The sequence below is a fragment of the Erpetoichthys calabaricus genome, chromosome 7 (assembly GCF_900747795.2).
Source record: "Erpetoichthys calabaricus chromosome 7, fErpCal1.3, whole genome shotgun sequence".
NCBI classification, from domain to species: Eukaryota; Metazoa; Chordata; class Cladistia; order Polypteriformes; family Polypteridae; genus Erpetoichthys; species Erpetoichthys calabaricus.
In genome coordinates this window covers 128,654,642-128,788,281 of record NC_041400.2, presented here as the reverse complement: position 1 = coordinate 128,788,281, position 133,640 = coordinate 128,654,642, and the positions used below count along the sequence as shown (strand labels likewise).

At 37.4% G+C, this 133,640-nt stretch overlaps 2 protein-coding genes across 7 annotated transcripts; both read right to left on the bottom strand.

Moving 5' to 3' along the window:
• Nucleotides 1-16,982: 16,982 nt before the first annotated feature.
• foxd5 (forkhead box D5) lies at nt 16,983-19,076 on the bottom strand. Its single transcript, XM_028805351.2, has one exon. The coding sequence runs from the start codon at nt 18,177-18,179 to the stop codon at nt 17,160-17,162; it is 1,020 nt and encodes a 339-aa protein (XP_028661184.1). The 5' UTR covers nt 18,180-19,076; the 3' UTR covers nt 16,983-17,159.
• A 3,453-nt stretch (nt 19,077-22,529) lies between these two features.
• On the bottom strand, nt 22,530-90,503 carry cbwd (COBW domain containing). 6 transcript variants are annotated; one of them, XM_028805348.2, is made up of 16 exons: nt 90,432-90,503; nt 89,364-89,480; nt 84,614-84,700; nt 81,407-81,503; nt 78,474-78,565; nt 69,948-70,007; nt 68,366-68,403; nt 56,196-56,242; nt 44,091-44,177; nt 43,969-44,013; nt 38,982-39,038; nt 31,761-31,806; nt 26,143-26,211; nt 25,959-26,024; nt 23,363-23,492; nt 22,530-22,953 (listed from the first exon to the last, which is right to left on the bottom strand). In XM_028805348.2, exons 2-16 carry the CDS (start codon nt 89,476-89,478, stop codon nt 22,886-22,888), a joined length of 1,104 nt encoding a protein of 367 aa, XP_028661181.1. In that variant the 5' UTR covers nt 89,479-89,480; nt 90,432-90,503; the 3' UTR covers nt 22,530-22,885. The 6 variants fall into 6 exon arrangements, with proteins under 6 accessions (XP_028661181.1, XP_028661183.1, XP_051785640.1 ...); XM_028805350.2 differs by having other exon boundaries at nt 90,415-90,480; XM_051929680.1 differs by lacking the exon at nt 90,432-90,503 and adding an exon at nt 86,231-86,341 and having other exon boundaries at nt 89,364-89,481.
• Nucleotides 90,504-133,640: the final 43,137 nt, after the last annotated feature.

Sequence of the window (133,640 nt, the reverse complement as noted above, 5' to 3'; positions counted from 1 at the left end):
TAAAGTTCATTGATTGTTTTTTAAATGAGAGCCCATTTAGTAAATGGTGATTGATTCCCATAACATTTTTAATTAAAATAGTTATTTCATTCAAAGCATTGAGGTTCTTTGTCAGAATACAGGAGTGAGAAAAGTGAAAGTGCAAGATGGCCGAGGTCTTTAATTTCACAGTTTGCCTTTCTAAGTGTTGTATGTGTTCTGAATAGCAGGTAGTTGTGTGCCACCTTCACGCCTACTGCAGTGCTTCACAATCTTTAATGTAGCAGGTGCCTACCGTGCAGCTGTAGAAGTCCATAAGAACAGATGGAAGAATGTGAGCTGCCTTCAGGCATCTGAGGAAGTACAGGTGTTCATGAGCTTCTTTAACAAGAGGCAGAATGTATTGTACACACTTCAGGTCATTGGTGGTGGTCACTCCAAGAAAATTAAAGCCACAGACCCTCTCTACACCATATAGATTGAAGTGTGGTCTGTGTTCTGCTTTCTGTAGTCAATGACCAGCTCCTTGGTTTTGCTATCTTTAAAGATGACACTCTTGTCCTGACATCACTGTGTCAGCAGGTAAACCTCTTGTCTGTAAGCCGTATTGGCATTGTTGGGATAAGGCCTATGATGGCGGTGTCTTCAGTAAATTTACTCATGTAGTTGGAGTTGTGCCTGGCCACACAGTCATAGGTGAACAAGGAATACCGACGAGGACTCAAGAGTGCCTGTGCTGAGGGTCAGTATGGAGCATGTGATTCTGCCATCTGTACGTGACTAAAGTCTGTTGGTTAGAAAGTCTGTGATCCAGTTACATAGGGTGGCTCTGTCCTAGACCAGTGTTTCCCAATCTCGGTCCTGTGGCCCCCCTGTGGCTGCAGGTTTTTGTTCTAAGTGATAACACCTGCTTATACTGAGGTCATTTAATCAGCTGGTATTATTTTTCTTTTATTCTACATTCAGAAAAGCACAGCAGCATGATTTTTACATTTATAAGACATGGTGGACCTGCCAATTCTGGTAATCTATGGCAAATGCCAATCAAGCACCATGGTGCCAGGCAGTGAGCACAGGGCCCACTAGAGGACATCTGGCCCTCCAGCCACTCTCATGAAGTCTGTTTCTGATTGTTTGGTCCGAGACATTCACATCAGTGGCCTTGATGCGCCATCCTGGAGAAGTTGGACTACCTGTGCAACCTCTGTAGGGTCCAGGTATCGCCTCATGCTACCAGTAGTGATACTGACTGTAGCCAAATGCAAAGCGAGTGAAAAAACAGTCAGAAAAGATAAGGAGGGAAAAATGTCAGAGGCCTCCACCTGTTAAAATGTTCCTGTTTTGGGGGTCGTCTCATTGTTTCCCCTCTAGTGCACCAGTTGTTTATTTCATTAACAGCAAAGTAGCTGAAACTGATTAACAATCCCCTCTGCTACTTAACTGACCAGGTCAATATCCCAGACGTTTCACTGACCTGACGCTATACTCTGATTAAAAAGTGTTCCTTTAATTTTTTTAGATGGCTACATCTGGAAAATCCAACAAATCCAAGCAATGGAGGGATGATGTTTGACATGATGATTACAAAATAATTCTCACTGGCACATGCTAATCTGTATATTTGACAATAACGTCCCTCTACACTGGAAAGAAATATACTGGAAATGTAGGCAAATAAGCATCCATTGACAGCAAAAAATGTTGCCAATATATATTTAGAAATTGTGAGAAACGAGTGTAGCAGATAACAGTGAAGAGGAACAAATTAAAAAGAAAAAGTTACGTAATTAGAGCAAGAATAAGTAAAATTTTATTTATTAATAAAAATGTATGTAAAGCCTTGTACTAGAAAATGAATAATGTTGCAACTGCATGCAAACCGACTTCTACATATTGGGTTATGTGGGCCCTCTGGAGGATTAATTCGTACTGTCCTGCTCATGTAGATGCAGGGATGTTCTTGCTCCAGATTGAGGAGCTGAGTCTGGACCTCCTGGTTTCAATGTCCCGAAGAGCAAAGTGTAAAAAAAAAAAAAAAAAGTGCACAAAATAAAAACTGCATTAAATTAGCATTAAAAAACAAGATATTACAAATTTTGTGCAAAATAAAACAAAAAATGTGAAAAATAATAATTGGAGAATTAACTAAATGCATGTAAACCTTAAAAAGCAGGTGTGTGAAGTTAACATCAAGATGTCCAGGTGCATGAGAAGGTGAATGGTTGCCCATTGGGGCTTGGCGATGGCTTAGAAGGCTGTCGTTGGAACACCTAGGCGTCTTAAGTGATATACACGAGGTAATCGGTGATGTGGCTCATCATGCCTTGGCCAACATAAAACCATCACCAGCGAGTCAGTTGAGGGCTGAGGTGCTCACACCTACACCTTGGAATACGTTGAGCAGGACCATCATGAATTAAACATTAAGCAGCAATTAAATTACAAGAGATTAAAGGGGAGTCAGTGTTACTAAGTGTCACAGGATGACGGAGAAGGCTGGAGACTGGTAGCTGTTTAGTAGATGATTAAAAAAAAAGGTGCTTTCACTCCAGCCACAATGTGATGCTCAAGGAAAATGTGAAAAAAATGGCCAGGAATGGCTTCTGGAGATCTTAAGGAGATGCCAGTGCTCCAGGACACCAACCCACTAAACTATGGCCATTGGCGAGACTGGATGAAGGCTTTTGGCAAGAAGAGTGTCCAGAACCTGGACTGAGATTTGTACGCATGAAGTTTTAAAGGTTTTGTAGATAAAATGAACAAACCATCATTCTGGACAATTAATAGAGTATGTTCAGGTTATCTTGATGTGTACTGTCACTCAGCAGCTTCAGAGCAACTATCTCCATGTATTCGTCTATGTACAAATATACAAATTTTCAAAGGAATAGGCTAATTCTATCTATCTATCTATCTAATATGGATTATACATACAGTATATATATTTCACTTTTGGTGTCTTTAGATTAAAAACAGGCAACATAAGCCTTGGTGTCATGAAACAATACTACCCTGTTGGACAGAATTACAATTCACAGAAACATTTTAAGAGTCCAAAAAATCTGATTTGTTCTTGCAGCCTGAATAGTATGATAATTACAGTGAAAAAATACAATGAAGAACCCTTAGGTATTGACTGATTGACGTTTTGTCCGCTAGATGGCACTATCCGTCCACAAAGAAAAATGAAAAAGTACGACGAATAGCCACGTTGGGATTCTTCCCCGCATATTTGAGCAACACTCTCCAGTGCCACGATAAACAAGACTGCTGGTCAACATTTAATTAATGGACAAATACCGATGAGCCCCATTTCTGTGAATCAGTTTCAACCCACTTTGTTTTGTCTGTTTAAACAATTCTGTCTATGTGTACTCATTATAGAATCTGTCAAATTTGTATTCATCTACATGTGAACTTATGACAAGGCTGTGAGCCTGTACCGAGCGAAGAGCGTTACAGAAAAATAAACTGAAATCAATTGAATGGAATTGCATACTTTCAAAACACAGAACTTTAATTTACTTAACAGAAAAACAAATCGGCACGGTGATGCAGTGGTAGCGATGCTGCCTCGCAGTAAGGAGACCTGGGAGTTTGTATGTTCTCCCCGTGTCTACGTGGGTTTCCTCCCACAGTCCAAAGACATGCAGATTAGGTGCATTGTCCCTGGTGTGTACTTGGTGTGTGTGCCCTGGTTTGTTCCTGCTTTGCACCCTGTGCTGGGTGGGATTGGCTCCAGCAGACCCCCGTGACCCTGTGTTAGGATAAATATATGGACAGACAACTTTTTTCTAATTTTGGTTCTGTACATTACCACAATGAATTTTAAATGAAACAACTCAGACGCAGTTGAAGTGCAGACTTTCAGCTTTAATTCAGTGGGGTGAACAAAACGATTGCATAAAAATGTGAGGCAACTAAAGCATATTTTTGAACACAATCCCTTCATTTCAGGGGCTCAAAAGTAATTGGACAAATTAAATAACTGGAAATAAAATGTTCATTTCTAATACTTGGTTGAAAACCCTTTGCTGGCAATGACAGCCTGAAGTCTTGAACTCATGGACATCACCAGATGCTGGGTTTCCTCCTTTTTAATGCTCTGCCAGGCCTTTACTGCAGCGGCTTTCAGTTGCTGTTTGTTTGTGGGTCTTTCTGTCCGAAGTTTAGTCTTCAACAAGTGAAATGCATGCTCAGTTGGGTTAAGATCAGGTGACTGACTTGGCCATTCAAGAATTCTCCACTTCTTTGCTTTAATAAACTCCTGGGTTGCTTTGGCTGTATGTTTTGGTTCATTGTCCTTCTGTATCATAAAACGCTGCCCAATCAGTTTGACTGCATTTAGCTGGATTTGAGCAGACAGTATGTCTCTGAACACCTCAGAATTCATTTGGCTGCTTCTGTCCTGTGTCACATCATCAATAAACACTAGTGTCCCAGTGCCACTGGCAGCCATGCACACCCAAGCCATCACACTGCCTCCACTGTGTTTTACAGATGATGTGGTATGCTTTGGATAATGTGCTGTTCCACGCCTTCTCCATACTTTTTTCTTGCCATCATTCTGGTAGAAGTTGATCTTGGTTTCATCTGTCCAAAGAATGTTTTTTCCAGAACTGTGCTGGCTTTTTTAGATGTTCTTTAGCAAAGTCCAATCTAGCCTTTCTATTCTTGGGGCTTAAGAGTGGCTTGCACCTTGCAGTGCACCCTCTGTATTTACTTTCATGCAGTCTTCTCTTTATGGTAGACTTGGATATCGATACACCTACCCCCTGGAGAGTGTTGTTCACTTGGTTGGCTGTTGTGAAGGGGTTTCTCTTCACCATGGAAATGATTCTGCGATCATCCACCACTGTTGTCTTCCGTGGACGTCCAGGCCTTTTTGCGTTGCTGAGTTCACCAGTGCTTGCTTTCTTTCTCAGGATGTACCAAACTGTAGATTTTGCCACTTGTAATATTGTAGCAATTTCCCAGATGGGTTTTTTTCTGGTTTTGCAGCTTAAGGATGGCTTCTGTCACCTGCATGGAGAGCTCCTTTGACCGCATGTTGTCTGTTCACAGCAAAATCTTCCACATGCAAGCACCACACCTCAAATCAACTCCAGGCCTTTTATCTGCTTAATTGATAATGACATAACGACGGACTTGCCCACACCTGCCCATGAAATAGCCTTTGAGTCAATTGTCCAATTACTTTTGAGCCCCTGAAATGAAGGGATTGTGTTAAAAAAAATGCTTTAGTTGCCTCACATTTTTATGCAATCGTTTTGTTCACCCCACTGAATTAAAGCTGAAAGTCTGCACTTCAACTGCATCGGAGTTGTTTCATTTAAAATTCATTGTGGTAATGTACAGAACCAAAATTAGAAAAACGTTGTCTCTGTCCAAATATTTATGGACCTAACTGTAGCGGGTTGGAGAATGACTGGCTGGCTTACCAGACGTATTCTTTATTCATATTCATATCAGACGGGTTGCATGTATTTCTTGGGCAATACAAGGCATTTTCAGAAGATGAAATATTCAAAGGGTGTGTTTGTTCCGCAGTATCAAGAACAGCAAATTTCAATACCAGTAAGAATAGAATCACAATGTGGTGATGGAAATGATACAGATTTAAAATGCAAATACAGCTTTTCAACAAAGCCTTAAAATATATTGTATTCAGCCGTTTCAGTACGAATCACACTTGGCACATCAGTTCATTGACAATTATAACGCAAAGCATTTTGATCAGGCGTCTAGCTAGTGCATCATAATTTAACAGAAAAGGCTTTCCCCAAGCTAACATTTTGAGAAATGTCTTTGGGTTTTTGTTTCTACGTGTCTTTTTTTTTTTAGTCAATTGTAAAATGCGGTCAGACTCGAGAACTGAACAGGAGACGCACCAAAATCAAGCCTGTAACGTGAGGCACCAGCACCGCACTGTCACGCAGCAGTTCTAATCCTCATCCCTGTTGCCGTCTGTGTGCACTTTGCTCGTACTCCCCGCGTCACTTTGTGGTCTTTCCTCTGTTTTAATGTAGAGAAAAGCCAAGCAAAATGACACCTTGTACATCTTGCCTGAAGAAGGGGCCTGAGTTGCCCCGAAAGCTTGCATAGTGTAATCTTTTTAGTTAGCCAATAAAAGGTGTCATTTTGCTTGGCTTTTCTCTACATTCATAATGGCTAACACGGTACAACACCCTAGTACTACTCTGTTTTAATGAAATGCGTTGTCAGGTTAACTGGCATTTCCAAATTGATCCAATATTGCGCCCTACCAAGTGTTTGAAATCTCTCCGTGTGGGGACGCTGATTTCATGCGGGATCTCCGGTTTAGTCCTACAGTACAAAGACGTGCAGGTTAAGCTGATGGGCGATATCAAAATGGCCCTAATGATGTGGTGTGTTCGCCGGGCGATGGATTGTCGCCCTGCCCAGGGATTGGTCCTGCCTTGTGTCCACTTCTTACTGGGCTAAACTACAGCTTCCCGCTACTATCGTTACGCTAATTGATTTAGACTGGAATTCCCGTGAGAAAACCCATGAAAAAATTATATTCTTGCTGTCCTGCAAATCCTGGCTACACGTACACCAGCTGAAGTATTATTATTATTATTACACGATTTTATTCAACTTACCCTCTCTGTTTGTGTCAAATTCTGCAGTTAATTTTCACCCATTTTTATCTAACCGATTTCCCTGAAATTTTGCATGTGTTGACTTCCAGTAACAATGCAATATTTTATCAGTTTTGACCAGGGATCTATCTGTACGTTAACTACGTCAAATTTAAATTTCTCATTTCCTTTAAATTCTTTTAGCGAATACACTTATGAAATATTAGCGGTGTTGCTCAAGTTGTTAGCGTGTTGGACTTGCGATCTAAACGGTTGAAGGTTCAAGGCCAATGTAGACAACTTAATTTAAAAAATCTTTTTGATTAATTGATATTGAAGATGTGTCAAATTACTTCAATACGATAGTTAGTACTGGTCAAGTGGTCAGCATGTGGGATATTCAATCAAATGGTGGAAGTTTCGAGACCAATGTACACAAACTATTTTTTTTATTTGACCAATATTTCATTATTCATATACAAATTTGGTAAATATAGTCTTTTCAGTGATTTGTTGATATTGGTTCAGTTTAGATTGAAGGTTCTATTCGCCAATAGCCAAACGCACATTTCCAGAAAAAAATAATTTGAAAATTTCTCCCATTATAACCATTTTCCTACCATACTTTAATCAACTCTTGTATGATGTTTCATTTTCTTTCCATAGTTAAGCTGGTTAGAAATTTCACTTTAACGTATCAATGTATGGGTGGCGCAGTGGTAGCGCTGCTGCCTCGCAGATGGGAGACCTGGGGACCTGGGTTCGCTTCCCGGGTCCTCCCTGCGTGGAGTTTGCATGTTGTCTGCGTGGGTTTCCTCTGGGTGCTCCGGTTTCCTCCCACAGTCCAAAGACATGCAGGTTAGGTGGCTGGGTGTGTTTGTGTGTGTCCTGCGGTGGGTTGGCACCCTGCCCGGGATTGGTTCCTGCCCTGTGTTGGCTGGGATTGGCTCCAGCAGACCCCCGTGACCCTGTGTTCGGATTCAGCGGGTTGGAAAATGGATGGATGAACCAATGTATTTTAATTGAATTTAATTAATTCTTAATGCTTTTATGGGCGCCCACGATTTTATTTTTAGTCACATATGAGCATCAAAATCTGAGTACAAGAAAACATTTAAAATCGCTTAAAATCCAGTCTTTTGCTATTTTTAATCTCTCTCTATCCAAAAAATTGTTGTTACGCCTATTTAAAAATATATATCCATAATTCAGTGTCCACATCAAAGATGCCGCATTCGAAACCTGCATCTGAAAACATACGGGGAAGCGCGAAGCCTTCTGTTTATTCCGCGGCACCACATCCGGGTCCTGGCTGTTGAGGTTGTGATGGTGTTGCTCATCCTGCTAGTTCGTCGTGTTGTGTGCGAGGCAACGCACTGTCGGCGCATATTCCCTTTAGGCCGCTATTAAGCGTAAAAGTTCACAAAAAAGTGAAAAAAATGTAACAAATTATCTAACGAATGCAGTTTAGCTTCTCACTCTGTAAGTAACCATTCTTTTAAAATTACTTAATTTTGCTACTCGTTGTGTTTTAGCACTGCACGTACTTATTCCAATTTAGAAGGAAAACATACTTGGTGTCTGAAACATTATATTATTGTGTTTACTGTTGTACTGCCACTAAATATACACACTAATGACTCCAGTGATTTCGAAAATGTATTTTTGAAATGTCTTATGAAATCCTACGATAGGTGTTTAACGTTGGGGTATAGCGGGTTTGCGTATTTGTTTATTCAGAGGTGAACAACCGTTGGAATATGACCCCAAATTCGCTACCATACACGTTTTCAGTAACAGATCATGTTCGGGTAGTGAGGGCCAACTTCACTAAGGTGGCGAGACCCGTCACAGCCTCGAGTCGGAGAGAGAGCAGGCCGAATCTCGTTGCGGCAGAGGGTGTCAGTTTGACTGTAAGAGTAGGAGTCACAGGGGATGGCGGATTACACAAGTTTCGAACGACTTTTTCATGCCCAGTTCGCCTGGATGTTTTTTTTTCTCCAAAGTGTGGAGCAATGGCCACCTTTTTTGCTTAGGCAGATGCGAACACGCCAATCGCAGTCTGGTGGGGGAACAATGAATCAGATCGAGACCCATTATAGCTTCGACATGGTAACAAGCGAACACTGAGCATGAGGTATTAATGTAATCGAGCATATCGATCAATCTAACTACATGATATACTGCTAATGTGGATGAAATGTGTGGGTGCTGTGCTAATCATGTTAGGCCAGTGCTGCTGGCAAGAGAAGCCTCTGTTTGCAGAGCCGCCTCGTCTTGATGTGAGTTCAATTCAGTTTTCAGTTTTTCAGTTACTGATTACTGTAACGCAAATGTCAGTTTGTAGAAACCGCGTGTCATTAATCATATACAAACAGTATGCATGAATGCAACGTTTTCCAGCGTGGCTACTTAGTTAAGTTAGTGTGAACGTTACATTTCTGTCTTCCTCTTTCACTCCTGAAATTGTATTTACAAATAATTTACCAGGACAACCACGCGTGTCGAAATCATGGTTGGAGGTTGATATTAAGGTCTGGTTTAGGGGTTTTGGGGAAGGTTGCCGGTTCGAATCCCGTAAATGCCAATAGGGACTCTGCTATGTTGGGCCCTTGAGAAAGTCCCTTAACCTGCAATTCCTGAACGCTTTGAGTAGTGAGAAAAGCGCTATATAAATGCAAAGAATTATTATTAATTATTATGAACCATTACAAAATAATTGATTTTTTTCAGGATCTCATTCTGTAAGGGCTGTATATTATAATTGGAACACCACGAGATGAAACGACCGAGACACGCACCAATGAGAGTTTAGTCTAATAACGACGTAAATGACTACTTTTAGCAGAATCACCTTTCGCTGTTAAAGCCGTGGGAAACGCCCTATAAAAATGACAGTCACTGAAACTAGACAGGCTGTTCCATTCGCTTATCCTGGCCCTTTCCATCCTCCCTGTATTATCTGCGAGGCTGTATTTATAATGCTCTGGGAGTCTCCAGCTACATTCTCGAGCCTTCCTGGACTTGTAAGTTGCAACTTTTGGAAAAGTATGAGGGGTTTCTGGAACACAGAGCTCAGCAGAACTGATAACCTCCTGCCGTCAAGAACCTGTCCAGCCTTTGCCCATCTCCAGGGTGACAATGCTGGTTACTGCAATATTGACATCATATACTACAATATTTATGTCATATCCCAAGCCACATGTCATAAATTGTTCATAATACAAAGTTGCACAGTAACCCAACTTTCTCTTACAAAAATGCTTGAAATTTCAAAATTATGAAAAAATATACAAGTTCCATTAATGATATTAAAATGATAGAAAACAGCTTACTGGGTTAGACTTCAACTTCCCTGCATTCTAATTCTGAATAAGTGGATTTAAAAATGGAAGGAATAGTGGAAAGTTGGAATATTTTAAATACTCTGATTATCTTCATCAAAGAGGCATTTATGTTTATTAAATATTTTGTCACGGTTGTGTGTGTGAAGTTTGATAGAGGTTTGCTCAGACAGCTGCAGCACTGTTCAGTCACTGGCGTGTGATTTTGCGGTCATTTAAATGGCTCCTTGGGAATCTGTTTGTGGACTTGGAACAGCTATCTGACTTGTGAAAGCGGAATATACTGGATGCAAAATATACTAGATGAAGTGACCTCTTTCAAGTTAAACGTGAAACAGAAAACTAATCCGTAATTTCTGTGGTACAGAATGTTTCTGTGTTTTAGGTGACCTTAAATTATTGTATTTGTGTTTATTATTAGCATATTTTACATTAGCTGTGACCTTAAAAAACTTGTGAAGAAAACAACAACCCTTTATTCTAGGTTTATTTTAGTAATATAGTTCATCCATTTGGGGGTGGGTGGGTTTGGGCTGCCCTCCCCTTAAACTCTGCCTATAATCAAACATTTTGGAAAGTTATAATATGTAAAACTGTGCATGGATTTGAGATTGAAAATAACAGGATAAACAGCAATAAACAGGAAAATGTGCATGCCAAACATATATAAATCCTGGCATACACACATTTCTATGTGATTTACTGTCTATACAGTATATATTAGTCATTTTGTATATTTGATCATGATTGGACCTTGAACGCTATATATGGAGTGTGCTAATCAATTTCATACATATGCATCAGTGATGCTGCAGAGCTTATTTGGCTGGTAGAGCAGCCTCCCACCTAAAGCATTAAGACCCTGGCACCTGCATTCAAGATTATCTGGCTGCGCCCAGAAACTGAAAGGTCAAGATCACATGCAGCCTTAGAGCGCCTCTCTTCTGTGTTCAGGGCGTCAGGGAAAGGAATAAGGTGCCAGAGGAGTCATTAGCTGCTGTTACCTATTAAATGTAATGACATGATTGCTATTTCAATGAATAGTACAGGGCATATGAAAAACTGAGGGCTAAGCCAGTTACATTACCAACAAGCTGCTTTTGTTAGCGTAAGTAGAGACATTCCAGTAATGTACTATTCATTGTAACAGCATTCATGTTGTTACATGTGTAATTAATAGTCGCTACACACTCAGATGGTAACATCATTTATCTTTCCCCGATGCCCAGAATGCAGAGAAGAGGCACTATAATGCCACACAGGCTCTTGTGCGGTCAGTTGTGGAGTGTAGCCAGATACTCTTAAATGCAGTGACTCACATCCTCACACTCTAAAAAGGTTCAAACCAGGTTCATAGATGCCAAAATGTGTAACTCCATTAAACTTGAAGTTAATAAATTGTCTCTGTCATAAGTCTTTCCATATCTGAGTATCAATCTAAAAATGAATAAGTCTGTATGTATTATAACATATGGAAGATTTAAAAAAAAATGGAAATCCTACAGTCATTCCTACCTCCTGACAGTGGATACATCTTCAAGACATTCTTCTCACAACATAATGAAAGCAGTTCAGCAGCCCATGAAGTAGGGCTGGTAATTGTGGCTAAGTTCCCTCACAACAGCAACTTTGCCCTTCACTGTCTAAATACTCTGACACCAACAGGATACCAGAAAAATGATTGCTATCAAGAAAGAGTTTCATAGTTGACCATCGCATCAGAAACATCCTGCTACCTTAATCTGTAGCATCCCCAAAGGTCCCACTGTTAATCAGCAAGCTGCCCAAGTATACCAATATTTTTTCTTCAGGCATTCAGACATTGCCGGGGCATTGCTTCTTCCAAACAGTACAGCCCTAAACTGTCCAAAATCTACTGTCCATGGTAAGTGAACAGATTCCATGAGAAATTGTCTCAAATACTGATGGTAGGCCACTGTGGTCAGAAGCTGATTTTGGATGCCTTAATAGTCTTCCAACCTTAACCATGGCCTAGTGGTCCTATCCTTGACTCAGGAAAGTGGACCTTTTATTGTGACCACCCAGATATCTTGGTATTCCACTACAATTCACTCCTTTGCCCCCCATGTAGATCTCTACTCATGCTGTTGTCAGAATGTTGTCAGTCTTACTTGTAGCCATTTTCAGCCTGCTAGTGATGCTGGTCAGGACCTTGGAGAGCTGAACTGTTTGTTTTTAAATCTGGTGTACAGTGTCATGTGGCAAAGTCAATACTAATCTTGGTGAGTTTTGTGCCTGCAAGACGTCTGTGTTTCTTGACAAGCATGAAAATTTATTCACTTAGCAGGTGCTTTTATTCAAAATGACTTACAAAAGAGGTCAACATAATCAAGTAAACATCAGTCTGTGGGAGTGTTTTGGAACAAGTGTTACAGGACAAGGTTACAAAGTTGATCACCACGACTGAAGAGCTTTAAACCAAACATAAAACAAGTTATTTTTAATTTTTTTAACCAACTAGTTATTTTGTGCTTATTTACAAGAGCCAAACATTAAATCCTTTTATCAATTAAGACAGATATTCACAGAACAACAGCAAATGCCCCTTAAACACAGTGAGGGAGTCAACGGCTCATACAGTATGGAGGTGGTTAGCTCATTCCACAAGGTAGGAGCTACACATGAAGAGTCTAGATTAAGATTTGATGCCCTGCAGATATGGCATCACCAGATGCAATTCACTAGCAGACCTGAGTGTGCAAGAAGGATGATAGTACCTCAAAAGTGTATCCATATACAGTACATAGGTGTTGCCTACAGAGTAGTCAGTGGGTCAAGCATCAAAGATTTGCACTTAATGTGTGTTGCCACAGGGATCCTGTGTAACCTGAAAACAGACATGGGATGCGCCTATTTCAGCTTGTTGAATACATTTGCCATTGTGTTTTGAATCATTTGCAGTGGCTTGATAGCGCATGCAGGTACTCCTGCCACTGAAGAGTTGCAGTAGTCCAGATGTGATAAGCTGCACACTCTTGTCAGGTAGGGTCTGATCTAGCAGATATTATACAGAAGGAACCTACATTAATGAGAGACAGTTGTGGTCAGCAAAGGATAGCTGGTCGTTAATCACCACCCCAAGCTTGCTTACTGGTGTTAGTGATAATGAGCTAAGCTGAACAGATATGGGGTGCTGGCAAAATGGCCTGGATGGGATAACAAGGAGGTCTGTCTTTCTTAGTTTGAGCTGGAGATGGTGCTTCTTTATCCAGCTTGAGATATCAGTGAAGGAAGGTTGGGAGCGTGTGCCAATAGCGCGTTGCCACACCCACCACATCACGAACCACCTGGATTGGACCCGAGTGCAATGGGCGACACCTTAGCACCACACTGGAACAGTGTGACATGCCAAGATTCTAGTTGATATCATGCCATGCTCTGGAGGGAATGAAAGGTACAGCTGTGTATCATTGGCATATCACTATTATGAGAAGTTCTTGAGGCTTGAGGAGGTGAGGTGAGGTGAAGTGGAGTACAAGGAGAAGAAAGGACTCCGCACCCCTGTGCTTGCCTGATGCGACTTTGACATCTCTCCTGTCCAAGACACATGGAAGGATCTGGCAATGAGACAGGAGTCAAACCATTTGAGAGTGGTCCCAATGATGTTTAGGTCAGAAACGGTAGCAGGAAGGCTCAGAACAGAAATCAGAGATTGAATTTCAAAGACTATATACATAAGTACACAAGCCCACAGATTCTTGCTACCTGTGCTGTCCAGAGATGCAGCCTGTCTTGGAAGACTGGGCCAAGTAGGAAATAAATCAAGACAGGAATGTAGTCCATCAGAGAATACGGCAACATGAACAGATGTGGCCAATCAATGTGTATTACCTTAGAAAATGATTTAAAAAACACTGACACACAGTACATAGATAAAGTCTATGCAAACTGTTTCCCTTCACAATCAAGAATGTTCCTCCTTTTTGTATGGAATGTCTATTACAAATATTTAATTGTAAAATGTTCAAAGAATTACCTTTCTTTTTAAGTTTCTTTTACTCTAAAAATAGTTTCCATGTTGATAATCCAAATATTTTAAACCTTTTCAAAAGGCTAAACTGTATTTGGCCTCTCTGTACTGAATGGTGCCTCATTAATTCAATGTAAACAGTTACATGTTTGGAGGAACAAATGGAAGGAACTGTTTTGTAATGATGGATAAAATCAGGAATGCATTGCAGGTTTATTGGGTCATTATTATCACCTGTACAGAGTAAGATGAAATTCTTACTTGCTTGCATTAATAAACATGCAACGCACATCATTCTCCAGTACCATGATTATTCAGCGTAACAATCTTACCTCATGTTTGGAGTACTGTTCAACCAAAAAGAGCATTTTTAATATTCAATCCTCAGAAAGTTCACAGGTATTTTTAACTTTTTTGGTTTTACTGCCCATGTTCTGTGACTTACTGTATATTAGAATTTCCACAAAAAACATATCTAGTACTTCAAGAAAGAACAGAGATGGATGGAACAATGGAAGAACTATTTTAAAGAACATTTTAAACCTCTTATAGGCTATGATGTAAAGCAGTACAGCTAATTGACTAGCAGTAAATCAATTTCTCCAGAAAAAATCAACATCTGATCACATCTGTAGTGTAGCAAATTTGGAGCAATCTGAAGTATTGCTAAATAATTTTAATCCATCAGGCTATAATACAGTTCAAATGTACCTTTGGGCTATTTCCATAGGTATGTATGTGCAATCCTATTACAGCATGTGGTGGATAATACTTTTGACATATATGAATTGACAGAAACTTGCAACATTTTATATATTTTTATAAAGGTCACATAGGGCATAATGTAATACATTTCAACTACATTTTTGGCTTAGTATAAATTTTATTTTTCGTAGTAATAATTTACCACCCTTACAGAGGACCATGAATATATTTTACTATGGCAATTTTTGTATGACAAAAGAGCTATTTTATGGGTGAAAACACTCCTTTAAAATGACTAGTGTGATCACATGACCATCATTTTTCAACCCTGTCATAACTGGCAATTGTTAAGTGCTGTCTTCAAGTACTGTCCTAGATGACCTCTTCCATGAATCTGCAGTTGTGCGCTTTTCCATCTGTGCACCTGTACTGCAAACGAAAAGCTCATTTTAAAATAACACTTGCAATCCATTTTATTAACAGCCTTCCTTGTGGTTAATTCCTTCAGGCCTTGAAATCATTATAGTAGTTTTTCTCGGGATTTTATAAAACACTGCTATACCTACTGTAATACTGCAGCCACTGGTGCATACAGTTTCCTGATGTGGCCCAATGAAACGTAAATTTATATAATAAATAAATATATATTCATATATTTTTAATATATTAATATTATTTAATAAATGTGTATAATTAATAAATAAAAACAACACACACGTCATATATGCACTTTCTCTCTCTCTCTCTCATATATATCATACAGACACACAAAACTGAATTGAAACATTGGGTAAAATTAAAATACAAAAAACTTGTTTAGCTAAAACTCATGTGAGATGTAACTGTACTAACTAAAAATCTTATTATGCCAGAATGGCTTGATGGATAGATAGAAAATACTATTTACCCCCATGGAGACTTTAAATTTTACAGAAGATGAAAAAAATATAGAACAGTTATAACTATCTTTGGGCGGCACGGTGGCGCAGTGGGTAGTTGGGAGATCTAGAGACCTGGGTTCGCTTCCCGGGTCCTCCTTGGGTGGAGTTTGCATGTTCTCCCCGTGTCTGCGTGGGTTTCCTCCGGGCGCTCCGGTTTCCTCCCACAGTCCAAAGACATGCAGGTTAGGTGGATTGACGATTCTAAATTGGCCCTAGTGTGTGTTTGTGTGTGTCCTGCGGTGGGTTGGCACCCTGCCCGGGATTGGTTTCTGCCTTGTGCCCTGCTGTGTTGGCTGGGATTGGCTCCAGCAGACCCCCGTGACCCTGTGTTCGGATTCAGCGGGTTGGAAAATGGATGGATAACTATCTTTTTTTGCCTAAAACTCCAGACACAAGTCTGAGAACAAGACAACCACGAAGAAAAGGAAAAATAGCAAATAAGGCTTTAATTCCTTATTTAAATGCCCTAAAATAAGGCATCAGTCCTTTTTCCCTGTTTTTGTTTATTTCGCTCTATGTAAATATCGGCTGTGCCCGCGTGCATCTGCAAATGATAACGTTAAGGCTATTCCCGCGCTGAAAAGAAAAGAAGGTAAAGGATACAGCGATTCCAAAGGCTACACTGTCGAAACATTTTCAAAACTTGCTTTCGGCGTGGATGACCTTAAATTTTTGTTTCTATACATGGTTATGTTTCGAATTACTATAAATGAAACATAAAATGCAAAACAATAGTTTTTGTACTTTTCTGTTAAAAACAGGTTTCTCCATAAATCAGTGTAAACATAAGTCTATCTTCTTATCCATTGAATTAGCTTAATGTGTTTGAAGCTGACCTGAGCCTATCTGTGCAGCATCGCGTGTAAAGTAGGAAAGAACACTGGACTGTGGAGCCACTCCATCGAAGAGCACATTGTTACACTCACTCGTGGAACAATTGGTGGAACATTTAAATTAATTAAGATTACGACGAATTAGTAAAGTCTATTGTAACCATGTCGTTCGTAATAAATACACATTTAGACTTTGCAGGGTCTGTATTTGTTCATTAAACATCATCCGCGTTTTAAGTCTAAATCCCACCTAAACGATCTATTTTGACACGTGCCCCATACTCGTGAGTATCCCATTCCTAACCATATTAATAAACACCCGTGTCTATCTCATTACCAACTTAACCTTAACGACTTCAGAAGCAGAGTCATCAAAACCAGGAGACACGTCCCAGGATAAAGTTTTTCCAAGTCATTTATTGGGCTTTCATAACCAAATAATGAAGACGTCAACAAAGCAGTTGTCCATGAAATATATTCTGTCCAATTCGGAATGCAACATTCAGTTAATAAATATTTTAATATAAATATAATATGTACATTTAGTGATAATTCATAATTATCTCTACACGAATACAGCAAGCAAGCACTCTGGTTTCAATCGATGAAGTCTCTTCTTTATAAGAAATAAATTCCGAATAATCAGCAGAGGTGTTTTGACATTTTAGGTATTGCCTCCCCATTTTATACGGTTTTGCTTGGTGAGTACACATTCATTTTCAAATAAGTTTGCACGAGTCTCTTAGACGTTCGCAGTCAGTTTAGCAGTGGGGATAAGGCAGTTGTAAATGATTTCTGGATTGGCCAGCGAGGGGGCTGAACGCAGTAGACGGTGCAGCGGATAAAACTGTAGGAAGCAAACAGCTGGGCGATCTCTGTAAAATGTGTGGATAATCCAAAGAAGTGTTCAAGTGAGCATTCTGCCCGGACGAGTTGTGCGAGCTGCCTATGATGCTCTCGATTGTGAAGGAGCATTTGGTCGGCGCGTCGGCCGGTTTCAGCCCTGGGGTGGGCATTATGTGAAGTCCTTTGTGGTCGGGGACCTTTCTGTTAAGCTCCTGATAACTCAAATGCTGAGCCAAATGAGGAAACATCACTTGATCTTGCACTGGCATATAACGTAGCACGTTATGCTGAACCGTTGCTTGCGGCGCCTGTTGCCCACATGACCGGCCGAAAGAGCGGTAACAAGTTAAATTTGGGTAAAATGTCAGGCCTTCTTTGACGAACTCGGGCTGATGTCGCTTGAATCGTTTCCTCCGCCGTAAAAAGCTTCCATTGTCAAACATATCTTCCGACGCAGGGTCGAGGGACCAGTAGTTACCTTTGCCCGGGTTCCCAGGTTCCCTCGGGATCTTCACAAAACAGTCGTTCAGCGAGAGATTGTGTCTGATCGAGTTTTGCCAGGCCGGAAACTTTTCCTTGTAGTAAGGAAATTTACTGCTTATGAAGTCACAAATGCCACTCAGGGTGAGTTTCTTTTGCGGGCTCTGTAAGATGGCCATAGTAATTAAAGCAATGTATGAATAGGGCGGCTTCACCAGGTTGTTAACAGGTCTGCAGCCAGTCTTTGCTTCGGGAGTGAAGCCACCCTCACTTTCCCCAGAAGAGTCGGCCTCGGATATTTCCAAAGATGTGCCTTCCTCGCCAGTGACTTTGAGAGCAGAGTAGGGATCTCCTCCAAGGGAACACTCATCCTCTCCCACGATATCGATTTCCTCTTCTTCTAAAGCAACGCATAGCTGTTGTTTAGGAACTATGCAGTTCTTTGAGAGAGTCATAGCGAAGTCGATATTTATAAAGACCGGCAGACCTCAAACTATCGCACCTCGTGAGTGATTATATATCAAGTCCTTCAGTTCTGCAAAACGCATCGGTCAATCTATTGTGTGACTGACACAGGCACATTATACCGATTGTCCAGATACTCTCTGGTTTTTATCCAGGGGTGGGTCTTTAGTTCCTGCCTCCTGAAAAGATGTCCCGACCTATCAGATTATCCAATCGAAATGAATGGTCAATGAGTGCTATCAGTGGTGTCTACAAGCGGCGGACACCAAGTGGCAAAGAAGCGTCAACTTTTCAAGTGCATAAAATCAGTAATTTTAAACTCAACACAACAAAATAGTCAAGCTTAAAACCCAGAATTTTTGCCCGTTTATAATAAAACATGCTTTAAAATTAGTCCATTTTTGAATTGCCACTGTTATGGGACAAACACGCCCCTTTCTGAATCTTTTTTTTTTTTAAACATTTATTCAATCATCAATTCGCTGGAAGTGCATCAGCTGTAAGGGGTTCGTTCAGTCGTCTACCCTTAAAACTCACACACCGAGAAAAATGCGGGTCAGCACTCAACATGTGCGATGTATATAAAAGCACGCGGAGAAAAGCCCACGTTTGCAATGGGATAATGCAGACTACATTGACCATGCCATGCCTGGACTATGATATCAATCCAGGAATATTTCACAATTATGTAAACGATGTTTGGTACTGTAGTTCAAGACTTTTTCAGTATTAATTTTCACAGCGTAAAAGAGCGACACGTCAGGAAATGTATACGTTACAAAAATACTCACCTTTAAATAATTTACTATGCATTATTCCTATACTTTTGCTTAAAAAGTGTAAAAAAAACTAATGCAGACTTTGAAATTCATAATATTAAAAGGGAGGAATGTTATTAACGATACAGACCTTACCAATAAAGCCATTACGGTATTTACTGTTTTCTAACAATATTATTCTTAGGATATTCTGCATCACTTTACCAAAAAATACATGCTACTTCAAAAAAAAACCAAAAAAAAAACAGAACACACATTTTCAGGGTGTCTGTTGTGTGGTCAACAGAATCAGATTTAGTAAATCACGGTTTCATACTTCCATTCATTTATTATCAACCTGCTTAATCCAGTTCAGGGACACACGTGCTGAAGCCACGGTAGCACTGGGAGCAAGGCAAGAATAAACCCTGGGCCTGATGAAGTCATTTCTCTATTTTTATGTTTTTTTAATATCATCATCATTAATCATTATCGTTATCGTATATTATAAATGGTATGTAAAATTAAAATGTTCTGTTTGGACTAATTAGTAAATATTCTGCATTTTCTGTTAATCAGTGAATGCCAGCAAAGATCTGGCATCCCGTTCAGGGTGTGTTCCTGCCTGTTAGTGGGATAGGCTCTGGCTCAGCAGGACCGGGGATGTAACAAATGACTTATGAAAATCGACTGATGGTCGAATGATCTTTAATTTGTAGCGTGTAATAAGTTTTAAAAACACTGAATAGTAACGAAAGGTTATTTGTAAGATCCTTTTGTATATCCACTTAAGTTGAAACCGCTAAACCCCTTTAAACTTTATTGGTACGTATTCAGTACTTTTTAGTTACAGTTTTTATTGAAATGCCAGTATTAGCTTTTGTATTATTTTTAAAATTGGCGTAAAAATGAGGTTTCTGGGCAATTAATCAATAACAGAAAAATCTAATTTTATACGAACAATGTAACATTACCGTTCAAAAAGGAACGCAATTCTCAACTAAAAGTATAATCCACTAGATCATCTCGACTGTTGAGCTTTTTCAGTGTTCTGCTTAATAAATATTCGTTAACTTCACAATGACCTGATGAACAGATCGATATCTGAGGTAGTTCAACCCCCCCCCCCCCCCAGTGAGAAACCGTAAAGGGTACTTATGTTATTAGGCGGTACACAATTGGAAACGACTGTGAATATTGCCACCACGCCCAAGATTTAAACCGCAAACTCCTGTGACTTTTGCATACCTCCTGCACTCCCAGCACCCCCAAAACAGTTCAGTTTAGTTTGTATAGTGCAGGTCACTCGCAGGTGGTTTGACCATGAAAATGGCCGTGGGGACTTGCTTTTGAAAAAGGCGTGAAGAGCCATTAAGCAAAGCAATCAACAACTGAAAGAAATAGGAAATGACACCGCAGTACCACGCATAAAGGGCTTGTTGTTGGGATATGTCCATATTATTAAAGGTACTGAAAGAAACCAGCAAATGAAATCCTTCAATCAATAGTTATGCATTAAAATGCAATATATAGTACTTTTTTTCTCAGTGCCTGCCAAACTAAATGCATATTGAAAAATGTCAATAACCGTCAAGAAACGGGTATTAACACATACAGAAAACAGCACGGAAATTAACGATTAAGTTAAAAACAAACATGAACGTCCATTGCCTAATATTACGCTCATGATTTTCTTTAATTTTTAAAACATCACAAATGCGTAAAATGTTGCTTCCAAAAGACAATTATGTTTTAGTGGGAAGAAATCATGTACATCTTGCACGTTTTAAACTATTAAATATATGTACAATATTTTTTGCTGATGCAGTGTCTATCTGTTCTGTTAAGAAGTTACGATGGCTTGTAGCGGAGAGTCACTTCTGCTGTTTCAGGTGTACAGCTAATGATTCAGCGTGAATGGCAGAAGTTTACTTTATCAAGCATAATGTGTTTAATTCGTATCAAATGCTTTGCCGTCTTTAGTTTTTTTTCAAGTTTAATCATTGAATAGAATTGTGAACCGACATAGGGTTCAGTGCTTGTACGGACTACCAAACTAAACTGCCCTCCAATTTATTTGTTACACTAAACTAATACGATAGAGGCAGGTCACAGAGATTAAGACAGCACTGAGATACCAATAAATGACTTATGATTTACCTACGTTTAGTCTAGTATGCTCGAATCGATTTACTGTGCGGCTCGTGTGTTAAAATGAAATGAGTTTTTTTAAGATAATGATAATCGTGTTAAACACCATCCTGTTTCCATTTTAATGCTGACGTTGCAGCTTTCTAAAACAATGCTTTCAATTGCATATCGGACCCCCATCGCAGGGCAATTACCTCGACACGTCCCAAGCGTTAGGACTTCCTGAAATGTTTGAATGAGAAAGGCTCCCAGAGGAGAATCCATCGAATTCAGCCAGTGCAAACAACGCACAAGTAATCTTCCCAATTTAATGGCCCTTTCCATTGTGAGAAAATAAACCGTGCGTTTGTGAAATCTTGCACTTACTAAACAGGTGTTAGTTAACATATCCAGGATGGGTTGCTTAAACAACGGCATGCTACCAAATGATTTGATTGTCAAAGTAATGGGGCATTTATCCTTTACTATCTCGGATTTATAATATAATCTACCATATTAACCATGGAAAGGGAATGATATAAAGCAAAATAGTACTTTTGTCTAAAACAATAATGTGATTATAAAGCTTCAACGAATACCATGCATGATCTTTAAAATGTCGGTTATTAGTATACAGTACATCGCAACGTTTTAAGACATTCAGTTTTAAGATAATGAAGGTTTGCTACTCTTCGCACTTGCAGTAATGTCACCCACGGCTTTGAACTGCACCTATTTAATCCGTTTGATTTTAATGGCGAAGAAGTAGCAGAGAATCCTAGTTTAAATGAACAGCATCCAGTGTAAGGCAGTATGTAAACGCGGGAATCATTTCGTCGTTGGAGAAACACCGAAAAACATCTTTGTATCGGGTCGAACCTGCACACGCATGTGTTCTAAGACTCCACGCAGACAGTAGGAAACCAGTTTGGCGCCGTGAGGTAGCGGCCTTTAACAACTGCAACGTTAGATAAAAAATAAAATTAAATTGTCCATCACTTCTTAAGACATCATGTTTCAAAAGCATTTATTCTGGTTTCACAAGATGCTCCGTATAGAAAAATGGAAATCGGCCATAATGACAGATAGATACATAGATGCGAGTTGCGTCCTGTCTAGACCTGGTTCCTGCCTTGCACCAGTATTGGAAAAGACTCATGGGATCACGTAATGAAAAAATGGAAACCGGATAGACAGGTGGAAATACAGACTTTAAAAAAACGTTGTTAGTTTCATACTCTTGTATCTGTAAAATAAATATGTGTGTATGGGTATAGTGGCTAAAATAAATTAATAGTATTATATGGAATATTTAATTTAACTGCCTTACCAGTAGCTTATTTTTAATTGCTGCCATGTTAGTTTGGCAATGACTATGCTAATTATCCTTTCATACTTCTGTGTTTCTGTATCTGAATACATTTACAATCCATTCTGAACTTAAGAATACACTTGGCTTAACAATATACTTTAATAAGCTTAGAAAAACAACCAGATGATACAATACTTAATTTATCCCCATGTCATTACCAGTAAGCGGTTTCTGTGCTCAACATGTTTTATTAAAATTTTGTTTGTTCTCACAGAATTCTTAACTAAATTAAGTTGAAGACAATACATGTTCAGTGGCAAGACAAAAAAAGGATTCAAATAAATTCATGTGCTCTATAGAATATTTGGAAAATAACTCACATTTTTGCAGTCTTTCCTAGTAACAAACTTTTCATCAAAAGTTTTCAAGCTAGTATTATTTTGTACATAAATATTGAGCAGTCATTGTAGCAAATGAAAAGAGTTTGCTTAATTTATCACATTCTTTCAGTAATAACTGTTGCACTAAACATATCTTCCAGTATTTTCTTATCCAGATTTTTACCTGTAAAATAATGAAAAATCATTCATGTCAACAATTGGCATATTTTTAAAAAGTTACAGAAATATTTAAAAACTGACATGCTTTTATTTAATAATAATAATATGATAAATATCATACATTCTCAAGCCCTTTAAATATGATTTATGGCTGCAGGGGTCCAGGCAGAAAACAACCATAGATGGGCCAGAAATCCACTATAGGGCTCAATAACACACATACCCACACTCAAACTCATGTTCAAACTGGATCAGTTTGGAACTGCTATTGGAATTAATCTAACAGCCTTATTTTTAGGAGTATGAAGGAGAAAAGCCCAATATGGAAATACGTAAATCAGTAAATCTATTGTGTCAATGAAGCTAATTGATTAATTTGATGTAATTATTATCCAAGCAGCAAGTCATCTTACCGATGAATATCAATCTGTTGATTCTTTGTTCTCCTAGCTTCCATGTTTCTGGTGTTTCCTCCAAGTCATACAGCTCATGAACACCCTGGATCATTATCTTGTGAGATTTACCATTCACAGATACTATTCCCTGTTTTAAAACACATGATTAATGCAAATGCAAACATTTAGAAAGTCTGACAGAAGAATGTTTTGGGTAAGTGAACGACTGTAAATTACTGACGTTACAAACAGTTCAATACCAAACTTATTTTACATTTGAAACCTTTTGTGTATTAATGATCTTATCTCAATAAACGTGTGTTCTTTTTTAATGTCTATATTTTAATACGTAATAACTGCAATAATTGCACATATGTAAACTTTATCAAAGAAAGTTAAGAATGTCCAAAATGTACGTAGAAGTGAGGACACAGCCATCATAATTACATAGTTTTTATAGCAAAAGATTGATAATATTCATCCATGTTAGATATGTTTAATGTATGGTGGTAATTGCTGATACTGTATAAAAAATATTTTGGTAATGCTAAGTGTGAGTCTACAATGGTTTTCTTATCTGATGTTACATCATCAGATTTTTTTCTGCTTATCTTTTTCAGTGTCATACCATTCATAGCAACATGCAACATTTTTTTGTACAATTACGAGAACATAACATTCTATGTTGAATCTGTTATGTAGTAATTAACATTTAACCAAAATTGTTTGTAAAATTATTAACATGGCGGTGTCATGCTCATTGGTGTTTTATGACTCTTAAATCTTCTAAATCTACTAAAATTTATACTTTTTATTTTTTTGTAAATGGCAAAGTAAAAAGACTTATTAATACAGAAAATCAGTATCAGGTATTTATCACAGAGTCAGTTATTTTAACCTGCTTAGGCCTGAACAGGGCTGAAGGCGGTGCTGGAGTCTATCCCAGTCAGCATACGGCACAAGGTAGGAACAAACCCTGGACAGTACACCAGTCCATGGCAGGGTAAACACACACACACACACTAGGGCCAATTTAGTATCACCAATCCATCTAAATTGCATGTCTTTGGACTGTGGGAGGAAATACACACAGATACAGGGAGAACATACAAACTCCATGCAGGCAGGGACATGGGACGTTAACCCTGGTCTCCATACTGCAAGGCAGCAGTGCTACCATTGTAACATTATCTACATGTATACTGTAACTACTACCATGAATTAAACAATTATTTTTCACAACTATTTCCTCATTTTTCAACTTAAGCATTGTTAGTTACAAGATAATGTTGCAGGTCCAGAAAATAATTAATTAAAGCTGCAATATGTGGGTGGTTGTTTTTATTTAAGTTTTCTGCTCTTACTGAACACTTTTTTTCTTTCTAAGATGCCTAATTGAATATAACAAAATATGCACACCCTTCCAAAGGTAGGTTGCAACTGTATTTAGATTTATATAACCATTCACATCCTAAATCACATAGAAATAGAACTTTTCCTTCACCTGATAGTGGCAGAAGCAATTTTGATTAAGTCAAAATGAAATTGTAGGGATCCTGTGGGTTTTCCCTGAAGGTGTTTTGTTTTCATATTGTACAGATAATTTTACACAAAACAATAACAAAAGATCTCCTGGATCTCATTTTTAAAAGGTACAGATGAGGAACGAGATATAAAAAAATTTCAGAGACATCACCTATGTCATAGACACTGAAATGTCAATCATTAAGAAGTAAAGACATTACAGCACCTCTAGTACTCCCTACAAATGATGAATGGCTGTGGAGAAAGTTAATCAGAGGAGCTACCAAAAACCCATTATCAATTCTTAAAAAGAAGCAGCAGGAATTTATAACAGTAACTGACTAGTCCTTGGACATTCTAACAGTTTTTTTGCTTTCCTCAAGACTGAACTGTGTAGTGGGGGTGGCAAACAGATGCCATTTTAACAACAGTAAAAAATATATTCAAGCTTGTATAAATTTTAGGAGAAGATATGGTTATTCTCCTAAAACCATATTATAAAATGTATTATGAAATTATGTGCCCATGGTAGAACTTTTTTTGTTTTAATTTAAACAGATATGTTTGGTGCAATGCCAGTATACTGTAGCTCATAAAGTAATTTAAATAAGAACTGTTTAAACTGGTTTACTGCTGTAATTGGAGCAAAATGTTTTACCACAAATTACTAGTTAAAGAGAGAGCACACATACACAACCAAAGTTTTTTTTTTAATTTTTTTTTTCTAAAAATAAGCATATTATTCATCTTATAGATATTGTTGATTAGTTTGTAAGAGTGTGACAAGTTTTGTAAGTATAGCAAATAAAACACTGGGCTTGACCAGAAAATGCTGAGATCTATGAGACAGTTTTGAGGTTTCTCAACTTTGTAAATTATTTTTTAGGGGGATTTACAAGATATAATGTAATATACTTTAATATAGTAATCAATGTACATATAACATTTAATATTTATGATATTAATATACTAAGTATTCTATTCACTTAATGAACATTCACTCTTATTCAAGTGATATGTACAGTATTTGAGAATAAAGTCAAAACTGAATAGAAACTGCATAATAAAATCACAGCCAATATAAAAATACCTTCAGTCTTATGATGTTCATGGGAGCACCTGTTTTGTCTTCAATGTTCTTCTCCCACAAAAGATTCTTAAGAGAAAAATACTTGGTTACCTATGTTCTGTCAGTTTTGGTTCAGGTTTTATTGTATATCATTTCTCTACAAAAGTATCATAAGCATAAAGGAAAAGATCATAAACTCCCTTACCTGAATGTAAGCATTTAGGTTTTCTTCAGAAACACTTCCTTGTACATCAAAGGTAACAGTGGTAATTGCCTGTATATACAAATATGAAAAGAGAGAATTTTTTTTTTTAAGAAATTAATCAGCTCAGCATTGGGAGAAGATACCCGTATAGCATATGGGATCCTTCCAAAAAAAAAAAAAAAAAAAAAAAGTTGACTGGAATTCTTTTCTAGCTACTGCTTTTTCCACATACACACCACATTCAATCTCCCTCTTACCTATTCCTTTATTTTGCTTCTTTTCTTTCCATTCAGAGTTGATTAGGCCCTAGACGTAAGCAAACCATTTAAGGGTTGCACTAAGCGTCTAATGACTGACCATTGTTATGGGGTCATTACTGTCACATGTACAGAGTACAGTGAAATTCTTACTTGCATGTGCTCATTAACATGCAACACATCTCCAACGAGCATAACTCATTACCTCAAAAATTCTGTTTCCCTTATCTGAATAACCCTAGAACATATTTGTCATAAATGCATATAACAAACATTTCAGGTGAATTATGAGGAGCAGAAGGGATATTAATATTGAGTGCTCCATCCTGTTGGTTTCCAGCTATCCTTACACTGGTGATTCCCATTTAAATTTTTTATTGGTGGTCTTGCAGTATGCTTACATGTTTATCTCTTCAAAAACAGCTGGTTCCCACAGCCATTGTTGTTGAGTCACAAATCTAGAGTCCGGGGTTCAAATCCCAGGCCAAACCATGTAGTTTGCATATTTTTCCAATGTCTGTGAGGATTTTGTCTGGTTACTCCATATGCCTTCCACATCACAAAGATATGCAAGTTACACTGACAAGAAACAATAAACTGATCCAGAGTGAGGTAGTGTGGGGGTACATTCATCCAAGTGTTGGTTCCTGCCATGTGCCTGATGCTACACCCCACAACCCTCTATTGGAATAACCATTTAAACGAATTTAATAATCCATTAAATTAATTGAAAAACTTTAAAAAAAAAAAAGAAAAAAAGAAACTGTGTATACACTGGTCAGTCACAACATTAAAACCACTGACAGGTAACGCTAATATCACTGATTATCTTGTTACAGTGGCACCTGTTAAGGGGTGGGACATATTAAGCAGGTGTTATGTTGGAAGCAGGAAAAACAGGCAAATGTAAGGATCTGAGCAACTTTAACAGCAGTCAAATTGTGATGGCTAGACGATTGAGTCAGAGTCTCTCCAAAACAACAGGTCTTACGAGGTGTTCCCAATATGTAATGGTTAGTACCTACCAAAATGGACCCAAGAAGGACAACAGGTGAACTGGTGACAGGGTCATGGGTACCCAAGTGTTGCAGGTGTGTGTGAGGAGCAATGGCTAGCACAACTGGTCTGATCCTACAGCAGACTACTGTAGCACAAATTGTGGAAAAACTTAACGCTGGTTATGAAGGAAAGGTGTTGGAACACACAGTGCATTGCAGCTTACTCCTTATGGGGATGTGTAACCACAGATAGCTCAGCGTGCACATACGGACCCCTGTCCAGTGCTGAAAGCACCTACAGTGGGCATGTGAGCTTCAAAACTAGACCATGTGAGCTTCAAAACTAGACCATGGGGCAATGGAAGTGGGTGGCCTGGTCTGGTGAATCAAGTGTTGTCTTAGATCATGTGGGGATACCTGGAGAAGTGATGGCAGCCAGATGCACTGTGGGAAGAAGGCAAGTATGATGCTCTGGGCAATGTTCTGCTGGGAAACTTTGGGTCCTGGCATTCATGTTGACATGTACCACCTATCTAAAGATTGTTGCAAGCCACATACACCTCTTCATGGCAACAGTATTCAGTGATGGCAGTGATCTCTTAAGCAGCATAATGTACCCTTCCACACTATAAAAATTGTTCAGGAAATGGTTTGAGAGACATGGCAAAGAGTTTGAGGTGTTGACGTGGCAAATTCCCCAGATCTCAGCCTGATCGAGCATCTGTGGGATGTGCTAGAAAAACAAGTGTGATCCATGGAGGCATCATCCCACAATTTATAGAACTTAAAGGATCTGCTGCTAACATCATGGTGCCAGAAAGTACAGGACACTTTCATAGGTCTTGTGTAATACATGCCTTGATGGGTCAGAGTTGTTTTAGTGGCACAAGTGGGACCTACACAATATGAAGCAGCTGGTTTTAGCATTGTGGCTGATCCGTGTATTTCTTTTGTATATGCATACCATTTTAATATTGAAGATTTTGAAGTTTCTGCACCTGCAAACTAGTCGACACATACTTTTCATTGTATTCCAAGATATAACAACAGTACGTTTGTCTGAACTAGATCTGTATTTCACATACTATTGATATTTTTAGATCTCCCTTTGTGGATTTCCAGCTACACATATGTAAACCGTATCACAGACTTTTGCTTCCAATATTTTACTGTACTGATACATTTTACAGTATGTTAATGTTGTTTTTCAAAAATTACAATAAATAAAGTAACACATATAAAAAAAAAACTTACACCCCACTGCTAAATGACAACAGTTATTTAAAATCTATACAAAGTATTTTACTAGTTTTAATTTGATGGCTAGTAAATAACAGCAGAAAACTTAAAAAAAAATACTAAATGTGTCATTGTAACAAGCAGGTAATATGTACAACTTATAACATCCACATTTGCTGAGGTAAGTGACATCACAGCAGTTACTACTGTATAGCATTAATGTATGCAGTGCTTGGCTCCCAATGAGGACAAAGGGCCCAGTTACACACAGAAAATGGTAAAACATTAAGCTTCACATCAGTGTTATTTGTCTTTCTCTCCTAGTGACATTTTACTTAGTATTTAAGAGCTCTTTTCAGGTACTTAGGTATTGTGTGCACAAGTGTTACAGTTAAACACTTCCTTTTCATTTAGTATAACAACAGAAACTAGAAAAGTCATTAACATGAAAAGAGCAACTATACTACAATCCCTTGCGGGGGTCTGTCGATTATTAAAAGTACCTAAAGAAAGCAAATGACAATACAAACATTTAACTCCCTCCCATAAGCATATTAAAAGGTAGCACAGTGGCAAACATCCTTTGGCTTTACCTATCACATAGAAGAGAAAAACAGCATGAAAAAAATTCTGCCAAGAAAAAATATATATTTACAAAAAACTGAAGCAATTGCCTAAATAAATTAATTAAAATAATCAACAGGTCAAAATATGGACAACCTTACATTTAACTATACCATTTTAGCTAGTTTCTCAGAAAGGGAACCTATTTCTTTCAGTTTTTTCCTGTAGTATCCTTAAAAATGTTTTCTTGATACGCTTTTCTATAATATTTGTATATTTCAACCCATACAGATATTGACGTTCCATGATTATACTGAAGATACCAGTCATGTCAATATGGAAGAGCTCACTAACACCATTAACATAATGAAAGTCTAGGTAGCAGAATTTTTTCTACAACTTACAAGAAAAAAAGAACTAGCTCTACCTGATTTGCCAGTGCAAATCAAGATTATGGATTCTCCCAGTGACTCAGTATTACCTGTTTTGACAGTCATTCTAGGCAGAGTCTTGAATTGTGATTATCACATCTCAGCTGCAGTTATAAGTTTGTCCCATTACTGACCAAATATTTTCAAAATCTACCTCTGCTTTTTTGCCTTTAACTGTAAATTCAGTTGCACTGACCTCATGATATCTCCTTTGGACTAGAGTATTTTTTTTTTACAGAATGGACAATCTCCAAAATATGTTAATAGATTAGGAGTAGCTCAACATGTTGTTGCTGAGGACCTGACCTACATTGGATTCCAAAATCAAAACAATTTCCCAACTGGCTAAGCTATGTTGATTTATTAAACAAAGTTATTCTCACATCAAAATTATATGACAACACTTTTCTACCAAAGGTAGATTATGATTTTCCCACATTTCCTTAAATTATAGACAAAAGTAGATTCATCTTTAATGCACTCTCTCTAAACAATTATTTCACTGTGACCAACTATAGAGGTCTTTTCATCTAAACATTCAGTTCTATATAGAACCTCAACCCTTTTTTCATACTTTCAAAACCTGACATTCTTATTCAGTTATTTTTATCCTTTATTTTTTATTGAAAATTTCACTGTTCATATGAATGTCTATATCATATGTTATACATTATAGTTTACTGCACTTTTAACTCACATTGTTAATTTCTTTGCATGGTCCTCAGTGATTGTGCTGCCTGAACAATGTTTCATAAAATAAAAAAAGCCATCTACAGACTATTATTTTCTTGTTTCTCAAGCTGAAATCCAAACATCCAATTGTATTTGTTCTGAGTAGAAAAGATGGTAGTTAAGTCTGACTTTTTACATTACATATGTAAAGTAATCAAATTCCAAATTTTTAAAATTTAGATTGACAGAGACCTGGCTCTGTATATACCGTACAGTATTACATTTTTAGGAGGGTAGAACAATAGAAAATAAATAATTTTTCACCTGATATTGTCAAACAGATTTCATGCTCTTGAGTAAAAAAAATAATAATCCTATTACATATGTAGAATGAAAAGAATAATGTAAGATATTATCGAAAATACAACATTGCAACAAATGTATTGCTTGAAAGCAAAAGCATCTACCTCTCTATTTTAATATGCATTTAATTATATAGCTGTTTTAAAGCTGATGATGAAATGCAAATGTAAGAACCAAATGTAAAGGAAATGCTTTGATTTTTTGAATAACAAGAATTCAAGTAATACACATATTATTTACTGTAATGATATGCTACTAACTAAAAAATGCATAATGTTTCCTCAATTCATATTCTATCTCATTTCAAAATGTAAAAAGAGAAAAAACACTAAAATAATTTTGCTCTAAAACAACTTATTTCTAGCATTTTCAAATGCAGTTAAATACTGTACTTCAACTGCATCCTTAATAATTAATTCTCATATATATGTGAATGTTTCAAGCCTGAAAAAAACAAATAAAGTGAAGTAAACTTTTAAGGTATGATTGATATTCAAATACATTCTGAACACTAAACCAATAAGCATTATAAAAACAATCTATTTAAAGAACAATGTGTTGTTCAGTCTGCTCTGTCAAAGCTAGAGAAAAAAAATCACCCTAAATCCATAAACTGATCTACTCCTGTTAGGCTGTACTTTTTTTACTTCTCTTCAAATGACAATGAAACTGTGACTTTGTGCTTTCATTTCAATGTAACTAACATTCTACAGATACTCTGACAGAACGCAACTGTAATATATTTTACCAGCCTGGTAGAAATTAAAATTATCCTAGAAAAAGCGCCTTTAGGTTTACTTGTATACATGCAATTTCCACATGCAAAGACATAGACTCCTACACAGTAAACAAAGGCAGCTGAGTATACAAAGCAAGAGTGTGATTGATCTTCAGTACTGGCCCCTACTCTACTGCCCCTGCCAAATCATCTACAGAGCAAAGAGTATCTATTGAGTAATTTTGGAACTCTATAGGGTAAGCAGAGGTTTTTACTCCAGGATTATATCTGTAACTGAATTCTCCATATTTGTGTCTTGTACAAAATTATTGAAGAACAATTGGATATGCAAAGCATTACTAATATATATGTTTACCTTGTCTAGATGTGTTTCTCCAGAACTATTAAAATGTTCAAAAAGCCTGTAAAATATATAATACAATAATGGAAGAATTCTATTTTAGCTTTGCAATTCTTAGCAAACACAGTAAATCTTTAAGGCACTTAAAATAAAACTAATAATCCACAAAGATAAACAGAAGTCAACAAAACTTTACAAAAGTTTAAAAAATGTACACATTACAGAAAAAACCAATACATGATAAAAGAAATCAAATAATGCTGTCTATTGACTGTCTAATGTGAAAAACAGCATTTATGTTTATTTACAATGTTCAGCTTTTAATTAACATGTTTCAAACACATTACACAAATTGCTTTCATCTCTCAACATTAAGCTCTAAAATGTTAGTTAACATCTAAGAAGTGCAGATTATGCCTTAGAATTTAATGAAGTATTTAAGATAAATAGCTAAATATAAATTTTCACTTTATGAATATAAAATGTAAAGGAAATACTATGCTACAAAAACACTAATTATATTTAATTCACATCCTAGCATGCTGTACATAAAAATGCTATTACCATATTCCTCACATGGGGAAAAAAGAAAATCATTCAGATCTTTTTTGACCAATATTCAATAATTACTAAATAATTCATGAACTTGTTTGTTTACCTGTTGTGCCTTTTTGGCCACAGGATATAAATAGGTACAATATAACCTATGCATCAAACATCAAATGAAAGAAAAAGAACTTCCGAAACGTATGCTTATAATAACAGGATTCAATATAGAACACTTTTTATAATATGTTACCCCTATTACAAACAGTTTTGATCATGTATTGGCTTATCTACTGCCTTAGAAAGTTTAACTTCTATAGCTTAATCTATAGGCAAAACTAATAAAAGATGAGGAGCCCCACAATTATGTGCAAGTCAGCTCTTGTGTTCTGACATGCTGAGAGATGACATGCAGGCAAACATTGTTCAACAGATTATAGCATTTACAACTAGGTATAGAGTCAGATGCAGGGGGCAACTTCAAACAGATGGTTCTGGAAGGACTGCAAAGGGGGTAAATTAGCAACAGTAGGTTTCAAAGAATAGAGAGAAAGTATCCCCATGGACAAGGTTTTAATGACCTAACATTTTTACCTTATCTACTGCCCACCCACACTGCCCTGCCCCCGTCTCTTTACAAAAATTGTAAATTTAATCCTGCTATATGAATTGCATATCTAAAATATCCCCAGAAACACACACACATACATGTTATGTATATTATATATATAAAATATATATATTTACCAATCAGCTTAAACATTAAAAATAGTCACAGTTGAAGTGATTAACATTGATTATCTTGTTACAATGGTACCTGTCAAGAGTTGGGATATATTAGACAGTAAGCAAACAGTCAGTTCTTGAAGTTGATGTGTTGGGAGCAGGAAAAATGGGCAAGCATAAGGATATGAATGACTTTGAAAAGGGCAAAATTGAGCTGGCTAGATGACTGGTTCAAAACATCTCGAAAATGGCAGGTCTTGTTGGGTTCCGGTATGCAGACATTAGTACCTACTAAAAGTGGTCAAAGGAAAGACAACTGGCGAACCAGAGACAGAGTCGTGGGTGCCCAAGGCTCATTGATGAGAGTGGGGAGCAAAGGCAAGCTCAACTGCTCCAATCCCACAGAAGAGCTACTGTTGCACAAAAATTGCTGAAAAACTGAATGCTGGGCATGAGAGAAAGGAGTCAGAACACACATTGCAGCTTGCTGCTCAGCCACAGACTGATCCAGTGTGTCAGTGCTGACCTGTGTCCACCACCAAAGGCAACTACAATGGGAACATGAACGTTAGATCTAGACCATGGATCAATGGAAGAAGGTGACCTTGTGAATCGTGTGGACAGCCAGGTTCGTGTGTGTTGTTTACATGGGAAAGAGATGACAGCAGGATGCACTGTGGGAAGAAGGCAAGCCAGCGGAGTCAGTTCTGCTGGGAAACCTTGGGTCCCAGCATTCATGTAGACGTTACTTTGACATGTGAATAATAAATTAAAAACCTTTTATTTCAAGCAGTAATAGCCATTAGTAATGTTTTGGTTACATTTTTAAATCAGTTTAATGGTATCAATAAATAGGTATCAGTTTCAGTTTCTATAAAAAACATGAAAATTTCTGGGTGACTCCAGACTTTTCAATGTTAGAGTGTGTGTGTGCATTTTATATTATATATATTATATATTTATATAATGTAACATATAAGGTGGAATGTGTGTCAGATAAGAAAATCCAAATTTTGCACAGATTCCCCTTTTTGAACTTTATTTACTGACTGCAGCTCTGCTTTATGAGGGCTTGTTTGTGACTTGGCAGAGGAATGCATAGTTAGCCCCTACAGTGGGTCTTATCGGTGAAATTTTGGTTTGGATACACAAATTTTTCCCTGGGTAATTTATTTAATAGCTGTACCTTTACTTTATTCCATGCTGGGAACTTCTTCTACTATGTGTATCATCACCTATCATCTGTAGAGACAAGCAAATATTTTCCTGTGGGATTTGACAGCTTTCACTCTCATCCCAGCTGTGTTATTTCTAGGTGCAAACTGCTCCAAGAGAACATGGTCATCCTAAAACAGTAGAGTGAAACCCAGGTACTCTTTAAACCTCAGCTACACACAGACATCAAAAAAAATTGCACAAAGGACTTAGGGTGTATCCTCAAACACACAACTCTCATTCCGCACTTACTAAGACTGAAGGCAACCATTAATAAGTCTGCATCACTGTGCTACAAAAGCACCACTCCCAATTTGGAGTTGTTCAAATTTTTTATTTATTTTTTATTAAATAGTTTAGTAGCAATGAGTCATATTTAAAAGTAATTACGATAATAGAATTCAATTACATGTGTTAGTAAACAACATTAAATATGAGCTATTTAACAACACTTTAGAATAGAGTTTAAAACAGGGCACAAATAGGCTTGTGGTGGCTCAATAGCTTTCACACACAGCAGACTGCAATTCAAGTGATGTGAAAATGGCATTGATTGATGTGTGTTAGTGGTGGAGGGTCTGTGACTAATTGTTGTTCAATTTTCTTAAACATAACATTTTTGAATGTATACCCAATAAATAATAATAATAATAATAGAGTAGTAGCCAATAATTAACTATTGAAAAATATCTATTAATACAAAATTATCAATGTTAGCATAAAATCAGTATTAATATGAAAAGAAAAAAGGAACTAAAATAAGTTCCCCATTTAGCTGTTAATATTAGTTATAACACAGTAATTGATTAAAATTGTATAAATAACAAAGAATTTGTAAACAAAGTTATTTATTTTATAACAGGAATACAAATAATACACGAGGGGCAAGAAGATCCTGGGCTTGCCACGATTGTTTGTGTATATCTGCAGCTGAAAGATCACGGACTGGGCACCAGAGATCAGGGACTTAAGCCACTTGATGCCTTCCACCTCCCAACACCACTGTCCATTTCTAAATCGATACTGTGTTTACATCAGTTAGGGCAGCTGCACCTATCCTGTGTTATTAATTAGTTCAAACACCATTTAGTTGCAGGTTAAATGTTGATTATTTACAATAATAATATGCAGATAATATGGTTAAATCAATTCAGTATTATATGTACTTATATGATTGCTTCCCGCTTCTGTTTATTTTCAGGGACATGAGCTTTTTGTATTCTATTAACCCTTAACTACTCGCACCTTTTCTCATCTCATAAGTACTTACGTGGTGTACTTTATGCACCAGTGTTAAAATTGCAATTTATATGCACGCTGTGAGGTTGTAATATAAAATATTGCAATAATTGTAAATTGTACATGTTTTTAAAGTAATTTAATACCATATTACTGAATAGTATGACACAGTCTAGGACTATCTGAAAATAAACTTGAACCACTTCTCCAAATGTTCCAGTCTGTATTTCTAATGCTGACTCACATGCTGAAGAAAACAAACTTTTTATTTGAAGAAGACAAAATTACTTATTTGTTGGCAAGGCCACCTTTGGTAACAATTACATCTTTCAGTCTTATGGGTTAGGTGTCTACCACTTTTTACAGGTGATCTTTGCCTACATATTTTGGCAAATTTTCTCCAACTTATTCAAGTTTCTAGAACAGTGTTGGTTGACCTCTAATTTCAAATCATGCTACAGATTGGGACTGAGGCTAGGCTTTTCACTGAACTTTTAATTTTAGATTTGACTTTACATTTAGCCTACTCTAGTGTTGCTTTGAAATTGTTCCTGGAATTATCATCCTGTTTTTTTCTTTTATTTTGTATTTTGAGATCGGTTTTATTTTTCATTGCAAAAAGAGGAAGAAGGCATTATTGAAGCTATTGAAATAATGCACTATTGATGAAGAGAGAATGAGAGAGTAGATAAATCTAAAAGAAGTTGAATGATAGGAGAGCAAGGAACTGAGACAGGTAAAATGAAGGAGAAGATCAGAGCACTTGAGGCCCACAGAACTGTGGGGACATTCTCAGAATGTGTGGAGAAAAGTGCCTGGTGCATTAAGGGAACACTGGTGACAGAGTAGTTCAGGAGCTAAATTAATCAAGAAATGTTTTCTAGGATAGTGACAACTCTGTGAATAACTTCATCTCGGATGTGTTGATGATTAAAAAATTCCTCCAGAATCTACGTTTTGAAAAACTGTGTTCCAACACAATGGAGTTGACAAGGATAGGTCAATGATCACCTCTGACCTGGATAGGTGTGATAATGAAGTCATGAAGGCAGGCATACAAAAAGGAAATGCATTTGGTGGAGAGCAAAGTAGAAAAAAAGTCAAATAATGGATGGTTGGGAACAGGGGTAGAAAAATTCCACATGTCCTGAAAATATATCTAATCTGTAAATAGAAAAACAAAAGTAAGAATGGATTGTATATTTGTCCCTAAGAAACTGAGGCAAAAAAGAAAAGGGGCAAGCGTGTTTCTGTCAAACAAATCACAGAGTGTACTGATACCTCATGAACCCCAAGTTGAATAAGAGGAATCATTGTCCTGTTGAAAGAAAAATCTTTTCATAAACTTCAATTTTTAGTAGACTGAAAGTAGCTTTGTAGCTCTATTTTCCATATGTTCACTTCTGGAATCAATACCATTGCCTATTCTGTGATAATAAAAATAATTCATATTACATAATTCTGCTGCCACTAACACACTGGTAGAATTGGAGCCTGGGTTTATATTAGTGTTGAATATAATGCTTTGAATATTGGCAAGAAATTGGACTAATGTGACCTTAAAAACCTGTCCTACCCCTTATCTGATTCATGTGGCAGGCATGTAAGGTGGTGCAAGGGTTAGTGCTGGAGCATCATAGTCCCAGCCTCCTTGGTGTGACTCTGCATCTGGTTGCAGCCTCTGAAGAGATTTCATATAATTCCCATATCTGTGAGGGTTTTTATGTGTACTTTAGGTTTAATCGCACAAAGACATGCATGTGAATTTCCCATCGGGATTAATAAAGTATCTATCTATCTATCTATCTATCTATCTATCTATCTATCTATCTATCTATCTATGTTAGACTCTTCTAACTTCTTTTTAAATAAGGAAAATATTAATTTAATTATCATTAATATATTGCCATTATATACCAAGTGCCACATGGCATTACTCAACAACCTGCTTAAAATACTGTATGTTTATATGCAGCTGTTATCAGACTGCAATACAGTACTGTCTGTAGAGCAGACTTTTTCAGAGCAGAGATATTTTCATATATGTTTTGTATAGATTCATCCAACCCGCTATATCCTAACTACAGGGTCACGGGGGTCTGCTGGAGCCAATCCCAGCCAACACAGGGCGCAAGGCAGGAAACAAACCCCAGGCAGGGTGCCAGCCCACCGCAGGGTGCGCACACACACACACACCAAGCACACACTAGGGACAATTTAGAAATGCCAGTGCACCTAACCTGCATGTCTTTGGACTGTGGGAGGAAACTGGAGCACCCGGAGGAAATCCACGCAGACACGGGGAGAACATGCATGCAAACTACACGCAGGGAGGACTCGGGAAGCGAACCCTGGTCTCCTAACTGTGAGGCAGCAGCGCTACCACTGCGCCACCGTGCCGCCCCTGTATAGATTCATGTGAACCTTAATTCTGAAGATTCATAATTTTGTTTCATAATTTAATTGCTACTAAGTAAAAATACACAACTGTATTTTTCATCCATTCATCTTCAAGTCCACTTCATTTGGTTCAGAGTAAAGGTGGCCCAAGCCTATATAATCAGTATCTGGGACCAGACGGTAGCTAACCCTGGATAGGGTGCAGGCTGTAGTTTGTTCCTGTTAATTTTATTATTCATCTATTTAGTTAAAATGTGGTGCAGCTTATATATCCCCACCACATTCCATGTTTCACAGTAGCTTGTAACTTGACATTATTTAAGTGGATAGGCTATGTTGAATGAAAAAAAATATGAAATAGAGCTTTAATCAAATACAAATATGATTTAGCTAATAATATGAGAATTAAGCATCACACTGAGAATAATATTTCAATTAAGTGAATAAATAAAGAAAATGGAAAAAGAAAAGACTGACTCATAGAGCAGTTGTGAAACTTCTAATTCCTCAATTTTTGGATGTTGTTACACAAGGAACATCCAGAATTGGTACAGTTTGTTGTTTTTGTTATGCTACTTCTAAATGTACACTTTCAGTCCACATGTTTTGTATGCATTATTATTATTTAATTTTTCAAAATTCAAAAGTTTAAGTTTAGCACAAGATTTAGTGTCTTGGTTTCACCTCCAAATAATGTAACAAAAGTAATGCATCCTGTTACACATTATAAGACAAACTTAAAAAAATCAAGCAGTATTTGATTTTCTTTCTATAGCTCTGAATAGTGCAGTGCATTATAGTACTATCCTTGTTGACTTCCATCTTAAGACACAAATATTGCCTAGGACTAAAACAATTTCAGAAGCCCCCGTCCCATATTTATAGATAGGGAATCACTTTGCTTATGATAAACAATATAAAAAACTAAAACTTTTACTGTTTTACTATTGTGTACATAATAGGTAAACATTTTTGAGGGTGCATTAGATGTTAATTCAAAATGGGAAATATAGAAAAAAAGACCATGCTTATTAGCAATTAAACATGCAACTAAAAGTTAAAATACACCAATGTAACCCAACAATTTAAAGAATTGGAAAAAAATAATACCTTGTTGATGCTTTGCCGCCAAATGCATGTAAATCCAGAACATCTGATAGGTTAACCCTATAGGAAATAAATGTAATGTAAAATCAGAAAATTAATCTGTCATTATGAGGTGCTAGGACCTTGTTTTTTATTTTGTGGTTAATTTTTTTATTGTAATTAAATTACAGTATAAATAGATGAGATCCCATACAGAATTATCATATGACTATACAGTGTAATTAGGAAGTGAGGATATCAACAAATAAAATTGTAAATGTAACTCAATCTGCCATGACAACCCAAACAAAACAGAATGTTAAAAAAAGGTAAAAAGTTAAATGGTATCTATCTTTGCTTTTTGATGGGTTTTCATTGATTGTCACCTCTCAGAACATGCATTATTAAACCTGGCCAAGTTTGTTTGTAAAGCTAGGCATACCACTGCCTGATGACCATACTACCTGAGAGCAATAAAGAGTTTGGTGGCAACATTTCCCAGATATTAACATTTGGATGGTAAGGACCTTGGTTTTTGACAATTCAAGTGAAATACAGTGTACCAGTTACAAAAAACGAATACAATATATAACTAATCAGTGGATCAGGTTTTTGTAACACACCAGATACCAACATACCCTGAGCATAAACATCATAAAAACCCCAAAACTACTAACTCTAAGAAGAGCCATTGTTTCATTTTCTAACACATTTATCAGGGTCACTATGAGTTGGTAACCATCCTGGCTGCACTGAGCCCAAGGCAAAAGTCAGCCCTAGATGGAGTGTTAGGACATTGCTGAGCAAACCCACACCAAATTTAGAGTCACCAATTAATGTAAAATGCCCACAAAGAGAACATGCAGACTGGCAGGATGAAAAAAGTACAGCTATGAAACAGCAGCAGTATCCACTAAACCGTTTTGTGCAGATTTAAAATGTATTGTTTTATTTGTGGCTAGTTGTAGACTAGAAAAACAGTTAAAAGCACAAATGACCTCTTACTGGAGCCTTCTTACATTATTACAAAGGCCCTTCACTTATATTAATTATGTCACATCCTTTTTGTATGTCCTGGATGATGTAAGTAAAAATCATTATTTTTCTGTCACTGATTAGCCATGACTATTCCATTTGGGCACCACTATTTGCTGGTTAAATTAAGAGCACTAACTGTGAACTCTGCAGATAAAATAAGTATGTCAAAACCCACTAGACAGATAAGGAATCCTTTCATTTTTAATCCTAATGCTAAACTGAGTAACAATATTGCATAAGGCGATTTTGTAAGGAAACAGAATAGCAATAATAATGCACAGTATCAGAACTTGTATGACTACCTTCAGCTTTGCGTGCCTAAAATGCCTATTAGCACATTTTCTCAACTTCTTCAATTTACAATCTTATTAATATAAAAGACTGATATCACATAGATACCTAGTTGTGAACTCCCTACCAATGTTAACTATGACAGGATCAAAGGTGTCGAAATGCATAAGGTGCAAATAAACATTCTGCTGCTTCTTCTATAAACATTTGTTTGTTTGTTTGTTGCTAATCAACCACACCCATACCAATCCTTTTTACCTAGCCGAGCCAAATTTTATGTATGTGAAATTCTGCAATAAGTAATTCATAGGGTGAATGTATAAAAAAAGTTTAAATAAATAATTATTTAAAAATGCAGAAGCACTGTATACTTAGTATGTTAATGTGTATCACAGGTATGAAAAAAATGGTATACAGTAATAACTTTTAAGTATACAACAGTGATCAAGGCCAACTGATGTAAAGCAAACTGGAGCTCTGCTATGCACAGTTCAGAATCATAGCATATAGAAGACAATATACAGTGGAATCACAAAGTACTCAGACCTCTCACTTTCTGCACACTTCATTGTGTTGCAGATTTAATTTTAAATTAATAAATTTGTCATTTTTGCCAATCAATTTACACTCAATAACCCCTAAGGACAAAGTGAAAACATGTTTTTAGAAAGATCTACAAATTTAAAAAAAATCAAAAACTGAAATCTCTCATTCACATATATATTCAGACCCTTAATTCAGTACTTCAATGAAGTCCTGTTGGCAGCAATTACTGCTTCAACTTTTCTTGGGTAATTCTCTACAAGCTCTTCACACTTGGATTTGGGCGGTTTATCCCAGTCTCCCTGGAAGTTCCTCTCAAGGACAGTTAAATTGAATGGGAAGCATCTGCAAAACAGCCATCTTCAGCTTTCTCTATACATGGTCTTTGGGATTTAAGTCTGGGCTTTGGCTGGGCCACTCAAAGACAGTCAGAGATTTGCTCTGAAAACTATTTTGGCATTGTCTTGGTGTATGCTTCATGTCATAGTCATTCTGAAAGGTGAATAGTCGCCACAGATCAAGGTTGAGTGTATTCTGGAGCAGGTATCATCCTTCCCTCATTTGTGACCATCTTCCTGTTTCCACTGCTGAGAAGTATCCCCAAAGCATGATGCTGCCATCACCATGCTTAGGGATGGTATTAGGCAGGTGGGAGTGCCCGGTCTTTCCCAGACGCAGTGCTTAGAGTTGTCTCAACAGATCAGATAATCTTTTTCCTCATGCTTTCAGAGTTCTTTGTTTTCAAAAAAAGGAATAACAAAATATTGAGGCTTTTCTTATAGTTTTCAAGTGGCCAGCAGCCCATTACTACAAGCCTGAACAAAGCTGGGCAAATATCGGCACTGTACTTTCAACTAGAGAAGTACTAAGGGGTTACTATAACCTCAGCGAATGTTGAACCAATAATTATAAGACCCTGATGAATGGAATCCTTGCCTGTTACAGAACCATGTCAAGAGATACAGAAGATATACAAGTACTGTATATAAGTAGACAGGAGGCAATCAAGGCATCTTGAAATGACTGAGAGTCTCAGAAGCAGGGAATGCACATGAGAGAGGGTGCACTGGTCCAGAGAAATTCAGAAATGTGTTGATGCTGAAAGTACACATAGGGCAAGATACATCAAATATTTTTATATTTATTCTATTACCCATCTTCAACAGGTTAATGTTACTAGTGGTTTAATAATCACCAGGACCAGATAATATTTATCCTCAAGTTCTTAAGGAGGCTAGTGAGCACATATATAAACCCTTGACACATATTTTTAGGAAGTCACTGTGCATTGGAGAGATTCCGAAGAACTGGAAAATGGCAAATATCATCCCATTATATAAAAAGGGTGACAGGGCAGATCCAAGCAACTATAAGCCAGTAAGCTTAACATGCATCACAGGAAAATTAATGGAAGGAATTATTAAGGATAAGATTGAGCAACACCTGGCAAGGACAGGAGTTATTTTGAACAGTCAGCATGGGTTCAGAAGAGGGAGGTTGTGTTTTACTAACATGCTGTAATTCTATTAGGATAGGATTAGGATTAGGATTCTAAAAGGATGCGATCAAAGTGGAGCATATGATATTATTTATCTTGACTTTCAGAAAGCATTTGATTAGGTGCCACATAAGAGGTTGGGCATCAAATTAAAAGAAGTGGGAGTTCAGGGTGATGTTTTTAGATGGGTGCAGAATTGGCTCAGACACAGGAAGCAGAGGGTGATGGTGCAATTTAGAATTGGCCGATGTTAAAAGTGGTCTTCCACAGGGGTCAGTGCTAGGGCCGCTGCTATTTTTAATATATATAAATGATTTAGATAGGAATATAAGTAACAAGCTGGTTAAGTTTGCAGATGATACCAAGATAGGTGGATTAGCAGATAATTTGGAATCTGCTATATCATACAGAAGGACTTGGATAGCATACAGGCTTGGGCAGATTTGTAGCAGATGAAATTTAATGTCAGTAAATGTAAAGTATTACACATAAGAAGTAAAAATGTTAGGTTTGAATACACAATGGGAGGTCTGAAAATCGAGAGTACACCTTATGAGAAGGATTTAGGAGTCATAGTGGACTCTAAGCTATCGACTTCCCAACAGTATTCAGAAGCATTTAAGAAGGCAAACAGAATGTTCGGTTATATAGCATGATGTGTGGAGTACAAGTCCAAGGAGGTTATGCTTTACCTTTATAATGCACTGATGAGGCCTCATCTTGAGTACTGTGTGCAGTTTTGGTCTCCAGGCTACAAAAAGGACATATCAGCGCTAGAAAAGGTCCAGAGAAGAGCGACTACGCTGATACCAGGGCTACAGGGGTTGAATTATGAGGAAAGATTAAAAGAGATGAGCCTATACAGCTAAGCAAAAGAAGATTAAGAGGTGACATGACTGGAGTGTTTAAAATTATGAAGGGAATTATTACAGTGGATCAAGACTGTTATTTTAAAATGAGTTCATCAACAACACGGGGACACAGTTGGAAACTTGTTAAGGGTAAATTTTGCACAAACATTAGGAAGTTTTTCTTTACGCAAAGAAAGATAGACACTTGGAATAAGCTACCAAGCAGTGTGGTAGACAGTAAGTCGTTAGGGACTTTCAAAAGTCGACTTGATGTTTTTTTGGAAGAAATAAGTGGATAGGACTGTGGCGAGCTTTGTTGGGCTGAATGGCCTGTTCTCGTCTAGAGTGTTCTAATGTTCTAACTTAAGATACACATGATGCTAACTGCAACAATAAAAGACAGTAAAAAGAGAAAGAGAAAGCTACTTTAAATTGAAATCGGAAAGCATGTGCTAGATGTATAAATTCATATTGTTTTTTTATAAATTTGCAGAATCATGAATATTTTTCTTTTTCAAAACTAAGGGACCAGTATTTGGAAGGAAAACATTCCACTTATAATCTTAAGTACTTATCAAACCAAAGTATATACAATAAGACCTAAAATTGTCAAAACAGCGTAATGGATACATGCATAGTGAATTAAATTTATTGAACTGATATTTTCAAAAGTGTCCTTTGTGAATACTATTACTGCAGTTACGTTTTATGTAAAAGGAGTATTGCATTTCAGCTGTTTTTATACTTAACTAGATTTTTGTATTTAGTGAAATGTGTCAAAAATACATACCTTGACTTCTTTGTTTCTATAATTTGGACACATCCATTTATTGAACTGTAAAAAAAGCATCAAGTTTGATTAAAAAAAATACCTTATTATTATCACAGATTTATAAAAACCTTAGATCTTACCTCACAACTTCTTTGAGGTGATTAATTTCCTCCTGACCTACTAAGTCTGTTTTATTGATGATAATAAGATCAGCCAAGGCAGCCTGCCTGAATATAAATTAATAAAAAGTAAAAACATAAAACAGACAAAACATGCAAATCTCTCTATTCTACAAATGAGGTTTTTAACCATACTGCATATTGACTTACAATATATCTGACTCACAAATATAAAGGTTATTTTCATGTTATGGTACTGAATATAGAACTTACGCAAAAGTTACAAGACAGCATTTCACATATCACCCACAATGTTGTCAAACATTACTTATCATGCACAAGATTAACTTCTTAGTTAACCTTTTTTTTAAATTATCCATCATATCTATTGTATGGTTGGAAGTGAAAATACTAATAACAAAACATAAAATGGTGTCGGTGAATGTTAATTAACAGCTGGTTTAGATTTCTCCTGATGGTATTAATAACATGCTGGTGGCCAAGAACTTAATAATGAATACAACCAAAAAGCCTACATAACATTTCATCCTAATGTTAAACAAAAATGAATTAAGCATAATTATATTATTAATTCCCTTGTTCCCAATTGTTTTTCCAATTTATTAACTTTTTATCTAAATTAACTATAAATTGTGATTAAGAAATCTTACTAACCTTAATGCTCACTTAGATGTGGAAACTTCACCAGAAAATATGTTTACAACATTTTTTTTGCAAAATTTTATAAGACCAATGCACTCTTGAGAATTATATTTACATTTAATGCATTATTTTAACATCAATAAAGTTAAACAAAAGGCAATAAACACAGTAAAAATATATTAAATGAACCAATTCTAATTAAAAGTTAAAGATAATAGATGAGTTTTCAACCTAAATTTAAAATTGCTCACAGTTGTAGTAGGTAGATTGCTCCAAAGCCTAGGAGCAGCTGTTGCATATGCATGCTCAACCTTTAAGTTTTAGTCAAGCCCTCGACACTACTTGAGTATCTACAGTTGTGCCTGAAAGTTTGTGAACCCTTTAGAATTTTCTATATTTCTGCAAAAATATGACATTAAACATCATCAGATTTTCACTCAAGTTCTAAAAGTAGATAATGAGAAACCAGTTAAACAAATGAGGCAAAAATATTATACTTGGTCATTTATTTATTAAGGAAAATGATCGAATATTACATATTTGTGAGTGGCAAAAGTATGTGAACCTCGAGGATTAGCAGTTAGTTTGAAGGTGAAATTCGAGTCAGGTGTTTTCAATCAATGGGATGACAATCAGGTGTGAGTGGGCACCCTGTGTTATTTAAAGAACAGGGATCTATCAAAGTCTGCTCTTCACAACACATGTTTGTGGAGGTGTATCATGGCACGAACAAAGGAGATTTCTGAGGACCTCTAAAAAAGAGTTGTTGATGCTCGTCAGGCTGGAAAAGGTTACAAAACCATCTCTAAAGAGTTTGGACTCCACCAATCCACAGTCAGACAGACTGTGTACAAATGGATGAAATTCAAGACCATTGTTACCCTTCCCTGGGGCCTCATGTATAAACGGTGCGTATGCACAGAAATGTTGCGTACGAACATTCCACGCTGAAATCGCTATGTATAAAACCTAAACTTGGCGTAAAGCCACGCACATTTCCACAGTACCTCATACCCTGGCATACGCAGTTTCTCCACTAGGTTTTGCAGACTGGCGGCACCCAGCGTCAAAGCAGTGCTACTGTTCCTGTGTGGTCACCCTTTCTTTCTTAGACCCACATTCCTGACGCGGCTTTATAAATACACTGAAATTAACTGCATATTGTTTATTAGTGTAATGCATCTGATTGTAATTAACCTGTAGCAATATAATGGTCCAGGGAATAGCCATAGTATTCCAAATACCATAACTGGTTTAGCGTTGTTACGCTCACTGCATCTTCTTCTTCTTTCAGCTGCTCCCGTTAAGGGTTGCCACAGAACTATCCCAAGAACTATAAACGCACTCAATCAGTCCATCAAGTGCTCCTTGTAGAACTGTTTGTACTTATAAGTACAATTACCCCACTGTAAACTTGCACTACAGTTATAATATTGCACAACCTGCGCCACTTTATAAAGCGCGTATGATGACGATATCATTTTTAAGATGAAATGCAGCAAAATATGTTGCTTATAGTATACAGATAAAACTTTAACTTCATTTAAATAATCTGTATTGTTAATAATTAAACATGTGAGGACACGGTGCCGCAGCGCTAGCTAGTTCACGGATAGCTCCTGCCTTGCGCTGTATTATTGCTGGTGCTGACGCGACACTGGAAGGATAGACGGATAGAATAATTAAACATGTACTACGAAGATATTTCAGTGTTCCTTAAAAGTTTGAAGAATCGGTGTTCTAAGCTTACAGATGGCTTAACATCTATTACAGAGCTGATTGTGTGGCGATTGGGTATTTGGAGAAAGAAAAGTAAGGACAGGAATTGGAGGTTAGTACGTTTGAAAGAGACAGTACTTCTGTAATAAATTATTTCATCGAAGGTCGCACATGGCGCAGCAAGCCTCTTGCGTGAGATATGAACAATCACTGCGCCACCATGTTCCCATGTTTAATAACATGCTTTCCTATCATCATGAAAAAGATATCACGTATACATCTCAGTATTTTAAATTTTCAGAGAGCTGTAATATCACGAATGCAATGGATTCTGTGTCCTGTCGGAGAAAGAGAAAGAACAGAAGCACATAGTGATTCACACACATAGAGCACATAGAAGATCAAATACAGAACAAAGCATTTAACGTGCTACTTGAGAATCTAGTAAAATAAAACGATTTTAAGATGAAGTTTATGATGTTCTACTTTAATGACAAAATAAACTACGTGATTAAAGTGGAAATTTCGAGATTAGAGTTGACATTTCGTGCTTTTTTCCCCACTGTGTGCCTATTTTTTTTCTCTGTACCTAATAAGCTTTCATATGACACACAGCCGTTCCGCTATGAGTCGCCTTTTCACGCCGACTTTGATATGTGACAACTTCTTTTTTATTTCGGGCACTGTGCGACTTTGTGAACTTGAGCTTTTGAGTTTCTTCGACACTATTTCACTCGATCAACTTTCTTTTGTTGATTATACCACTGTTTAAACCAACAAATAGTAAGTTTTTCCTTTGCCTCCACTTGGTATTCACTGAAATTCTTATATTTCCCCCCGTGCTTTTCCCATTGTCTTTTCACAGAAGGCTATTTATATAGATTTGCATATTCAAAGAGGCATAATTCTGGGAGGAGTTGGGGCGGGACAGAAGGCGCATGCACATGCGTTACTTTTCACACTGATCGGGATTTATGTAGTGGAAGAACGTGAAAGTTTGCGTGTGCACAGATTCCTGCATCTAGATTTTTCTGTGCGTACACACATTCCTGCTTTTGTGCTTACGCCATGTTATAGTGTGAGTTCTACGCACGGCATTATACATGAGGCCCCAGGAGTGGTCGACCAACAAAAATCACTCAAAGAGCAAGGCATGTAATAGTCGGCGAGGTCACAAAGGACCCCAGGGTAACTTCTAAGCAACTGAAGGCCTCTCTCACATTGGCTAATGTTCATGTTCATGAGTCCACCATCAGGAGAACACTGAACAGCAATGGTGTGCATGGCAGGGTTGCAAGGAGAAAACCACTGCTCTCCAGAAAAACATTGCTGCTCGTCTGCAGTTTGCTAAAGATCATGTGGACAAACCAGAAGGCTATTGGAAGAATGTGTTGTGGACAGATGAGACCAAAATAGAACTTTTTGGTTTAAATGAAAAGCGTTATGTTTGGAGAAAGGAAAACACTGCATTCCAGCATAAGAACCTTATCCCATCTGTGAAACGTGGTGGTGGTAGTATCATGGTTTGGGCCTGTTTTGCTGCATCTGGGCCAGGACGGCTTGCCTTCATTGATGGAACAATGAATTCTGAATTATATCAGAGAATTCTAAAGGAAAATGTCAGGACATCTGTCCATGAACTGAATCTCAAGAGAAGGTGGGTCATACAGCAAGACAACAACCCTAAGCACACAAGTCGTTCTACCAAAGAATGGTTAAAGAAGAATAAAGTTAATGTTTTGGAATGAACAAGTCAAAGTCCTGACCTTAATCCAATCAAAATGTTTTGGAAGGACCTGAAGCGAGCAGTTAATGTGAGGAAACCCACCAACATCCCAGAGTTGAAGCTGTTCTGTATGGAGGAAAGGGCTAAAATTCCTCCAAGCCGGTGTGCAGGACTGATGAACAGTTACCGGAAACGTTTAGTTGCAGTTATTGCAGCAAAGGGGGGCCACACCAGATACTGAAAGCAAAGGTTCACATACTTTTGCCACTCACAAATATGTAATATTTGATCATTTTCCTTAATAAATAAATGACCAAGTATAATATTTTTGTCTCATTTGTTTAACTGGTTTCTCTTTATCTACATTTAGGACTTGAGTGAAAATCTGATGATGTTTTAGGTCATATTTATGCAGAAATATAGAAAATATTAAAGGGTTCACAAACTTTCAAGCAAAACTGTAATTAGACAACCTAAGTTAGCGAGATGGAATGTAAAGGTGTAAAAGGTAGGAAGGACAGGTAGGAAAGTGTTAATCCATTTAGGAACTTAAAAATGAAAAATAGTATCTCAAAATCAACACTGTAATGGACTGGAAGGAAATCAAGGGAGGCTGAAAGAGTGTCACGCATACGTGTGCCTGTCAAAGGTCTAGCAGCAGCATTCTGGACCGGTTGTAGTGGAGAAAGGGAAAGCTAAGGAAGTTTTCACAAGGTGATGGGGATGCATCAAGGCATGCAGAAACAACAGGATTAATAACTGTATTAATTAAACAAAACTCCTGGTTGATGACAATTATTAGTAATAACATTTGAAAAGTACTAAGTTCTAACATGTTGATAGCATTCTGATACTTTAACTAGCAACAACAACATTTGTTGTATAGCCTAAAATCACACAAGGAGGTTTTTGACGGACACCCCCCAATTGTCTCCAAAAGACGACAAGAACAAACTCCCAAAAAAAACTTTGTAGACAAAAAAAAAAAGAAGACATCTTGAGAAAGGCAATTCAGAGACAGAGAGAGAGAGAGAGAGAGAGAGAGAGAGAGAGAGAGAGACCCCCTTTCAGGTAGGCTGGACATGTCATGGGTGTCAAAAATTGCGTAAATACAATACACAAAAATGGAACACAACTAATCCTATTCACAGAGCTAGATGGCCAATCTATCATTGCTGCCTCAAAAATACAATCTTCTACAGCAGAAACTACTTTCTTCTCGCACAGCGCTCCTCACCAAGTGCAGGCAATGAAGAATAGATTATACCACTGACTAAGTACAGGACTATCACAAATATGGATACATATTTGTTCAAATACATCAAAAGCTAACTAATTAGTAAAACTAATAAACAACAATACCTGTCCATCAGCTAATTATACAACCACTGCTAGAATGTATAAATGGACTCAGACAAGCCAGATACGGTCAGAGTGCCTGAAGCTTATCTTTTTCCCACTTTTGCTCCGCTTTCCTACAAGCTTGTCTAAAGGCCTTAGTGGCATCATTTAACCATGGCTCAGATTTACATTTAGCACATCTAGCCTTCAATAGAACAAACTGTTGCAGTAAGTGCATTTAAACAAAATAATAAGGTTCTCAGCACAAAGGTGAGTGAAGGGCCTGCATAAAACATAGGCCTGAGCAGCATCTCTATAGGCAACAACGAACTGTCTAACAGTAGCAGGGTTAATAATGCAAGTGTAACGACTAGCAGAGATGAGAAATTATCCCCAAAATAATACCATTATTATGCTTTTAAACTTAAGCTGAGCTTTTGATACTATTGATCGTAGCACTCTTCAACACAATTAAGACTTGAGTTGGCTTATTAGGCATAATTTTTATTTGGTCATAAATATTTTGTGGGTACTAGAAATACTTATTGTTATTACGCTTTACTTATTTTAGTTGTTATTACTTTGATGTCTTTTCAGTGCCATTTTATTTACTGATCATTTTTGAGATCATCGCCAGTTTCTGGATGATTCTCATGGCAGCGGCCATGTGTTATGTATGACAGGTGTGGTTCATAAAATGTTTATGAGTAACTGTGAAGTGTAATGAATAAGATATGTATCAATTTTGGGGTTTAATTACTTGAAGAATTTAATTGTGACCTTTCTTTTCTTCTAGAAGGGCTCTTGAAGAAGCTGAAATTTTTTGAATTTTTTTTTGAATGAATTGTTTGAACTTGGATGTGACCTTTTTGTGCAGGTTTGTTGTAGTGGTTACTATGGCAATGCTATGGGTGATGTCCAGGGACACACTGCACATGTGTATTAGAAGTCAAGGGTATAACAGAAAGGTGCATATACTTTCTAGTATCCGAGATTGGATAATAACAGTGTTGGTGTGCGATTCTTGAAACTCAAACATTTCCTGGTTAACAAGCTTTTTATTTTTGGTATTAAAGTGAACCCGAGGAAAGCTGCTGGACCAGATGGCATACTTGGCATGGTACTTGAAGCTTGTGTCGATCAGACGACAGGAGTCCTTACTAAGTTATTTAATCTGTTACTGCCGCAGGCCACCGTTACACCCTTTCTTAAGTCAGCTACTATCATCCCTGTCCCTAAAAGGTCAGTCATCAATAACCTTAACGACTACAGACCATTTGAATTAACATCAACAATCATGAAATGTTTTAAAAGAATTATAGTTCAGCACATTAAAGCCAGCCTCCCTCCCACCTTCGACCCTTACCAGTTTGCTTATAGATCAAATAGATACACGGAGAACGGCATCAGTACAGCCCTCCATACAGTGATGAGCCATCTGGAACACTTGGGAACCTATGTAGGGATGCTATTTGTCGATTATAGATCAGCATTTAATACAATCATCCCTAGCATACTAATCGATAAGCTGCATAACCTGAACTCTTCCCACTCCATCTGTGCTTGGATATTAATTTTCTTACTGGCTGCCCACAAACTGTTAGAATTGGTCCCCATAGCTCCTCCACCCTCACACTTAGCACCAGCTCACCCCAGGGTTGTGTACTGAGCCCACTTCTCTATGCCCTGTACGCTTACAACTGTACATCTAATTAATCTAGCAACACTATCATCAAGTTCACTGATGACTCCACCGTGGAAGGTCTCATTACTGGTGACGAGATGCAGAAGCTGTGAGTGTGGTGCTCCAGAAACAATCTCTCACTCAACACCCACAAAACTAAAGAGATAGTCAATGACTTCAGGAGGCACAGAGCACAGCCAGCCCCTCTATACATTAACGGGGACCTGGTGGAGAGGATCACCTCCTTTAAGTTCATAGACATGTCCTGGACAGCAAATGCTCTGGTGGTGGTCAAAAAGTCTCAGCAGTGACTGCATTTCCTGAGACTTCTCTGGAAAGTGGAAATGAAGGAGAAGCTGCTGTTGACCTTCTACTGCTCAACCATCAAGAGTGTTTTAGCATACTGTATTTCAACACGGTATGCTGGCTGTATAACAGCAGACAGGAAAGCTCTGCAGAGGGCAATATCCACGGCAGAGAAAATCATTGGCTGCTCTCTGCCATCCCTGGAAGATACTGTATCTCCAGTGACCAATGACTCCGCAGAGGCCAGAAAAATCATTAAAGACCCTTTCCATTCTGGCCACTCACTGTTCACACTACTGCCCTTCAGTAAGCAGTACAAGAGCATTAGAAGTACAACAAAAAGATTTGCAGATAGTTTTTATCCTTGGGCCATCAGAATTTTATATTTTAAGAAATCATAGAATTGTTACCTTTTCTTTTTTCCTCCAGTACGAATGACAATCACTTTAGTGAATAATAATTTCCTGTCCCTTATTTATTTATGTATTGTATTTATTTGTCATAAGATGTGCACTTTTTATATTATTTGTTTGATGTACTTGCACCTTTTACAGTTGTAGCTTTTATAATTTCATTGTACTGGTACAATGACAATAAAGCCTTCCTGCCTGCCTGCTTGCCTGCCTTCCTTCCTTCCTTCCTTCCTTCCAACATTTTGAACTTGTCAATGCATTGATTAGACTTTTGGTAATGACTCTGGATTAAATTCTCAACTCTGTATCATCTTCTGATATTTTTTATTAAAAAATTCTTTCAGTTTCCTTCTGAGTTAGTACACCATGTTGTTTAATGTAATGACGCTATGGCCGATCACATGGGTATGGCATGTGATGATGCCACTGTTAGTCCACTATAAAAAGTGGGTGGCTGCAGTATTTGGCATCCAAGCTTTTATATAACAGATAAAACCTCAAATTTCTATGCCAAAACTTACTGTTTAATAGGGAACTTTTTCTAGTCTGCTTTTCATTCCATGTTTCTACACTCTCTAAAAAATGTTTTTCCAGATTTGAAATTCAGTAAAATAAATTCCATTTTTTGAAGCTAGAGAGTCTTGAAAGATTAGTACATAGTGATCTCAAGATGCAGGCCTGTTTAAAACTTTAAGCATAAAAAATATTTATAGAGCTCCAAAACTATCTACCAATATTAGAGAGACCCTGCTAGTCTCAGTATTTAAGTCAAGGATAAAGACTTAATATTTTAGCATAGAAAATTCTTTTCATATTGCTTACTAATGAAATGCACTAACTGTTTTGACTGGCCATTACTAATCTTTTTCCCAGTATCCAAGGCGGCAGCTGGTCTGCCTTGAAATGGATGTGTCTTCACAAATAATAATCCTACTTTCAGACATTCTATTTTCTATTGAAATGGTAATTTTTTGTCGGGAGTGATGCATTTCTAAATATAGCTGACCTAGGGCAACTCATTGAGCACACAGTACGTAAATGTGTATTTCTCTTTATATACTGGATAATGTTTCTATTTCGCTTATACTTTTATTTTGTATGTATGTTGCATATTTTATTTTTCTGTTTTGTTTATAAAATGTTATATGTTTATTTCTTTTAAGGCCTACTACATTTATAATTATTGTTTACTGCGGTGAGGTGTTAAGTGGTTGTTAGTGTAACAAAAGTAGACTAAATTAATATTAATTAATCGACTTTGTTAGAACACTATGTTTAATGATTCTTTTTTAAATGTAATGTAACATTCTTAAATTTGCTTGATTTGAATCATGGTGACTACAGCTACAGCTTATTCTAGTAGCATCGAGCACAAGGCAGGAAACAGCCTTGAATTGAGCAACATTCCTACACACAGTACTTTCACACGGGACCAGTTTAGAAACGCCAGTTAACCTAATCTGCACATCTTTAAGGTTTGAGAGGAAAACCCATGCAGACATGCATACGAATGGTGGCTGGTCAAATGCTGAATTTATGAGGTGGTAGTGCAATCCACTGAATGACGGTTCTTCCTCTGTAAGTTTTTTATTTTTAAGATATTTTAATTATTTTACAATAGTATTCTTCCCATGTACATTTCTGGTTTATTATATAGAAAAGGGAAAAATTCCTCATTTAAAACTAAAAGCACTAAGAAAATAAAATGTAAAAATGTGTGCAGGCATTCTACTGTCACTATAAACCTTAAAGATATATGAATCATTTGATGCAAACATTAAAACATTTACATATTCCCTGCTTTGTGCCCCTATAAATTCAAGTTATCACCAATATACCAACAACCCAATTGTGCTTCACTCACTCAGAATATGGAACCAATGTAGGAAGCATTTTAAGATAGAGACGCTTTTATCTGTGGCACCTCTGCACGAGAACCACCTTTTTCAACCCTCGCAAACATATGCAGTTTTTAATATCTGGAAAACATTTGGGATTAAATCACTTAGAGATCTGTACATAGACAACGTCTTTGCATCCTATGAACAATTACATTCCAAATTTAACTTTCCAGCAACACATTTCTTTCACCATCTTCAAATTAGAAACTTTGTTAAACAGAACTTGCCCGATTTTCCTCATCTCCCACTTCCCTCTATACTGGAAAAAGTATTGCTCAGTTTCGAGAACTCAGACAGCATTTCTGCAATATATAAAACCATGTTACAGTCCCTCCCTTTCAAAGATCCAAGAGGACAATGGGAAAAGGATCTCTTACTCAATATCTCAGAAAAGGAGTGGACAGTAGCAATGCAGAGAATTCACTCGAGCTCCATATGTGCAAAGCATACAATTATTCAATTCAAAATTATATATCGAGCACATCTGTCTCGTTTAAAATTGTCCAAAATGTTTCCAGGGCAAGATCCAACCTGCAAACGCTGCAATCAGGTTCCAGCCTCATTGGGCCACATGTTTTGGGCCTGCGCCAAATTAACATTATTCTGGATCAAAATCTTTAAATGCCTTTCAGACAGCCTTGGTGTCACAATCCCTCCTAACCCATTAACAGCTGTGTTTGGTGTACTTCCAGATGGGCTTAAAGTGGAGAAGGACAAACAAACTGTAATTGCCTTTACTACACTATTGGCACGTAGACTTATCTTGCTCAACTAGAAGAATCCTAACTCTTCTCTTTTAAGTCAGTGGGTAACTGATGTTTTATACTATATGAAATTGGAAAAAATCAAATTCTCACTTAGAGGATCTGTGCAGAACTTTTTCAAAACCTGGCAGGATCTAATAAATAAAATTTTAGATTATGCTCTTAAAACACTAAGGATGCAGATTCTCTCCCCATTTCTTTTTCTTCTCCATTTATCTTTATCCACTTATTAAACTCATCAATTTACTTATTTTTACTAGCTTTAAGATTTACTCTGTTGGCCATGCTCTCTTTCTCGGGGTGGGGGTTGATTTGTTTTAAATCCTATTTTTGTAAAAATTTATCTATTTGTATGGAATGGTTACAATAAATTCAATAAAATAAAATAAAAAAACATTTACAATTGAATTATATATTTTTTAATTGTTATTTAAAATAAAAGACAATATACAATTTTGTGCTATGCTATAAATAGTAACAAGCCAGATATTAAGGATGCCAAAATGCATCTGACAAGGGATAGAATTATAGTGAAATCCATTGCATTAAAACAACATTTAAACTTGAGGCACAACTAATAATAATAATAATAATAATAATAACAAACAAAATGAAACACATTGTATAAAATATATGCACTTATTATGCCTTTCCACACTTAGTAAACGCATCCACTAACCATTAATTATACCAACAATCATATACTTAAAGCCATTTTAAAAAACTGAACAGAGATAAGCAGAAACAAACAGGTTAACTGAGCAGTATATTTAAAAAAATGCATATGAAGGAGATATCATGGAATGCATATGAAGGAGATATCATGGAAGAATTTATAATAAGAAAAGGCAATAAGGAGCTGATTATGAAATAGTTTACACAAAGGTTATTAAAATGTTTCTGCGAATACACGGAAAAAGTTAGGTAAGGCACTTGGCTTGCCATGCCAATCTTTACTTCTGACTATGTGACCCTGCACATGTCACTCTGAATTCCCTGTGCTGAGCTCCAACTTTAAAAAATAAATTTAATCAACCACTCTATATGTCTTTAAATGTAAATCCTGATAGGATGGTGTTTACTACTAAAACACGCTCTCTAAAATAAAACATGTTGGCATAGTGGAAGAGTTTAATAAGAGAAGTCATATGAGAGAGAGAGGGGTGAAATTTAAATTGTGTGCTTTTAGTAAAAGGAGGGAGGCTGCTCTCACAGCTAGTAAGGAAGCATGACTTGTGAAGGTAGGCTTATTCTTTGGAGGTTGTTAATTTGTACCTAGGTTTACTTTGGTGTTTATATCTCACTGTAAACCCTCATTTGTTGTTAAATAAAGTATTTCATGTTGTAGTTGATCTATTATGCTTATGTTTCAGAGACAAAAAAACATAAAATTCTACAATTTGATTTTTGTATGCTTTGTAGAATTCTGCATGATATTGCTTAGTATATAAAAGAAACATTAATTGACAGATTACAATATCATAACTGGCTGAATAGTTCACTACTCAGACTTTTAAATAAAAACTAATTTCAGAGGACAGAACCAGCAACATAATGTTTTACAGTCCAAAAAGACAGCTACTACATTTTAACTGTGGGTAAAATATACCTTGCTGCTTCATTAACAAGTCCTTCTTCCTTTTTTTCAGTTAAATGCTATCAAAGAAAGAACAGCACATTAGAATCCATGCATCACAAAATGTAAAGTGCATAACAAAGGGTTCATTAAATGATGTATCAAAACAAAAAAGAATTTTAAATGTGTATCTCCAGCAGAGGTGGGTAGACAAAAATTATACTCAAGTAAGAGTAGCGTTACTTCAAAATAATGTTACTCAAGTAGAAGTAAAAAGTAGTCATCCAAAAAATTACTCAAGTAAGAGTAAAGAAGTATTTGGTGAAAAGACTACTCAAGTACTGAGTAACTGTTTGATCATAATAAATTATTTATTTTTTAGAAATGTTGTAATAAGACAGACAAAAATATAAAATAATGTGCAAATTCTGCTATTTCCAAATAATAAAATAAAAAATGAGTAAAAATAAATAACATCTTTACAAAATAAAGATGCACAAATAACACAAAGTTCCAAATCTCAGTTTTTCACAACAAAGCTTTTGAAGCCAATACCTACAGTAGGTAACATGTGTGTTTGAACAGTGCAAACTACTTACAGTGAAAAGGTATACTGTACATTGGCAGTATAATACTGCATATTCACTTGCCCTCCAAATAGCACAGCTGATAGAAAATAACATTAGAACAAGACAGCTTGTGAACGTACAAGAAGTCTCACTTTACCTTGACTGTCTGTGCATGTTTGGTTAAAACGTGCTAGTTCTTAACTCAGTGAAGTGACGGTTAAGCTTCAGCAGGAGTTGGCTCTCATTCTTCATGTACAGTGGAACCTTGGATTGCGAGTAACTTGGTTTGCGAGTGTTTTGCAAGACGAGCTAAAATTTTTAATAAATTTTGACTTGATAAACGAGCGAGGTCTTGCAATACGAGTAGTCAGTATACGCTTTGTCTGCTGAGCGTCATGTGATCACAACTGAGCTGATGGTTCTTCTCTCTCTCGCTGTAGGATTGTGGGCAATCATCAGTCAGTGTGCCTCACTCATATAGTCAACATCCGTACAAGCGTATACTGTTTACTACAGTATTGTGACCACGTGTGTGTGCTGCGACGTGTGAGTCCCCGTTTTGCACCCCAAAACATGAAGCTGAGTCTCAATACTTTACCGATACCATCTTTATTCAGCTTGAAACAGGAACAACGCGGTTATTTATTGTAGCAGGATCTGCCACTCTCCTATACACAGACACAGCAGTCAGGCAGGGTCATGTCCAGGTTAGTGGCCAAGTAATACTGTGCCCTGCGCATTTATAATGTTCCCTGTGCCTTGTATCACCCATCAACGGCAGGTGCTTATAGCATGACCGCGATCTTTTCGGATTCGCTTTTACGGAGAACTGCTACAGCGCTGGGTGCCTGAGGTTGCTTCAGGACGCTCTTCTGCGTGTCGTCCCGTTGGGTCAAATCCCACAAGAGTTTAGAAACTCACTCACACCAGCCATGATTCTATTCAAAGGTAAAGTGCAGGTTAATTTGTTTTATGTATTTTTACTTTAGATTTTGTATTAATCATTTTTATATGAATAGTTTTGGGTTCTGGAACGAATCATCTGAGTTTCCATCATTTCTACTGGGGAAATTCGCTTTGATATATGAGTGCTTTGGATTGCGAGCACATTTCCGGAATGAATTATGCTCGCAAACCGAGGTTCCACTTGTATTCTTTCTTTCCCTGTCCGCTGTCTGTGAGGAGTTTGTGCCGCTATGCTGCCGCAGTTTGTGTGTGGTCATGTGACTGCATGACGATGTCTGATTTGTGAAACGGAGCCATGTGATTATTGTTGCTACGTCTGATTGGTGAAACAGTCATGCAGAAGATCCACTGGCGGCTTCTCTCTGGCAAAAATATAGTGTATCTAATGGAAAAAAAGTAACGATTCGAGTGTTGCCCAATGTAGCGGAGTAAGAGTAGCGTTTCTTCTTCACAAATGTACTCAAGTAAAAGTAAAAAGTATGGTACAGTAAAACTACTCTTAGAAGAACAATTTAAAAAAAAAGTTACTCAAGTAAATGTAACAGAGTAAATGTAACTCGTTACTACCCACCTCATGTATTTTTCACCCAACTAGTAAACATATTTATTTTTTCAAAACCAGGAGAATGTTGGCCATAGAAAAACTGCACACTGGCTACATTTTCATCAATTTTACCATAAACAAATTTTTTTTGGCCCATACAACACAGATCTGATTTTCTCTTCCTGTGCAAACTGCTTTAGGATAGAGTAATGCCAGTCTGTGCTTGGCTATAAATGGTAATATGATTTTGATTCCCAAAATGTGACCTGTGTGAAGATGCTCGTATGAAGATTAACTAATATTTTCATCTTTAGTTTGGGTGCGACATAACAAATAAGCATCATAAACAACCGCTTAAATTGGAAAACAAAATTAAATGTATATCCCTGACATACAGGAAGGTGTCACTTTTAATTTCACTTCTTTTTAGGTAAAGATGGAAATAACTGTAATAAAACTGTTTTTTGAAGAAATGCTTGCACAGGTGAAGGCAGTTGCAGATTCTGACAATGATATGCCAAGTTCCACAGAGACATGTGTGAAGAATGAAATTCTGGGTTTTCAGCTGTGCGAAGTAGTTTCAATCATAGATTTTTGAGAGAAGCTGGATTACTTCTTTTGTTTTAAGTTTTTTTATGGAAACAGACTACCATCAGTAGAAAAAAATAAAGCAGTTGGTCTAAGATGGTTAAAGAATGTTAAGAATGAGATGACAGAGCAGTCTGAGTAATGAAAACCACTAATATACTCATAAATAGATGTGCTCACTTCAGCCATGCACAGGAACAAGACACACATCTGCCAACCCAATATGAACTATAATTCTTGACAAAATTTTTAAAATTGGGTGCCCCAATCTTTCTTTATGTCTTTTTCTTGAGTTTACAGAATGATATAAATTGTATAGATATATACTGTATATATGTATAAATGTTTTTATGTACACACATACTGTGCATATACAGTTAGGTTCATAAGTATTTGGACAGTTACACAATTTTCATGTTGGCTCTCTACCCCATCACAATGGATTTGAAATTAAGAAAATAATTACATGATTGAAGTATAGGTTTTGAGCATTAATTTAAAGGATTTAACAGAAATATCGTATGAGCCATTTAAGATTTACATACATTTTTATACATGAACCCCCCCCCCCCCCATTTTCAGGGGCTCAAACATATCTGGACAATTAACTGACAACCTGTTCCACAGCCAGATGTGAGCAGGTCCCTCGTTATTTCATTAACTATTAAGATGGTAGAAGGTCTAGAGCTGATTCCATGTGTTTAATTTGCTTTTGGAAGCTGTCACTGTTAACTCCCAATATAAATATAAAGTCCGAACAGCTGTCCAAACAAGTAAAAACAGGCCTTAATTAGGCAGAGAAAGCAAAACAAATCCATCCTAGAGATAGTAGGAACACCAGGAGCGCTCCTATGTACTATATATATCAAGTCATATACATCAAGTCAATGAAACTTCTGGGATATTGATCTGGTCAGTTAAGTAGTACAGAGGGTTGTTAATCAGTTTCAGCTGCTTTGGTGTTAATTAAATTAACAACAGGTGCACTAGAGGGGCAACAGTGAGATGACCCCCAAAACAGGAATGGTTTAACAGGTGGAGGCCACTGACATTTTTCCCTCTTCATCTTTTCTGACTGTTTTTTCACTAGTTTTGCATTTGGCTACAGTCAGCGTCACTATTGGTAGCATGAGGCGATACCTGGACTCTACAGAGGCTGCACCGGTAGTCCAACAACTCTATGATGGCACATCAGTACGTGCCATTGCCAGAAGGTTTGCTGAGTCTCCCAGCACAGTCTCGAGGGCATGGAGGAGATTCCAGGAGACAGGCAGTTACTCTAGGAGAGCTGGACAGACCATAGAAGGACCTAAACCCATCAGCAGGACCGCAATCTGCTACTTTGGGCAAGGAAGAACAGGATGAGCACTGCTAGCGCCCTACAAAATAACCTCCAGCAGGCCATTGGTGTGAATGTCTCTGACCAAACAATCAGAAACAGACTTCATGAGAGTGGCCTGAGGGCCCGACGTCCTCTATTGGGCCCTGTGCTCACTGTCTGGCACCGTGGAGCTCAATTAGCATTTGCCATAGAATACCAGAATTGGCAGGTCCACCACTGGCGCCCTGTGCTTTTCACAGATGAGAGCAGGTTCACCCTGAGCACATGTGACAGACGTGAAAGGGTCTGGAGAAGCCATGGAGAACATTATGCTGCCTGAAACATCGTTCAGCATGACTGGTTTGGTGGTGGGACAGTGATGGTCTGGGAAGGCATATCCATGGAGGCTAGACAACAGCACCTTGACTGCCATTGGGTATTGGGATGAAATCCTTGAACCCATTGTCAGACCCTATGCTGGTGCAGTGGGTCCTGGGTTCCTCCTGGTGCACGACAATGCCCGGCCTCATGTGGTGAGAGTATGCAGGCAGTTCCTGGAGGATGAAGGAATTGATACCATTGACTGACCCCCATGCTCACCTGACCTAAATCCAATGGAACACCTCTGGGACATTATGTTTCGGTCCATCTGATGGCACCAGGTTGCACCTCAGTCTGTCTAGGAGCTCAGTGATGCCCTAGTTCAGATCTGGGAGGAGATCCCCCAGGACACCATCCTTCATCTCATTAGGAGCAGGCCCTGACGTCAGGCATGCATACAAGCACGTCGGGGCCATACAAACTACTGAGTTCGATTTGGAGTTGCTGCAGTGAAATTTCAGCAAAATGGACTAGCCTGCCACATCATTTTTTCACTTTGATTTTCAGGGTGTCTTTGAATTTAGCCATCTTTAGGTTGATAATTTTCATTTCCATCAAACGATGTGGGATCCTTTCGTTCCTAACACATTACCCAGTCCATATCAGTATAGATATCCAGCATGATTTTTTTCCCATTGAGATCTGATGTGTTTTCAAAGTGTTCCTTTAATTTTTTGAGCAGTTTAAATATATAGATCATAAGGGGGCGACAGACAAACCCAAAATACAGACAATGCACCACACGTTAATAGAATAAAATTAAGAATAGTTATTCCTCAATGCACTTTCACATACCTCCTCCTCATAATATGCCACAATTATACAATAAGTGAGTACAATAAATCACCAATTCATCCTCTTTCTCTCCTCCACTGAGTGTTGCCTTTTATGCCGGATCCGGGAATGCTTCTGGTGCCTTTCTGTCTCCTCTAAGAAGCATTTCCAGGCCACAGACAAAGTAGGGTGGTCCTCCCACAACAGCACTCTCTACTGATCCCAAGGGACCCCTTCAGGGCTGCACTTCTGCACTCCACTTCCCAACCACCCCTCCAGGTATCCTGACTAGGTTCTCATGCGAGGATCACTGCGACCTAGTACATCAAACAGTGGATTCAGAAAGTATTTAGACTCCTTCACTTTTTTCGCATTTTCCTTTGTTGCAGACTTGTGCAAAAGTCATTTCAATAAATTTCCCCCCATGTCAAATAACATTCAATACCTCAAATGTCAAAGAAAAACTTTTAGAAATATTTGCAAATTGATTAAAATAAAAAACCTGAAATATTTTATTGACACAAGTATGCAGACCCATTGCTCAGGTGCATCCCATTCTATTAAACATCTCTGAAATGTTTCTTTGCTTTGTTTGAAGTCCACCTATGGTCAATTCAGCTGATTGCACATGATTAGGAAAGGCAGCCACCTGTCTATATAACGACCCACAGATGACAACGTGTATCACATCAAAAAAAAAAACCAAAAAAAAAAACAACAATCCATGAGGTTGAAGGAATTGCCTTAAGAACTTAGAGAGAGGACTGTGCCAAGGCGTAGATCTGGCGAAGTCTACAAAAAATTCCTGCAGCACTGCAAATTTGCAAGAGCACAGTTACCTTGGTAAATTTTAAATCGGAGAAGCTTGGAACAACCATGACAGCTGGACAAATTGAGCAATTGTGGGAGGAAGGGCCATGGTGTGAGAGTTGACCAAGAACCTGGTGCTGACACTTGCTGAGCTCCAGAGAACCTGTGTGAAAATGTGGAAAACTTTCAGAAAGACAACAACTATTGCAACACTACACTGATCTATTCTTTATGACAGTGGCCAAACAAGTGCCTCTCTTCAGCAAAATACAAATGTAAGCCTGCTTGGAGTTTGCAGAAAGGCACCTAAATAACTCTCTGACTGTGAGAAACAAGATTCTCTGGTCTGATGAAGCCATCATTACATTCATGTCTGGAGGGAACCAGCCACCGCTCATCATCAATGCAATACCATGCCAAAAGTGAAGCAAAGTGGTGGCGGCATCATGCTGTCATGCTGTGTGTAGACTAGGCAGGATTGAAAGTTTAACAAAGCAAAAACCTGTTCCAGGGAGTTCTGGACCTCAGACTGGGCTACAAGTGTACCTTCCAAAAAGGGTAATGATCCTTATCACAAAGTAAAGACAAGCCAGAGCTTATACTTTAACCCAATCAAACATGTTTATATAGAACTGAAAATAGCTGTTCACTGACAGTCTTCATCCAACCTGACAGAGCTTGAAAGAATCTACAGAGAAAAATGGCAAAAAATCCCCAAATCCAGGTGTGTGAAACCTGTCCTGTCACACCTAAGAACGCTCAAGGCTGGGGCCACTGCCAAAGGTGCTTCAACTAAACATTGTGGTAAAGGGCCTAGATACTTATGTCAATATGATATTTAATTTTTGAAATCAATTTACAAATTTGACTAAAATCCCGTTTTTGCTCCATCATTCTAGGGTATTGAGTGTTGCTTGATGTGGAGAAAAATAACTGAAATGATTTAGCAAAAGGATGTAACACAGTAAAATGTGAAAAAATATAGGGGTCTGAATACTTTCTGAATTCACTATACATTGGATATACTGTATATTTATATCGTGCAGTGAGAAAGTATTAGTCAATTTATCATTTCATTTGTTTAGAAAAGAAGGTGTCAAACATGTTTTTCAGGTGTGAAAAGTTTACTGTGAAATCACTTCATTTAAAGGGATAATTTAAGCTAGCTTTGTCTAATATAGACTAACAAATTTTGGTGTTTGTCATCAAGAGTGAAGTTTGTGACATCTAGGTTGTACAAAAATAAGATCAAAATTGTGGAAAACCTTCAGTAAAAAATATTGACAATACCTAGCAGAATTACTCCATAACTGGCAAAATGAAGAATAAGTAACAAGTATCAAAAGACTAGTAATTTTATTTTAATATGCAAGATAGAATCACACAAAGGGAAAAAGCACAGTACAAAATAGTTTGTGCTTACCTAGACAAGTGAATATCTCATCCATTTGGTTGTGTAAGCACCTACTTGTCCATAGTTTATACACTTTACCATGCTCTGCATTTGCCCCATTCTATCTGTCATGATCTTAGTCTCTCTTCTCCCTAGAAGATAACATTTACTCTAATCTTCTCTTGCATGAGAAGATTTTAAATACTCACCTGGTCAAATATGCCAGATTATAGCTCCCCACTAGTGACGCTGGTGTCCCTGCACCCTTCAGTTTTAATTACTACTTAGCGCTATGGGCCTAAATTCAGATCCTAGGCTGCTCTCTTTCTCTTTGTTTGTCAGATATCGAATGTTCATATGAATGCTTCCATCTAGAATACCACACTCACTCTCCTTATAGGGACACACAAGCCTAAAATAATCCCAGGTCTTATTCAAGAGTGTAATCTGTGCGTTTCACAAGAAAGACCAACAAACTAATACAGGGGAGAAGTCACTAGGGGTTTTATAGTGGTGTATCAGTAACCAGTATTTCTACTTTCGAATTATTCACAAGTAAATGGTGTTACATTACAATGAAAGAAACTGTGTGAATTTCAAATGAAATTCGCAGACCTGTATCTGCAACATGTCTACAGTTCAGTGTGAACAGATTAAATCTATTATAGGAAGAGTTTTAAGAAAGATGGGTTCTTCATAACCACAACTATTTGAAACTACTGTGATATGAGCTACATTGTCGATGTTTATGATCATTCTAAAAAGACTATTTCCTTAAAATAAGCTCAGACAGTCAAAAAATATTGATTTTGGTGAAAGTCTTCCTCAATTTAGCTGCAGTGTTCTATCCATATTATTAGAATATAAGGAAACCCTTTCCCAGTTAAAAATAATAGACACAAACAATGACATTATATTATAATCTGATTTAAAATAAATGAGTTTAAAATAAAACAAGTTTGTTTCATTTAAGTGGCAGTAGACAAATGTGACATTCTTCAAATGAAAAAAACAATGACAGAAAATCTGTGTTTGATTGAAGGAACAAAATCACTGAAGAGCAATTTGACCTTGAAGCATAACCCTATTTTCTTCCTAATACAGCCATATCTCTTTATGTATTTGAAAAATAAGACTTTTCTGGTGTTAATGTTTGATGTGTAATAATAGAGGAAATCAAAAAACAACCCTTATTCTGACCTCTTCTTTGTAACTTGTTACCCATTTATTCAGTTGCCAGATTTGTAGATATAAAGAACAAAAGAACATTGTCTCTGGCCGAGGTGTCAGCTCCTCTGTGCCAGAGAATTGGCATTTCAACTTGTCCCATCATTTGTCCATGATTAGGAAATGAATATTTTAGATCACTAGGTGACAATCCCATTACTGTGATAGGCCCTGATATCAATTACTCCTTCAGTTTCAATTTGGCTCACAAGCCAAGAAACAGCTCTCAAAGCTACAGCTGTGAAAAGTTAGATCTGTGAAGCATGACGCCCTTAAATTGCTGCCTATTATCCAAGTGTCATTACAACTCCTTGAAGTGGAATTGTTTAAATCACATCAAAGACGGTTGTGTAAAGGTTTAGGGGCATACTCAACTTCAATATTAAAAACATTTTCAAGAGCTAAAAGTCATGTTTATGTTCTTCAGAGATTTTTTTTGATAACTCTGTATTTTATATAATGTTTCTGTTTGTACACTATATATATATATATATATATATATATATATATATATATAAAGTTTAATATTATCCTGGGGTGCCCAAAATTTTTTAAAACAATAAAAGAAAAATCACATTTTTGAGTAATTAAATTTAAATCACATAGTAAGTTGTATTGTTTTACATGTGTAGAAGCATTTTACACTTATAACAATTTTAATAAGCCTTACCTTCACGGTCACTTTTTAATGCATACGTATACATTTTTATCTTTACTAGCCAAACCGCGGTGTCGCATACGCCGCATAATTATGTATTGATGGGTGAACACTTCCTGAACGACACAGTTGTCCAAATGGGGGTGGGTTTGTGGATACCACTGTGAGTGAATGAAAAGATGGATCTCTGGAGAGAGCAACATACAGTTGTCCATGACTGAAAGCGAGATCGTCTGTGACGAAAGAGGCCACGCTGGTGAAAGTTACTTCTTCGGTAGGGATAAGTTTCAGCACTTGTTCATTAAGTTGTAGCGAGTCTTCGTTGTTGACGCTTAATATAGCTTGCGTACTGAGTTGTTCTGGATTCACAGTCGAGAAACACTTTTTAAATGTCTTTTAAGCACAGGGAAAAAAATGAACATGTGAAACATCCGTAATGTAATAAGGCACCAAGAAAAGTAACATTGCAATAATGCTATCTACAACCCGATCGCTGTAAACAGAAGTGAAAACAAAATCGAGCCCGGTGCATTCTTTAACTGCTTTGTGGCACAGCGGTAGTGTTGCTGCTTTGTAGTAAGGAGACTGTGGAAGATTTTGGGTTCGCTTCCCGCTTCCTCCCTGTGTGGATAGTGCTTTGAATACTGAAAACACCGGTATATCAATGTAATGAAGTATTATTATTCTTATGCGTCCAGCGCGCTCTCTCTCTCTCGCGCGCGCCTGTGTGTGTGTGTGTGTGTGTGTGTGTGTGTCGCTCACTCGCTTGCACGTGTTCCTGCATGCATACGCCGCATAATCATTTATTGATGGCTGAACAGTTCCGGAAAGACACAGTTGTCTAAATGTGTTGGTTTTGAGGATACAACAGTAAGTGGATGAAAAGATGGAACTCTGGAGAGAGCAACATACAACTGTCCATGACTGAAAACTGGTTTTGGCAGATACATGCATATCTTTTTGAAAGTTTGGCCCTGTGCCATATTAATTGTCATCGCAAAGGCCAATCTAACAGGAAATTGTCTTCGTGTAAAAATAAAAGGCAAATTATCCGCGAGAAACAAACTGTTTTACACGCTGCATACGCATAATCACGCCGCTTTTTTAATGTTTTTTAAGCAGAGGGAAAAAAATGAACATTTGCAAAATCCGTAAAGCTGCTTTCAGTAAGTACAATGCACAAGCGTTTAATTTGTCGGCCACTTTTTGCCAGCCGTCTTTTCTGGTTTGGGCTGCCTTTGCAGTGTTACCGCTTGTGCATATTAAATCTTGAAATCCTTCGAGTAACTAATTAACACCCATCCCCCCCCCCCACAACCCCCCCCCAGGTGATCCTGTGGTATAGCGGGTCCACAGCTCCCCTATAAAAGGCCATTTTTAAATAAATAATCATCACACTCATAGCGTAGCGAGGGGCGTGGAAGTGTGGCTGAAATGGTTTCCGGATGGAGTTATGCTGCGGGCATTTCTCCCCTGTGCAGTGTGCGAGCGAGTGAGGAGAGAGAGAAAGCAGGCTCGAAGGCAATGTGTTCCTGTGGTATAGCGGGTCCATAGCTCCCCTTCAAAAGGCCATTTTTAATCAGGCGACTGACAGTAGTGGAGTCAGGCACAGAGAAGGTCAGCTGCTGAGAGAGCGTCTGGACTGTTGCAGGGCCTGCATCGGTGAAGCAGGTGAGACACTAATGAAAAAGAGGCACAGGGCTTATTGGTTTTTAACGACTGCTTCCTTCATTGTGTTTTAACCTCAGTTTTAAAGGATTGTTTTAAGGATCCCATGGGATACCCCTAGCAAACTGTTTTAGACGCTGCATACAGTGATTCACATCTGCGAGAAACATGCCTCTAAATGACGGCGTGTTTTCTGAGGCGTCGCGTCCGAGTTGGTGGGCGTTGCTCTGCGAGTTGTCGTCGTATCCAGTGGTCTTAGAGTTGGTGGGCGTGGCTGTCTTGCGTGCTTTCCATGGCTGGCTACTTGTCGGCGGCTTAGTGATTTATATATATAGACTAGCCATGTGCGCACAACTACTTTGCGTGTGTTAAAGTTGTTTGTGAAGGGCTCCCTGTTTGAACGCGGCTGCCAGTTGTGAACTGGGCCCTTCGTCGCACAGCATTATGATTTTTTATAAGGGAAACAAAATTACAAAACAAAACCATTGGACATTGATTCGACAGGAACTGCCTACTCTGAATAGTAATTATGTGGTGGTGGAGGAGCATTTCTGCTTCTCTCCGTTCACAGTCCATCTTGTTTTCACGACGCTGTCGTTTCCTCTCACGATCTCTTCTCAACCTTTCTCTAATCTCGCAGGTTGCTTTGTGGCAATCCAAAGAGTAAGGAAGAACCAATGTTTCTTTCTTCAACTCCAAACACCGACTGATGGAAAATCACAGAAGTGTGTCCCACTTATATACTCTGACTGCCGACTCCAAGAAGCGGGTGAACATTTGATTTGGACGAAGTGCTGCCAACGACGGTGGATAGAAACAGAAAAAAACACAGTCTCGACAACGAAGCAGGTGTCGATGCCAGATCTAAACACAAAGAGTGGTATTGACAGTGTTTGTAAAGAAAAGTAACAACCAAAGCAGTGTCAGGGGAACATGAATTCGCGGACAAACAAAGATCAAGATCCAAATGAAGATTATATATAAAGATTAGTTAATTTAAAGCACAACAATTTGTTTAGTTTGAATGTCTGTGTTTTGAGGTGTGACTGGAGTACTACAGTCTTCAGTAGTATAAGCCTGGAGGAGATTCTTAATGCAATGCCTATGTTTTAGCTGTCTCTCTACTGCCATCTAGTGCTTCTTCTTCTAATTCATTCGCGGACAAACAAAGATCAAGATCCAAATGAAGATTATATATAGAGATTTTAATATGACACAAAGTAAAAGTTTTACATGAGAAGGAACCAGAAAAGAACACATTATGTAAAAATGAACAGTAAAAGAAAATATAGAATATTACTTACCTGAATACCATATTTTGCATCTACGATGGTTATAATACCTGAAAATAAAACAATATCAGCCTTTATATATCTCTGAGCTATAGTTTAAATGGAAATAGCTATCAAAATGATACTTATTTTTAATACACGACAATATAGTGATAACAATCAGAAAATCTATGAAATGTATAAATGTGTGTTTTATTGTATGAAACAATATCATATGCAATATTATTATGCATGTAAAGTTTTCAAGCAACAATGTTTTAAAAGTAATATGTGGTCTCTATTGATATAATTCTGTTATGGTTTCAAAAGAACAAGATTAGACTGGCAGCTAACAGGTCATACTCTGACACCTCTCAACACTAACTTAATCGTGTGAGAATCAATATATAAAATACAGCATACAATATGAAATCATCAGACAGGATTTCCATGGCAGATTCCAAAAACTACTTGTTAATAAATTAGACCAAATTATCTTAATTCACAAAACCAGGTGGTAGTTCATAATTATCAGAATCTACTTGCAGATTTCAGAACATGAGCTATACACTACTAAAATTTGGCATTCCAACTTTTAAGTAAACTTTAGCATTGTAAAATTTCAGGTTTTAAGGATAGACATAACACTGCACATGTTGGTTTGTGACACATCGAAGGGAAATGTTAGCTTAGCATAGTACCATGTACATTCACACTTTTAACTAAATTGCCAAGTACTTGATTTTCTGCAAGTGAAAATTGCCATGTAACACAATAATTTTCACTAAAGTGAGGACATATTGAAATTTGAAGTTTACAGGTCTATTGTCAAAATACCAAGTGAACAGAAGCATACTTTTGTAAGTCACATTTAACTTGTGAAAATGCACATTTAACTAACTTTCTATAATAATTTACAACACATGGACTATCTGTTGATAACAGATGGAGGTTTAATCTTTTTGACTCATTATAAAACTTTATAGGGCCTGTGTTTATAATCAAACACATTTTTTTTGTCTCTGTTGATTGAACATAACTTTAGTAAGAATATGCTACCATCTTCCAACCTGCTTCTCACAGAAGCCAGTTTAAATCCATCTCATATGCCTTATAAACATCTAAGTTGTTCCTGCAACAGTCCGCATTGGCATGATTTCTTCCCAACAAACCCAGTCTTTAAATCAAATCATTATTCCCATACTTATGCCATTCTAATATGCCAGAAGCTGAACTTGGATTCCTCATTTGGAAGTGAGCACAAACTCATATATAATATGTAACTGCATGCTAAGTATTTAAAGGTAGCATTAAACAACCCAACATGTTAAAAGGAACCCACTGTAAGTGTTATTATACATGGTAATTGTAGTACATTGTTTTCATTTTGTTTACCAATTAAAAAAAAATAGTATAATATTAGTCAACTTTTAAAATTCAAAAAAGTAGCAGTGAAATGTCTGAAGTGAAACACTATAATTATTTAATTTATACTGTTTAAAAGTGGATCATATCAATTAGGGCTCTGCAGGTAATGGCTAAAGAGGATACAAAACATACTGCATTTTATATGATGTAATTTAACTACAGTAATAAAGTAACTGATTTGTCTTACCATCCAGGTAAATATCAGTCCCTAGTTCAGCATCAACCCAAAACATGGAAGCTACAGAACCTGTAAGAAGAGTGAAAAGAATAAACTGTACAGGAGAATTTCATATCTTGCAGAACCCAGCCTCCAGGCAAAGCTGGGTTTCAGGATTAGGCATCAATACAAGTTACAACAATAGTGATGAGTAGATTTTCTGTTCCTAAATCATAACATAATGAAATACATAGACTAAACTGACATACAGACAGCCTTAGGGGAGGTTAGCATAGAGAACTTAAGCTCTGCTAGAATGAAATACAGAGCAAGCAATCTGCATTGATGTGAAAAGCTATTATGGCAGCTACAAAGATGACACAATGCTCTTATTGAACTAGTGCCACATTTTGTTTGCATTCAAATCAGGATATCATCTTTTGTGAGAACAGTGAAGTACAGCAAAGAAGATGATCAGATCGTAATAAAAGCTAACACACAGTCTAATTCTAAATGCATAGACCCAAGTACAATCAGAAAGTGCAAGAACAATTAAACTATTACATCACATTATTATCACACAAAAAATCTTGTTATTCAAAGTGGGCTCTTTTAATCTCAAAATAAAAATAAACAATTGATCAAGCCCATTTATCTACAGTATTAACCCCATCCATTTTTCAGACCTGTTTTATCCAATCAAGGATTGTGAAGGAACCTGAGCCTTTCAAAGACAGAATCAACAACAAGGCGGGAACCAGCTCTGGTTGATGTGCCAGTCCATTACAGAATATATTCACATCCACTTCCAGATCTGTGGCCAACTAAGAATATTCAATCAGTTTGACATGCACATCTCTGAAATGTGAGAGTTTTTAGTTCCCGGACAGAAAACTATACAGACATAGAAAGTAAATCCAAACTACACAGAAGCAGTGACCAGACCAGGATTCAAAATCTGTTCCATGAATCTGTGACACAGTAGCAGTAACCATGGCTCAGCCATGCGGTGTCTAGCCAATTTATGCTTATTTTTTTCTAGGTTTTTTTTTTTTTTTTTAACTCAGCAGTAGTTAATTTTACTTATCAACCACAATTAAATATCCTTTAAGCAAGAAAGTTGTGTGAATACTACTAAATATGAGTGTTTTGCATTACATAATATTAAATAACCAGTAATGGTGCACTGCGTGATAACGTGCAGTGAATACACTTGACTTGAGCATTCATAGATTTCATCCTCTTTCTCTGTACATTTACCATTCGTTTGCTTCCTGAGCAGCTCTTCTTTTCTCCACCCCAGCGGCTCGCTTCTTCTCTTTTTTTGTCGGCATCCTTTTGCATTAAAACTGATTAAGTCAGTATTTGTGTTGCATTTATTAGTACGTTTTCTTTAATTTTTCACCTAAACTGACACTTAAGTCTTCAATCTGCCTCAAGAATGATTTAAGATATGAAGAGGTAGGGGAAGTGATGGCGAAGGTGGTAGGGATGAGAACGCCACCCATACACATGTGCCGCACAGCTGCCCTGCTGGCTGCTGCCGTGAGTTGATTCTACAATAAAATAAAATAAAAATAAAAAGGGGAATAACTTTGGAGGTCAATCATCACCCCAAAAGTGGATAGTAGATGTCACATAGTATATGTGTACCAAATTTCATGTCAATAGTTCAAATAGTTTGCAAGCTACAGGTGATTTAAAATCCTGGACAGACAAACGGACAGCCACGGCAGCGTATTATATATAAAGATAATTATATTTAAGATGCAATTCATTCATCCATCCATCTTCAAACAAGCTTATAATCCAGCTGATGGTGTCAAAAACTGTCCATCTAGCATAAAGTGCAAGGCAAGAACTAGCCATGGACATGCAATGCTCACATATACACCCAAATTTATTTATATTGGGCCAAAGCAGAGTGCCACTTCACCTAGCTTACTCATCATTGGGAGACAGGAGAAAAACCCATGGAAAATAACTAAGAAAGCAATGATAAATGGAGAGAACATGGAAACTCCACACAGACAGTGCAAAGGTTGAGATTCAAACCTAGGACTCTAAAGCTGTCAAGCAGCAGTGCGAAATATTGTGACACCTAATAAAGGAATCAACTACTTTAATTTATTGCATTATAAATAGTATTCCTTAAAAGTCTTTTTAGATTAATGGTATCAGTGTGTTGCATCGAGATTTAGACATTTACATTGACTTTGAGAAATACTAAATTATCTAAAATCAACTGTAAATCTTTTATTTTGACACATGAATGAGTAACTATTAAACACAGCAAAGAAATATCTATTAAAAAGAAACAAACATAAAACTGACCAGTAAATAATGGTATTCTGAATTTTTCAGTCTTACTGGCATGTTTTGTGACATGCTTGTCTAGGCAAATGAAACTCAAGGGAGAAGCAAGGATAACTGATCTCATTCCCCTCCTGTCCTAAGAGATCTATCCTAAATGCGTAGGTGTAGAAGCCTCTGACTGCCAATCATGTCAGCGCTCAAACACATTCTGCTTCTTTATGCTGCTTACTCATCCAAGAGAAAGCAAGAACTTTGTAATCTAATGACTTCTTGATTTTTATTGATTTTTTTTCACAAGCTAAACAGTTTTGCAATTTGTGAGAAATAGGATTTGCCTTTCCAAAAAGGGCTAAATCACTGTAACTAGAAGTGTACATGACAGTCATTTGGTTTTAACATGTTCTTTTAAACAGGAAATCACCTTAAATGTCATTATAATAAAAAAGCAAGCATTTATTTGACATAGATGTGCAATTTGTATTTTGATCTTGTTTTGTTTGTGCATCACAATATTTCAGTTTATTAAGAATATATCTCATTACATCAAAATAGTTAATAATTACAATTTTAACCATACAATGCTATATATAAAATTATTACTAACTTAATTAAATTTGATACTAAATTAAAACTCTTGCAGAACAGGCAAAAATATAATTTAGAAAACCTTAAAGAAACAATGGATTACATTAAAAAGTACAACAAAAGGTAAGTTTTATTAGACAACTTTTGAAATTTAAACCCATTTATTGTAAACAAATTCATAAATAATATTGTGACCAAAAGTAGATCTTTATTTTAGGCTGATGATAAATGAAGAAAAACATGTATTTTTTAAGTGTTCCTTCATTTCTACAAAACTAAAATTAGCATTGTAACAATAATATTTCAGATTATCAGAATTAAAATACTTAATACAGTTCCAGCATAATGAAAATATTACAAGAGTAAATGAAATATGTGTGTAAAAACTTATTTCACTACAGTGAGAAATAATACACAATTAGGTAAAAAATGTAAAAAAGACAAAATTCTATTACATGGTGAGTCAAAATTATGTTAACACTAATGGTACTGCTATGTATATACTTATATACAATTTTTGTGGACAATTTATGTGCCACATAAGGTACATGTGTTGAATATGATGGTGAACAGGTTGAGACATTCCTGTAAATCATCTTGCACATATGAAGTATATTTTGTGAATAAATTGCTTCCGCCATTCAAATGTTAACATAATTTTGACTCACCCTGTATATTTCAGCTACTTAATATACTGTACTTATTGTATTAGAGATATTCTGTATCGCAATTATAAAAGTATAGACATGTATTCACCCTTTTCAGTGTGAAATTTAATTACACAAGAGTTATAAATAATACAGTACTGCTTTTATCACAATGTGAAATCCTGACAGGGGCAAATAGTATATTTAAGCATGTCACAGTAAAATTAATTAACCCAGTATTAAAGAATAAGTTGGGTATTTTTCAAGTCAAGTGACCTGTCTTTTTCTTTTGTGATATTATAAGGGGTTACCATGCTTTAAACTTTTTTGGATGTCAACCCTGGACTGCTTTCCTGGCCACATTACAACTAATAACACTTAATTTTTAAAAATGACACTTTTATAGGAATAACTCATTCACTTCCATTTCTAAAGATGACAGAGTATTCTGAAATCAATCTAGCTTTCATATATAAGGTGTGACAGTTTAATTCCCGGAGTGAACCTGTAGAAAAAATGTGTGTGTATCTGTGCACTATCAGCTACTATCATCTTCAAAGTAATTTCCTTCCACAGCTATGCAGTTAGTTAGTTAACTTTGCCATTCCTGGCAAACACCCCTGGAACTCTGTTTCTAGAATACCGCCGAGTTCCTTTGTCATGTTATACTACATGTCAGAAAAATTTTCATTTCATGGCATTTTTTTTTTGGCTATTCACAAATCAGGTGAGTAGAATGGATGATCCAATTTGCTAGACTCAAAATGGGCTTTGAAGAATCTTTATAGAATAAAAGGTTTATTTTCACAGAATGGTCAAAACAAATGAAAGGTCCATGGAGCAAACAGGCAACTTAACAAATCCTAATACAAGAAACTGTATAAGGGGAAAATAAAAGAAAATAAAGAACAAACAAAAAAAAAAAAACAAAACAAAGAACAAACATGTTTAAAAACACAAAACAATCCAGGAGAACCTAAAATGCACAATCCAGAAAAGAAGTCAAGAAAACATAGCAAGAAGGTTCAAAAATTCACAAAGCACAGTAAAGGTGCAAGAACTCCCCACACTCCCAGAGTGCATTCACAATGAAGTGAATCATGAGGAGCTGTAGAAGATCCTCCAAATATGTGGGGCTGAGGGAAGTTCCTGGTGGTGAAAGGACATGGAACATAGCTGAGGCAACATACTGTATATACAAGATCAAATACAAAGAATAATGCACATACCCAACAAAAGCAACCTTAACATAAATAAATGACACAAAATACACAAAAACAACATAAAACAAGACTTTGAACATGACTAGCAGTAAGGAAGACAAATATACTAGTGGCTTTTATGTAATTTAAAGTTATTTTGCACTCTTTGAGTGTTCCATGTTATGTGATCATATCAGGTCTGAGCGAAGGCAGATAATATTTTGAGCAGACCAAATTGGGTCAAGTTTTATTTACTTTTTTCAGCACTGTAATGGACTGTGCAGATGGCCACCATTGTTAAACTGAATCAAGTAGCTAATTGACTTAAAGTAACTTTCATCTGTAAAACTGTTTAAACCAGAATCAAATCAATTAAATACTTGTAATTAGAAGGTAATAATTATAAGCAATCTAGATTTGAGGGTTTTTAAAACCTCGATGATAAAGAAAGGAAAGGAGACATTCTACCACCTCAGTTCAGGGGAACCAATTTCAAACTTAGTGTTAAACAACTGCGAGGAGCCAGAACCAATTCCAGCTGTAAAGCAGATATTCACAATTCCATTTCCAGGTTTACATCAATGTATAGAGTACATTCACATAATGCATTTCATTTTGACGTGATCATACAGTATTTCTACATTTCTCAATCTGATCCTGAAAGGCTACTTAAATGATACAAGACTAAAAAGGTCTATATTTCAGTGTGCATTACATCAGTAAGAGACTGATATTAATCATATAAAACAAACTATATAAAAATTCTCCAAGATTTTACTTTTACCTTTTAGCAGAACACTTGCCATAGTGAATGATAATATCTATTAGTAGAGCTTTAAGGGTGCTCAACCATAAATGCCTGGCCCCAGCTAGTGACATGGTGGCATTTTAACAATAAGGTTGTAGTTCTATACACTGTAATTTCAGCCTGAATGTTCTTTGGAACATTGGTTTCTAAATCCTTGGAGCTTGGTAACCAAAAACTAGGCCTTTGAGATACTGCAATCTATTACAATAGAAATTTTGAAAAATGTGAAAAAGATGAGTGAAAGAATTTTGACCTTCACAATTTTTTAAGAAAAAAAACCCCATTGCTGTTACTGAGTAAAAACTTATCAACCTTAGATATATAAAGCACTTTACACAGAGCTCCGCATTACAAGGTGCTTTACAAAGCATGCAAGAATACAGTTAAAATCAACAAGATAACCAAGTGCAATACAAGATCATTTGATCACATGATAAACTACATGGATACAAGTATTAGGTAGAGCCCCCCCCCTGACTCCGCCCTCAAAAAAACTAAAAATGAACAGATAATACCTAACAGTTAATATACCATGTAAACAAGTTGTCAGATAGAGACTGAAAGAAATTCAGGCAAAGCCAGTATTTTCAGAAGATAAAAGGTTTCATTTGCAGGAATACCGGTAGTTTGAATGCTTCTAATGTTGGGTCTCAAAGAAGAGAGAATGTTCAAAAGAGTAGAAGTCATAAAATTAAAATAACTCATGGCACACTTCACCAGTGGAGTGCAGCATAGGAATCTGTATACAATGGTAAGGCTACAGTGGTAGTTTTCCTGGTTAAATTCCTGACATTTTTTGAATCAGTGGCCACATACAGTTAGGTCCATAAATATTTGGACAGAGACAACTTTTTTCTAATTTTGGTTCTGTACATTCCCACAATGAATTTTAAATGAAACAACTGAGATGCAGTTGAAGTGCAGACTTTCAGCTTTAATTCAGTGGGGTGAACAAAACGATTGCATAAAAATGTGAGGCAACTAAAGCATTTTTTAACATAATCCCTTCATTTCAGGAGCTCAAAAGTAATTGGACAAATTAAAAAACTGGAAATAAAATGTTCATTTCTAATACTTGGTTGAAAACCCTTTGTTGGCAATGACAGCCTGAAGTCTTGAACTCATGGACATCACCAGATGCTGGGTTTCCTCCTTTTTAATGCTCTGCCAGGCTTTTACTGCAGCGGCTTTCAGTTGCCGTTTGTTTGTGGGCCTTTCTGTCTGAAGCTTAGTCTTCAACAAGTGAAATGCATGCTCATTTGGGTTAAGATCAGGTGACTGACTTGGCCAGTCAAGAATTTTCCACTTCTTTGCTTTAATAAACTCCTGGGTTGCTTTGGCTGTATGTTTTGGTTCATTGTCCATCTGTATCATAAAACGCTGCCCAATCAGTTTGACTGCATTTAGCTGGATTTGAGCAGACAGTATGTCTCTGAACACCTCAGAATTCATTCGGCTGCTTCTGTCCTGTGTCACATCATCAATAAATACTAGTGTCCCAGTGCCACTGGCAGCCATGCACGCCCAAGCCATTACACTGCCTCCACCGTGTTTTACAGATGATGTGGTATGCTTTGGATAATGAGCTGTTCCACGCCTTCTCCATACTTTTTTCTTGCCATCATTCTGGTAGAGGTTGATCTTGGTTTCATCTGTCCAAAGAATGTTTTTTCCAGAACTGTGCTGACTTTTTTAGATGTTCTTTAGCAAAGTCCAATCTAGCCTTTCTATTCTTGAGGCTTATGAGTGGCTTGCACCTTGTAGTGCACCCTCTGTATTTATTTTCATGCAGTCTTCTCTTTATGGTAGACTTGGAAATCGATACGCGTACCCCCTGGAGAGTGTTGTTCACTTGGTTGGCTGTTGTGAAGGGGTTTCTCTTCACCATGGAAATAATTCTGCGATCATCCACCACTGTTGTCTTCCGTGGACGTCCAGGTCTTTTTGCGTTGCTGAGTTCACCAGTGCTTGCTTTCTTTCTCAGGATGTACCAAACTGTAGATTCTGCCACTTGTAATATTGTAGCAATTTCCCAGATGGGTTTTTTCTGTTTTTGCAGCTTAAGGATGGCTTCTGTCACCTGCATGGAGAGCTCCTTTGACCACATGTTGTCTGTTCACAGCAAAATCTTCCACATGCAAGCACCACACCTCAAATCAACTCCAGGCCTTTTATCTGCTTAATTGATAATGACATAACGACGGACTTGCCCACACCTGCCCATGAAATAGACTTTGAGTCAATTGTCCAATTACTTTTGAGCCCCTGAAATGAAGGGATTGTGTTAAAAAAAATGCTTTAGTTGCCTCACATTTTTATGCAATCGTTTTGTTCACCCCACTGAATTAAAGCTGAAAGTCTGCACTTCAACTGCATCGGAGTTGTTTCATTTAAAATTCATTGTGGTAATGTACAGAACCAAAATTAGAAAAACGTTGTCTCTGTCCAAATATTTATGGACCTAACTGTATACATTATAAAATCACCTATCTCAAAGAATACAATTCTAGAACCCATTGAAGTGGATTTTAGTTCATAAAACATTATTATATACTATTACTTACTTTAAAGCATTATTCCACTATTGCTGATACGTTGTCGACCTAACAAAATACTATGTACAAAAACCTCTGTGTCAACAGCTTTTTTATCCCACCTCACCAAACACATGCCTACCAAATTGATGATCCCCAAGTGAGTGGGCCCTGTAATGAACTGTTGCCTCATTCAGGATTAGTTCTTGCCTAATGTCTAAAAGAACCTTGACAGACAGAAAGCCTTTGCAGCTCTCAAAATAGATTACAATGATTTGTAATGTTATGTTGTGTTGCTTGCACATTCAATACACATGTAAGTCTCCTTCCACAAACATTAAATAAGCTTACCACCAGAAAGGCACCATATTGGTATATTTTACTGATTGGCATGTTGTCTAAATAGACAATAATTGAATAAATACTACCAGCTTAGAGCAAAATGTGAAGTCTGTCTGTCCTACCTGGATCTGCAAGTCCAGTGGTTTCCAACAAAATATAGTCAAATTTTCCCTTTTTCTGCATTAAGTTTTCAATAGCTTTTAGGCCATTATTCCTTTCAAGATAAAAAAAAAATGTCAAATTATAAAATAGTTTTTTGGGCCAAGACTCATTAATGCTGTGATAAGAAAGATGATGAAAGAAGCATGATTAAAAATGTTTAAAATATGTCAAAGAATACACAAGCATCCTCAAACAACCATGTACTCTTGAGATCTGAAACTTCAAATGCTTCACTGTCATCAAAAAGAATAAAAGTAATAGGAAAACTGCACATAAGCTTGCAACTGAATGTTTACTTTGAGAAATAAAGTTCTAAAACAGAGCTGAATAACAGTTCTTTTAGTAGTAGTAGTAGTAGTATTGTCATAACACTGACATTAACAACTGGCTTAAGGACAAATATGTATTGAGCTGCTCTCAACATTTTGTTATGTGTTAGTCTTAATCTTATTGAAATGGTTCTAATGAGCACATGAAATCATCAACATTTGTCAAAAAAAATCCTCTTTTTCTCCTCGTATGTTGTTATTTTAACAAAGGCTTCATTCTAAAATATGATAACATGGAGTAACTTCAAAATCTTGACCTCTAGTGTTTGGCCTGGTGGATGACACGTGCTTAAAGCTATGTTTACCTTGCAGCTAAAGGTTACTCCATTATGATTTTTGGCACATATCTTTGTTTTAATCTGTTAATATTAGCTTTACAAATTATCCAAATCCGATATTGTGTGTATATAAATCTATCCTGAATGTAGCCTACATGCACAAAATTACTATAAACAAATCTGTTTTGCCAGACAGATGCAACCTAACAGATTACAGTGAACAACAACATGGCTACTGTGCTAATTAGTAATACTGTTTCCAGTGGATGCCATATGCAAAATTGTTAAGTCGTCATAGCAAGAAAAAGAAACCTAAAATGAAGAATAATAGCTGTTGCTTTGGGTGCAAATAACCAATGATGTCTCCGTTCATTAAAACCTGTGGAAACAAGGGAAGAGCTAGCCCGACCAAATGAAGGTTTTTCATCCCTGATGACCTCCTGAATGCGCTAGAGGAGATTTCTGCAGTATGCATGTAGCACTGGCATAATACATTATGTTCCCATCATTGCTAGGCCCACAACCTAGCCCCGGAAAAACAACATTAATTATTTTAATCAGAAGTGACTTTTATTAATTGTACAGGATGTTGTTGACCAATTCTTATGGTAAGGACATTCCAAAGATATCTGAGCTTTATTACTAGACAATTTCAATCCAAGTATTCAGATTCAGGCCAGATGTGAGTCTCATATATCTGTATTGTATTATTAATGTAGACATGCATTATTAGTAACTAGCAAGAGGAAATCAAGATTTTTGCAATATACCATGCTGTCATTAGCATGAGTAAATGGGAAACAAGATTCAGCAGGCCGGGCTATGATTTTCCAACCATACAACTTTTGATCTGTCTTCCATATCCCACTCTAAAAGTACCTACATGTTTTTTTGCTGAAAAGAGTGAAAGTAGTTTGGAGCATTAGCTAATATACCTCATCCATGACAATGAAAAATTGGTTGTGTTCTAATTAACAACCATTTTCACATTTATTATATTTACTTGTTAGTTTACTAACTGGAGATGATCAGTTATTCTGTGTGAGTTATGTCAGCCCCCAATTGACCCCTGCATCATTTATCTGCCTTAATCTCAAAAACGTGATTAGCTGGAATTTTTATCAGTGGGGTCCTGTCTCTAAGTCTACTAGTGACACTGTTATGCTCGAAAACCCCATCAATGTTCCTATTTCTGGTACACTTATGACACATGCTATATGTGCTGTATTTGAAATAACATGCATATTTAGTCTTGCTTTTTTTCAGAATTACACACAAATACGGTTCAATGACACCCATTTACAAGCATTAAATAACTGTCCAAATATATGATGCTGCCGGCTGTATTAGAATGGTATGATTAATTGTGTAGACTTGATGTATATAGCATGGGTCACATTTGTCAAAGAAACAGATGTAAGAAGAGCTGCGATTTGATTAGTTTGATGTTTCAGCCATGTACCAAATATGGAAGCCTCATAATGACAGAGGAGCATACTGACACACAGCCAGTTTCAGGTATAAGGTTAAAATTTGACCTTCAGAAGTGCTTTTGTATAAATGTCAATGCTAATTTAAACAATAAAAGTATATGGGAGAAGAGTCTGAATTGGAGTAAGCCACTGTAATTTGGGGTGTGTAAGGAATGTAATGATTTACTTGATGAGGTATAAGTACAATACATAATAAACTACAATCGTTCTATGAGCTATTTGATATATTAAAATGTGTACTTCAATTTAAGTCTAAACATTCTCAATTTTAAAAGAAATTTGCCACCCTCTGACAAAGGTCCATAGAGGTCTAGATCCCTAGTAAAGGGATGATTCGGAATTTCCACATGGGATTAATACATTTTATTTGGTCTAATCTATTGAATAATGGTATTTACTGTACTCAATTACAATAATATAATAAAGACAAAAATATTAACATAGTTAAGGACAGGGCTTTTAATTTAAATCTGCATTTGCTACAATTATGCATGTACCTACTGTAATTTTTGTATTGACATTAAGTAATGCTTAAGTAAATGTAAGGAACATAGTATAGACCCAAGACAAAAATATTGATTATGCTGTAGCTTTTGTAAATTTTTTTCTGAGCAGTTTGACTTGTTTTTTTTAAAGAAGATAAAGTACAAATTGAACATATCAGTCCTGCAAAGCTACATTTGTAGATTTATTTTTGTTATATGTGCACTGTATGTTACTTTGAGGAATGAGGAATTAAACTTGCTAAAACAGTAAGTGAAGAAAATTAATATACCACATAAAATTAACTTACTTTACAGAGCAGCAAAGACAACCATTTCTGAGTTCAAGCCATTCTTCATAAAGTTCACCATCTTGACTTACTGCTAAAGACTTTTCAAGAGCACTACCTGGAAAATCGAATATACATATACTATAAGTTGGAACTACAGTATATGACTTCTTGTTTTACTAACATGGGTTTCTACAACTGCAATACTGATATACTGTTATCATGTACATTTTAAACTGTAAACAAAAGTAAATATGAAATTATAAACTAATTATATAATTTATGAGATAAATAATGCTACTACTCAATTTAGAAGAAATATTAGAGCCTAATAAAGGATCTAGGTAGGTTTATCCTCTTAATAAAATCCCTGTGTGCGTCCAGGTGTCCGTGTGCGTGTGTCTTCTGGTGAAGTGCGCATGCGTGGGGCACGGTGCGATGCGCAATATTACTGTCAGAGAAAATTACAGGCGTTTTATGGAAATACAAACCAGTAGTACTGCGAGAGGAAATTAAAGGTATACAATACAGTGATGCATATTACAGCCACATACAAGCCAGTATTACTGTCAGAGAAAATTAAAGGCATATTACCGACGCGCACGCCTGTATTATCGCCAGAGAAAATTAAAGGTATATTATGGACGTACAAGCCAGCAGACGTACAAGGCAGTATTACTGTCACAGAAAATTAAAGACACACAATACACGGCGGCAGCCCAAGAAGAACGGTCAGCTCAGCAAGTAAGCATTAACAAAAGAAAGGCTGAAAGACAAAGAAAAATACGACCAACAAACAAAATGAGATCAAGGTCCCTTGCCATTTAATATAGACTGTTCCTACTAATGTTTATGCACTACTGTTCTAGCGCCCGTTATTGTAACAGGCTTAATGACTAGTAATATATATAAAATGAGATTTTATGTTGACCGTGTGTCTAAGGAGTGAAATGAATAGTTTCAACATTTAAAAAGCATTTTTTACAAGCAGCAGTTCCTTGAATTTGGCAATTAAGAACTTTCTCTTTAGTTTGTGAGACTGATAGTTCTGAGCTTAAAAAATAGTAATTCCTGACATTAAATGGAATGATCTATAACACATTTTTCTGTTAAAACCACTTAATCCAATGAAGCAGGTGTGGAGCTAACACTCAGTCACTCTACTGAACAGTATTTTCCAAGGCATTGCTTTTTAAATCTTTTATTTTATAATCAAAACAGTTTACAGATTTCACAACAAAGTGAGTTGATTTATCATTGGGTAAAACTATAGTATTAATAATCTATCCATCCACTATAAAGCCCACTTAATCCTGTTAGCAGTAGGGGGCCGGCAGCATTAGGTGCAAGGTGAGAATAATCTTTAGAACATCTGTCCATTGCATGCCATGGTATTTATTGATAAGTACTAACAAAAATGCATGATAAGTTTTACTTATTTCCACTGTTTTTGTACTGTATGTAAATCTGTCTTCTATTTTAAAGCTTAACTAAACATTTCAGAAAATATTTATTTAAAATTAAAAACTAAGTCAGAAGATTTGAAGTGTTTTGTTTACTGTACATTTGATGAAAATGATATGGTAAGCACTAAAATGATACAACAAAATATTAAGAATACATTTTCTTATTCTGTTACATGGTTGTGTGGAGACATCCCTAGTAAAACTAAGCAAGAGGCAAAAACCATAATGATTTCCCATTAAAAGTTGTTATGACTTCCACTTAAATTCAAAGATGTTATACTGTAGTTAACTGGAGATTTATACAGCCATTTGTTTAAACAAGTGCTATCTGACTTCAATCTTCAGTGTGCTATGAGTTATATAATTAACTTTTTAAATAAAAGAAATGTGCTAGATTTAGTAGTAATTCCTTTGAGAATTCTGAAGACCTTCATTAGGTCCCCTCCTTCTCTGGTTACATTCCCTTAGCTTATCAGAGTAAGATATGCCCTTTAGTTCAAGGATACACATGGTTGCTCTTCTCTGAATAGTATCTAGAATTAACATGTATTTTAGTAGAATGAGAATGAAAAATACAGTACTACAGATGCAATCTCACTAGCATATTATTTACAATTTGACTTAACATTTTACTTTTTGCTAGCTTCTGTGCATTGTTGAGGTTGAGAAATTGTGCTTCAACAAAAAGGTCTTTTTCTAGAATTTCTGTTCTGCAGAACCAGAAATATTTATTTATAGTTGATGTTCTTTATTCCTAAATGTAGCAGTACACATTGTTCTACATCAAATTGCATTTTCAGATTTTTATCCTCCACTGAGGTTTGTCCAAGTCCGGTTGTTTTGCTACATTTTGTTTTATTTGCAATACCTGCAATTGTATGTCATCCACACATTTCACATATTTACTCTTTATTTACAAGGATTATTATACATTTATAAAGTAGAAGTCCAAACACATGTCCCTCATAAACTCAACTGATAACCTCATACTCATTGGCATTCTACCCTTATTTGTATACTCTTTGTATCTGTCCTGGCAAACAGCTTGAAATCAAAATCTGTAAATTGCCTCTTATGTTAAGATAGTCTTGCTACAGCATTAATTTTGTTGCTGAATAGTGTCAAAAGCTTTTCAGTTTTCTACATAAATTGTATGGTATCCTTTGTTTTTGTCTGCTGCTCCTGTTGCCTGTTCAAAATATATATCAGACTGGTCTGGAAGTATACTTCACTCATAAACCCTTTATGGTTGTTTTTTTATTGTCATAGAAGTGGCCTTGTAAGTAAGACTTAAGAGTTTTTAATAACTGAGATCAATTTTCTCTTCTTCTTGTAAACTACAGAACTTTTGCAACTTTACAGTTATCAAGTACTTCTTGAATCTAAAGTGATTCATGGAAATTGCCAACTAAACGTTTACAAATAACAACTTTAAATTTATTCACCAGTATTAGTAAAATCCCAACAGGCTCATGCTAGCATTCAACATACTTAATGAGTAGAGTAAGAGAAATGCATTTGAACTCAAAATTGCCATATTCACCACTGGAGGGAGCTCAAGCATGTTTTGTTGCAATCAGCATAAGTCAAACAAGAGATCAGACTTATAACAGAAAATACAGCAGCAACTTTGAAGATACAGTATGTCAGTTTACAAAGCAGAAAACATTTGAGTAATTAGTTTTGCATGACAAAATGTTAGGTTAAAAATGACTAACTTTTAACAGACATATTTTTTAGAAGCCGCTGCTAATCAACATACCTTCTCCAAACTCGTTTAGGATGACTGCAATTCTCTTGTTGTGTTGTTCTGTTAAAATATAATTTAACAGTGTTGTTTTTCCAGCTCCTAGGACAAAAATTGATAGTCAGTATATTTTAAGCAGTATAAAATATGTTCTGTATTTAGTTTTATTATAGAACAACATTCAGAGTAAAGTAAGAGTTAAATATCCAATCTGGTTTACGATAATATCCACAATGTGTAAAGTTACATAGGAATTCATTAACAACTGAACTTGAGTTTTTCTGTGAGGACAATATCAATACTTGTAAATGATATACCAAAAAAATATTTTCTCTGCTGTTTTACCTAAAGTGAAATAACTACAAAAGAATAACTTCAGAGGTATTCCTAAGGTTTTTTTCCCCAGATTTGTGCTTTTGCATATTCTGTGAATCCTCCTTTAAAATGTCTGTAAGAAACTGGATGAAAAGAAGATGTCCTCTTTGGTGCTGTAATAACACCTGAGTTACCAGTAAAGAGCACCTAACATTATAACAGAAAATACCCACTCAAGAAACCTTGTTAAGACATCATTATATTAAAGGGCAGATGGCTTAAAATCTTAGTGACTGAAGGGAAAGAGTTAATGTGTGCCTGTTGTATAGACAAAGGGAAGAAAGTTTTACAACAAATAAATGTCCAAATGCATTTCAAACCCAAATAGAAATATACATTTACATACATGTGTAACATGTTCATCGATGTTTGCAGCAACCTTTGAGTTATAGTCTTTACACTTTTCTGAACAAGTTTAGGTTATATGTGGATTGCACTGACTTGCTACGTTGTACAGGTTCGGCATTACATAACTCCCAGAGATGCCAGATTAGTGAGTTTGCAGATCACCAGTGGTTAATTTTGCATATACAGGCTTAGGTGGTGGCCAAAAAATTCCAGAATCTGTCAATAGCACAGGAGTAAGGTGTAGTTATCAACTATGCCACTAGGTGTTGCTTGCAATATAGTCTTGCTAATAAGTCTGCCAAGTGGCATGATGCTGAGTCGATCAAGATGCATATTTCTGACATTTTATTCAACAACTGTATGGGTAAATTCAGTGATTTTTTTTCACAAGCCGATAAAATCATAACAGGTTATATGGACAATTATGGACCAGCTCTGTGTGTAGAAAGACTTTCGTCTGAAGAAGAGGCAAAACCACAGTACTGGCTTTTTATTCTTGTTTTTCTGCAAACTATTTTTTTTTTTTGCTTATTTTCTATCAATTACATAATTGACGCCACAACTCTTTATGGTTTCCTTGCTTTTATATTACACATGGAACTGGCTAAGCTTCTTCAGGAAAGCATCCAGAAAGAAAACATCCTGAGAAGTGATATACTTTCACCATGGCAGCTACACACACCACTGTCGAGTTTTTTCAGATGTTCAACTTTACCTGTTATGAACAATATATGGTTTTTGCACTTTACAACATGAGAAGCACTTCCTTTATGCATTGGAATCATGGCTGGGGCTAAATGTGAGCATGTTATAACAGTAAATGCAGAAAAAAAAGTAGGAATGGCCAGCCAATGTTTACAAGATTAGACCAATGTGACTAAACTGGTAGCTGCAGGTTGATGCGCCAACCTGCCAAATTTGAAATTATGCTTGCAGAAATTATGTCCAAATTAGTGGTGGAACCGGATCACCGGTAGATGGATTAATGATGGTTATCTTGTACTGTTTTTTCAGTCTTTCCTGTAAATGAACAACAAAATTAAGAATCAGTCTCCTATCTACAAACTTGTTTACCTAATTCTTGGCAAACACGTAAGTATACACTCAGAGGAGTTCTGCTCAAGCCCAACCTCCTCCTGCCACAGTATTTAAAGGCTTATCAATATACTATACTGTATATTATGGCAACCTTTACACCTGTATTATATACTAATCAAATAGCGACATTTTTATATAGGCACATTATCTGCCATGAAGATTTTTTTTACCTTCAAATTCAATCACAAAATGGTGGTGGCTTTTCCATACAGGTGCATGATTGAAAAAAGTAAATACTTTTGACAGTTACACAATATACGTGGCAACTATTATTTGCCTTTGAAATACATCAATCCAAAAAGGTTAAAGGAGACTGATGCATTCTTTTAAAAAGACTATATTCTGTAATCTATATATACAGTAATAAATTTCTTTGTCTGTTAGAGCATTATACAAAAACTACCAAACCTATTTGAATAAAACTTTGCATTTATTTCCAGTATAATCTAACCTAGAATACAGACTAATATTTTCTATGTATAAATTTCTAGAGAAAAAGTTGCCATTTTTGCTGAACCTTTGTGTCTTTAACCTTAATATCTCCAGAATACGACATGATAGTGACATGATTTTTACTTCAAAAAATTTTGAAACAATAATCTAACAAAAATAGCAACAATTTCAGGTGTTTATGTTGAGTACAATAATTATTGAGAATTTTTAAATATTTAAGTGCATTGAAAAAAAATGTGATTTTTACATTAGCCTCTTTTAATGGTCGATCGTATCAAAATTTGTTCCATCTTTTCTGAATATTCATTTTATGACAAACAAAAAAAGATCATATTCAGTTTTTGTCTAAGTCAACTAATAAGTGAGCAGTTAACTCATTTGTGATGAGATCGTAGTTGTGCTGGAGTAATGAAAGTCTTCTGAGATGGAAGAAGTGAGTAGCGGAGGACATACTGGGGGATTCAGCAGGAGTGCTGCTCAGGGAAGAGAGTGTGTGTACTGCTCAACCCTCATTTGTCTCTTGGCAATTGAGTTGCATTTTGCAACTGTAGTGTACTCTACATGCTATATCAGTATTACTAATGAAGAATTGAGATAATTGTTGCTACTGTTGCTGCAAAATAACACCTATTTTTTTTTATATCTGGCACTTCACAGTAATATTTTACAAAGGCTTGACAAGCTCAGCACCACTAGATGCAAAATAATACTAAAAAATACATGGCTTTCTGCCATGATGAGGATGTCATAAATTTCAGTTCTGCTTTTTATTTATTTCACAGATGTAACATACATTTTATCACTCTTCCAGGCAAAGCTGGTTACAACAGTTAGTACTATATATAAAGCTGAAATTGTTTTTGTCTGTTATGCATATCCACATTGTTGAATTTATATACACCAGATTTTGTACAGAGTCTACATTTGTACAGGGGAAGACCACAGGCTATGTTTTGTTCTGGAAATTTTCCCCTTGAGAGACTTTATTTAGGGACCTCACATACAGTCATACACTTTATTGCAGAAGTCCTTCTGGAAGGCATTTTTGAAACTTGGCACAGGAATGCAAAGTTTCTTCTCATGGTGGAATTAGTCACTGTAATTTTTATTTGGGGCGAAGATTTTTTTTTTTTTTGGTTAATTTATTTAGTGACTGCACTTGCACTCTATTCCACCCTAGGCAGGATCAAGTACCCTTGCTAATATAAAATATGTAACAAAAGTAATGTCCATACTGCTTTCCACTTCCCTTATAATATCAATAAATATTGTCTAATTCAACAAGTTTAAATCCTAAATAATAAAAACTTCCTTAAAGCCTAAATAATAAAAACTTCCAAAATATCTTAAGGCTATTGATCATTCTTTCAATGGGTGCAAAATGCTGACTCCAAACTTATTTACAGTAAGTGTGAAAATGTTAAAACGTATCCACCCCCCATAAAATAAAGGCAAGTGATATAGAAGTTTATGGTTCCATGCCAGATACAAGTGTTATGCATGTATAGTCAAGCTGTCTTTATTTTATACACTGCTTCCTGTACTGTATATCATCTCCCCAATGTGCTTTATGTACCCTAGCGAGAAACAGGGACTGAATTTGTGCTTTGTTGAAGAAAGCATTACTAAACAGGCTATACTTTGTGTTAAATACTCAGGTTAATCAACATCGGAAAATGAAGTTACCCTGAAATGTAATACATCCATTTAAATCACTAAAAGGAGGAAAATGGTAAAAGAAACAAAAACTGTAAAAATCATCAAAGAAATGTTACATTAAAGCACTTGTGACTACACAGAAGATGATTTCTTTAGATAAAATTATCCTGAGTACCCAGAAGTGATTTTAAACATTCTGCAGATATTGATAATGCAACATGAGGTGCAAAAAGGAGAGAATTCCATCTGATTTGAAATCTTTTAAATACAGTTAGTAATATATGTTAGTTAGTACAGTTAGTAATATATGTTTATGTTTCTAATAAATCATTAATAAAGCAAGTATGTGATGTAACATGACACTTTACAGCAGATTCAAGGAATTCAAGTGCAAAATGAAAGTAATGCAACAGTTTATACCAGCATTTTGACCACAACAAAGAAAAAAGTTAACTTGATCATTTTGCATTCACACAATTGTTCAAAAGTAGAGTTTTAAGGATGAATAATTATTACTATCATTACTTGTTATTTGGCTGATGCCTTGATCCAAGGTGACTTAGATCATCTGAGAGGTACTGTACAATTGATTTCATTTCTTTTGTTTTTCTATATATAGCACAAACACGTGAAGTGCGTTGCTCATGACGATACAGTGTCAAGTAGTGGTATCTTAAGTTCAAATCCTTAACCACTACACCACACTGCCTGCCTAATTAACAATGCTAACTACTGAAATGACTGTGACAAGGGTCCATGTGGCAAATTCTTACTTCTGAAATTACTAATACATAAAACACACAAACAAAAATGAAAATGAGCTTGGCCATACCTAAATAACCAGTAATTATAGTGACGGGTATCTGACCAGGTTGGACTTGGATTTCTTTTTCAATAGGAATAAGTTCAGGGCAGTCTTCTTCTATTTCTAGTATGTTCCTCTCCATCGCTAAATAAGGAAATGGAAAAAGTGAGTTGAATTGCACTAAATACAGTATGTGCTGCACCGTTTTAAAAATGAAAACTATTGAAGATGATATAATCTATGTAAATGAAAAAGGCTGTTGAATTTCAATGTGCAGACCATTGTGAAAATAAGCAGCACCATTAGCTAAATGTCTAATTTTATTTTAGTTTTTTAATAAAAATAAAGCCACCCAAAATATCGTTCATTAGGTTGAATGCATTCATGTAGTCAAGTGATTCTAGTATCACAACATTAGCATGATTTTCATGAATTAATGGGACTTATTTTCACATTGTTCCACGATAACCAGGATAGAAGTGTAGCCACTCCCACTTTGATGTCATTTTTTAGCCTGATGATAGAATAAATAAATACATGTATAAACTTAAATTCGTATCAATGTTGTCAGGTTTATCCGGTTTAACAGCGTGTTTATTCATTCAGCCATGTGAGGAGTTGCGGGAACCAGTGCCCATCCCTTAAACATTTGGCACAAGTCAGGGACTAAAGGATGATTTACACTTTTGAGTTGAGCCTAACTCCGAAATGCGCGCCTGTGCAGACAGCGCACTCACTCACACATTGACCTTTCTCTCACGTCTTTCTGACGTGGTAAGAAATGTTTTGAAAACAACGGGGTAAACTTGAAAATTCCACGCAGGCACTACCTTGGTTTTGATTTGAACCCATGACTCTAACCACTGCGCCACTTTCTCGCCTTCTACTATTCTAGTATAGATTCCCACACATCATTTCGGGGAAATATAAAAGCAGACATCGTTGACAGAGTGGATTATGACGGTAACGTTGTTGTGAAACCAAGTAAGCCTGAAGTCGCTTCCAATTAAAAAAAAAAAAAAAAGATTTATCCAACACAGGCACCTTTGACAGTTATACACAAATACAAAACACGTACCACCCGCCGCTACTCACCACCCCAAACTTCTAGCAAGTAGCAAGCACCGTGCGCATCTTGGTGTTTCCTTATATTGTATCCTCCACTGAGCTTCGTGATATTTGGTTCCGAGCACAACAAGGACACAAGCGTAGCAACCAACGAGTCAAATCAGCAGATCTGGTTTGAAAGTGGACGAACGAATTGCAGCAGTGTCTGAACTCGCCATCGTTTTCATTACGAATATTTAGCTCTATTTGTGTGACATAATGTTTACAATGTTAGCTGTTGAACAGATAGTGCGAAGTGTTTTAAACAAAACTTCATCGTCGACTTTTCACTATTGTTACAAGAGGCACTGCATTCGCGCTGTCAAAGCTAAGTATAATGGACACGGGTGTCAAAGCGTTTTCTGAAAATGAGTGGTTAAATATATATTTTTTAAATATAAAACCCTCTGATTGTCTAACACGCCTTCCTTCATGGAATGAAGCAGCACTGAACGGGACGGCAGGCAAAATTTTGTCTTATGTTTAAAATGGAAACGTAATGGCTTTTTTAAACAAAAAAAACAATTTATGTACATAAATAAGTGCTTATTATAAATGTTGTCATTACTCACAGACATCACAAGGGATTTTATTTATTTACTTTGTTACAGTGTGTATGATATGATAAGCCCTTGGGAAGATTTTCCAGCCACTAAAATTCTTAATCTTTTGTCGGGGAGAAGTTAACGGATGGTATTCTCATAGGGTGACATGGTAGCGCTGCTTTACAAAAAGGAGACTGGGCTTTGCTTCCTCGGTGTTCCCTGTGCGGACATATCTCCCCTCATACTACGTGGGTTTACTTTAGGTGCTCCAGCTTCCTCCTACAGTCCAAAGACATGCAGGTTAGGTGAACTGGTATTGTTAAATGGGCCATAGTCTTTGTGGGTGTGTTCACCCTGTGATGGACTCGCGCCTTGTCCAAGGTATTCTGCCTTGTGCCCTATGATTGGTGGGACAGGCTCCAGGTGCCCCACGACCTGCCCCTGGATTAATGGGTTAGGAAGATGGATGGATGGCATTTTCATAGATAAGCAGATAGGTGTTTTTGAAATGTATAGCCACATACTTTAAGCCAAAAATCCATTGTCAAAAACAATCTTGACCTCTAAAATGAAAAAAGTTATTTTTCTTAATTTGATTGAGTTTTGTCTGTAAAGAGTCTTCCCTACAATTACTTAAGGTTGAGATGTTTCTCTATGTACAGTATGTGACATCCTTTATAGCACACCTGCTGTGATGTCACGGATCATGTACATCATGCACCTAACAACCACACTACATCATAGTGACCAGACACATAAAGTGGTAGCATCCATGAAACCTAAGCCAAAAAAAAAATTGCCCTTTAATGAATAGCATAATAAACTAATGTTTGCACCTATTGGTTTAAAATGTGACAGGACTTTGGTGGTGTTTGTACCATCCCCATCAATTAACAATGACTGTTTTTCTTGTATTACTCATCCAGTGGTTTAACTTGTTGACACAGTTAATTAAGGACATAACAGATGAAACATTATTTGGTTTGAAGAAAGGATTAGCCGAGTTTTGTTTGCACAAGTGTGAAAGTGAATAGTGTGTTATCTAATAGGATCTCCCAGGACAGTGTGTAACATAAATACTGGGCCCTGATGAACACCTTATATAACTTTAGATTATAACAATGGAGTGCTATTATTACATTCCTGAGGAAACTCTGAGTGATATACAGTAAGTATGAATTAAACCATGCAGAGACATTGCATGAAAACCCAGTGTATTTTTTAAGCCTGTGTATCAAAATAGAGTTGTCCATGGGGTTGGAGGCTGTGTTAATATTAAACCAACACCCACAATAAGAGGAGTGAAGTGGAGGAATGGATGAATTTTTACAGCAGGCAAAAATGATTTTGAAAAGCTTCATTTCTTTGTAGATTAGGCAGGAGAATCATTATAGCTGTTAGCAAGTTCATTACTTAGAAATCACCTGTTTCGTTCACTACACTGCTACTAAACCAATGAAACATTCTATTAATTTGGGTTTATGCTTGGTTGCTACTATTAAGACTGCCACTGGGGTTTTCATTTGTTTGGTCACATTTCAGATGCAGTGTTGTGCATGCACCATCATTTAAAGTGCAATCATGCTGAAGTCATGCACCTGCACTTATACAGTTAGGTCCATAAATATTTGGACAGAGACAACTTTTTTCTAATTTTGGTTCTGTACATTACCACAATGAATTTTAAATGAAACAACTCAGATGCAGTTGTAGTGCAGACTTTCAGGTTTAATTCAGTGGGGTGAACAAAACGATTACATAAAAATGTGAGGCAACTAAAGCATTTTTTAACACAATCCCTTCACTTCAGGGGCTCAAAAGTAATTGGACAAATTAAATAACTGGAAATAAAATGTTCATTTCTAATACTTGGTTGAAAACCCTTTGTTGGCAATGACAGCCTGAATTCTGGAGCTCATGGACATCACCAGGGATGCTGGGTTTCCTCCTTTTTAATGCTCTGCCAGGCCTTTACTGCAGCGGCTTTCAGTTGCTGTTTGTTTGTGGGCCTTTCTGTCTGAAGTTTAGTCTTCAACAAGTGAAATGCATGCTCATTTGGGTTAAGATCAGGTGACTGACTTGGCCATTCAAGAATTTTCCACTTCTTTGCTTTAATAAACTCCTGGGTTGCTTTGGCTGTATATTTTGGGTCATTGTCCATCTGTATCATGAAACGCCGCCCTATCAATTTGACTGCATTTATCTGGATTTGAGCAGACAGTATGTCTCTGAACACCTCAGAATTCATTCGGCTGCTTCTGTCCTCTGTCACATCATCAATAAACACTAGTGTCCCAGTGCCACTGGCAGCCATGCACGCCCAAGCCATCACACTGCCTCCACCGTGTTTTACAGATGATGTGGTATGCTTTGGATAATGAGCTGTTCCACGCCTTCTCCATACTTTTTTCTTGCCATCATTCTGGTAGAAGTTGATCTTGGTTTCTTCTGTCCAAAGAATGTTTTTCCAGAACTGTAGTGGCTTTTTTAGATGTTCTTTAGCAAAGTCCAATCTAGCCTTTCTATTCTTGAGGCTTATGAGTGGCTTGCACCTTGCAGTGCACCCTCTGTATTTACTTTCATGCAGTCTTCTCTTTATGGTAGACTTGGATATCGATACACCTACCCCCTGGAGAGTGTTGTTCACTTGGTTGGCTGTTGTGAAGGGGTTTCTTTTCACCATGGAAATGATTCTACGATCATCCACCACTATTGTCTTCCGTGGACGTCCAGGTCTTTTTGTGTTGCTGAGTTCACCAGTGCTTGCTTTCTTTCTCAGGATGTACCAAACTGTAGATTTTGCCACTCGTAATATTGTAGCAATTTCCCAGATGGGTTTTTTTCTGTTTTTGCAGCTTAAGGATGGCTTCTTTCACCTGCATGGAGAGCTCCTTTGACCGCATGTTGTCTGTTCACAGCAAATCTTCCACATGCAAGCACCACACCTCAAATCAACTCCAGGCCTTTTATCTGCTTAATTGATAATGACATAACGACGGACTTGCCCACACCTGCCCATGAAATAGCCTTTGAGTCAATTGTCCAATTACTTTTGAGCCCCTGAAATGAAGGGATTGTGTTAAAAAATGCTTTAGTTGCCTCACATGTTTATGCAATCGTTTTCTTCACCCCACTGAATTAAAGCTGAAAGTCTGCACTTCAACTGCATCGGAGTTGTTTCATTTAAAATTCATTGTGGTAATGTACAGAACCAAAATTAGAAAAAAGTTGTCTCTGTCCAAATATTTATGGACCTAACTGTATGTCTTATTCTTATTATTGGGAATTGGCAGTAGGTATCATTTTAATAATTAGTTATGTTTTCCAGTTCTATTATAAACTTAAAATTACCAAGTGTTGTACACCAAGAGAGATGTGATTTGACAATACTAAATCAGAATCTTATATTATCAATTTTATCATTAAAGAAATTTATTAAATCTGTGTTGCTAATGTTTGTAGGGATTTCCCAAAGCAGTTCATGTTTCCCATTTGTCAAATAAGCAAATGCTCTAAACAGCAATCAAGAATTATTTCTGTTTACACCTTATAAAAAACTTAATAAAAAACTGCAATTGGTCCAGTTGTACTTTTACTGTTTTAAACTAGGACTCATGACTGCATTATCCCTCTTCTCCTCTCCTCTCTCTGTATATGTACAGTATATAGTCGACCAAGAGGAATGCACAAGTCTAAACGAAATGTTCGGGTGGCAGCTGGACCACCCCATTCACTGAAATAATAAAGCTGAACAAAATAACAGGTGCATGATGGTGCTAAAAGAACTAAAAAATGGCAGAATCAGCCATTGGCTGAATTAAACAGGCTCTAAAGAGAAGTCAGACATCAAGGTTACAACTACGTCTGGCATGTTGCTCATCTCCTAAATAAGACGCCTTCTTCGGGGAGAGCCCTGCTGTTATAACTTATGGACCAGAAGGGGCAGGGTCAGTTGCCTTCAATGGGTGTCTTCTCAGAGCTGTTTGGTGGAAAAAGATACAGAAGTCTCAGCATTCATACCCCCGATGAACCCAGAAGATGACCCAGCTGTCCTCCACAATATATATGTAGTTACCATATCGCAATAATCTTTGCATTTATCAATAAACTTCATAATTCTGATTTTTAAAACAAGGGTGCTTCAGTTATCTTGATACAAGTCTAATGTAGGAGCCAAAACGGATTAGTTAAATAAGTTAAATTCTGTCTTTCCCATATTTTTATTTTGCCATTCTTGGGGTGGGCATGCTAATATTCTCTTCATTTCCCAACAAACTCCAACCTGGGCTACTTTGAGCCATTATGGAAATACTAGTTAGGAGATAAACATCATCAGGAATCAATCCCAGATTTCTTGGTTTAAGGACATGTGTGCTGATCTTCATGTCACCATCACAACTTTCATGGTGTTGTTTCTGAATTGATAGGATACACTGTTGTATTTCTTGCCAATTGTTCCAACCCTGAGCCACCCACAGAAGGTCAAAGGCAAATGTTTTATTTCAAAAATCTAAATTATGATAAGAAGTACCTGTGTGCCAGATTTTAATTCTGTGGCTTTTTAAGAACAAACAAACATGGATTGTGCTTTAAAGATTTAGAGACAAGGCAAACAACAATACATTAAGAAGTGTTTAAGAATAAGGCACACCAGTGAACATATTCCAGCTCCAGTTAACTTTATTTACAAAACAGTGCCTTTGGCAGTGTCTACATGAGAGTACTGAACCAGGCTGAAGTTCTGTATCTCATCTATAATCCAGGTCCTTGCAATCTGAATAGGCAGTTTCCTTTATGCCCTTAAAGGAGGTGCTTGCTCGCTCGTTTTTTTGTGGACACTTCCGGGTATGTCTTGCCTGAAAAACATTTTGCTTCTTCCTGAAAGGAAAGCAGAATGGGCTTTGAAGCATATATAGTCTTTATAACCCCTTGTAGTGGTCCCCCCCCCCCCCCCTCTTCTGAACCCATGCTGAGTGTTCAGAAAAAAAAATCCTTGCTTGGATCTCCCCAGTCACCCTTTTTATATAATAGGATAATATTTGCTATTTTCCAGTCCTTTGGAAATCTCCCCAGTGCACAGTGACTTTGTAAAATTATGCATCAAGGGTTTATATATGTATTCGCTAACCTCCTTAAGAACTTGAAATATTATCTGGTCCTGCAGATTTGTTTGATTTCAGCCTATTTAATCTAAACAGTACTTCTCCCTCTACAATTTCTTAATCACTCAGTACCTCCTCAGTAGTCCCTTCTATTGTCGGGAAATAATCCACTTCCTCACATGTGAAGACCTCAGAAAAATGTGAGTTTAGAGCATCTGCTATTTCACTGTCTGTATTTTTTAATTCCCCTTTACTATTCTACTATTGATACACTTTTACTATTATACTCCTGATGCACTCCACCTCCTCCTTGACTGTTCTTTTATTACTAAAACACTGAGAAAAGCCAAGCAAAATGACACCTTTTATTGGCTAACTAGAAAGATTACAATATGCAAGCTTTCGAGGCAACTCAGGCCCCTTCTTCAGGCAAGATGTAAAACACTGAAAAAATCTCTTTGGGTCATCTTTCGCCTTATCTGCTATATTCCTCTCTAACTGCCCTTTAGCTTGCCTAATATCCTTCTTAATGGTTGCCCTCTTGCCCTCATATGCCCTACGATTCACATTGGAGTTATTAGTCTTATATGTCTTGTTCATCTGTTTTTTCCTTTTCAGCTTCTTTTTCAACTCCTTATTAACTCTTTATACCCTCAATTGTATCCTGATTATCCAAAATACTAAATCTAGACAGGCTTCACCCCACGTTGGTGCTTTAACATACTGTGTTAAAAACAGTCACTGATTACTTCTAAAAACTCCTCTTGTGCTATGCTATTTACAAGGACAGCCCAGTTAATATTCGGATAGTTAAAGTCCCCCATGACTATAATATCCCCCTGCAACCTTGCTTTCTTAATGTTAGCAAAAAGATGTGCATTGAAATTATTGCCTGTATTGGGCAGTCTATTACACATTCCTAAAATAGTGCTTCTTCCCCTATAGCTTTCCAGACTAATCTAGATGTCCTCACCAAGATGGGGTTCTTCATCCAACTGAAGAGGACTTGTGTTTAATTTCTTTTTGACATAAACAGCAGCCCCACCTCCTTTTCTGTTCTGTCTGTCCTTCCTAAAAATGTAATATCCCTCTGTCAGTATTTCCAAACTTTTTTTGTGGTGGCACATTCTTTGTAATCAAAACCTCACAACGGCACACCACTATTCTACTAACCACAAAAACATTTTATCTCATACACATGCTCAACTATTTGAAGGGACGTGACTACCAGAGAAGCCGTTAAAAGATGGAGCTCTGATATAAGTGTTCACAGAAACAGCACTTAGTGAGCACTTTGTACGCATCCCCAGCTACTTTGTCCCTTTTTCCGTCCCCCTCTTCCTTAGAGGCAACTCGTATGCTCACGTTTCATTGGCCATATGAGACTTGCTGGCAACCACACACTCAGTCAGATGGACTCTAGCAGTCAGGAGATGTGACCAAAGTGCTCTAAGTGTTGTGACTGCAACATAGTGACCACAGAGCTGCTTTTATGCCAGTTTCTCCTGGTAGTTCTGTCTTGCTCTGACAGGTCTCGACCACCCGAGGAGCTTGTCCCTCTGAGGGTTTGACCCAGGTGTACTACACTATTATTTCCATGGCACACCTGGGTATCTCTCACGACACACCACTGTGCTGTGGCACAATGGTTGAAAAATACTGCTCTATGTTATTCTCATCTCCAACTTTGTGATTTAGCCAGATTTCTGCTATTGCTATAAAATCATAATTATGCTCCTCTACATACAACTCCAACTCACTTGTTTTATTTTTGATACTTCTAGCTTTTATTTTTGATACTTATAGAATTATGATTGGTTCAGAGACCATTCTGTACTATGCATGTCACACCATTGATTTAAGAATGGTATAAATTTGGTCACCTTGCCTTTACCTCTCTCTCTCACCATCTGGCCATGATGAGAAGACCATGATGAAGCCAACTGTTTCTCGGCAGCCATACTGAGACAGGCATGTATCCTGTTTCTATCCTTCTTTCAAAGGCCATGTGGTAGCAAAGCAAGATTGACTGAAGGTAAGACAAGAGCCACCAATGGAGGCAAGATTCACTGCTGCTTAGGCTGTAAGAGTATGGTTTTCCAATATTCACATATCATTCTGCTTCTTTAATATTTTTGGGCATTTTATTACTAATACATAATTAAATATGTAATATAACTCTTGCCTGTTTTTTTACTGTCTCATTGCCTGAGGTTACAGATGGATTTTAGACATTTTCTTAAGGTTTTCACAATAAAGAGTATAAAAGAGGACAATAGGATCACTATAGGACCTTAAACGTTTAAATAACATTTGTTTTTTGTTGGCCAATAAATAAAGCACAGTCTGACTCGTCTTACTGCTGTTGCACTTGTTAAACCTTGGACTTTGGTGGGTATTTTAAGTTTACTTCATTTGAAAGGTGCTTCAGACTGTAATATCAATTTTGCTTCTATTTCCTAGCAAAACTAAGTAGTTAGCCACTTTTACAGATTTTCAGTGAGCTACCTAACAAAATTATATTGGAAAAAATACCATTTTTAAGAAGCTGCATCTATACATAAAGCTACATACCTGGTTAGCAATTTGCGGACAATCTATGGAAACCTGTGTTCTCATTAATGGGTCAATATCAAGGCTCTGAGGCCAGAAAAATCCAGCTTCACTGCAAAGTGTAATCAAATCAGAGAAGTATATCAGAAAAAATTGAGCTGTTCTACATTTAATAGTTGGAAAGTGCAATCTCAGTGCCAGTCTACAGCAACAAGAGTACAGTATATGGTAGCATGTGTGACTGCAAGTCAGGAGCTTTGTAGCCTGAGTCCTGGTTTTATCCCTTTTATCTTGAGATTTTTTTATGTTTCATGGGCAAAAATACTGTATATATGTTGTAGACAAATAATTATCAGCAAAATTAGACTGTTTTACATTACTATCAAATTCTCATCAAATCAAAAATAGTGTCCCACTTAGTTCTGAAAAATGTAAGATACTGACACCATCCAGTCTTTACTTCAGTCCTGTAATAAAGCTTATATTTATTTTAGACTCACAGTGTTACCCATCTACAACTGGTTGAAGTCTAAATAATCAATATAGACCTCACAGTTAACATTTGCAGTGCACCACAAAATCCATACATCTCTGTTATATGCCATTTGGAATGGGATTCATAAAAGTAGTGCCAATGTTTGTGTTGCATTATCTATTGGAATGACAAATGCAATGCATTTTATTACTAAAAATGTTTGTGATGCAGACTGCTGTCAATGTCCTGCTCCACTGACAGACTGAGGAGATCGTTCCTCCCCCAAACTATGCGACTCTTCAATTCCACCCGGGGGGGTAAACGTTAACATCATACAAAGTTATTGTCTGTTTTAACCTGCATTATTATCAATCTTTAATTTAATATTATTTTTTTTGTATCAGTATGCTGCTGCTGGAGTATGTGAATTTCCCCTTGGGATTAATAAAGTATCTATCTAATTTAATCTAATCTGTTGAAATGACAGAGACATATCAACCAGAGAGACATACAGACAGACACTTGGACACTTACCCTTTATAAATGTTGTTACTTTATCATCAGGAAGCACAATAACATTTTTTGATTTCTATTGAAACTCCTTTATTTTGTGAATCAAACTGTAAATTGAAGAAATCAGAACTGTCCCTGTCTCTATATACTGTATTTCTGGCATTGTTCTTATTAGTTCACATGTCTGACTTGCTCCTGCACAAAATGATCACTCCTGTTCATAGGTCATTAGCATTCTGTAAATATCTCCGTTCCTGTATGTATGTACTTCATGATAGCTGTGTTATCCATTCCACAAGAAAAACAAAATGGCCTGCAGAATGTAAGCCGTAATTACTACTAGCATAAATACAGACGTTGAGCACATACCGTATGTATATTAAACTATTAAGCTCAAATCATAGCCATGTGTTTATTATAAATTATTTTTCACATCTAAGTGCATTAATCAGTTATTAAAGTTTTTCTTGTGAATGGCAGAGTTATTTTCTAAGTTTTACTCTTTCTTGTATACAGTACCCTTGCAAGTACTAAAATCTGTTCAACACCTGAACAGAGTACATTTTCAACTTATTTGTGAGGACAGTAATTTCAGCTGTGTGCACTTCATGCCTATGCTGTCTTTTTTGTTGCTGGTTCAAGAAAGCAGTAAATACATAGCAGGTGAAGTGTTGCTGCAGTTAAACGGCCACCTGGGACACCTGTGCCAGGTGATAAATCCTGTCAATATGGTAATACTGGATATTTCCCAGATTGGCAAGCAATCTTCTATTTGAAGTTGAACCTGTATTATAGTTCAAAGATTAAAACCTGACATTTTACTAAATGGCCTATTACATTCCTTACAATTTCTGAATATGCAAAATGAATATGCCATAAAACCCAGAGTTATTCAGCTGACAATTGCATTAACATACAGAATTATACATATGATACATTCATTATTTTTGTTTTCAATAGACACTGGTTCATTGCCAAGTACAGTACTTGCATAACAACCACACATTCACATTGTGACAATTCAGAGTCACCAATCTTAACAGAGTGTGCCTGAATTTTAGGATAAAACTAGAGTGTCCACGGGAAATCCGTATAAATAAAATGAAAATGAGCAAACTTCGGGCAGAAGGCGATGCAGGCCATGCCCAAGACCTCTTACTTTTTTCACTCTTTCTCTCTCTCATTTTTTTGAGCCCGGTGTTGCTTAAAATAAGACTTAAAATCTAAAACTGGAAAACGCTGAGTTTTTGACAAGGCAACAAGTTTGGCAGTGACTTTTTCGCAACAGAGGACATTTGCTTAAGGCAGCCAGCCTCAGTCATCCAGAAAATCCTGGTTAAGTTCCTCTCAATATGTAACTGTCACTGAAACACTTCTTAAATACTAGTAAACAATAGCCAAGATCATTGCAGTGATCCAAATATGGATGTACTTTATTATAGTATTGGACCCAAGGAATGCAGCATATTAACAGCTGAATTCTCTATGCAGTCTGACAAACTTAGGAGAACCTTCAGTTTATGAAGATAGGATAATTTGCATAACACAGTTCAGAGATACATTAGTTTGTATCAGCCAGCATACAGATAAGTAGTATAATCCACAACACACCAGTACCTTTGTAGATGTAGAATTCTTTAGCAAACATCTTATCATCCAAAAGGAACTTCTTATATATAATACTAAAGTTAAACGTTTAAATGTCATATGATCTCATCATCTCCATGGTAAATATTCTGAAAATAAATGATACAGAAAGTACCGGAATGGCAACTCAGAAACACTCAAAAACCCATATGAGCAGTTTTCCCTAACAGCAACCAAATGAGACAAGCCAAAATATGTGACATGGTTTTATGAACAAAAAATATATTCTTTTTGTTTCTTTTTTAAGAGTTGCAGGGAAGGAAATTAACTACTAAGATTACTGTATTTTTATCATAATATCCATATTTTATTGGTGGTATTGGTTGAAATAACCAAAACGTTTTGGTTGAAATGGCTTAAGACTAACTGCAAATTGCACAGGATTTGACATTAGGTCTCTATATTGCTATTGATGGCAAGCAACCAAAGGTATTCAGCAATAAAATCATGGCTACCAGTAATACATGGTTCACTTACTACCAGTAAATAATGTCTCCAGTAATGTTGACAGGTCGAGGCAAAATTTCTCTTGGGTGGTCTGCAGGAGAAAGAGAAAGGCTTAGTGCACACTACCACCCCCTGGTCCAGCGTGGGATTACCATCTTTCGAGCAGTTTAACTGTCTCCCATGCGCACATGTGTGGCAACAGTTAATTTTATCAAATCCACAAGTTTATCTATTTGAACATCAGCTAAAAATCATTCATCTGGTAAAATGTGATAGTTAGATAGATAGATAGATAGATAGATAGATAGATAGATAGATAGATAGATAGATAGATAGATAGATAGATAGATATGTTTATTTGTCCCCATGGGTAAACTGGGCTTTTTATAGAAGCTCTTAAATAAATCTATATATGTAAAAATGTAAGGTGACTGACTGGGTGACATATCAACACCCAGCCTCAACCATTGGTCCCAGAAACATGAAATTTGGAGGATACATTCCTTTTATGACATAGGCACCCACTAAGGAAGGATTTTTCCAAATTCTGCCCCAGGGGTGGGAAAGGGAAAAGTATGTTTTTTTTCACAAATTTAATCATCATACATAACAAAAGTAGCCTCGCAGTTAGGAGACCTGGGTTCGCTTCCCGGGTCCTCCCTGCATGGAGTTTGCATGTTCTCCCCGTGACTGCGTGGGTTTCCTCCGGGTGCTCTGGTTTCCTCCCAGGGTCCAAAGACATGCAGGTTAGGTGCATTGGCGTTCCTAAATTGTCCTTAGTGTGTGCTTGGTGTGTGTGTGTGTGTGCCCTGTGGTGGGTTGTCGCCCTGCCTGGGGTTTGTTCTTGCCTTGCGCCCTGTGTTGGCTGGGATTGGCTCCAGCAGACCCCCGTGTTAGGATATAGTGGGTTGGAAAATGAATGACTGACTGACATAATATAGTAATTAACATTTTTTGGAGAAAATATAAAAAGCAACTTTAATAAACAATTATTGCTGAAATTTGAGATATGAAAAATTAAATAAAAAAAGACCAATCTTCATAATAAAAAGTATAAATGGGCCATTATGTAAAAGTTGCAATCAAAAGACCTGATATATTTACAAATATTAAAAATATACTATGTGAATGTTTGTTTAATAATGTTTTTAAAAAATAAGTATTTTAAAGAAATTTTACTTAAAAAGATAAAGATGTAACAAATAGCATATTAATATTACCATTGTTGAGTTATTATGAGAGATGTTTCTCATGAATGCTTCATATGAGATATAAAAGCAGATGCTAATAAATAAAGATGTGTTTTAATAAAACGTTTTATCTAGCTCACATTGATGAGCAGATTTCTACTGTCTATTTAAAATTAGTGATAACAGAGACTGCACTTTGTTGTGAAGTAATAGTAATTCTTTGCATTTATATAGTGCTTTTCTCAATACTCAAAGCACTCAGCAATTGTAGGTTAAGGGCCTTGCTCAAGGGCCCAACAGAGCAGAGTCCCTATTGGCATTTACAGGACTCGAACCAGCAACCTTCTGATTGCCAGTGCAGATCCCTAGCCTCAGAGCCACCACTCCACCTAATCAGAGAAGGGGTGAGTTCTTAGTATGAATTTGATAAAAAAATGTATTATGTTTTTAATATTTTAAATAAAATATCCATCCATCCATCCATTTTCCAACCCGCTGAATCCGAACACAGGGTCACGGGGGTCTGCTGGAGCCAATCCCAGCCAACACAGGGCACAAGGCAGGAAACAATCCCGGGCAGGGTGCCAACCCACGCAGTTTAAATAAAATATCAGGAAAATAATTTTTTTTTTGTTATACATTTTATTTTGTAAACTTAATGTGACAATTTTTTTGTGAAATTATTGCAAAGTTGGCGAAGCGTTGGGTATGAGCTAATAACAACATAAATAGATAGATAAATATACACACACACAGACACACACACTATGGTTTGGACACATAGAAGAATAACTGAAAAGGAAGAAATTCTTAAAAAAGAACGAAAAGCAAACTTCTAACTTCTGTCACAGTCACACTGAGGCATTATGCAGGCATATTGCTGTTGGTATAAAGGAGCCCCAGTAGCGTCTCTTGAAAAACTTTTGCTGAATAATTTGTTGGCTGAAAGTACTCAGCGTTAGTGTGTCAGAGAGAGGATGTGCAGCATTGTTCATTTTTCATAATGGTACTCAGTTTTATTTTAATTCTCTTTTGCTACTATCTCCAGGGGGTCTAAATGGCCATCTTAACGTATGGGCACAACGGGCACTGGCCGCAGGCCCAAAGAGCATAGGGGCCCACGATGTTTCTGATGCCTATGTATGTTTCTGTTTTTCTATCAAAACAGGGGCCCCAGTGCACTGCTTTAATTGGGGTCCTATGATGCTGTTAAGACGGCCCTGAGCAGTCTTGTAAGGAAAAATAACCTGCTCTACCCTTTCTTATTTAGTTACTCTGTGTTTCGAGACCAGTCCAACTTGTCATTAATGTGGACCCCATGTACTTGTAGGAGTGGACCACCTCTACATCCACTCCTTGAGTAATGACTGCACACAGAGCTCTTTGGTGCACCGAAAATCAATAACCAGTTCCTTGGTTTTGCTTATCTGGTGCAGAATCAGTCTTTTTAGAATCAGACTGATGTGGTAGGGTGTAAGAATTGATAGTCGTTTCCCACGGTTTAGCAGTTATATGGCCCAGTGATATGCATTCAGATGCTTGCCTGTCTTAAGTTAAGTCAGGTTCTTATGATCAGTGAAGATGGTAAAAGGTAGTTGGGCATCTTCAAACCATAGCCTTCACTCATTTAAGTTTAATTGCTGATAGTTTCCTATCTCCCACATCTTAATTTTGTTCTTTATTGGTCAGTTTTAGTGAGAAGACAACACAGCACAAGACGGCATTTACCAGTATTCAAAAAGTTTGGGGACAAAACTGCATTCACTTCAATATCGGACACATCAATGTCAAATGGTAAATCTGGATTATGATGACATAGTATTGAGAAAAGCGCTATATAAATGTAATGAATTATTATTATTATTATTATTGAAGCTGAACATTTGAGTTTGGGGCCAAGCTGCCTGGGATCCAGACAATCCAGTAGGCCCAGACATGAAAATAAATGCAGGTCCAGGTTTTTGTGTATTTTTTTGAAGCCTGCTTCCCTTGTTGTGCTTCATGATAGAATAATCCACAACAAAGAGGTTTGTTTATTAATATCTGAAAACTGGGAAGTAAGGCAAACTGTGTTGCTATCTTGTATAGGTGGGGCAAGATGACTTAATACAACATGTGACCTCTGTGTAACGTTACCAACAGCAAGCATTGTATCCAAAGCACAAGGCTTTTTTTGTGAATTTTGGTATCTGCTGATTGATTAAGAAACAGATGCCCAGCTGTCCTTTTGTCCTGTCATATCAACTAAGCACAGGTCACAACCTCCCAGGCCATGCCTCTAGATACACAGGGAAGCTGGCCTAATGACAGGATGACAAAATGGCAATGATTGAGAACCTAAAATGCCATCCAAGATGTTGCAGAACAAAATACAACATCTGAATCACTACAAAATTAAAGCAAATAATAAAAGGAGCATAATCCCTGACCTCAATACCCTGCAATACAAGTGCAAAAGTATAATAGCATAAAACTTGTGCAAACTTTCATGCAAACTAACTACAAATGGTGGCAAGATGACATCATTATAACCAAATAAGCATAAGCTTGTAAAACAAAATATTCATATTCAAAAATGTTCAGAAATGATTTATAAGACAAATGATATGAATAACAGATATACAGTGAAAAAAACCAACATGGGTTGCTTGGCATCCTGGCTGGAATGGATGGTTCTTTACCTGGCTGGGAGACCTTTTTAACGGAAGAATGTGGGTTGACAGGCATCCCAACCAGGTTGGTTAGTGTTACTTTTCCTGGTCGAGAGACAGTTATAACGGATGGACGGGGAGACTGCTTCTCAGACCACATGCTTCCCTGGTACACTGAGTGGTGACATTACTCTAGTGTGCATCCTGTTTGAACAACAGAATGCAGCATTGGATTTATAGTTTTGGTGGACAGCCCTCCTGGGGTCCTCGGGTGCTGCTGGGGGGGCTGCTGTAGGCAGACCCTCCTATGATGGGGAAGTTACATCTGACCCAGAAGTCCTTCCTGGTTTCAATGTGATAGCACTGGAACCTCTCCCAGAACTAGTATAAAGGAAGCTGCTCTGCTTCATCTGGAGAGTCAGAGTTGGTAGAGTAATCGGACGAAGCTCACCTGGGTAGAGTGGAGAAGGGGAGAGTTATATATGCTGAATTTGTGGAGTGTGGTAAGGCATTTGTGGCAATAAATCTCTTTATTGGCATCTGGAACTGTGTACTGTATGTTCTGTTGTGTGTGGGGTTTGGGGTGCTGCAGTTCCCCCCTAGTGGTTCACAACAGGTATATGATCACATTACGTGCATTGTATTGCAGCAATGTGACTTGTTAGGAATGACAAAAAGTTGACAAAAGTAACAAAATAATGGAAAAAAAAAGACAGAAGAAATTTACAACACACTGATTAAGCATCTCATAATGGGTCCATTTACAGGGAGATCCTTGAGATCCAGAATTTTCTGGTGCTCTGCCACTTTACTTTCAATCATAACTTTCAACAAAGTTAAACTTTCTTGAGGGCTTCAGAACTGCATGAAGACTGGAGCTTTGGGACTAAGTACGCAGAAGCTGCAACTGTTGTTGCAGAAGCTGCTTTATCAGACATGGCAACTGCTTTTGCAAAGGTTGCTTTAACAGAAGCATCTTGTTGTCCATTGAAAGCGATATGCTGCCTTGGAATTAGAGGCAGAAAGCTAGATTTGACTGGCAACCTCGTATTTGTGTGCACACAATTGCCCTTAAAGGTCCGTATGATTTCAGTGGAAGACCATATGATACCATTTACTGTGCAGGATATATTCCATTCTCCTTTCAGCCATTTGCTGTATCAACCTCTTCATTAGACAAGGGTCAGGTGTACTTGCCAGGTTTGAAGGTAAAGGCCAATAATAGGCAAAAGACCAAACACAAACAGAAAGGCAGGAATCATACAGGCAAAAACATTCAAAAAAGCCCAAGATCAACATGAAAATCCAGAAAACATTAATCAGTATGGAACTCCACAAGATCTAAATTCACCTGTATGAAACACAGTATCATACAGGTGTTACAAAGGCACTTTAGATGCAACATTTGAGCACTTCCTGAATAATGTGCTTTCTTTTTATTTTGTGCAGTCCTTCATCATGTGACTGATGTCTGGCAACCTTACGGGATAGAAAGAGTCAAAAGTATGCAACATTTGGGAGGTCCAAGAGAAAAATCCCTGACAGCTTCTTTTAAAGAATATTAGTGATAAATTAGGTGAGATAAAATTAATGAATGTTACGTGATAATAAAAATTAAGAATTATAGGGTTGTGGAATATACATTTTCATAGATTTTAAATTTTGTTTCCTCACTTGTATTTTCCATTTTGGTGACAGATATACTGTAAAATTACAGGTAAAGAAATAATATTACAAATTTGGAACGTATTTTGACATTTAATCTCAGTCAGCCAGGTACATTTTGAACATGTTATGAGAAGAATCTCTGAATGGTAACTTTAAATTTCGATGCCCATTTTATCACAGAGTGCCAACTTTATGCATTCTCTTAACTACATATTTTTTGAAGACTGCAGAATAAGCTCTTAATGCCTCAGTAAATGGTGTCAATAAGCTTTCATAATGTGTAGTAAAAAATAAAACACCAGCTCAAGTGGCAAAAAGGTAAGTTACAACTTGAATTGGGCTAATTGTAGGAAAGAAATTCCAGATGAAGATATTTGTGTTTTAATTTTATGGCCTCAGTGCTAAGTGCTATAAAACCTCTACCAACTTCTGACTGTCAAACAAAATCTGCTGCTAAGTAGCAGCTGCAACCTATGTGAGCATGACCCCTTGATTTCTAGTAACATAAAAAGAAACAAAGTAAGTAGCAGATAAACCTTGAAATATCTAAATCAATATGTTGTGTTGTATGCTCAGAGCTTTACTTGTGCCTTTAACATAATGCTTGCAATATTGCATGACACAAAATTAAGTCTGGGGAAAATGTAGTAGTGTGTATGCATGGGCTCTGTGGTGGGCAGACACTTTCCCAGAGTTGGTGCATTTCTTGTGCCTGATGTTGCCAGGTTTAGTTTTGGCCTCAGTAACCCTCAATTAGATTAACTTGGTTTGAGGATGCCACATCATATAAAATGGCTACAGTTCTAAAATTTCAGATTGATGTGGGACTCATTCTACAAATAATTAATACATATGCAGAATAATGTACAGTATATCAAATACATGTCAGCTACACATCACACTGAGAACATCAGCCCTACTGTGTACTTGCTGGAGAAGTGTGATCTTTGCACTACCTTCCTTCAATATTGCTTCAAGCATATATAGGAAAAGCTCTTTTCAAGTCAGAATTTCTGTAGGTTTTCAAAAATCTTTTTCAGCATAACTTATTTACACAGTAAATACTTTACCACTGAACTGAAAGTGTATTCATCTTCCTATAATTTTTCATATTTTGCTCAGACGTGTATTTAAAATGCAACTCAGTTTTCTGGAAATGTATTTATTTGTCTGTGTACTCTGTACAGTGGAAAATATTAATACAATATATAGTATAGTTGGATGTTCTTAACTTTTTTTTTACATATTATACTGTTTAGCATTTATTAAACTTTGGGAGTTTTAAACAGCTTGACCTACATTCTTGCAAACAAAGCCATTCAGTAGTTTCACATTCTCTTTCATTAATCTTGACGATAACTCTTAATTTCAAGGCATCAAATTTCCTCAAACCTTTCAGAATTAATTATAATTAAGAAAAATCAGAAAATGTCTCATTTTGTAAGTATTGTCCCCATAACTATATATTTGGTGCAGGTTGCTTAGGCTGAAATTACAGCCATACATACCCAAGGGACATGGGATTTGTCTTCTAGCAGGCCAGTGAATCAGAACCTACAGTTGAGACTGTCACAATACTCAGCGGTGAATCTCAGTTCTGCTAAGACTCTGTGACTGGTAAGCAGTGTTTCCCCAAATGGACCTCATTCAGCCTCAGGCAGTCTGAGCTTCAAGGACAATGAGTGAAATGAGCAGAACTGTGTTTTACTGTAAGCAAAATGTATGGTTTAAATTTCAAACTAAGAAACCTGCACCAAATATATATTTACAGGGACAATATTTACAGAATGAGAAATTTTCTGATTTTTTATTTAAAATTAATTCTAATAGGTTTGAGGAAATTTGATTATGCCTTGAAATTAGAGTTATCATCAAGATTAATGAGAGAATGTGAAACTTCTGAATGGCTTTGTCTGCAAGGAGGTGGGTCAAGCTGTTTAAAACTCCCAAAGTTTAATAAATGCTAAACAGTATAATATGTAAAAAAGTTAAGAACATACAAGTATACTATATATTGTGTTAATATTTTCCACTGTACACAGACAAATAAATACATTTCCAGAAAACTGAGTTGCATTTTAAATACACGTCCGAGCAAAATATGAAAAATTCTAAGGAGGTGAATACACTTTCAGTTCAGTGGTATTTACTGTTTAAAGAAGTTGTGCTAAAAAAAGATTTTTGCTTATGAAAACCTACAGGAATTCTGACTTGAAAAGAGCTTTTCCTAGATATGTTTGAAGCAATGTTGAAGGCAGGTATTGCAAAGATCACACCTCTCCAGCAAGTAACTGGAAAACAGACCACTAAAAATTGGAATTCACAGAATGTCACACTTTTTACTTCACACTAAAAGTATGGTATCTGTTTTCATTCCATAATAAAAGTTCCTTCAGTTGTTTTCTATTTTGCATTTGAAGCACCTAATCAGCTGCCTGTGTGTGTTATATTATACAGTGGCTCATCTTCAACACAACTCTTTGTGGTTTCTAAAGAATGCTTTGTGGTGTGCAGCAGATGGTTTTATTAGTCAGTAAATGTGGAAATATATTAAATTGTACACATTTTTAAACAGTAATTAACAATATATGAAAGAACTTTATGAGTCTTATTTTTAGGAAACTACATTTTATTTAATCATTTCATTTTTTTAAATCACATTTTCTAGTAAAATTATCAGCTAACAATGGGCAAAAGACAGGGACCATCCCTGAATGAAACATCAGTCTCACTTAAAACAACATAACCAATTTGAATTATAAATATCTATAGTGTAATGTTGGATATCTAAAATGCAATTTTAAGTACTTAAAATAAAATTTAAGGTATCCACAAATCTAATTTTAACTAGTCAAAATGCAATTACAGATATGCTTAATTTCAACTTTGTTTATAACCTATACATACTAGTCAAAATGCAATTACAGATATGCTTAATTTCAACTTTGTTTATAACCTATACATAATATACATATACTGTACCTATAAACTATACATGGTGTACATATCAATATTTGGGCTGTCCTGACAACCACATTATCAAGGTAGGTCCCACTCATGCACATTCCCACAACGGACCAACATAGAGTCACCAGTAAACCAAACATGTGACTTTGGGCTTGTGGAAGAACACTGAGGTACAATGAGAACATGCAGTTGACACTCAGAAAACAACTGAGTGTAGTAATCAAACCATAGGTTGTACAGAAAACAAGTGAGTGTTGTAATCACACCACAGATGCTATTATCTGTAATGCACAACCCCAAATACTATTACTGTTATTACCAACTGAATGTTCCATCCAATTCAATGGGAAAGTTCCTCAGTTTTCAGGTTTTAAAAAAATATATATTTAAGATAACTGAAATTATAATTTTGACAAGTCAAAATTTTATTTTAGACATCCGTCCGTTTTGTAAATCGCTTATCCAGGGCAGGGTTGTAGGTCGGCTGGAGCCTGTTTACTATTCAGAATACAGTATACAGAAATTATGACAATGGCAAGTAAAGGAATGCGTGATCCAACGGCTTGCACGTAGTTTACGTTCCATAGTACAGAAAGTAATGTAAAGAGGGCAAAGTCTTGAAGAAGTTTAAATGTCAAAAGGAGATGCTACAATTATTTTTACTCGATTCGCAAATATTTAATGCCCCAATATTTTTCTGAGTGCCTTCCACACTGGGCGTGTAGATCTGCATTAGTCGCTGTCAAAACTCCACGTGTGCCTTTGTGGATATGCATGCATGTACACGTAGCGGTATGCGTCTCTCTTCGCTTTACTCCTCTCTGCCTGTCGGGGCTGCTTTCCAGTTTGGATCCGAACAGACTTTTTATAAACGCTGACCCATCTTTCTCCCACCTCGTTGTCCACCTTCATGAAAAGTTTTTGAAAGCACTCAATAATGTGTTTCACAGGCACAGAATCGATTTATTCTAGGTGTATCTGTCATGGTAAAGCGCACCTTACACCGCTCTTCCAATTTAATTCGAAATGAAAATTTGCTAATGCAATGTAATCACCTCCCACTTTGTACCCAGCGGGCAGTCACATTTTTGCGTTCATTTCGCCACAGTTCAGCGACAGTTCGGTTGGGTGCAGTCGTGCACAGCGAGAAGATCTACTCACTTACTTGGTGTTTGTGGGACAGTGCACACTTAGAAGGTGTCAGGAGTTTTCTATTTTTGTTTTCGTCACGGCATTTCCGGTGATATTTCTATTAAATAAAGCAGCGTGCAGTCCGAGCAACGCAACTGTTGGGAAAAAAAAGAACTGCTAGCGCGTGTCAGAGCCGACTGAGATCTCATGGTCCCGCCTCCGTTCTGCAGTCTGAAGGTGAAATTGCGGAAGTTTCCACCCAGAAAAAACAGAAGGGTCACGCTTCTGCAGCCACTGGGGACTTTTCCACACCTACAGGTGGTCCCGCGGAGGGAGTCGTGACAGATGGCCACGCTGCCGGCCGCCGAGCGAAGAGCGTTCGTTCAAAAGATCAACAGGTAAGGGCAACTGGTGAGGAGCGACGGGATGAGCGCAGACTTCTCTGCGTATTAATCGTTACACGGTCGATTAACATCTTATAAAAACGATTTTTCGTTTATTTAGTTATTAATTCTTCGATGTGGTGTCCAGTTCGTGCACACAATGTATTTCTGAAAACAGTCGTTTTATGTCGGACGCTTAACGTGACTTTGCATGACTGTATGACGTGAGGAGCATGAAAAGCTGCTTAAATAGTGTTCATATAGCATGGTGTGTGAAAGAGTGGAAAGAAAGAGAGGACTAGGACCGTCATGATGGCCCTGTGAGAAAAACCACGAGGACATTATTATTACATTTAATGGGTGTCAAGTGAGGTTAATCAGAGGCTCCTAACGGAAAGTGTGTGAGAGGTACGCATTTAGTGTGAAACTGGTGAGCACAACTCATTGTGTGTCTATGTATGTGACACTGTAAACAACAGAGACCGCCTGTCACTGTACATGTTGTACATGTGCGGGAAGTGTTTGTGTAAGGTGGTAGCCACCAGTGCCTGCACGCTTTAAATATGCTGCACTTCCTATGAAGTAACTGGCATGGCTGTGAAAAAGAAGAACTTCATGATCACCGTTACGTGTGTCAAAAGTGGTGGCTATTGGAAATGACATATGCTACTTGTGGTAGTGTGTATGGGGTGACCACAAGTCACAGTATCGTTGAATACAACGGTGACAACAGATAACTTTATTCCTGATGTCAATGTTAAAATGAGGGTGTTATTTTAATATAGTAATTAAACACAATGTCATGTTGTTATTGAGCAAAACTCACAAAAACTAAACATGGATTTCCTCTAAAGTTTGTGTTAACTGGTAGTTGGCACACACAGCAGAAAATTCTCGCAACTTGTAGTTGGCAATCAGCGTGTTGAGTGGTTCTATGATTGTTTGAAGTGGTGATCACTTTAATGGTACTTTGTGTGGTCATCTCATGGCAGTGTTTACTTCAAGTGGTACTGTGTGTCATTAAGGTGGTGACAGTACTTTAAGTAATTCTGTTTGTCAGTTTGTGCAGTGGTGACTACAGATAAATAGATTTAACTTTATTTGTCCCCAGGGTGAAATTTGGCTTTTTTCTTTAAATAAATGGTAAATAAGTTCAGAAAAAGGAAAAACGGTGAGAAATATGGAAAAGTGTATACCTTAGGTGTACTGTGTGTGGGTGAAAGAGTGACTACAAGACATTGCGTACTGTGCATTTGCTGGCTATGGTATTCTCTAGGTGTGCAAAAGTGTTGACCACAAGTCAGTGGGTATTTTGTGTGTGTAAGGTGTTGAGGACTTCGTGCACTTGATGCAGTACTGTGCATGTGTGTGTGTGTGTAAACTGGTGACCACAAGTTACGGTGTGCTTTAGTTGGTACTGTGTGTGTAAAATGGTAACCACAAATAAGTAGGTGCTGTAAGAGGTGTTGTAAGTGATACAATGTGTGTGTTGTTTTGTGTGTGTAGAGTGGTAGACACAACTCATTATATACTTGAAGTGTTACTGTATTGTGTGAGTGTGAGAGTGTATGTGAGTCTGTAAAGTCATGACCACAAGTCATTGTTTACTGCACATGTGCTGGCAGTGGTAGGCATAAGTCATTGTGTACTTGAATTTTTACTCTGTATGTGTGTATGTATATGTGTAAATTAGTGACCACGTGTTATTGTGTATGTAAAAATGCTAGTTTTTATGTGTGTATGTGTGTAAAGGCATGACCACATGTTACACGTATGTTGCACATGTGCTGACAGTGGTAGCTTGTGTGTGTCTAAAGTGCTGACTGACTGCAAGCCAGTGTGTACTTTAAATGGTACTATGTGTGCAATGCGGTAAACCCATGTCACTGTGTACTTTAAGCGGTCCCGTTTATGTGTGTAAAGTCTTCACCACAAATCTTTGTGTACTTAAAGTGTCACTATGTGTGTCTGTGTGTAAAGTGGTGATCATAAACACCCAATTTACTTTTTATGTCAGCAGTCGTTGTCACCTAGAGTTGTGTGATTGTGACTGCGTGCCCCCAGATGTTTGTGTCTGTGTGGCCCTGTGTGTGCCTGTGCTTGTCGACTGCTCAGTATACCAGACAACAAAACATGGACACGTTTGAAGAGAATGTCGATGCACATGTGTAGATTAATTCAGCACGGTAAACAGAAGAGGATGCATGTCCACTGTCTGTTACTAAGAGGATGCATGTCCACTGTCTGTTACTGTGTCTGCAGTTGTCTGCATGCATTTAGTTTTGGAGTTTAAATGTTCCTTTAGCCAGTGTGTACTCTTAAGTGGTATTGTGTGTGTCTGTGTGTGAAATGGTGGCCACAAGTCACAGTAATGTAAGTGGTAAAGTGTGTGTGTTGAGTGGTAACCACAAGTAATTGTACATATTACATATGTTGCATTTGGTAAAATGAAACTACATGTAACATAATATAGTGAGCTTGAACATCACTGTTACTGTGCTTGTGTATCAAAAGTATTTTTTGCTGGAAACCAGTTACTATAAATATGCTGCAAGTGGTGCCATATTTATATAGAGCGGTAACCACAAGTCTCAGAGTACTGAAACTTTGCTGCCAATGGTAAGATGGTGCAGTGCAAATGTAAGACAGAGAAGTGGAGAACAGTGGTAATCTAAATTATATCAAAAGTCATTGCCATAGACACAAGTTACTATAAATGTGTTCTGAGATGCGGTGTGTGTTTTGTAAAGTGGAGATCGTTAGATACCAGTTACAGTAAATGTGCTGCAAGTTGTAATGTGTGGAAAACGGTAACCACTAAGCACCAATTGAAATAAACTGCTGCTGGTGGTGTGTACATGTGTAAAATGGTGGCCAGTGGACCATAGTTGCAACAATGTGCTGCCAAGTAGTAACACTTATATGCTTTAGGTAGAGACCAATAAATGCCAAGTTCTAAAAATCTGTTGTAAGTGGTAAGCATATTTTTGTGTATGTGAGAGAGAAGTGCACACCACAGGTACTGAGTGTGTCAAATAGAAGATTCTTACAAAAGATGTGCTGAGTGGTACTGTGAGTGTGTGGTTAAAATAGAGACTACAAGACACTAACTACTATATACAGTATAGGTGCGTCATGTGGTGAGATGAAAATATATGTGTGTGAGAGGAAAAAGTACAGAGCACTGTTATTATGTATGCATGTCAAATGTAGGGACCACTAAGAGCTACGTACGATAAATATGGCATAGGTGAAAAGTATGTGTGTGTCAGAGAATGGCAGTGTGAATGAGAGAAGTGACGACTCCTACTGTATTTGAATCACTGAAGTGTACATGATATAAATGTGTTGCACAATGTGTGCAGTTACTCTTTATATATGTATGAAAATGGATGAGTCTTGTTTTGTGTGCGAAAATTGACCTCTTTAGGCTTCTCATGATGAGAGGGTGTTAACCATGTTTACTGCTAGTGGTGCCCCTTTTGTATGCTTATGTATGTATAAAAAGTGTGGACCATCTTTTGTGTTTAAGGGTGGGGATTTTATTCACAGCATTGATGTGTGTAATCATTAGAAGCTACTTGTTATAGATACAAGTTAAAGTTGGAAGTGATGGCATGTCTTTGTGAGTGTGTGAGAGAGGAAGAAACAGAGTTTGTAAAGTGTGTATGCTAGGTGTGGACCATTGAAAGCTAATTATATGTGTGTGTGAGTGAGTGAGAGAGAGAGAGAAGTGGGGAACTAGAGATACTGTGTTAGGATCTCAAGTGGACATAGCTAGAAAAATGAACTGTGAAGTTCCGTGATTGTAGTGAGACTATTGTGAAAGCGACGTGTTGACGGTTTGTGTAATGTGGGGATTCCTAGAAAAAATGCTTACAATAAAAATGTTGCAAGTAACAAGAACATACAATCTGTTTATGTGTTCTGAAGTAGTTTTGTATAAATAATGTTTGGGGTAGCAAACAGCAATTTCATATTCGCACAAAGTAGAACAACTGTCATTCAATAAAAAGATTATTCACTAAAGAGAATGACATTGGTAATTGTATACAGAGATGACTTATTTAGTCCATTTTAAAGGCACACTCAATCTAAACATATTTCTGCATTAGATAGAAAATCTAAACAGGGAATACATTGTATCCCAAAACCCCCTTGGAGAGTCCCAGAAGACTTTAGGAAGTGTTACCATTTGGAGCAATGTAGTTTGGTGTTTGGTGGCTTTCTAAGAAATGCATTGAGAGAGCAATACCATACTTATAAAAGAATTACAGTTGTCGATCATTATCTGAACGTTATCATTCATTGCAGTCTGATGACTCAGGCATTACATGGTTAACTTAATTTCTATACTGAATCCAGAAGCTTATCTAGGAGAATGGGGACAACATTTACTTACACCAATAGAGGCAGCCTAGTTTAAGTCTGGATGTGCCATGTGTATAGGAAGTTGCTTGATGTGATTACGGTGACTTTGTGGAGGCAACCTAAGAAATTGGGTGTAATTAGAGTGAGAGGTACAGACAAATTGGTGTGCTTGCCTCATCAAGCGAGTGTCTGAAAAGGCAGAGCCAAAGTAGAAAAAATATGCTGGAAAAATCAGGAAAGCAGCAGACTATGGTCGCTGAAGTAGCTGAAGGTCAAGATGAGGAACAGAGCAGAGTCGAGAGTCTTATCTTTGTCAAAAAATATGTTTGCATTTATGGATAGGGTTAGCAGTTTTTAAAAGAAGTGGACTAGTTCTAAATATTTTTATGATCTAAATTTATTTTTCATTTTTCCTGACCTTATTTTTTCTGGTTTATTTTCTTCACTTTGAAGGTTTTGAAATACAGTGATCCCTCGCTATATCGCGCTTCGCCTTTCGCGGCTTCACTCCATCGCGGATTTTATATGTAAGCATATTTAAATATATATCGCGGATTTTTCGCTGCTTCGCGGGTTTCTGAGGACAATGGGTCTTTTAATTTCTGGTACATGCTTCCTCAGTTGGTTTGCCCAATTGATTTCATACAAGGGACGCTATTGGCAGATGGCTGAGAAGCTACCCAGCTTACTTTTCTTTCTCTCTCTCTTGCGCTGACTATCTGTGATCCTGACGTAGGGGGTGTGAGCAGGGGGGCTGTTTGCACACCTAGACGATACGGACGCTCCTCTAAAAATGCTGAAAGATTATCTTCACGTTGCTACCTTCTGTGTGCAGCTTTTAAGTATGCTGCACGGTGCTTCGCATCCTTAAAAGCTCAAAGGGCACGTATTGATTTTTTTATCTGTCTCTCTCTCTCTCTCTCTGCTCCTGACGGAGGGGGTGTGAGCTGCCGCCTTCAACAGCTTTGTGCCGCGGTGCTTCGCATACTTAAGCCAAACAGCCCTATTGATTTCTTTGCTCCTTTGAAGAGGAAGATATGTTTGCATTCTTTTAATTGTGAGACTGAACTGTCATCTCTGTCTTGTCATTGAGCACAGTTTAAACTTTTGAAAAAGAGACAAATGTTTGTTTGCAGTGTTTGAATAACGTTCCTGTCTCTCTACAACCTCCTGTGTTTCTGCGCAAATCTGTGACCCAAGCATGACAATATAAAAATAACCATATAAACATATGGTTTCTACTTCGCGGATTTTCTTATTTTGCGGGTGGCTCTGGAACGCAACCCCCGCGATGGAGGAGGGATTACTGTATGCTGATTTCAATTGTGTCATTTATTTTCATTTAGAAAATTTATGTAAAGATGTAAAAAGAATTTCACATGTTTAGCAATGCCATGTTTGTTTTTTATGGGCACCGCCATGTTAGCCCCATTGCTACAGTGTTGGTGAACAGTGACTGGAAGTCCCGTGTGATATCACCATCACAATGGTATAAATGTCAGTGCCATGCACTTATTGGTTATTTGAAATTGTGGATAAAATCTCTACTCTTTAGAGTGTGCATTTTCATGTTTTATTATTATTATATTACTAGCAGGAGTACCGGGCGTTGCCCGGGAATCTATAACTGGTGAATTTCCCAAATCAAAGAAACAGAACATAGAAATCGAACCAACATTTTTCTGATTAACACTTTATTGTAATAGGTAATATAAGTGGTCATTTTAGAGGCTTTGGATACAGTATATTTTTTGTGTTGTTGTGAGGTTCTGAAAATGAACAAATTGTGAGGATTACCCACTGTAGAACATGTTACGTAGAGTTGTCCGTGTGAAAAGCATGGATTTTCCAAATTGATGCCTTTAACTTGGAGTGATTGCACTTCAGCCGTAGTACTTCACATAGCAAAATCCAAATGAATAGAAAATTGTAGCCTTTCGAAATCAAAAGGTAAATCATTCAGAATCAGCAGAATTCTTTGTATAAAAACATGTTGATGTCTTGCACAAGGTTTGAGATGGCCTTGAAACAGACTTTTTTGAACAGGAAATTGTAGACGTTTGAAATCAAAGGGTAAATTATTCTGAATCGGTGGAATTCTTGGTATGAAAACATCTTGACATCTTGCGCAATGTTTGAGACGGTCTTGAAATAGACTTTTTTGTGGCATCGGAAGTGGACTTTCTAATGCTATGTCTTTTTTTTGGTGGCATGGGTATATTAGCGAAAAGCAGGACAATTATAATGTGTCATATGGTATTATGTACGGAATAAGCACCAGAGTGAGATGAATGTACGTTATTTACAATACGTCGGAAAGCAAACAAATAGCACCAGTCAGTCAGAAAGACCAAGACTGAAATCTTACTTTGAGTCGGAAAGTGAGCAAATAGCACCACAAATACGGAAAGCCAGTCACGCGCACTGGGTTGTTCACATTTTACATCCATACGGCAGTTCCCCTTTACGCGATGAAAGTAGTCGGATTTCTAATACTTGGACACTTCTGCAATGTCTTGGCAATTTAAAGAAACATTGGTAAAGAGGGATGCACAGAGACCAAACGTGCTGCTAGATGGCGCTGCCATTAACGTCTGTTGCAACGTGCGGCCATCTTGTCGATGATAAGTACGGGGACTTTTTGCAAACATTGTGTCGGTCAAAAGGTGTTCTGCGCTTGACCAAGGAAATTTTTCCCAACCAAAAATACTCCATGACCTCCTCCTGGTCACAAAGCATCCCCATGCCCAGTTTGGTGGCAATCGGACGCCCAGTGCAGATTTGTGTAGCGGACAAACAAACATACATAGACTTAGCGGACAAACAAACATACATAGACTCTGCTTTATATATTAGAAGATTAGAACTCTGTTCTGCAACCTTTTGACTATGATTTACAGTAGTTTAATGTTTGGGCTTTGGTGATACATAGCACTGACCTCTGGCAATGGATCTTAGCTTTGTTTAACCACTACATCTCATCTTTTGGTGCCATCTTAACTTTTTGCCTACACCTCTACAACCAGAAATATTCACCCATCTTCATAACCTGCTTATCTAGAGCATTGACATTGGGGAAGCTGGAGCATATCCCAGCAAGCATTTGGCAAAAGGCAGGAGCAAGCCCTGGACAGGGTGCCAACCCTTTACAGGGTGAACACACACATAAAAAACATCAGGTGCTTATTTTGCATCACCAGTTCACCTAACCAGGAAGTCTTTGGACAATGGGAGGAAACTGGAGCAACATCGCAGGGATAGTCAGGACTTGAAGCATGTTGTCACGAGGTAGCAGTACTACCACTATGCCACCATGCCACCCTAGGCAAACTATTTCTTAATTTATTCTTTTGTATGTTTACACATTATGAATGATCTGGGCCTAATAAGGCCTGAAACATGGTTTCATTTTCAACACTTGTTTTAGATTTATAACGCAGCTTCATTTTGGTCAACTGTTTCTCAGAGTGTTGTAAGGATTCTGTCAAATGCTTTAAATAGTTTTATTTTCAGTATTTGGCTCATTACATCCAGGGTGAATCTGACATTATGCCTGCTACAGTCAGTTAAGCTGTGGCTCCCTGAGAACCTGAAATGGAAAAGAGAGTACAGGCAGTAACAAAGGATACTTCAACAAGTTTGTGTTTTAGTCAAAGCAAAGGGTACAGCCTTAAAACATTTCAGCACAGAAATATGCAGCATTGTCATCATTTAATTACATCTTTAACAGTATAGGTATAATTAAGTTTGGCTCTACTCCACGCACAGTGTTAAGCAAGTGAGGCTGGGGACTCTTCATTAGTTGCAGCTCCTCTGATTATAAAATGTGTAAACTGTTAATGCTTCTTCTAGATATTACTAAAAGTTCAACAACAGTATTAAACGATTTTTGCTGAAATCTCTGAGGATTATAGAATATTTAGAGCATTAAACAAGAGCTCAGTTACCCAGAGATAATTTGCAAAGACAAATTAATGTGACTGGGTGACGTTATATTAGGAAACCCTTTCATACATAGGGAGGACATTAACAACTCTGTACAAAAGAAAGCCTAGTTCAGTATTCATCTATGGTCACTGTACAGCAGTTTATTTCATACTAGGAAACACTCTGACCTCTTGTCCTCGAATAAAGGTGGTTCATGCATTGCTTATCAAATACAGAACCTCAGGTCACTCTGGCGAGGGTGATACCACCTTTGTGGTACCCTAATGGTGTGTATGACTATCTTTTGTGCTAATAGTGTATGACTTGCGCTTGCGATGAAGACAATCAATCGTTCCATGCAGTGGTACTTGAAAAGTATCAATCAGAGTTCTTGGTAAACACTATTCATTGTAAAAATGTAAATTAATACTATTTTTCTAAATGATTTAATGTATGGTATCTATCTATCTATCTATCTATCTATCTATCTATCTATCTATCTATCTATCTATCTATCTATCTATCTATCTATCTATCTATCTATCTATCAATCATCCTCACAGGTGGCGCAGTGGTAATGCTGCTGCTTTGCAGTAAGGAGACTGTGGAAGATTGTGGGTTTGCCTTCCGGTTCCTCCCTGTGTGGATAGTGCTTTGAGTACTGAGAAAAGCGCTATATAAATGTAATGAATTATTATTGTCTGTCTGTCTGTCTGTCTGTCTGTCTGTCTGTCTATCTATCTGCCTTTGGTACCTTAGCTTTATTGGACTTTTCATTAAATAGTAAAGAACTGTCAATGCTAATAGTTTGCACAAATACAGTTAGGTCCATAAATATTTGGACAGACAACTTTTTTCTAATTTTGGTTCTGTACATTACCACAATGAATTTTAAATGAAACAACTCAGATGCAGTTGTAGTGCAGACTTTCAGCTTTAATTCAGTGGGGTAAACAAAACGATTGCATAAAAATGTGAGGCAACTAAAGCATTTTTTTAACACAATCCCTTCATTTCATCTGGCATAACCAGATGCTGGATTTCCTCCTTTTTAATGCTCTGGCAGGCCTTTACTGCAGCGGCTTTCAGTTGCTGTTTGTTTGTGGGCCTTTCTGTCTGAAGTTTAGTCTTCAACAAGTGAAATGCCTGCTCAATTGGGTTAATATCAGGTGACTGACTTGGCCATTCAAGAATTTTCCACTTCTTTGCTTTAATAAACTCCTGGGTTGCTTTGGCTGTATGTTTTGGGTCATTGTCCATCTGTATCATGAAAACGTCGCCCAATCAGTTTGACTGCATTTAGCTGGATTTGAGCAGACAGTGTCTCTGAACACCTCAGAATTCATTCGGCTGCTTCTGTCCTGTGTCACATCATCAATAAACACTAGTGTCCCAGTGCCACTGGCAGCCATGCACGCCCAAGCCATCACACTGCCTCCACCGTGTTTTACAGATGATGTGGTATACTTTGGATAATGAGCTGTTCCACGCCTTCTCCATACTTTTTTCTTGCCATCATTCTGGTAGAGGTTGATCTTGGTTTCATCTGTCCAAAGAATGTTTTTCTAGAACTGTGCTGGCTTTTTTAGATGTTCTTTAGCAAAGTCCAATCTAGCCTTTCTATTCTTGAGGCTTATGAGTGGCTTGCACCTTGCAGTGCACCCTCTGTATTTACTTTCATGCAGTCTTCTCTTTATGGTAGACTTGGAAATCGATACACGTACCCCCTGGAGAGTGTTGTTCACTTGGTTGGCTGTTGTGAAGGGGTTTCTCTTTACCATGGAAATGATTCTGCGATCATCCATCACTGTTGTCTTCCGTGGACGTCCAGGTCTTTTTGCGTTGCTGAGTTCACCAGTGCTTGCTTTCTTTCTTAGGATGTACCAAACTGTAGATTTTGCCACTCGTAATATTGTAGCAATTTCTCGGATGGGTTTTTTCTGTTTTTGCAGCTTAATGATGGCTTCTTTCACCTGCATGGAGAGCTCCTTTGACCGCATGTTGTCTGTTCACAGCAAAGTCTTCCACATGTAAGCACCACACTTCAAATCAACTCCAGGCCTTTTATCTGCTTAATTGATAATGACATAACGACGGACTTGCCCACACCTGCCCATGAAATAGCCTTTGAGTCAATTGTCCAATTACTTTTGAGCCCCTGAAATGAAGGGATTGTGTTAAAAAAATGTTTAGTTGCCTCACATTTTTATGCAATCGTTTTGTTCACCCCACTGAATTAAAGCTGAAAGTCTGCACTTCAACTGCATCGGAGTTGTTTCATTTAAAATTCATTGTGGTAATGTACAGAACCAAAATTAGAAAAACGTTGTCTCTGTCCAAATATTTATAGACCTAACTGTACATCCATCTATCCATCCATTTTCCAACCCGCTGAATCTGAACACAGGGTCACGGGGGTCTGCTGGAGTCAATCCCAGCCAACACAGGGCACAAGGCAGTAACCAATCCCAGGCAGGGTGCCAACCCACCACAGCTAACTGTACATTACAGAATGAAATAACTACCCTTTATCGACACTCACCCCTTTCTGCAACCTTTCAGAGTAATTCGTCAGTTTGGTATAGCTGAAGTAGTCCAAACTGATAATGAGAGAGGCAACCATGCCAGCTAGTCACATGTAGTAAAAATGATTTGATATGATTATGTGTTGGCCAGGCATAATTTTTTCCTTTTCTTGATTTAATTTTTTTATGGCATAGTAATCAGTTCAAATGGTCAATGCAAGGTATTCTTGCCTGGGTAATGCTTGAAAACATATGGAACATTTTGCCCTCTAAGTATTACTTACTATAGAGATTCTGACCTGATCATCTTCTAACTGCCTTTAAATATTGTCGCCTGAAGTTTAGTAATGAGAAGGTTCCTGGTAAATGCAGAGTCTGCTCTCATCATTTCCTTTTTTTAATCATTACATGGTTGTGCAACTTCTCCCTTTTCATGTGTTTCATGGTTTTTAATTGTACAATTTGGAATGCATAAGTTCACAGAGCTTGAATTTTGTTTGTGGTAGAGTTGATTGAATGTAACAGCAATTGTGGGGGTATAGGCCTGGGAAGGGATTTCAGATTCTGATACATCAAGAATGATATGATCATCAAGGACTACCTGATTTAAGTGCATTACTTAATGTATTCATTGTCATTTTTTTGTCTAGTAATTGAAATGTAAATGCTTCTTGAAATTGACACAAAAAACATATCATTGCCACATGAATTATTGACTACCAAGATAATTCAGGGCACTTTTACACAAACCCTTAAAGGTTCATTTAGTAACAGCACAATTTTCAAGCCAGGTTTGCAAGACTTGCTGTTGTGAGATTTACAGTGTGTGGCCAAAAGATTGTAGAGTCCTGAAGTCTATCACAAAAACACAATCAGATTTCCAATTCACCACAGAGGTGTTCAGTAGCTTTGAGGTCAGAGCTCTGTGTTGGCCACTCTAGTTTGTCCACATTAAACTCATCAAACCCTGTCTTTATGGACCTGGCTTTGTACATAGGCACACAATCTTTCTGGAAAAGAGAAGGACATTCCCCAAATTGTTGCCACAAAATTGGCAGCACACAATTGTCTTGATGTCTTTGCATGCTGTGGCATTAACAGTGCCCTTCCTTGGAACCAAGAGACCTAGCCCAAACCCTGAAAGCCAGCCACATACCATTATCTCTCCTCTGCCAAGATCTACTGTAGGCACTACGGAGTCTGGAAGGTAACGTTCTCCTGGTATCAGCTGAAACTCGATTCATCCATCATACTGTTGGATAGTGAAGCATGATTCATCACTCCAAAGAACATGTTTTCACTGCTCCAAAGTCCAGCATGTTTTACACCTCTTCCGCCTATGCTTGGCATTGTGCATAATGATCCTAGGCTTGTGTGCTGCTGGGTTATTTAAACCCATTTCATGAAGCTCTCAATGTACTGCTCTTGTTCTGCTGTTGCTTCCAGTGGCAGTTTGGGACTCTGTTGTGTGTGATGCAACAGAGGATTGGTGGGCTTTTCTTTTACACACTATGCACTTCATCACTCAGCCCCACTCTGTGAATTTGCATGATCTACCACTTTGTGTCTTAGATGTTGTTGCTCCTAGGCACTTCCATTTCACAATAATAGCAATTACAGTTGCCCAGGGCAGATCTTATAGAGCAGAAATTACATACTGACTTTTGGAAAAGGTGGCATCCTATAATAGTTCCAAGTTTAAAGTCACTGAGCTATTCAGTATGACCCATTCTATTGTCAGTGTTTGCCAATGGAGGTTGCATGTCTGCATGCCTGATTTTATGTACTTGTTAACAATGGATGTACCTGACCACCTGATCTCAGTGATTTGGAGGGTTGTCCATGTACTTTTATCTGTATAGCGTATGTTTGGATCAGTGTGTTGTGGAGACATCCATAGGTTGCGCAAGTTAAATTATTTTAGATTTGTCCCTCTGTGAAACTAAACTTCAGTTTAAGATTACTATTTCAGAATTCATATAAAACAGCCTTTACATTTTATTTTCAAGGTGACTCATTTAACTGATCAGACTTTGTTGTTGCTTATGTCTTTGTACTAATTTGCTCCTGTATTATTCAAATATGTGTGGTATGTTTTCAGTACATTTGTAACATTTTAGTTATTATACTAATGAACATTAGTTTGACTTCAAAAGCCTGACCCATGACACAAAAGTAAGACTTGCTGATTTGTTTTCAGCAGCTACCTTTGGTGTTTTAGCAGCCCCCTGCTGTGTGTGTCGCTTTCTCTCTGATTATGCGCTTCCACTAATGCACTACTCATTGCATTGCATTTGCCTCGTGCTTCAAAATGTTATAAGCCCAGCAAGACAAATATTCAGAGTCCCGTAGATATCAGGCACAAAAAAAAAAATCTGTTCATAATTCATCTGAATGAATAAGTAACTCATTCTAATGAATTTATGTGAATGGATTATTTTTTATTTTTTCTTATTTCAGTAGCTATGTATTTTTCCTAGTATGCAGTTTAGTGAACTGGAACCGGAAGAGTATAGCTAGCCAATAGTTTCAGTCTATCCATATTACTAACCGAAGGTTGTAAACCGGATGGGCGCAGGGCACAGTGTGCAGGGCTCACCGGATGTACGGAATCCCCAAAGGTCCATGCTGTGACAACGCGTGCGCCTACGACGCGCTTGCGAAAGTAGTCACGGCTCAAACCAACTGTGACAACGCGCGCACCTACAACGCGCTTGCGAAAGGAGTCACGGGGTTGTAAACCGGATGGGCACAGGGCTCACCGGATGTACGGAATCCCTACAGGTCCATGCTGTGACAACGCGCACACCTACAACGCGCATGCGAAAGGAGTCACGGCTCAAACCAACTGTGACAACGCGCGGGCCTACAACGCGCTTGCGAAAGGAGTCACGGCTCAAACCAAAGAAAACACAGAAATGAGTCTACGACCTGTGAACTACACCTGAGGTAAAGATGCACGCCAGGTTGTACAGCCGCCTGGACGCGACCACCCACACCACCGCATATACCCTCCATGATAAGTCTTCACGCAGCGACTTCCCACCGAGGGGCATATTGCGCTGTGGCGCTCGCCCCAAAGTCAGACGCAGCGGCTTCCCAGAGTCAGTAGGTGGCCCCCAAACAGCACAACCTGTTCAAGCAGTCGGTGTCAGCGAAGGCAGCAGACTCACGTCTCCACAAAACGAAACCGCTTTAGTACAGATATGCTTATTGGATTAAATGACATTTCCCCAGACACACCCGCCCTCCATGATATGTCATCCATCCACATATCGGACGGAACAGAAACTGATTGCCATTCTAGGATTTCCGATTCGCTAGCGAATCGTGGGCTTACTTGTTCTACACTGTTCAGTGCCATTATCAACTAGATTTTAAACTTAACTTTTCTTTTATTAATGTTTTCACCACTGACTCTGGAATATCAGATTCTCGGGGAAGATTCCATCAGTCCATTCTTGTAACTTCTCCTCAAAAGAACCATTTCAACTGCGGTGGTCTTCCAACTACTTCATCTTTCGGTAAACTGATTTTAACACACACTTTACAGTTCACTTATGGTTTACTGAACTGTATGCCAGGAAAACCATACAGGGCTCCGTAATAAGAACTTGAATGCAAGTTGGAAAAATAATAATAATCTGTTTGAACTAATTAATTCAGAATGGGACTCTGTACTACTGCAAAATGAGTCATGAAAAAAATTAGAACGAGTTAATAATTCTTTTGAATGGATTTTTTTTTGCTTGACTCCTACAGGGCTCCGTACAAATATTTTGACAATGTGGAAATTTTTAAACACTGAATACATTTTATTTGGGAATGAACATACAGAGCAGCTCATTTTGTCACCATTTTTACTTTCTACAACTATAGTTGGCAGTACCTGTTGGGTGTCTGGGCTGGATACTCTGGTTTTCCTCCCACGTCCATCCCAAAGACATGCAGGTTAGATTTACCTGATGAGTGTGAATTGGCTCCATATACAGTAGGTATGTGTGGATGTGAGTGAGCATTGTACATGTAATGTGATGGATGATTTTATTGCACAGTGATACTGTTGCGCATATGGCGTATAGAAGGTTGGAGTGGGGACATGTGGAGTCAGTCCGCAGAAGCAGCAATTAGTTTGTGTGAAGTCCCCTTTTTTGTATTATTATGTTTGTTGCTAAAATAGCCAATTTCTCATCTTTCCTTTTAGGGTTCATTGAATATTACAGCACACAATTTGATTCCTGCCTTGGGCCCAGTGCAGCCAAGATAGTCAGCTGTTCCCCATGAGCTTGAAATGAATAATCCAGTTAGAAAATGGGTGTATGGTTTAGCATATTCCTGTTAACATATCCATTACAATCATAGGATAGATAGATAGATAGATAGATAGATAGATAGATAGATAGATAGATAGATAGATAGATAGATGAATGCTGTATTAAAAAGTAATTCCTCTCACAATCATTTCTGACTTCCTTGTTAATACTATATACCAATCAGCCCACACTAAAACCACCTGCCTAATATTGTGTAGGTTCTTATCATGCAACCAATGCTTCTCTGACCCATAGATGCATGTACTCCACAAGACATCTGAAAGTGTCCTGTGGTATCTGGCACCAAGATGTTAGTAGCAGATCTTTCAAGTCCTGTAAGTTGGGAGGTGGGGGCTCCATGGATAGAACCTGTTTTACTAGTCTATCCCACAGGTACTTGATCATATCTAAATCTTGGGGTTGTTTGAGGTTAACACCTTGAACCCTTTGCCATGTTCCTCAAACCATTCCTGAATAATTTGTTCCAGGTGTCAGGGTGCATTATCCAGCTGAAAGAGACCATTTTCAATTAGAAGTTTCGTTGCCATGAGGGGGTGTACGTGGTCTGCAACAATCTGTAGGTGGGTGCTACATGTCAAAGTAACATCCATATTAATGCCAGGACCCAAGGATTCCCAGCAGAACATTGTCCAGGGCATCTCACTGCCTCTGCCATCTGGCCTTCTTCTAATAGTGCATCCTGCTGCCACCTCTTCTTTGTTTACACTTTTTATACTGGTGTATTTTTCAACATTAAGAGTGTAGGTTTTGCTCTGGAAAAATATGGGCATTACCCTTCTTCTGTCCTGGATAGTTCCAATTTGCCCTTTTCTCTCATGACAGCAATAGACACCTTTGTATTGTGAGAGTTTTTAACCCTTTTGAGACCCTCCCCAATGGGTTGACACGCTGAAACACGATTTGACGCTTCTGTTGAGGGCTGTTGAGGGCTGCTTGTTTGTTTCTGAGGCAACTGCAGGTTCACAGTGAAAACAGAGGCAACTGCAAGCTCACCACCTTTGTGCTCAATGTGTCTGTTGCCCTATGGATGATGCAGGAAACATTATAACTTGGGCACTGACCTGGCCCTGGCCCTGCCTGTTTGCTGTGTCTGTGTGGAGTAGAGTGGTAGCTCCCACTACACTAATAACCTTGCTGTTCCTGTTTCAAGTTGAATAAAGCTGGTTTTCCTGGAGTCCTTAGACTCAGTCTTGTCTTTTGGGTGCAAGGCAGCAACTCATGCGTCACAGTATGAAATCTTCAGTTTATTGCCAATCTGTCACATGGAGTAACCTTCTTTCTGCAAAAAACTAATAGACTTTCATGACTCTTGAGAAAGCTGATTCATTTTGGTCATTTTTGTTGCAATATCAGTACCTTGTAACACAATTAAACAGGATAACAGGTTCCAGCAGTGCTGATACAGTTAGAAAGGCTTCTCTAATAACCAATTAGCATGAACACAACAATAATTAAGTATATATGAATAGAGTTTGCTATTAGGACACTGAAGGAATTGCTGCTGAAATTGGGGCTTTGCAACCATATGTGAGTAACAGTCATTTCAAGCAGGAGTAGCCTTTAGTAACATTAGTAATGTCTTAGCTGTATTTTTAAATCAGTTTAATGATAATCTTGATAAAATGGAACAAAATATAGGGAACTGAGATTCACCACCCGATAATTTGTAAGAAATATGGGACACAGTGTAGCTAACAAGATACTGATCTTTGTGCTACACTTTCAATCATTTGGTGACTTTGTGTGCTGAGGAAGTTTGGCTAATCTGAAGGCAAACAGTCAACTTTCTAGTCTGTAGTTTAGTTGTTTCATTAACACTTTAAATAGTTCAAAAATGTGTCTCATTACATATTTACTCTTATGTAACAAAACCTTAACAAAGGCTTCTTTTGGTCTTAATTACATAATATAAAGTATCAGTAAAGTGGTTATTCATTTCTGTGCAGTGTGGCATATTAAGAGTCTTTATACGCTAGTAAAATTATTTGTGAGTTTGAAGGAATTGCAGGTCTTATCCTAAAGAATCCAATATGAAGAGAAATATGTCTCACGTGAGCCATTTATGACCATTCTGAATTGAAGTAGATGAATAACCACTTTACTGGTGCTTTGTTAGTGTTAATAGCATCAAATGGAGCCGTTGTTAAGGTCTTGTTACATAAGAGTAAATGAGTCATAGATGCAGTTATACAGAACTAAAATAAAGTGTTACTGTTGTTTCCAATAAAGTGGCCTCTCAGCATATTTTCATTATCAAGGTAGAATCTAGTTTAGAATTTCATATTAAAATGTCTTTAAGAATATCAAGACAAAGTCCCAGATTACTTACTTTTTTATTGATTGTGACCACGTAAAAATAAGTTTGCCATGTTTTGTCATGTAGACTTAGGAGTTAAATATTTTGCAAATCTTGTGAGCAGTCTAATGTAATAGGAGGAGGGAATTAAGCATACTTATGTCATGCGATATTTTCAAGTAATTACAGAAAAAAGCATGACCGGTGTTACAGTTGTGCAGTATTGTCATGTCAAACGTCGGTATTTGTGACCATGTACCTGACCTAAATAAAAATTTGTACTTCATTAAGCACATTTTGGAACTCTTACACACAAAATGAGTCTTCTACATATCTAACAAATGTTTTTTTCTTTTAGATAATGTTATTTTTGACTGTGTTTTTAGTATTTTGGCAATGGTAAATTAATTTTCATGCCATATGTCCTGGTTGTAAATTTTTTTAAATAATGTAGTAAATTACAATAAAAAAATAACATTTCTTGACTCATAAGACTTATGCACATGTACATGTATACTCTGCAATTAGGTATTTATTGTTCTATTGTTTCATATTTAAACAGCCTATTAAAGTTGTATTTTGACATATTATGTTGACATGCTGTATATGGAAGTGGCATCTATGTTTTTATTATTCCAACAACGCTGGAAATGGTGGTGTGTGCCCCCCAGTGCTACCAAAGGTGGGTTGTCAGAGAACCTGACTTGGAATTGGACATTTCTGAAATAGGACAGATAGCTGTATAAATGATAATAATAATTGTTTACATTTATTTAGGGCTTTTCTCGCTAATTAGAGCGCTTCAATAAGTGGGGAGCCACTTCAACCAGCACTAATGTGTAGCATTCATCTGGATGATATGACGACAGCCAATCTGTGCCAGTACACTCACCGCACATTAGCTGTTAGATGGTGAAGTGGTGAGAGAGAGATAGCCAATTAGAGACATGGAATGATTAGGGGTATGGAATGACCAGGCAATTTAGCATGGACATCAGGATACCCCCTACTTTTTACAAAGGATACCCAGGAATCTTTTATGACCACAGAGAGTCAGAACCTCAGTTTTATGTCTCATCCGAAGGATGACACCATTTTTACAGCACAGTGTCCCCATCACTGCACTGGGTCAAGTCAAGAGTATTTATTGTCATTTCATCCATATACATTAGTACAGCATACAGTGAAACGAAACAATGTTCCTCCAGGACCATGGTGCAGCATAAAATACAGGACAAAGAAGAATCCATGACACATAACATAAAGACACATAATACAGTATATAACAAGGTGCATGTGAGTCAAATGTGCAAACATGTGCAACCATGTGCAACACTGCAGAACAGAACACATATGTCAGATATCAGTCCAGTCCATGAGTGTTCAGGAGTCTGACTGTTTGGGGGAAGAAACTGTTACACATTCTGAAGGTGAGGGCCCAAATGCTTCGGTACCTTTTCCCCAATGGTAGGAGTGTAAACAGTGAATGTGAGGGGTGTGTTGGATCATTCACAATGCTGGTGGCTTTGCAGATGCAGCATGTGGTGTAAATGTCCATGATGGAGGGAAGAGAGACACCGATGATCTTCTCAGCTGTCTTCACTATCTGTTGTAGGGCTTTGCGATCCGTGACCGTGTAATTTCCAAACCAGACAGTGATGCAGTTGCTCAGGAATGCAGTTGCTCAGGAAGCTCTCTATAGTTCCTCTGTAGAATGTTGTTAGAGTAGCTGGTGGAAGATGGGCTTTCCTCAGCCTACGCAGGAAGTAGAGCCGCTGCTGGGCATTCTTGGCTAAAGAGCTGGTGTTGTGGGACCAGATGAGGTTCTCTGCCAGGTTGACACCCAGGAATTTGGTGCTATTGACGACCAACCTCCACAGTTGAGCCGTCAATGTTCAGTGGCAGACCACACACTGAGCACCCCCTGTTGACCTCTCTAACACCTCTTCCAGCAGCTACCCAAGATTTTCCTGGTTGGTCTCCCATTCAAGTACTGGCCGGGCCCAAACATGCCTAGCTTCAGGGGGATGTCCTGTTTTGAAATGCATGAGGTAAGGCTGCCAGCCATTAGGTATTAGGCCATGGTATTAGGTTGAGTTTACACCACCATTCTGGTGTGACCTGATTTTAGTTTTTTCACATGTCTGACACAGATTAGATTTCCATGCAATCACCCACAGCCACATGGTATCCAATTTTCCTCACCATACTTTGACAATTATCTCTGCTTCTTAAACCTACAACATTAAAGATCATAAGTAGTAAACAAAACCTGTGGGATCCAAGTTTATGTTTTACTTACATTACTACGTCAAAATGCATTCCCATAAGCTGAATGTGCATGTTAGCTATCAGGCCACCTTTAGATAGTGTAATATCAACATCAAAGACATCAGATCAGGTTTTTTGCACCAATTCCAATTTGGAAATTGAAATTGATGCTGTAATATAAACATGGCTTCTGTTGTAAATCTGCAGTACGTTAGATATTTATCTTTTTGTAAAGCAGATGAATAATTAGAGGGCTTTAGGATCCTTTCTGAAGGACCACCTGGAAAGGTCAAGAGAATATTTAAAATAAAAAAAATACAGATGGCATGAAAATAGCTGGACACTTTGGTAGAATTTTCACATACACTATTGGCATTTAGAATTAACTGTCTGTACCATTGTTGGACTAAAAGTGTATTAAAGTAGGTACACCTCTGTGAGACAAATATTTATCTTTACCTGTATTTACAAGGAATTGGAAAGTTTTGTTCACAGTGTAATTACCGTAGCACAGAATTCTTTTTTATAAGGTGTGACTGGAATGTCAGAACAGTGCAGGAAGTTGACAAAATTGTAGAGGGTCCAAAATGTAAAGAAGGCTTTGTGAAATGGACAGGGTTGACTGCCTGAACTATATTTTACATCAGTTGTTTAGCCTAAAGAAATCAAGTGTCCTGTGTAGTTTTTGCTTTAGCTCTGTGGTACAGACTTTGTCTTTAACATGTAAAAAAGTGACGTGACTGTAATTTTGTGAATTAAAATATCTGTGCCCACTTGTCTAGAGTCATCATTCACAGCAGATCACAATAGAAGTGCATAAAGCAATGTACAGATTTTGAAAATTGTATGTAGGTAATTATTGAGTTCCTTTTTCTATGACTCTATAATATGATGTAAAAAATAAATATTAATAGCAAATCAACTAAAAGTTGGATATGTATAGCTGGCTTTTTGTCCAGGGTTGGTTCCTGAATTGTACGTGATTCTTCTGTGATAGGCACCGTTCACCCCAATTCTAGGGACTGGATTCAGTAGATCTGAATTTGGATGGATATTTTATATGTTCTGCTATTTTGAATTAGAAAGTAGTGGAAAAAAATGTTTAAAGCATCTGCTAGAGAGCCTGTTAAACTGCCTATAGGCAAGATGGTATCAGAATATAGAATACAAAGGACACTGCTGCGCTTTATCCATTTCACTAGCTTTGTTTCCTCCTTTGATGTTGTCAGATGAAAGATGGCATGCTTCTGGTTGGCACCAGCCATTCATTTTCATGAACTGGAAAGGACATGGCTATCTACGAGAAAGTTACATCATAACTAGTCACCAGCCTTGTCTTCCACTTTGAAATGGGACTCTGAGACTCTGTTAATGACTGGGCCTTTTCTCCTCCTCTCCTTTCCTGTGCCTTCACAGTGAATCCCACAGAACACTTACAATGCTTAGGTGTTTGACAGTGGGAATTGATTTTCAAGCAATATTTAGAGATTATGGAATTAAATATAGAAAATTTCCACGAGTTTAGAAATAATACTAGGAAAAATGATAAACTAACCTACTTCAACCATTGAGCACCAAAATATTTTTCATAGTCATGAGATGAACCCTTGTGTAGTCTTGATTATTTTAAAATAATATTATAATTGATGTGTCATTATCTGTATAATGATAGGAGATACGGTGCGCTAGAATGAAGATTAACAGGCTAGATGATAACAAGGGGGCTTCGCCCCCTGCTCGCTTCGCTCGCCTACACCCGGCGTTTTGAACCCGTGCCCGCTGGGCAGCCGTAGTTTCAGACGCGCGTTGTAGGAGCTTGCGTTGTTTTGAATCCGTGCTTGCCCTGCTTCTGCGGTTTGAGACGCGTGTTGTAGGCGTATATCCGTCAGTCGACCTCGCTCGGTTTGAACCCGTGCCTGCTTTGCCTCCGCAGTTTCAGACGGTGGGTCGTGTTCGGTGTTTTGTACAATCTCAAGCAGTACATTATTCCTAAGTTCACTCCGCAGTTGTGCCACGCACAATATGGCGGTGACGCCTGCGCCTTCACTACGCAGTAGTGCCACTCACAATATGGCGGCAACGCCTGCGCCTTCCGTATTATGTCGGGTTTTACCATGCTGTGTAGGCGCCTTTGCCTTTGGTACTTTCCCGCGCCTTCCGACGCGCGATGTAGGCGCCTGCACCTTCCGGGTCTGCCTCCA

Coding starts and splice junctions, on each gene's coding strand:
- foxd5 (XM_028805351.2), bottom strand. CDS start 18,179: ATGACTCTCTCAAAGAACTGCATAGTTCCTAAACAACAGCTATGCGTT.
- cbwd (XM_028805348.2), bottom strand. CDS start 89,478: ATGGAGAGGAACATACTAGAAATAGAAGAAGACTGCCCTGAACTTATT. Junction 81,504..84,613: donor CCTAAACGAGTTTGGAGAAG/GTATGTTGATTA, acceptor TCGATTTTCCAG/GTAGTGCTCTTGAAAAGTCT. Junction 44,178..56,195: donor CTTGTTAATGAAGCAGCAAG/GTATATTTTACC, acceptor ATTTATATTCAG/GCAGGCTGCCTTGGCTGATC.